General features: G+C 37.8%; 2 protein-coding genes across 2 annotated transcripts; both read right to left on the minus strand.

Moving 5' to 3' along the window:
* Positions 1 to 4,817: 4,817 nt before the first annotated feature.
* LOC140231118 (serine/threonine-protein kinase ATR-like) lies at positions 4,818 to 77,216 on the minus strand. Its single transcript, XM_072311271.1, has 62 exons — positions 77,179 to 77,216; positions 73,110 to 73,239; positions 71,758 to 71,849; positions 68,255 to 68,455; positions 67,080 to 67,250; positions 66,085 to 66,194; positions 65,039 to 65,130; positions 64,046 to 64,160; positions 63,537 to 63,673; positions 62,644 to 62,807; positions 61,502 to 61,653; positions 50,497 to 50,744; positions 49,164 to 49,275; positions 47,643 to 48,036; positions 47,102 to 47,163; positions 46,665 to 46,755; positions 45,915 to 46,009; positions 45,053 to 45,156; positions 44,489 to 44,587; positions 43,566 to 43,753; positions 42,979 to 43,111; positions 41,868 to 42,026; positions 41,021 to 41,117; positions 39,717 to 39,959; positions 39,284 to 39,376; positions 38,758 to 38,859; positions 38,161 to 38,256; positions 37,141 to 37,314; positions 35,982 to 36,139; positions 35,261 to 35,380; positions 34,296 to 34,515; positions 33,358 to 33,426; positions 32,407 to 32,544; positions 31,955 to 32,109; positions 30,645 to 30,837; positions 29,899 to 30,036; positions 28,769 to 28,952; positions 26,918 to 27,099; positions 26,188 to 26,293; positions 24,869 to 25,019; positions 24,172 to 24,328; positions 23,212 to 23,327; positions 22,377 to 22,568; positions 21,734 to 21,802; positions 20,002 to 20,101; positions 19,330 to 19,452; positions 18,546 to 18,724; positions 17,801 to 17,981; positions 16,988 to 17,098; positions 15,771 to 15,839; positions 15,108 to 15,194; positions 14,467 to 14,585; positions 13,579 to 13,708; positions 12,958 to 13,047; positions 12,086 to 12,193; positions 11,303 to 11,391; positions 10,103 to 10,171; positions 9,590 to 9,685; positions 8,901 to 9,054; positions 7,517 to 7,668; positions 6,660 to 6,762; positions 4,818 to 5,419 (listed from the first exon to the last, which is right to left on the minus strand). Exons 2-62 carry the CDS (start codon positions 73,214 to 73,216, stop codon positions 5,246 to 5,248), a joined length of 8,313 nt encoding a protein of 2,770 aa, XP_072167372.1. The 5' UTR covers positions 73,217 to 73,239; positions 77,179 to 77,216; the 3' UTR covers positions 4,818 to 5,245.
* A 2,004-nt stretch (positions 77,217 to 79,220) lies between these two features.
* On the minus strand, positions 79,221 to 83,428 carry LOC140230448 (bis(5'-nucleosyl)-tetraphosphatase [asymmetrical]-like). The gene is made up of 2 exons (XM_072310602.1): positions 83,267 to 83,428; positions 79,221 to 81,740 (listed from the first exon to the last, which is right to left on the minus strand). Exons 1-2 carry the CDS (start codon positions 83,385 to 83,387, stop codon positions 81,436 to 81,438), a joined length of 426 nt encoding a protein of 141 aa, XP_072166703.1. The 5' UTR covers positions 83,388 to 83,428; the 3' UTR covers positions 79,221 to 81,435.
* Between the last annotated feature and the right edge of the window lie 17,787 nt (positions 83,429 to 101,215).

Raw genomic sequence — 101,215 nt, forward strand, 5'->3', positions numbered from 1 at the left:
ATGTAGTGTCACGGAAATCATGTTTTAGCCTCAATTCCATATCTTATATGTGAGACCGCGTAAACTTAGTTACACGACGTAGCATCTGAAGCCCTTTTATTATACTTGTCAATTTTACTTATTCTCAGGGTTTGTAATCATTTTGATTTTGATTAAATTCTGTCACTCGTAATTATATATATATATATATTCTTAGCCACAGGAATACATTATTTGAAACATTTGTATAGAAAGAGAGAGACAGAGAGAGAGACAGAGAGACAGACAGAGAGGAAGAGAGACAGAGAGAGAACGCCTTTACGCAAACACTATACTTGTCCTTGTGTCAAGTTACCAGTGAAAAATTGATGTTGAATATAACGCAAAGGTGAATGTGTGCCTGCTAAGAAAGATGATAAAATTCAAATTAAAGCAAACATATCTGATATAGGTCCCAACTTTACCGTGTGTGTTGTATCATCGGTAGCAAGTGCAATGTGTACTTTTTCATGCACCGAACAGCAGTAGAGGTGATTACCAATCTAATCGCTCTTTCGTTCTTGACATTATCAAATGTGTACAAAAGAAATCCAATACCTTATGTTGTCAAGGGTGCGGGGATGATTTCTAATGAGAGTTCTTGTTATCCTTTTTTCTCTCGAGTTTCTGCAACTCGATCTCTCTCATTTGATCTGGCTGTGTTCTGTACTTCAACCGCTGCTCAACCGCTCCGAAAAGACGCAGGTTTCTTCATGAAATATATATATATATATATATATATATATATATATATATATATATATATATATATATATATATATGTTGTCAATTTCCAATATATGTCAAAGGCTAGCATTGTTGTTAACTCAGCAGACGACCCCGACGCACCTACTTAACTGATATGTCAGTATGTAATGCAGAATTAAGTAGAATCCATGGCGTATACGATCCGATCCTACAGAGAGAAGATGGATGTTGTCGTGCGACCACGTGTTGAATGGTTCTCATGTTCACTCCGTGCAGCAAGGCAGGAACGAGGAAAGAGCGAGAGAAAGTGGATAAAATCTGGTCTGCTTTTTCAAAAGAAATTTTCCATGCTCAGTGTATAAAATATATAATAAACTCAACGCAAAGACTCAGTATATTTCGGAACGAACACACACCGATGATTCCTTCCTCGTCAATGGCGCCTTTTGCTGCCGCATCATTACTTAGCAGAGCAATAATTAACTGATGACTCTGTTGGTTTTTGGTTTTGTTTTGTTTTTGTGTTTGTTTGTTGTTTTTTTTTTATTTGATCAGGCGATATAACATTTTAATTTACGTGGTAACTGTTATGGGGGAAGTCTATGAAGATCTTTCAATCCAGTTTCCAAAGCAAAGTGGCGTTAAAATTAACGTTCGAATTTTTACTATGTTTCAGATGATGTTGTATCCAACATTTTCAGAACTTGTTCCTATTCCTGCGTAAAGGTTGCTATAAGTAAAATGTGCTGTCTCCCAACACAAAAATTGTAAACACCAACTTGCTTTCTCTGAACACACTCTTTGGTTCGCCCAAGTCTGAAAAAAAAAAATGGGGGCTGCCACAAGATGACTTTAGCAGCTATCGCCCTATTTCAAACGTGGAACTCCATCCGACAACTACTGATTGCAAGAGCCACATCTGCACAAACCAAGGAGTACAAAGCTATGCCTCATTATTGAGCACGACTTAACCCCTTCAACGGAACCTACACCTATAGAAAAACCACTGTGAAAAAACAACGCTTTTGAAAGTCCATAAACGAGATCCTGCTTGTCCTGGACTCACATAGGCAAGATGTCCTCATCCTTCTTGACTATAGCTCTAGATCTGCATTCGACACCGTAGACCACCCCATCCTCCTTTGAAGGCTGCACAAAGGGTATGGCTCCCGGGGAACCAACCATGAAAGGCTAAAATCCTATCTGAAAGACCGGACACACAGAGTACAGATTGAGGATGCTAAATCTGATTTCCATAATGGCAGCTGTGGCATCCCACAAGGGTCGGTTATGGGACCATTAATATCTAGACTCTACACAGTAATTTTCTCCAATCATCGACATCATCAATGATCATGCCTTACAACCGGTGGTTTGTGCAGTTGACACACAGAGTCGGGTGGCTTTCAATCGAGTCGATTACGAGGCGTCTTTTATCCCAAGCTGAACAATCTTGTGTCAGGCTGACATCAAGCGCTGGTCTGTTGACAAACGCCTCAACATGAATGGCACTAAAATAGAAGTCACGTACACTTCTCCTCTAAGCTCCTTATATCCCGAGTTCCTATGTGGCAGTACATAATAAATCGGTGACGCCAACGTCACGCCATCGCGAACACAGAACACAGAACAGAACACAGAACGATGCATCGTTCTGTGTTCGAAGTCTTGGAGTCCTCCTTGACAAGCATCTCACCATGAAGGAGCACATCAAGCAGGGCTGTAAGTCTGCTAGAGCTGCACCACAATGTCTTGGGAAATGGGACCGTATACGTTTGAGGACAAAGACTACTACAGTACTGTACAATAGGCTTACATTAGTTAATTCCTTTGTCATAAGTAGGTTGGACAGTAAGATCCTTATCATCTTCAAAGGATTTCAAACACAGCTGCTGGCATAATTGAAAAGCTCTGTATGCACAGTGGAATCTCGCATACCCATGATGATGATGATGATAATAACAATGATAATATAATAATGATAATAATAATAATAACAATAATAATAATAATAATAATAATAATAATAATAATAATAATAATAATAATAATAATAATAATAATAATAATAATAACAATAATAATAATTTCAGAAGGCAGAGAGAAATAATGTACCCATATAATACGTAAGTGACAAGTTAAGGTAATGTGTACTTTTGTAAAAAGAATGACATTTTGTGACATTCTGTTTATATTTCCTCATATTGTTCTATGCATGTGACATCATAAGCTGAAGTAGCCTTCTGATCAGGCAGTTACTGTGCAGAAACTTCAAAAATTAATAACTTTTGGACAGATTGTCTAGTTTTCCTTAAACTTTCACTGATGTGTTTTACTACTATGGCTGCATTCACTCAATCCACATTAACATCAAGGTGAACTTGTCCCTTAAAGAGGTGGGCTGTGTGTTCATGTGAGTGTATCAGTGGAGGATTGTTTTGGGAGAACAAAATAATGGGCATTCTTGTGGTCATTGTCAATCTTTTGTCTTTGACTCCCACAGCTGGTGCACACTGGTAGGTGTAGAACCAGGGTCCAGAATAGCCTTTTGGCAAGGCCTCGTGGTTGAAAAAGAGACTAACTGCGAGAGAACAGGAGAGAACAGGTGAATGCGAGACCGAGCAGCGCTGCCTTTGTCGGGAGATGGTAGGGAGAAAAAAAAAACAGGTTTTAAAAGGCCTCGTGGCTGCGCCACTCGGTCTCGCGTTCACCCGTTTCTCGCAGTGCTCGGTGTGGCGAGTTAGTCTCAATCTTCAGCCACGAGGCCTTGTCAAAAGGTTAGGTCCAGAAGGGAAATAGATGGTGTGTTGGCACATATAAATATTACAAGGGATTGGCACCAACTTTTTGTGGTAGTGGTCCGTTTGATCAAAATCAACAAACATTAGAATATTTGGATTAACGAAAAGGCCTATTTCATGTTCGGATAACGAATATCTAGGACCTAGGTGTTCAAAATTTGTGTGTTTTGAGAATAAAAAATCTTCAGAATACAAGTGTAACAATCGAACCTCATTGCATTTTTGGATAAACAAAATCACCTGTAACAAACATATGCCTGCAAGCTGCATGAACAATATTTATTGATGAGCGTGCACAGAGGAGGTGTGAAATATTTGACAAAATTGTATACATTACTAACTGTTATCACACAAAATATGTTTTTGACTTAGCTTAGAAGGCAAGCATACAATTGTGCATTGTTGTTACTTGTACTGTAACTAAGTTTTACAAAGTCTAACAGGTTCAATACTGAATTGAGGCATAAACACAATTTTTGTAACACTACATATTCATGAAATGATTACATTTAACATACGGTATACCTTGTGGTACTTGTTTAATGAATAGATAAAATTTGGAAGTGAAATTAGGCCGAGAGTAAAAAATACCTTGGCCAAATTTTGCTGTAAAATGATTAAATTTGCCTGTGAAGACTACACAAGCAGGTTCAATCTTGCAACCCTGGTAATGGCAGCTAACTGAAATGTTGCAGTTCTCAAGCACTAAGCCATGAGCTATTCTCCATTTCCGTATGAGAAAATCACATTAAAAACAATGCATACACACAAACATGTAACATTTGTCAAAAGTGGTGGCCTGATGGTCTGTTGATGGCCTATTTCTGGTGGCTCCGGGCCACTGCTGTTGTCAAGTCTTGTACATAATGGATCTCTTTTTCTATCAAGATAATGCCCTCCAAATATGGATCTGTCCACAAAATTATGAGAGACGTTCTTGTCCTAAATATTAGATCCTGGCAATAACTATCTGCATACAGAATTTGGCATTGAACCGAAAACGTAGTGATTGCAGTGGTGGCATTCCCAAGGATGCACACAGAGACGAGTGTCATGCATTAAAATCAAGTTGAGGTAGGTAATGAGAACAGTAATGATTCTCACAAGGAATATCTCCACAACAAACCCTGAAGGAAGTTACAATTCATCATTCATGAGGCAGGGCAGCAACCTCTCAGAACTGGGCACTGTATCCACGTCAAACTTTTGGCCAAGTTGCTTCTTGGTCTTCCTACCCTCTGACCTTCCTACCCTCTGACCCTCCCACCCACCCCTACCCCTATTTTACAAACAAACAAACGAACAAACAAACATAGTCCTCATGACCTGCTGGTACAGTATGACTAATGAATTTGATTTGGGCAACACAGTACATTGTGCATATTGCCCACATAGTTACACTTGCATAAGTTCATGTTGCACACACTAAGGACACCTGCCCATTCAGAGGCTTATGTTATGTTCATGTCCAGTTTTTGCTCCTTTTGTAAACAGGTGACAATTAAAACTGACTTTTTCTGCCTCAAGACATGACTGGCAAAAATCACGGATTAGCAGAGACAAATTTCACTCCAACAGCAGCTCCTTGCCACATATTCAACTGTTCATCACAAAAGAAATCCAGATTGCCACAGGTTTCCCTCCATCCAAATGGTCTGGGCATCAGTAACCGCTGCTGCTACGACGACAGGAAGATGGTTACAAACAGGATCCCCTCTTCACATGTACGCAGCCCAGCCGATGTACATCTGGCACAGGTTGTGCTTGTCAGTCGCTTCCCTGATCAAATGATCCACATGGCCCTCGATGGACAGGGGCAATCCTCTGGTCTTGTTCTTATTCTTCAGGACGCCCTGGAGCCTCTGTTCAATGTCTCTCACATGAACCAAGGCCTGTGGGAAAATATGGTGCAACATTTTCATTGTTTAGTAGACAAAAAAGGCAGGAATTCACAATGGTGGTTAAAAGAGAGTATATGACTTACTCAAATTTTGATTGCACAAATGCTTGCAATATCACACTAATGGATGTCCAAAACTGAATATAGGCCAACACTAGCTGAGCAAGGCATGACTATTTCAAACTTGTTGTAGTTCACACACTGAATTCAAACCATAGCTTCATGCTACATTTGTGAATTCTGACCAATATGATTACCTATATGTGGGTCTATCAAGCAAAGCACCCACAGACCTAATTCTTTCGAGGTCATTCAAGAAAGTTCAAAATCAGCAGTGCAACTCTGCACCCTGTTCAAATTGGCTTGCTGATAGAGTAAAAATAAACGAACATAATGGTAGACATTTCATCAAAATCAGCCAAGAAATATAATATAAGAAACTTATGGAATTTCAGTTTCACAAGCTTTCACCAATGATTAAATGCAAATAAGTTGAAGTGACATCATCAGCACATGATCTCTACTACTCTATTTGATTTTGCTGAATGTAGTAATATGTAAGGCCAATTTGAACATTGTGTGGAATTGCATCATTAACTTCACTGATGTCTTACTGAATTAGCTCTAATCTGCTTCTCTGCTGTAAATATGATCATCAATGCTCTATGAAAAGGAAATGAGTATTCTTTTCAAATGTTTGTTTCTCTATGCAATGAAATGTATTTTGACCATTTTGTTACACTGCAGCATACCTGCCAACATTTCAAGATGAAATATCTTACTCGTAGATTGCAAAAATCTGATTTTATATGCAAACTGAAGTTAAAACTCTTACTTTCGGTCAAATCTTCAGAAAATACACATGAAAGGTATATCTAAATATTTTTCAAAAATCTGATTTCTCTGACAGAAAATCTGATTTTGCTATTTTTAACGTAAAAAATCTTACTGAATCTGATAAAATCTTACTAGTTGGCAAGTATGCTGCAGTCATAGAATCAATTTTACAATTTTTAATCTCCACATACAACACAATGTTCATACACCTAGTAATTGCTCAAATTGTTACAGACTAAAGTCTCTACCTCTTAGAAAAAAAAAAAGTAGCTTCAAGTAAATCATCTTTATATGAATTATTTGGCTTATAATATTTGCAATTCTATGATCAATTACAATAATTCCAATTACAATAACAACACTTATATAGCACATAACAAATAATATCCCTTTACCTTTTCATTGTTGATTTCCCCAGATTCACTGAGGGCATTGCTTCTTCCCCTTGATGGTTTGCTCCATTCAACCAGGGGGTCATAGATGAACGTCTTCAGGACACTATTGGCAAAATATCATTACAAAGACATATTCTGTAATAACTGTAACACTGCTATGTTTGGTTTAAAGGACATCATGACATTCCATAAGGCAACGTTTCAGAAACTTTTATAGTAGGCCGCAAGAATGTTCTACAGTGCATTTAAAGGTCCAATAATTTCTACACACCAACAGTGTTTGGACAATAAAGATCTGCAAGGTAGACCATATTTTTTGATTCAATATCACAAAAAGTAATGTGGTATCAAACATACCAACGTATTGCTGGGCAGACTAATTTCAAGAACAGAATACAAGGTGGAGCCATTGAAGATCTTTTAGGGCATTGAGCCTCTACAACGCTGGATTTCATGGCATATTGCTGAATTTACCAGGATCATGACTCAAAGGCCCGAATTCACGAAGGTGGTACAAATGAAACCATGGTTTAAACCATGGACAAAAACCATGGAGCACCAAGTGTCGCACGGAATATTTCGATACGAAATTGGTCATTTCGTCGACAAAATGACCGTTTCGTCTACGAAATTATCATTTTGTGGGCAAAATATTCATTTAGTTACAAAATGTTGTCATTTCGCTACAAAATAATAATTTCACCGACGAAATGACAGATTTTGTAACGAAATATTCCATGCGACACTTGGCACTCCATGGTTTTTGTCAAAGGTTTAAACCATGGTTTCATTTGTACCACCTTCGTGAATTTGGGCCAATGAGTGCTGCAGCTCTTCAAAGAAGGACAACTACCTACCTCATGAGTGGGTCCCGCTGGTCCCGCATGACTTTCATGGTGACCTCACATGCCCGTCGGAAGACTCCCTCGTATCCCATGGGGCCCATCGCTGACACCATGTTGTGGGTCAGTCGGAATGGCACCCGCTCCGGCCAATCAAATGTCTCTCCCTGGAACAAAATGAGTAATAATAAGATATACATGTATGCCAAGCATTAGCCTCCTCCTTCAGTACTGCACACCTGATGCTCAATATATACAACATGTACTTCCTGCAGGAGAGCCTTTGGGTGAAATCCCTCACTTGTTAAAAAAATAATGAGGAACTACATCAGAAATAATCACACTGTTTAAAGGGGCATTCCAGACGATTTTCATAATTTCACATGATGTGATACATAAATCGATAGTTCCATGTATAGATTTGTGGAATTTATTGAGGTTCTTGAGCAGAGAAACAATACTTTGAAAAATCCTAAACAAATTACACTGAACAGTGTTGATGACATAGGAGACTCACATATTTCAGAAATGTAGTCGGTGTAATTCCATTACACCACTTGCTTCCAAGTTCACCTGTGTATAATCTATGCATGCCTTCTTCTTTTGTTCTGCTCCCTGGAGCCAGAACTCATGCATTCTTATGGTGAGGCTGCCATGTCATCATCCTTGTTCATTGCAATTTGTTTCAAATTTCGAAAACATTTTTATTCTTCATCCCAATCACTATAAATTCTGAAACTCTGTACCCAGTGTAACTAATTTACAGTTGTTCAAATGTAAAAATCTGAAAATCATCCGGAGGTCTCCTTTAAAATAAAGAAAATGCAAGATGGTAGATTTATACAACATGCTGCATTGATGTCAACTGAAATCTGCAATCAAAGTTACTTTAAATTCACTCAGACTTCCTGAATTTTTGTTATTTTTCTCTGTATTTGTATAGTTTCTAATTTTGTTTCTGATGAATACGTCACACACTAGAACAGTGCTCAGATCACTGAAATGGCTGCCCTGCATTAATAAGACTAAATAATAATCATTATCACAATAACAAAGCTTGCACAAAGTGGGATGGGTAGAGAAACAAGGCATCCACCTTTGAATTTCACCTCATACAAATCTATACGGAGTTTGAAGATTGCTGTGTGAAAGTTCAATGCCATTGGTAATCTACCACAGAAAATATGCCATTGAGAGTATTGTGTAATGATTGAATGATTTTTCAGCAACAAATTTCATATTTTTTATTAATATGCTCTTTGTCATTTTATGAAAGTTAACATGAAAAAAAAAATAATTTAAAAATGTAAATAGCTATCAAATCATAAAGCATCTTGAGCTAAAATTCATGCAAATAAAAATTTTGTAAAATAATTGGTGTATATAGTAGCTGTCATACTTTATTAAAGAGGCAGTTGAAGTCGACATGGACACAATCCCCATTGGTAGAGTCAAAGAGGATGTTCTCTCCATGGCGATCACCCAGTCCCAAGATGTAGCCAACCATGCACATGACAGCTGAAGTCCGGGCATATGCCAGGCGGCTCAAGTACCTGAAGAATTGGGGTGTGATGTGTGAACAGCTTCGTGTCAGAGTCTGGAGCTTGTCGTTTGTCATGAGAACTTTTGAAAATTACTCTGACAGAAGTATTAGCATGGAATAAGTGAACTGGTGGACACTAATGGGCCATGTGAGGTATGGTATGATCTTTCCTCAGATGCTTGTAAACACTGACATAAAATGGACCAGCATTATGCACTCTCTTAAAATATATGTTGCTATCATAGACACAATTATGTTCTCCTAAACTAGTATATGCTATTCTCATAAGCATACTTGTATTTCATCTTCATTCTTTATCATTTATGTATGTATGTATGTATGTATGTATGTATGTATGTATGTATGTATCTATTTATTCATTTATTTATTTATTCATTCATTCATTCATTTATATTCATTTCTTTATCTTTATACAAGTTAGTGCTATGAAACCGACTCTTGAAATGAAAATCCATTTCTGGCAACAACAACAAAAAAAATAAAGATCAGCTGGTTGTTGTCATAGTGATGAAGAGCAGACTCACCAGGATGTTGGGTCTGTGAACGTCTTCTGGAACCATTCTCCAAACACTGGAGGATATCGAGGCAGAAGCTTGTTCTCAAATATGTTCAGCTTTTGGCTGCATGAAACAAGGTTACAAAACAGTTTGAAAATGAGTGTCACTCTGAAAATGTATGCATACTTTGTAGGAATCACAAATACTTTGAATTAGTTTTTGTGCCACATTGTTGTAGAGGAGACATATAACAAAAAAGATATGTAAAAGCAGCTTACAATTGTAGCTTTCAATGTCAAAATTTAGGAAATAAGCACAGTCACGTTTATCCTCACAAAATAGAACTAAATAACAGAAAGATAAAGAAACGCAAAAAAATTTGAAACAAAGATTACTCCATACTAACAAAGTACGTTTAATTCTAAATTCAAAACAATAATAGTAAGAACTAAAAAGACTGTGAGCCAGTTGATTAATAAAAACGGTTTCAAGTCAGGCAGCAAGTTGTATGAAAGTTGTTTACCACCAGTGAACACTTACTCCAGAGTTGCAGACAGACTTGGAATCATGGCTTTCAGCTCGACACCAGAAGTGTACAGGCCCTTCTCCCTGTAATCCAATATACAGTGAAGCCCACAATCAATGTGTCTTGGTTGCGTTCGACAGTGCCATTACGTGTCACATGGGTAAAATGCTTCAAATACACTCAAAATGTAAATATTGGCCAGTCTGACTCTGTAAAGATGTTTATTAAAAAATTGATCATCATCCCTCATAACTGGACATGTCCTAATAAACTTATTCACATAATGAAACACTGCGAATTCAGAATAGATATAGATGAGTTTCTGAGACATCCTCCCCCCAACCCCATAATGCACTCATCTTCAGATATTCTGGTCTATTATGTATTTGTTCATTTGTCTAACATCATGCAATTACTCTATGGCCACTGCTAACTTGTTTTAATGTGTACTGATCCTCTGCAGCCTAATTCTAAGACTGCAAACACACAAAGTGATCAGTGATAACACCAGTCATATGTCATCCAATACACAATATTCAGTTGTACATTTGACAGCTTTTGCTAGCATCATCTTAACTATGGTTATCATTTTAAAGTAATATATTTTGTATAATAATTGGTATGAATTGGTTATTGTTTTGATACGATGCTGTATATATTTTTTATGTTAATGTAATCGGTATTTGTCATTGTTGAAATGTTCATGCATTGTATGTTGTTTGATGTAATTGATATGTTTTTCAATGTGATGCATTATAATTTAGCCTTTGGGCTACTACTTTGCATGTTTGTTTCAATAAACCATTATCAAATCAAATTACATCAAATCTTTTGGATAGTATGGCATGAAATCATACATCTCAGACACAACAAATTTGTCAGAACATCAAACGTAATTGAATTCTGCAAATTCTGCATTCTTTGCTACTTGCTACACTGAAGGCCCACACTAATGAGATTTAAGTACATGCAGAGTGAGATACTAAGGACATTACCACAGTCTAAAACAACTGACGAATGAAAATAGAATGACTTGCAGCTGTTGGTGCATAGTGTAGCATCGACATCAAAGTTGAATTTGCTGACAAGAAAGAACAGAATATCACACAGACTACTACATAAAGATCTTTGTAGTATTTGATAAATTACTGTCATCAAGAGATACATGTAATGTCAACAGCATTTGTGTGATTTCTGCAGTGTGAAATACATACTTGTATATCTTGTGTAGGATTGGCCTCAGTCCCGATGTGTTGTTAACCCACTGAATCAGACCGCACTCTTCGTTTAGTGGAATGACAGCCTGTCCCACACAAATAGAAGAACAACATCATAAACCTTTATGGTAACATGAGCCACACAATATCTAAAAGACTGATAAAGTCACTCATGTTAGTAGCAAAAATTATCTTATTTTTATAGCTGAAAATCCAGAGGGATTAGCATGAATATAAAAGTCACTTGCCCTTTACTGTAGACCTAATGATTGAGACACAGGTTTGGTTTACAATTTTTGACTCACTTAACTTAACTACCAATAGCATGCACAAACACACAGACAAACACAAGTGACACCTACACATACACAAACACATATACATACTTTCATGACTGAATGAGCACAGGTCACTCTATTTCTACTTGCATTTGCTCGTGCATCATACACTGGCTGAGTGGTTCCCTCTATTAAAATCATTTTACTTCATGTACGATCTCTGTGAAACTTTTATCGTACAGTTCGATTGCACTCTTTCCGCTAGGCCAACTTGATCATTTAGTGGTCGCTGAACAGTGAATACAGAGAAAGTAACATAGATAACCCCCTCCCAAACACACACACACACACACACACACACACACACACACACACACATTAACTCATTGAGGACGAGTCCCAAGTATACTCTGGCAAGCTTCTATGGGAAATGTGTGTTGTAGCAAAATCAAACCGTCCTCGACGGGTTAAAGTCGAGATGGCAAAGGTCTGTGAGGCTTACGTATGTTCTGATGTGAAGCTCTCTCCTCCTGGACTCCACGTCCTTCCTGAGACACTTGTTGATGATACCGTTGAACTCCATCAAACGATTGTCCTTCCTCAGGTCATCCTAACCGAGGGAAACCAAAGAGGTTCTGGTCATTTAAAGCTGACTGACATTCAAATATTAATGATGAATCACAATGCATCTATAAGAGTGCATACAGCTGCTCAGGAAAATATGAAGGTAGTGAAGGGCTTTGAAGGCCAAGATGACACACTGACGAGTTCATTGGTGGCCAAACTGTCAACCATACGTGTACACAATGTTGAGCATAAAGAAACACATTTCAAAGCTCAATAACCTGCTCAGACCAATGTTACTGGAGCTCTGGTCAACTTTTTCTAATCCATTTTTTGTCTTCCACTTCCAGCTTGGGCACCTCTTATAGCTTCAATTCTCAAAACCAGTATTAAAATACTTGGTAAATGGTCATACCTCTACAAAGGAAACAGTTTTACTAGGGGCTTTGCTGACATAAGATACCATGGTACTCTGTGTGTGGTGCCTCCGCTACTAGATGAATAGCTGGCCTCTGTGGATTTTTCCTAAAACATATAGCCTTGATTGTCGCAATGCCAGTCTCCAAGGGTGATTATAATTGTTTCTAGCCCATCGCAGCATATCACTTTTCTTTTGAAGGCACAGACTAACCCAACATCATTATGTACAAAAGTCACGATATAAAACACAAATTATACATCAAATACACTTTGATATTTCATACAGATTGCAAAATGTGTGTTGCACTGAAAGACTATTTTGTGATGTTAATCTTTGAATTCTCATTGTAACTAGATGTGCATTAGCCACAGAAATGGAGTTGTACCTACCTTGGGTTTGCACATCATGACATACAGCCTGCCATCACTGCCCTGTATTCCTATCTTCTTTGGTCTTTGGAGGGACGGTAGAACTTCCACCTGAGTTCACAGTGATAAAATTAGACTTATTTGTTCATTGCTTGAAACCTCTTATGCCCGCCTACATTGATGTTCTCATACTTTGGAGGAAAGAGTCCACTTCAGCTTTGTTGCACAAGGATAGGATCACATTCTTCAGAGCACCTCTCGAAAAACTCTTGCACCCCATAATATTCTGGCACCATGGAGGAAATGACACACTTCAACTTTACTGCACAATGATAGGACCAGGGTTTACATGGCACCACTTGTTTCAAGAGTCTCATACCCCCATTATAATCTAGCACCATGAAGGGAAAGAGGCACTTCAACTCTATGACTGAATCAGAGTCATAAGGGCACCACCTGTGAAACTCTCACATCCACAGTCACTTTTGATCATCATGGAGGAAAGGAGTCGTTTCAACTTTAATGAAAACTGATAAAGAGTCATCTTGGCATTGCTTGGAACGATCCAGCTCTGGTTTCTAGGGATTTCTTTCTTTCTTTTTTCACGTTTTGGTGGGGGGGGGGGGGAATAACTTTTCTCACCATGTCGTCAAAGCCCTCGATGTAGACCTCAGTGAGAGGGAACGGGTTGTGGTCCCTGTGGGCACCCTGAGTGCTGGGAAGGGTCACTGTCATGGCTGACTGGAGGGGGACGATGATGCGGTGGAAGTTGCTACAATAATGACAATGAGACAATGAAATGCAATGGCACAAAATAATCTTAACTTGCTGAGAGACAACAAACAAATGAGGCTATTGGAAAGGTGGACATCACATGCATTCCACTGTTCACATTCAAACATGTCTTCATCATTTTTCATAGTCTGCCTATGCATCACAGGCATGAGGTCAAAGAAAGTTTGCCAATGTAATGTGATGCAAACACTTTCTTAGGAATGAGCTTGTGCTCTGACAATAAGGGATAAAAACATGGGCCAATTAGTGGAGTGAGCAGCCAAAGTGAAATGGCAGCACCAGAGCTGCCAACATTAGCACATCACGATTGCCCCCTTGCATATGTATACTCAGCCTGCACAGTAACATCCACTTGGTAACATCTCAATCTATGTGAGATTTTAAACGTGTCTGTCACAAATTGGTAGTAAGCAAATAATCAACGTTGGTGAAGGTGATGGGACAAACTATCACTTCCGAGGCGATCTGGATGTAGCTATCTTTCCGAAGCGCGGCTGAGGAAAGATAGCTACATAGAGTGTAGAGATCATAGAGTGTAACAAACTCTTTTCTCAGGTGATGTGATGGGCAAAACTACGCTTTATCACATGATCAGCTCTTGACCAATCCTATAACCAGATTCTTAGTATGTGGAATATAACTCCAACCATCATACACTGATTCCTGAATGAGAGAGAAGTCTTGAACCAAGTAAAGGAGAACTTTGAGCGAGGACCGCGGCACGTCTCGACCCACCTGTCTGAGACAAGCCTCTTGAGCGACCTGAAGTCATTGTTTATGCTCAACCTCTGACAGTTGCTCTCCACCTGTCTGTTGCACAGGTCAAGGAGTCTGTCTGTCAGCTTGGTCGCATTCTGGAGAAAAACAAAACATAAAATGAATGTGAATCAAACAAAAGAATCCCATGCAAAGACTATCTCGCACATCTTACATTATATAAAGGAGCATTATTCTATTTATGCAACCTACACAGAAATGACATGGGATGGAAGGCCCTAAATGAGGGTCTCGCAAATAGGATTGCGCTCTCTGACAACATGTAATATAATTATGTTCTATCATATTTACTTCCATTACAGACAGTCTGACTTGCATTTCTTCACTCTTCATGCCCTAAATACTGTGACTAGAACTCTGTGAAAGGTTACAATAAACAAACAAAAATCTCATGCAAAATCACATTAATGGTGAAGAAAACATCTAAACATCACAAGTGCTGAGCAAGTTGTAAATCTCAGTCAAATTTTATGAGATTAAGATCATGTGCCTTTTTACCAGTGTTGAGCTTTTAGTTTTAATACATATGAGTAAACAAAACATGACAACATTCATGGCAACATCCATGAATACAATGGCATTCATGTAGCAATGCTTACATTGATGAACTTTGCTAGACTCTTATCCAGCTGTTTGGCACGGCTGAAGATCTCCAGGCACCGCCGCTGCCTCATCTGGTACGTGGACTGCATGTAATATTAAACAATGCAAAAAAAGAAATCATTAGTGAGTCTCATTTTTCATGAATCAGGACTTCCCGACAATTACACGAGTGTTTAAATTTGCCACCGTGGAGTACAGTGATGAACAGAGAAATGTAAGCATGACAATTGGGATTCTCAGTAATTAACCAAAATATGTCATCTGAGTTGACATGCTCAAAATTTCTCAGTTTCTTTACTTGGGAGAGTAATCTTTTCTCTTCCTACTGTCAAATTTTGGCAGCTCAAAACAAAAGTGATATCAAGATATGAGCACTTTTTCTCAATCGCATTTTTTTTAAACAGGTGCTGCTTAACTGGAAAATTGAGTGACCCTAAACCATTACACCCTCTTTTCTCCCTTTTCTATGAAACTGCAACTCACCTCTCACATTTCAAACACTTTGTGAATGGGTTAGGATTGTCCGATTTTAATAGTAAATTATACATCATTTTAGAGTTCAGAGTTTACTCTTTTAATCTACATGTATGTGGAAAATGGGAAATTCATTTCAGCCTGCTGTTTGTGGGTTTGAGCTGGGCGGTCACATATGCACTTACCTTTGATACCGCCATAGACATCCAGACTGCTTGCTGAGGGAAGGCGACAACCACCTTTGCTATGATCTCCTGCAATGAGGAATGAGGAGAAAGAGACATTGCAAGGTTTGCAGGTTAACTTTTCTTGCCAATGAAAATGAAAAAAAAAAAAAAATTGTGTTAGAAATCATGTCCTTTCTCTCTTGACAAACATTTAGCTAAGAATAAGTCAGAACTTCAAAACCCTCTCACTCTCTCTCACCTCCAAGACTACTTGCTGGGCATTAGATTGCACCAGCATACAGGCAAAGGCAGAAAATTTAAGACACTTCAGATTGATGGGAACCCTTCAAAAAAGTTCCAAAAGATGGACAACATTTGAGCAGCAACTTGCACTATCTCAGCTGCCCTCCTGTAGAAGCTTCTTAGAGGCAACATATCTTTATCTATATACAAAAGAATGTTTAATAATAATCACCTAATATCTTCATTCACAAAGACAAAGACAAGATACCTATGTAAAAGTATGATTAGTGAATATGTTTCATCTACTTTATTTTTCTCCTTTTTTCATACAGGACACACTACCACCATGTGTTACCACAGCGTCTCTGCTTCACTGCTCACAACATACCCAAAGACTGTTGGCTCTGAAGCACCATGAGAAATACACCATGGCATGCGAGCAATCAAATGAATTAATAAATGCATATGTATGTTAATGAAAAAATAGCAACTGTGACAGTAGATTAACGCCATACATAATGACAGATTGAACAATAGGATATTTGAAAAAATAAAATGATATTGACAGGTATAAAACCAAAAAAAAAAAACAATTACAAGAGAAAAAAAATACATCTCAATGTAGAAATTATCTTGGTAGTTTTTTGAACGCTCAATCACTGTTTTGTTGGTGAATTCGCTGAAAAAGAACATTATAATGTATCCTGCAGTAATGAAATGCAATTCAAGTTCCCAAAGACTGAGGGAACAATATATGCATTCAGACAGTGATCCATTCTATAGGGTGCCAAGTGTTGCACAGCCAATTACATCACGAAATCAGTCATTTTGTCGACAGAATAGCCATTTCATCCTAAAATCAGTCATTTCGTCGACAAAATCACTGATTTCGTAACAAAACTGACCGTGCAATACTTGGCTCCCTGTAGAAATTATCCTCCAGGTTAGCTCGAGATCAAGGATCACCGTTTGAAAGTAACTATTGTCAATACCTGTAGCTGTAGGAACACCTCCTTGTGTGAGTGACAGATCCTGGAGATGAGCTGGGAGAAAGCTGTCAGGAACTGGTATGGTGCTAGCTTCTCTGTGAACTCTGCTATAATCTGAAAAAGACAAGGAATTTTGCCAGGAGGTACACACATTTTACATTTATGTAGCACTGCAACAACATATTGTCATTAAACACGTGCAGCTCAATAAATGTCATAACATGGTTCCAATTCAATTTGTCTCCATATATTTACATTCCATCAGAGTTTGATGTAATTTTCTTTACTCCTTTTTAAACAGCATCATCTAAGATACTAAGCAGAAAGGCATACTAACAGCACAGTTCAAGAAACAGTTTTGTCCTTCCAAAATCAAACCCTCTGCTCAATTTTCTTTTTCTATTTTTTTTTTTTTTTTTTTTGTTAATGCACATGACCTTTTCTGGTTGTCCTAAAATCTACCTCTCTAATAAACACATTGTATTTTTGTCTGCAATGGTACGGTGCAATGTATTACTAGGCAAGCCACCATTTAGGCTCTCATGAAGTCATATACGTTACAGACACATGGCAAGGAGGAGTAAAATCATTCCTCATCAAACATTTTTTTTACCATACTTTCAATAACTCTGGATGACAAGCATAATCAAATGATATGCAGATCTTTGGTTTCACTTTGAATTAAATGATATGCAGAGCTTTGGTTTCACTTTGAAGTCAATAATTCAAAAGATGATTCTGAAAAGAAAATCTCTCTGATGACAGTTTCTCACCCTAAATTCTTAACGCATATGAACAGACGAAAACGACACTGACCTTGTGCAGCATGCTCATGACATTGGCTGCCTTCCCAACCTTGTTGTTCTTCTCCAGGTCAGAGACATGGGCACCGTAGTCAAGCCAGAGGGACAGGAGGCGTGGCATGGACTGGTAGATGTACTGGTTGCCATAGAGCAGCGACTGACCAAAGTTCTTGATCACATGGACGACAAACTCTCTACAATAGAGCAAATGAATCATATTAGCTTTTCATTAAAAATTCAAATAAAAATAGTATTATATTACGTGGAAAAAGGTGAAGATACCTTTAGTATGCACTCGCTATTCCATACCATATCCTAAATGCTCATCAATGATATGATATTGTATACAAAGAATTTGCTACAATGGTGACCATTCCCAGTCTGTGCTAGGAAGCCCCATAGGTTGGACAGTGCACTGGATGACTGTAAGATTAAGCCTAGCTTCTGGGGTCAGCTTTTGAATTTAAACAAGCACCTCACCTGGGCCCCGTTTTATAAAACTTGTAATCAATAACAAGTTATGATAGTTGACAGTTATGATAGCAAATTTGTCATAGGAATGTGGCGGTTGTTATTGATAACGAGTTTTGTGAAATGGGACCCTGGTGAACCATGAGGACGCCCACTGCTCCATGCAATACCTAATACATCATCTACTATTGTATGATGCAATGCAATAAGAATGTCAAGTCCTGCTAACAGCGGCAGCACAATTATGCACATATTGGAAGTTGCTCTCTCGTGGCACAATGACCTACCCTGCCTTCTCGGGTCTGTCTGTGAAGTTGAGCATGAGTCTATCATAGTACTTGGCCATGTAGAAGTGTCCGTCCTCCCACTCCGGATTGACCTCCGTCACTGCCTTGTACTGCCTCATCACAGAGTTGCTCTCAAACTTTGCCGTATCCTCCATGAATCTACCCACCAGCAATAAGGCCTGTGGGAAAAGTAGTGAGGAAGTTGGGGGGGGGGGGGGGGGGGGGTAATAATTTCAACAATCAAAGTGATCACAAAGATAAGGGGATAAAAGGATGGAATTACCTTCCACTTCCCTTGGTGAATGCATCAAGGGGAAAGAATCTACTCCGTAACCTTCATGAAGAAGAAATAATTTAGGACAAAGCACTGTTGGGGTTTACTAGTGCTTTAATTCAAGACATAAGCTCGTCGTTCAAAAGATATTCACATTTATATTCAAGGCTATTCTACTAGCAGCTTACATTATCTTTCTTACATCAATCATGACTCCTCATGGGCCAACTATCAAAAACTTCTATTTGCCTTCCTCCATATATCCTATCATGTTCTTGCCTTCTTTGAGCTCTATCAAAAAGGCTTGGGGTTTTAATATTACAGATGAATTTTACGTACCTTCTTGCCATCCACATTAAGAAAATCATTCTTGGGAAGGTTACTTTTGTGCATTTCTATTACAGACAGGAATGCCATAGTGTATTATATACAAGACCTCTCTAAACAAGCAACTAGAAGAATAAGTGCTTGATTATGAAAGCTTTGGATAAAACTGGTTTGAAGCAGAACCTTAGCATGGGCCAATCTCTCAGCTCTAGCTTCAGTTGAGTTGTCACACTGGAGACGGTTGCCATGGGAAAAGTGTTTGGCCACACCCTTCTGCAGATCAATCAGGGCTTGATGGCAATCACCCTGAAAACCGAGAAACACAAACATTCAAAAGTGTATTATTAGAATAAGTGCACATTACTTCACACTAAATTGTTCTAAAGCTTACCTCATCTCCCAAATAAATCAGTAATGCTTTGAGCAATACAGAAGTGAGGATGATAACATCACAGTAAGATATACAAATTGTATGATGATACGGTAAGTACATCAAGGTAATTCTTTTCAATAAAGCATCAAACAACTAACATGTTTCAAATACATGTGTTTGTAATTTGCTTTATACAGGTCAATGTGCTAATGACGCATCCTTGTACAGAGTCTATCAAATCAATCTATCAATTGTCCATCAAGGCCATGGATTTTTTTTTTCCATAATTGAATTGTGAACATGTTTCATGTCACATAAAAACTTTGAGGTTGAGAGAATTGTCAAGGATGTAATATTACCAAAATATAATATGCTTTCCTCTGAAATTCACATTGAAAAGTCAGAGTCACAATGGTGAAGTGAAAAAAAAAAAGCAATCAGGAGCCTTGCTCAAAGACTAACACTGATAAAACCTTCCTCACCTTGCCCCATAGCCACTTAGCCTTCTCTATACAGAGGTCTGGTAGGGAGTAGAGACTAGCGTTCAGCAGGGAGCTGTATGCTGCCTGGAGATGACCTGCCCTGCAGACAGAGAGAATTGTCAAACAGACTGGCGTCAGAAACAAGCACACAGGGTTATGGACACTGCTTTCTACACATGACAATGTCCATGTGAAATCAGATTTCTGTGGATTTGTCATTACCCGGTAGAGGACTAGTCCCGAGTATACCCGGGCAAGCGTCTATGGAAAATGTGTGTTGTAGCAAAATCACACCGTCCTCAACAGATTAATCTTTTGAAAACCTAGAGATTGTGTTACATATCAAAGAATATGCCTATGACTAGATATATCGCTACGGCGACTGATATGCCTCCGCCATAATGCATGGTTCTCCTAATAGGTCTATAGTACAATGTCTTGGCAATGTGTGATGACAGTTTCACACAATTGGCAAAATATTAAAATGACAGGTTTGCCACAAATGTGCTGAATGTTCACTTTCCTAGAACTAGGTTCAATTGGATGAATGATTAAAATCTCAGAGTGCAGGTATTTGGGGAACTGATGATTTTTACTTGACTTTTGACCCTTTTACAAGTTTATGCATTGAGTAATTTTCAAGGTATTGAGAAAAAGTATAATTTCAGTATCAAATGGGAAAACAGCATTATCTAAACCTGGCCTTTGACCTTTGACCTCACAGTTCCAAAGAGAATCACTGTTAGGTTGAACATGCATAAATATGTATTAAAGTTTCATGATGATACCTTGAGGTACTTTTGAGATATGGAGGAAAAAGTGCAATTCAGCACTTTCACTTGACCTTTGACCTTTGACCTTTTGGCAAGAAACTTCCCACAGAATATATATTGGGTAATACATGCATACATCAAGTTAAAAAAAAAAACCCTTCTGGCATTGCATAAATATAAGGAAAGTAGTGATATTTTGAGGAGTTGACCTTGACCTTTGACCCCCTGACCTTTGAACCATGACCCCCAACTTCCCTAGATAATCACTGCCCATTGGAACAAGCATATATACTAAGTTCCATGAAGATACCTTGAACCATTTGCAAGATGTGGAGAAAAACATGAATTTTCAACCTTTTTTTTCACAAAATAACATGTGACCTTTGACCTTTGACCCCGTGACCCTAAAATCCAAACAAAGTATCATCCCCCCAGGATATACCCTCATACCAAGTTTGATGCAAAACCACCTCACGGTTCTTGAGATATCGACAAAAACAAAACGGGACGGACGTACGGACGGACGACCCGAAAACATAATACCTCCGGCCACTTCGTTGGCGGAGGCATAAAAAACATTTGTCAATATATATTCATTCCTCCATTTCACTCGCATATATTTTGATAAGTTTTGTTTTTCTTTGACAACCATTAGTGTACATCCATGATACATCACCACCATAGATAGTATTGTAACCTCTAACTGTACAAAGGCTTACTCAAGTTACAATCTGGAGTAATATTTTTTTCATAGATTATTGACATTCAGACTTTTGAAATTTATATCAGAATGAATGTGCTTAGGAACATCACTACATGGCTGTCTCAAATCAATTAAAACATATGTCCACACTCTTGACACATTTGGACAAAAGCTAAACAATCATGAACCTGAACATACTCTGGGGGAGCTGTATGGAAAACTGGTTGTGAAACAAGAACTAGAATATAGGACTTACTTTCTGGCAACCTTTGCACTCTTCAGCCAGCAGTGGCCTATGTCCTTGTTGAGACTTGCATTTTCAGAGCTAGGCAGAACAGGATTGAGAGCGCGAAAGAAGATGCAAGAAAATATAAAGAGGATTCAACAAATTTCCACTTTCTAGCATACTGACCTCGTTCAGAAGGTAGGAGAAAACTATTACTATCAACAAATGACAGTAACAAATTCAAGGAATGTGTATTCTTTATCTTATTTTTTTTTCAATTTGTTGTAGATCCCCTTTAACCAACAAGACTTTCTGTCAACACAAGTGTAGAGCATTGATGTTCTCACCTTTAAAGAAAAGCATCAAATATTTAACAGCAACAACAAATGCTGTGGATAATAAAAATGTAGTTTGCTCCTCTGGACACTTAGAATTTGGTATTATATTTTAAAGGTGAGCTTAAAAACATTGAATTGTCAAATTTTCTAATGTTATGGCATACTCTTCTGCTCTCTTATGTGAGGATTCTTTTCCCCTCTTTTCTTTTCTTTTTTCACTCATTTCAGATATGCAAAACTTAACATTGAAGACATCTTGCTTTTTTAATAGTCAAATGTACCTTACATGGAAATTTTAGTGTTGTTTCTGCTTCTTGCCTTCTGATGATACCCACCTTTGGTTAAAGCCCAGCATGACCCTCCGCAGACACAGCATGGGTTCCTGAGTCCTGAAGGAGGACTGGGCCATGGCTTGCCTGGCATCCCAACTGCCCATCAACTGGGCCTGTGACTGGCTCCCCCGGCCACCAGCCGAGATGCCAAGAAGACCACTAACCCCTTGCTCCAAGTCGCACAGCATGTGGAGTCTACCGACATCACAAACAATACAATGTTTGGAATTGAAAATTGACAGCCAAATACAAGAAGTTGAAAATATATGTATAAGTCCTTGAAAGAAATGCATTCTCCAAATGGTGTGTACAAACACTACTTCAAATGTCAACAGCTTGTAATGAGAGTAATCATATCCAAGATTGCAGGCATACACGTAACTTACTAAAAACACATGTTTTCAAAACAAACATCGTAACATTTATGCAACATGCAGCATTATCCATACAAGCAAAGACAATGAAATGATCTCCTTCTTTCTGGAATTTACTCCTACACACAAAACAGTGCACTACCAGCACACGCACATGTATAACTAAACTTCGCTACATGAGGTAAAAATTCAGGTCCTAAAATTATTGTGAAAGTCCATGGTGTAAAAAATTTTGATATATCGATAGAAAATTGCCTGTCCCAGGGACTTCGTTATAACTGCAGTCACCTGCACTAGTGGATTAGTGACAGAACAGTTAAGTGGTGATAGTTAAAGGGGTTCATTTCTTATGCATACCCCATTTTCACGCACACAAAAACACAAAAACAACAACATTGGAAGTACTGTGCAGTTTTGAAATTAATCATGACTAGGTATTTGAGCACGAGAGTCCTGCATATTACCTGGCGATATAGTCATAGGCCCTTTGATAGGAGCCTTTCTCCATACTGGCAGCAGACAGAGGGCCCATCTGGGCGCTTCGTGCTAGTCGCAGATGGGACAGAAAATCCTCTTGGCTCTGATATGAAGATGGGGGGGGGGGGGAAGAAAAAAATCAAACATTCCTGTATACCCAATTTGAACACCACAACAGACAGCTTCATCAAATTCAACTCTTCCGGAACTTTCCACACTCTTCATCTCAACTACCATTGAAAAATATATAGATAAAAATGCAAATAACAATATTAAAATAAATTGATACACAAATGAATAGATAAATAAATACATGTAAGTAAATACATAAATTATTTGGAATCAATGGATACGTAAACAAATAGATAAATGAATGAATCACAAAAAGAATAAATAATTGAATAGATGACTGAAAATAAACCAGTAATCTACATGTATACTCATATCCATTGCTCAGTACTGCCAGTGAGGTAACAAGAGGAAACATAATTAGGGCAAATGCATTTAACTTCAGCAAATCAGCCTATTTAATCATGTAAGAAAGTGCTGACACCATGTGAGAAAGATACCCAAACACAAAAACACACACATCTCAAGGCAAAGCTACAATACAATGATACAACAAAGCGTTATAGTACAAGATGTTACCTTCATGGGGGTTTAATTTTCGCAATTTACTGTTGGGCCACAAATTTAACAACCCGCAAAAATATAGCCATGTATATACAGTAAAGTGGCAGAGTGAACTATAGCATCAGTCTCAAATTGCAAAAAACAACATCTAGCGAAAAATGTCTGTGACCTCATCATTCGCGCAAACATCTACATGTGAAAATAACAGCTTTTACAGTATTTGAGAATGGTTACATAATAATCCATCATCAGTACCATCATGACTGCAGACCGCTTCCTGAATTTGATAAATTGGTACCTGGACCAGTTCTTACCCCATCTCTAGCAGCAAGCAGAGTCTTCCCAAGCAGGACGTTCCAGTCGTTGGTGTTGGACCCTTCTGGCTTCAGGTTGGCCTCCAGGTCGTCCCACTTGGCAAGCTTCCAGCTGGCCTCAACTCTGTAGGAGTTCAGCTGACTTGTCCAGTCGGGTCTGGAATAGGGGAGCATACACCATGGTGAACAGATAATCAGGCAGAGACTACCACTGGCTGGTTTGCACACACACAATGCTTGGCAACACAACAACACGCTAATTAATATTAATAATATAACATACATTATGTTTTCATATTTTGCTTATGACCACAATTCACCTCTATTGGGGACAAAAAAGACTAGTAGTTGGAATTTTCCTTGAAATGATGTGTGAACCATCAAACAACTTGAACATGCTTAAGAGTTCAATCTTTAGGAATGTCTGAATCATGACTACTAATCATACATCCTCATATGTTTGCTACATAAGGCATTTTATATTTGAAACGATCGGGAAGTATTTTCCAATGATGATATCTATCTATTAGTCTACAAAAGAAAAAACTAACAAAGAGTAGGTCGGGAATGTAGTTTGCATTCATTATTTTGATGTCACATGATCCAATATTAAAAACCTTGAGCAAATTGAAAAAGGCTTTGAACAAGGGAGAGAGTGGGGCTCTGACCAAACAGAGTGGAGATGGGAGATTTTTACCTCTGTGACAGCACCCCATTGACATGGACAGAGGCTGTATTGAGCTGGCCCAAGTCCAACAAGCAGCGGACCAGTCCCTTGTGGTGCCCCAGCTCTCCCGTTTCAAGCTGGGTCGCTCTTTCGTAGCAGGCAACCGCATCTTGAAGGTTTCCTGCAAGGCCAGTCATACCGATGCATGTATTTCACAACAGTGCTGAATGTATAACCATCTTCTGTTGTATAAATGTTTCATACTGACAAGATTTTCTGGGGGGGGGGGGGTTCTGTGTGTGTGTGTGTGTGTGTTTTTTTGTACTATCCATCTGCCTATTCATCAATCTATGTTATCATATGCACATGTGTGTGTAAATATATACGATTATTACCTATACGAGGTAGTTTTGCGAGGCAATTGCAGTTGATATTTTGCAGGGTTAAAGGTCAGCAGTTGTTATTTTGCAGGGTTAAAGGTCAGCAGGCAATATTCGTTCGCCTCTGCTGGTTTTCGCCACGTCGCTGCGTGTCGGTTACACACACCGTACCGTACACAAAACAATGTGTGCAAACAGTGCAATCTTCCGGTTTTCGCCATTCACTTTACACAGGGAGGTGGGAAGAGAAAGAGTATTAAATGTAAACATTCCGATCGACCATGAAAAGAAAACATTCCAGGACGTCGCTGGGTGTCGGTTACACAACCGCAGAAGAACGCTGATAAATCAACTCATACAAGGTTGACCACTTACAGCAGCACTACGCGTCAAACAATGACTAGTCCATTTGTGCTCAATAATTGCAGAGTGACCATCAGTTTTACAACTCTCCAAATTCAAACAGAAGTAAAAATAAAGTGTAAAAGCGTTCAGATGTTTGAGGTTCGCCTGTTACAACTACATATGTATCTTTGAAGTTGGAGTTGAATGATATACATTGATGAACAATTTTTCAATTATTCGACATGTTGATGATCTACAGGTAGTCAAATGTGGCTTGATCTATATCATAGTGTATAGCTGTATTCACATATTTTCTTAATTTACCTATAGGGGATAGGTAATAATTATGATATTGACTGGCCTTGAGGGAGATACCAGATAAATATTGCCCACACTGAAAGAATATTTTCTGGTATCTCCTTCGAGGCCAGTCAATATTATATAAATATATACTGCATATACATTTGTATCCATTCGTCTATGTGTATCAATGTATCCCTCTTTGTAGATCTATCTATCTATCTATCTATCTATCTATCTATCTATCTATCTATCTATCTATCTATCTACTTATCTACCTTTGTCTATTTGTCATAGAATATGTTTGTATGCTTTATATCTCACCAGTGCTCTCATGGTCGTGAATCTGCTCCCTTAGGCTTGGTTCCTGGAGGCGGATGGCAGAGACTCCCAGGACTCCATCAGGTTCATCCATGGCAATGTACAGCTTCTGCAGGACATCAAATCACGATTAAAAGCAGACATGCGGCAGTTGAGTTGTGTGACCAGAAAGGTGGTATTAAACTGATCTGAAGATGCTGTTCTGTCTCACAGAATAAGGGTTTCACAATTGACTACAAAGCATGTTCTCTGACACCAATATAAACTAAACTTAAGCAACTACAGAAGTCTTCATAGATTACATGGGTGTATGAGAACCAAGGCTTATGTGTGATATCCCCTAAAGAAAGAAGAATTAGTTCATACAGTTGGATATCTTAAAAAGAGCAAGTGTCACATTCATCATTGATACTCCCCCCCCCAAAAAAAAAAGAAAAAAAAATTGTTTTAACTTTTTTCTCTGCCACATTTGATCTCTTTATCTTGATGGGGTGGGATCTCTTGATAACATAACTACGTATCAAAGCAATCACCAACCCCCCCCCCCCCCCCCCCCAGGGCAATTATCCCCCCGGCTAGTTACTGGTTAGTGAAACGGTTAGAGTAAAGATTAGGGTTACAGTTTGGGTTAGGGTAAGGATTAGGTTCAAGATTAGGGTTAGGTTCTTGGGAAGGGTCTGGGATAATTGCCTTAGACTCGAAAAATCAAAAGACAGCAGACTAGAGAACTGACCTGCAGGAAGCCCAGGTGCTGCTGAACATCCTGTCTGTTGGCTGAGATGTATGACTCAAAGTGCATAAGTGCCCTGGCATGGGCACGGCAGTTGAAGGATGCCCTCGCTAGGATGTCCTGTGGGATCTCTTGCAGGAACTCCTTGACACACTTCAGGTGGCTCTCAACAGCTGCAATCTCAGCTGAAGAAGATATGGTTGTGAACAAACCCAGAGACAAGGATTAGAAAGTACTCACATCACACTTTAATGACTCCTGAAGCTGTGAATATTTCGTTTTATCACCAAAAGGCTTATGTGCAGCAAAATATAGTTTTGAAAGTGAAATGATATGTAGACATTCAACTTATACATACAAATAATGAAAGAAGAAGGAAGTTTCATAAGTGTTCTGAGCCTGGAACAGCAGAAAATGTATACATATTTTTGAGAATGGATAAATACATATGAAACTTCACCATGCATTTTAACCCTATTCTAACTGGGCTATTTGAGACCAAGTTTTTACTGAGGGGGGGTCAATTTGACCCCCCCTTCAGATCTTGGCCGCAGATCGCGCCATCGCCGCGAAATTTTGCCTGAAGATAAAGCTGGATGTCAACGACAAGATTACATGGTCATACAATAGAAAAATATTGCCTTTCTATTTTTAATAAATTAATTATGCAAATTTGTGCATGAAATCATATTTTCACCTATAACTCCATTAAAAAGACTGGAGGATTGCTAAATTTTTGTGTCAGAATTCCTCAAGACACATCAAACAATTTTCATGTAAAAAAATAGCACAATCGAAATCAATTTCTTTTGTTTTTTATTGTTTTGTTAATTTCTTATGTATTTTATTGTTTTTTCGGCCTTTAGTTTTCTATTGTTTTTTTGCCAAAATTTGTTGCAGGCACTTTTTCAGGCTTATCTACACTAGAATTAATTAATTTCAATGGTTAAAAGTTGAAATGATCTAATTTATATCAATTTAACCAAAAAACACAATTTGCATTGGATTTGCACACGATATCATGAATTTGAGCTGTTTTTTGGTTGACATGCATATGCAAAACATTACGTAACTTCAAAACGGTGTACCCGGACGTCGCAAATTTGGTCTCAAAATATGCGGGAGACTTCAATGAAAAAAGTCGTGAAACGACGCGGCAAAATCTTTGCGCGTTGCGAAATCGTGGCGCGAAACGTCGAGGGGGGGGTAAATTTGACCCCCCCCAGTTAGAATAGGGTTAAGGGTGAAAAAGATTTGACAGCTGATCTCAACATACAAAAAGTCATGATGTAACTGAGAGTATGAGCTGGCTGCTCGTACTTTATACAAAGACTTTCCTCAATTTCCTTCTATCTTATTTTACAGGTCCTTGCAACTGCTGTTGGCGGTGAGCATATTACAGTACATGTAAAGAGCTCTTAACACTTTCAAACAAAATTCATCTTGTATTTTCATGTACATTCCAGTCAATTTGCAGCTCTGCTGATTTTATTCAACCCATCTAACACCAATCTCTGACACAATCAAGCTAATGGTCTGACAATGAGCTTTTGCTTGTTCACCCGTTGAAGACGAGTCCCGAGTATACTCGGGCAGGTGAAGATGGGAAATGCCTGTTGTAGCAAAATCAGCCAGTCCTCAATGGGTTAAAAATCATTAGTAAGGTTTCCATAATTTGCTAAAAGAGAAAGGGCACATGGCTCCCATTCAGTACACGGATTTACTATGATTACGATGTAATACATACCACTAGTCAACATGAATGAGGAAATCAACAAAATTAATCAACCACATAGGCCTGCTGTTCTGACAGTCAGAGGACCAACAAGCTCTGTCGCTGATATCACTATTCACCTGAATTGCCAGCAACCCGCCTACTCTTGGAGGCCTGCAGAATCTGCGCACGTTGTCTCTTCCAGTTGGTCATGTGATCTAGGACCGAGAACACCGTCTGGGCGCTCATGTGTCTCTCCTGACTAGACCTCTGATCTTCAACCTTCTCCGCATGTGTCAGCACCGCCAAAATCTCGTTCTGAATCTGTCATCAGGACATGTGACAGAGGCAGGAATTTACTTGCAGTGTGACTTCAGCTGGCATGTAACTAACAATGATTTACTACAGATAATGAGCTATTGCTATCACCATACATGGCCTGGCTTTGATACCAAGAAGACAACTCACAACAACATAAAATCAAGAGATATTTTTTCAGTTGTTTTACAAATGTATTAAGGATAATTGAAATGCTTATAATTATTTTCATAAATGGACAAGGACAAAAAAAAAAAAAAAATGGTCCAGAGCAAAAGAACTACTGTCAAAAGACAAATAATTTTGATGCCATAAAATCATGAAAGTGACATGCTTTTATAGTACAGTGTACTCCCAATGTAACGGACACAATAATAATAAAATTCTTATCATACAACGAAGTAAGTATTCAGATTCCAAAATTATCATCTATCAGTATTAATCTTCATATGATTCGGCACGCCATACACCGGGGTACCGTTGTAACCCGGGGTACCGCGTTGTACAGCGCCATCTCATGCCCATTATTTTATAATGCGTATCCGAATTCATATACGCCGATTCCGAATTCGGATACGGCAAAGTCGTAGCAATGAACTAGCACCATAGGTGTTTTTCGAAGTACACTTGCATGCATTAATTGTTGCATAATCACAAATAAGAAAACATTTTTGTGCATAATAATACTAAAAAAATATTTTGACACATTTTTTGGTAAGCCAGGGTACAGCGCTGAAAAAAAAAATAATTAATTCAACAAAATGGCGAATTTTCATTTGGTACCCCAGGGTACCAAATATTGCATCATATACATGTACTTACATGTACCTAGCTGGCTTATAACAAAATTTGGATATAACAAATGAAAACTGTCACTCCTAAGGATTTTGTTACAACAGGAGTCGCCTGCACAATGAGTTATGATGGCACACCATTGTTGTATAATAATCACCTCCTGTTTGTCATCTTCGTTAGCATCCAGGAGGGCGTAGAGAAGAGTGTAGGGAAGCAGAAGCATGGCTGTGTGGATATCATGCTTGATGATCATGCTGCAGGCACGGAAGATCTTTCCCGGTTTGTCTGCCTTCACCTGTGAGGCACAAATTAGTGGCGTTTTGAGTAAAAATCAGTATTAATGTATGGAGCCTACATCATGCGTGATCCCCTCACCTCAAGTAATTCTCCAAAAGCTTGGCTTCCGTAGCTAGACAGGTTAGCCCTGTCCAATGCAATTACGATTCAAATGTCTTTGGCAGCTTGTGATGTGTGAACTCCACTGGCTGGTGTGATCACAATCAAACATATAAAATTTCTTTCAATTTTACTTGCTTGATATTATTGTTGCTTGGGATTTCAACTCCATTTACTGACCCTGGGAGCAAGCTCCTTCGGTCATAGCATGCAACTGAGATCCCTTGAGGCAAAAATATGAACAATGCACCTTAAAAGCGGTCCTCATGAGTATGATATTGCCCTGTATGTCACATTGATTTTATATTTCCTGCTAATTTGTATTTCACGTTTTTCCACAGTAAGGTGTAACATAAGCACACACAACAAACCATCAACTCTCATCTGTTCTCCCACTAGAAACTACCAGAACAGGACCAAATAAGAACAAATAAAAGATAATGTACAAGACACAAACAGGGTACAAGCTCAGCTCAATTCAAGAAAACAAAATAGCCGTAATCTTGCCTTAGTCACAAGATAGCTGGTCCAGGTGCAGACCCATTCTTTGTAGGTCTTGGCCTTCTTGCTGCGGTAGATGGGATGAGTGGTCACCTTGACGATGGATGATGCCGTGGAGGGGATGTATTTCGTGTGCTGGTGGGGGAGGAGGATCTCTTGGATGTGCTCTGGAAAGCGCTGCCACAGCTGCTGACCAGGTCTGTTCCAAAGATGACCAATCAAAAGGGTGTGATGCATCATCTTTCTTTCATTTCTATTGTTTTCACAGCTGAGAACTCTTTCTTGGGATCATGCAAACATACAATTGAGGGAACTTCCCACTAAATTTGAATGCTGTCATATCTGTATTTTTCCAGAATTGCAAAGTTAAAACCTAACTGCTTGGGTTACTTTTAATATTTAAACAGATTTGATTTCTCCTGTGTCTGAAAAGCATATTCTACTCATGTTTGTTTCAATTTTTGGATCACAAATCCCTTTGTTGTAGCAATCCCATTTTAAAAACTATCTTTACCTAGCTGGATTTATACACCCTTAGAATATCAAAATACTGACTAAATTGACTAGCATTCATTAAAAGACAGGTACATGTAGGTTCAATCATAAGTTGAGAATCAGTAAGGTTTTGTCAGGGGACTTATAACCTTCCCTGATCCACAGAAGCATTTCAAACTTTGATGTTCCAGCATACCACTATTGTACAGTTTTAAAAGGTGCCACGATGGACACTTTGAATGCCCTTTTGTTTCTTTTGGGTCATTACAGATTTGCTCAACTTTTGTACATATGTTTGGTGGAAACACTGTGGTATAGTGGAAAAGACTTTAGACTTTAAATTTGGTCATTCTAAGCATGAATCCTCCAAGGTGCTTCAGTACATCCTTGGGACAAAATGTTTCACCAATGGTGTTCCCTCTTCTAGCAATGCTGGGGTATTAATAATGGCTTGGCCCTTTGAAAGAGCAGTGCTAACACTGGAGAGGCTACCCTGGGTAAATACAACCATCCCATCTTTCTCAACTTCTTTGACTCCTTGATGGTATGCCAGATTACAAGTGGATGCCAATATGATCAAGACACCCTGAAAAGCCTAGAATTTCCACCTGATGAATACTAGCAGGTGTGTTTACAGCGCCATTCTATACTACTGACAGGGAAATCCTCTTTGCAATAATCCCAAACATCATTCTGCTCTTTACGTTCAAGAGAAAGATTGGCAAGAACTCCAAGACCGAGCTTCAAGCCCCCACATCCACAAGAACTTTCTTACCTGTGTGTTTTACAATTTAATAATTGCTACTATCAGTCTAACGCACCCAACTTTGCTGACATCACGACATTGGAATATTTGTAGCATCTCCTGGATGGCGTATGCTGAGCAGTCTTGAGACCTGGGGTCGGCTGCTGCCAGAAATGCCCTCACCAAGTCATTGATCAGGTCGAATGCAAAGTTAGAGTCCTCTACACTAGCCTGTATAGAAAAAACCCATGTACACATACTTAAATTGTTTCATAAATTATGTCATTCATCAGTAATCGTCACTTCCACAAATATTCATCCCAAATGGATATTTAATCAGAGCATCAAAGCGACAGCACCTTTCGAAACCTCACAAAATTTCTCAATGATTCAGTGGATTGTAGCATGATACACATAGTTTACTAGTCATGGCTGGACATGTCATAACCATGTAAATTTATTTGCATCAGGTTTGACATCATACACACATAAAAATGATGGAAATTTAGAACGGACACGGACACTTACATGGAAGCGAGACATGTCCTTCTTCATAGACGAGGTGCTTAGGTCCAGTCTCCCAGGGTCTATGGCACCAAGGACCCCAAGGCACTCCCCAAACAAGTTCTGGGCTTTGTGATCAGAGTCATGGCAACCAGATAGCAGCTGGGACATGGAAAAGTCAGACAGAATACAACTTCATCACATTCATACTGACATAAAGACTGTCTGAGGAGTCTAAATCTTTAAAGCAGGTGTTATCCAATATGAGTGCACAGATATGCATATATGGCTTAGGAAAGGTATTTAAATAAGGGTTGGGCACCGGAATTTCAGAAAACACTATCCCTAAGAGACAGCCTTGAAGCAAGGCAGTTTTGCATACAACACCTTGCTTTCGGTACTTGTGTAAAACACCATTTTTTTGGTGCTTGTGTTTACTAGTAAAAATGAATTCACATGAAAGTGTCATTTATAGAGTGTCCAGATAAACAAAACGTTGCAGAATGCTGGGGCTGACTTTTGGACAAGTTGTATCAACACTGCTTTTACATCTTACTTAAAAGTCTGCACACTAAATACAAATGGGCAAACAATGTTAAAGAATATTCTTTCACACTATGCATGTATACTCCATCAATTCTTATTCATTTGTATTATGTCATAAGGTTCATAACCTAATAGCTCAGTTCACTTTCACTGACGAAATTCTCTCAGTGTTTGACCCAAATTCTATGAGAATGAATTGTATCTAAGACAAAAACACTGAGGCACATATACATTACAAACATGGTTATGATAAAAACTACAAAAGTGCTATGAAGCTTCATCAAATAAGAGGAACATCGTACAGAAATAATGCCTACGGTTCCTATTGGGGGTGGTGACATGGAGATGTGTGTACATGTGACCTTACAAAGGTTTGCCCTATGTGCACAAGCCACAGTCATAACGGCTTTCACACAAAGTTATTCTCACCACAGACACAAGTTCACTGATGATTGGTGCCACTGTCTCGTTCCCCATAACATACTCGTGAAGGCTTGCCTGAAATATCACAAAGACAAATAAAGAGGTCATCAAGTAAATATATTGTAGAGAATGTGCATACATCTTTGCTCAGCAATAAGATTCTCAAGAGGATTACATATTTCGAAAATGCACCGAATGCTAGAGGCAATTTGCGAAAGGTTCATGTTGCAAAAAAAAAAAAAGCCATCTGTTCCAATTAGCTAAAGTTTCATGCTGCGAATGTTTCTGGTTTTTCAATACATGTACTTGCATAACTACAACTGATTGCGAATAGTTTAAGTATGCATGGACATCAGAAAAGAGTATTACTGGGTTGTAAGCTACATTCAAACCTGAATGAACATGCAACTGTAACATTTCATTCTTAGATAAATAAGCAGTGAAATGTGATCAATAGGACTTTTCAAAATTTCACTGAAATTCTTTTTTTAATTTACTATAGAGCACCAATAACCCGAAATGACACATAAATAGATTGTAAAGCAGAAATTCACTATAGTTACTGATGAACAGGTGATAAATACAAGGAATCAAATAATTACCTTGCTAAGATTAAGTACCTATCCTGGGTAACACATCACTATTTCTTATGTCGCCTGCCAAACTTTTTAATGACTGTTATTACGACTGAACAGAAGAACACTGAAAATATGATTCTCCATTCCGGACCAGTGCTACGTACAATGTATCTTCAGGTGGTGGTCTAAGGAGAGCATATTTTAGGGTGTCAACTAATTATCCTCTAATGGTTAAGTTTCTCAATTGAAATAAATGCAACACTGAGTTATTCATGTTAACCATCTGACCGATTTGTCTTCAATACACATAAACCTTTCCACATTATGTATGCTGTCATTGAACATGTGATCAGAAGAATAGGTCACCTGATTTGCTCGGAGCAAATCTCTCAGGTTGGAGAGAGCATGAAGTCTGACGTCCACGCTCTCGTGAGTGACCCCCTTCAGTGACCTCCGTAACAGGGTTCGAAGGTCAGGCTGGCTGGAAGGGTCTTCCCTATGCTCCTTCAGGACAGAATTGACCTCTCGCAGCTCGGGAATGTCTGGCAGGAAGTAGATCTCATTGAAGCGATCGCTTAGAGCATCTCTGGGGTTGAAAATTGGGGGGGGGGGAAACTGTGTCAATATATTATGTGGAAATAAATTTAAGTACTATATTTCAGAGTAATACAAGTTGAACTTTGAAAATGTGTAATGTTCTATAATTGATAATTTTTGTAACACTACAGGGAGCATAAAAAAAAAAAAGAGATATCATTAAGAACAGGTTGTCAGATGGTTTAAAATACCTCTATTCTCTCCGTACAAATTCAGATTTGAAATGTTTCCCAGAATTAAACTTATTTTGAAGACTCGCTATTAAAAACAGAATGAGTTTTGTGATATTTTCAGGTATTGAATAACATTATCAATGCAGTTTTGCCATTTGCATTACAACAAATCATCCTTGTTGCTCTGGTATGGGTAAATGTTCCCTATATTTGGTTAGACTCTACAAAAATACTGAACTGCAGTTTGAAAAAAAATAAATAGATAAACGGTGAATATTTCATATATTGAGATTTTTCGAAAAGTTTGTGATTTCCTAAATTAGCATGGAAATAAAAACATGCAAGTGGTTCCTGGAAAATTTTGAAACATGAACAAAATCAATACTCTCAGAAATGATTTTATAAGCAAATATCCCTGAATTGCCTGGTGTCAAAATCTATCACTCAGAGGCTTCCACTCTTAACCAGAGCACTTTTGTGTACTACAAAGTAGTGACACTAATAAGTAAAGTAAATCCTGCATAACATATAGCAGGAAATACTCAAACGGTGTATTCTGACCTGTTTTCAATGATGAGGAACTGTATGATGGCACTGGTCTGTTGGGGAAGCTGGTTGAGGAGAGGTAGGAGGGTGACGATCACTTGACTCAGCATGGGACCCAGTGAAGGAACTTCCACACTGTCAGCCAATCATGTAAGGTATCAAAGACAAATATCTCATTCACCACTTGATCACCTATCTTCAGATGACAGCATAATTATTTGTACCATTGAATATTTTTGGTGTTTCTTCTGATTAGTGGATGATGGATTGATTTTACTTGCTCAGCTACGAGAGAAGTAAATTAAGTGAATAAGCTGTTAACTAGCTAAAAAGAAAGAGAAAGGGAGTAAGAGGGATAGGAAGAGAATAAGGGGCAGAGGCAGATAAAGATAGATAAATACATGTACATAGATGACAAGACACATAGACATACAGATAAAAAGATAACTAGCTAGCTAGCTAGCTAGCTAGCTAGCTAGCTAGATAGATAGATAGATAGATACAACAGTAGATAGATAGATAGATAGATAGATAGATAGATAGATAGATAGACAGATAGATAGATAGACAGATAGATAGATAGATGGATAGATAATGGATAGACAAGCATAATACACTATATGTATATACAAAGATGAATCTATCACTGAAATAAATTAATGAAACAAAAAATAAATGAAAATACAGTGCCTGACAGACCAGAGGAGGATAGCCCGTATTGTCAAATTTCACCCACCTGTGCACAAAGCAGTCCCAGGCCTTGCAGGAGAGGGCGGGGAAGCCATGCTCCTTGTACCTCAGCCCAATCTTGAGGGTGGTCATCACTTTGACCCTTAGTCCAGTGATGTGACGTGCTCCCATCAGTCTCATGATACACACCAGACTCTCCATGGCCTGACATTAATTAACACAGTCCAGATAAGAGGAGGACACATGAGTATGGGTGAGTTTGAGCGCTCTAAAATGAACCAATTCATACCATACTGAACTGTGCCAGATTTGGAGAATTTCGAGCGCTCTATTGAAAAAGCATGAGTTCATCATGAGTACTTCATGAGTTATTTTTAGATGGGGTCATGCATTTTGTAGCAAAAATGGTCATTCACCTGGTGCGCTTAAACTACTTACAGATGTCCTGAACAAAGAAAATGAACTCTTCGCATTATGACGTAAATGTGCATGTTACGCGCATTCTTCAAATGCAAACATTTGGTATGCTTTAGGTACCATTTTAGAGCACATAGGGAAGTGGTCCCCTTTTGGCTTGGTTCAGTATGGTATGGTACAGTACACTTTAGGAGCGTTCAAGTGCTTCTCTGGCGCAGGTCTTGGTACAGTACAGTTTGCTTTAGGAGAGTGCTCAAAGGCACCCTATATTTGGTCAAAATGGAGACATACAAATTCAGAGATAGATTCAAGCTTTGATATGGAAAGAGAGAAATAGAGACAGTTCCAGCAAAAAATACAAAATGTGCAGAAGAGAGGGAGCAAGTACTAAAAAAAAAAAAAAAAAAAAAAAAAAAAAAAAAAATTACAAAGGAATAGATAAATACAAAGAAACTGTAACTTCTATAGAAATTGAGAAACATATATATCCATGGACAGACACAGAGAAATAGAGAAAGAAGTATATAGATTTCACAATAAATGCATACATGAATAAAGGAGGTGTAGATAAACAGAGATAGATGAAAGCAGTAACAAACAAGATGGAATAGATCAAAGATGTCACGAGAAGTGAATATACATAACATAACCATGAAAGTGTCACAACAAAAAACCATTTACTCTACAACTGACATCTTGCATTTTCACATTCAATAACTTTATATCTCTTCAAGTTTAAAAAAAAAAATCCACTGCTACTAGACAAAAACTGAGGTACATTGTCTTACTAGTTTCTTATCTTGAATGGGTATTCTGCTGTTGAGGAGCTGTGAGTCAAAGAAAGCTAGAATCCCCAGTAGTCTTGGCTGTAGGAAGTCTGCCATGTCATCAGGCTTTGTGATGGGCCTAGGTCCCTTATACGTATCATCACGGGAAGCTAACATGGCCAGTCCACTAAACACCTGGGAGAATTAATAGAACAAATCTCACATCACAAGAATTAAAAAAAAAAAAACAATAGTCTAGACCCCTCTATACTGATGAAGATGTAGTAGTTTGGATTTTACATTCCCTTACTCTACAATGACAGATCTTATTCATGACTGGAAACTGGCTGGCTTCCAGTTTAGCACTAATAGTCTTTGTTAACCAGCTAACAAAGTATTTGTAACTGGGGAAAAAAGTGCATATGAGAAAAGTAATCTACATAGCTAGATGGCCTAACAATATACATTTGAATAAATATACACAATGATGTTATAGGTGTGAAAAGTGTTTAGAATCAAATAGTGTTGTCCTGGTTTCATTTCATGCAGTTAGCTCAGAATTTGTGAAAAATGCTTGAAAGCAATAACACTCTAATCACAGCACAAAAGGTCATTGCAACTTGTACCTAGGCAGAAATAAGGCAATGGACAGCTACCATTGCCAGGGCTAACATATACTATTCTTCAAAACAAAATGAATGCAAATCAAGCTGGATATTGAGCAAACTGGTCTTTTACTCTATAAGCATCAGTCCTGAACAGTTTTACTCCATATAATTGAGCCATGTCTGAATGAATGTCCACAGGTAGCGATACTCTACATATACCACTATATGTCGCTCCTTATACACAAGCGCAAAATATGAAGAACAATAGAGATAACCAGCACCATACAATACATGTGTACATGTATATACATGCCAAAAACTTCCAAATTTACAGGTTAGAGTTTAAGTGTGAATGGGGTTTAATTGTACAATCTGTGGGTACGTAAGGCAAGTAAGGAGTGTAAGTGTGAGGTTCAGTCTGCAGCATTCCTACCTGGGAGAAGTTGTGGCTGAGATGTAGCAGAAGTTCATTGTGAAGGCTCTGGTAGTCCATCCTCAGAAGACTACCTAGCTCAATCTCTGTCTCACTCTGCAAAGGGACAGCCAACAAAATGAACATTTATTTCTTTCTTCTTTTTTTTTTTCAAAGAGAAAACTTTGAGACAGCATTACAGTAAAACTTGCACCCACCCCCCCCCCCCCAAAAAAAAAAAAAATAATGCCTCCGGCGACACTTCGTGGCGGAGGCTTAAAAAAACATACATACAAATAAACAAACTAATAGTGCAATTTCCATGCAGCTCTTGACTTTACGAAATCCCTAGCAATGAAAATGCTACATAAGAGTAACAAAATAGTGAATCTTGTAACAATACATTCTAAATGAATATGTAGAAGCCCCTTAACTTCCTTGTAGGGCCTACCTATCACATCTTTTGATTAAAACAGTGTTAAGAAAAATACAAATATCTTTGTGATTTATGATTATTGTTTGCACTGATTTCATTTTCTGTTAACTACTCCTACAACACAAATGGGGGGGGGGGGGGGTTAGCAGAGAGGATTCCTTCTACATCTAGGCACTCCTTACCTGGATGTAGTGAAGTGCTTTCTCCAGCTCCGTCTTGCCCTGGGTTCTCACCAGATATGAGAAGATGAACTTGAAGTTTTCCACCAGCATCTCGCGATGGCTCTGTATCACACATTGTTGCATTTTGGAAATTTTCAGTGAGCAATAGGACACTTCAATGAAAGACAAGTACACTGCACACTGCCATGTCTCAAGAAGGAATGGAGCAATCTAACTCTGATGGTCTACTGACCCTTTCCCGTCCTATCTTGTCCCACATATTCATATCTAGTTGCTTCTCAGCATTTACATTAACCATAGTCTCCAACAAGATTTTGTTATTTTACCCGATATGATCAAAAATATGTCGCAATTGATGTGGTAGAAAAGGCAGAACAATATCTCACAAGTTTCTTACAAAATGCTTACAGTCTGCAGATCAACTTTATCGTAAGAAAGAATAAACAGCTGCACAGCGCAGATAACATCACACAAAATCATGCAATATATGAAACTCGCCATTCAGATGAATTGTGTAAGGACTCACCATTTTCAGCGTCTTTGCCATAGCTTTGAGTAGAATGCTTGCTTCTGGACTAGCCTTGCTCACAATATGGGGAAGAAGAAATTCTAAAGTGCGCTGTGATGATACAAACAAACACAGGAAAAAAGGGTGAAATCATTCTTCCATTATAAGAAGTTCTAACACTGCCACTTGGAACAGTTTACGCTGAAAACAATTTTAGCCTCAAAATTGTACAGTGAAAGCACGACAGGCATAACTGCTGTGCAAAGTCTTTTTGATTCACAAGTGAGGAAGGATTTTGCCTGAAAGAACAGACTTACAGGGTGAAATGCCTTCCCGTTGTAAGGAAAAGTAATGTAAGAACAAAACAGTGGAGCTTCAATTCAATGCACATGGCCCCCTACATGAATTGGGAACAGTAATGCAAGATCACATGGGAGATCATTGTACTTACAGTGTAGAAAGCCTCCAGGTTCTTGAACTTGAATGCGTGGGCCACCTTGGTGATGGTCTCCAGGCATGGGTCCCGGTCCTGGTCCTGGGTACTCTGGGTCTCTACCTGGCTCTGGGTCTGGCTTTGGCAGGAGGACCGCACTGCTTCATGCATAGCCTCCACCAGGAACTTGCACACCGGCTGCTTGAACTGGGACAAGATGGACCCCATGTTTTGACCTTTAGCCTCTGCTATTGCATGGAGCTAGAAGTCAGAAAGAGACACCTTCGTATCAACAAATGGATAGCAAATAAGTATTCTTTTTCCCCCCTATTTGTTGGCATCAATACACATCACTCATTTAACACTGCACATAATGAAAACACAAATGTTTTGCGACTCAACATCAGGTGAAAGTGCATTTGACGTTGTCTGTGGTGTTTGTGAAATCAACTCATCTCCTATTTGAAGAGCGGATGATATCATTTCTTCAAATTCTGTGCTGCAAAGCCACTCATCATATGTCCCTTTTCAGGGCATACCAAACAATGGTGCTGGTATTCTTTGTGGAAGTAACTAAGCATGATATAGTGTTTTGAACATGATGTCATGTTAAGAAACTCATTAATACAATTTATATTTAATATAATGACACATCATTTTTAAATGATCACCCAAGAGTCAACAACATATGTTGCCTAATAAACAGCAATCAGTAATGACATATCAAAAGTTATAAAGTTAGTTCAAGAATTGGCAATAAACATGTATGCACCCAGAAAAATTAAGGCTCAAAAGCTATTGGTACAACATGAATGCAGTCACAATGTGTCATATAATTTTATACACAGTAGCATGCATTTCATGAAATGACCATAGGCACATTAAATTTCTTTAAAAAAAAAAACCAAACAACACAACAACTAATACCATACAGTTCTAGGATTCATCCACCATTAGCATCTTGGAACAGTCTGCGATATGGTAAATTTTACTCAATGGTTTTTTACTATGCTAAGTGTATTTCAAGGGGATTGTTTTACTCAATAACATTTAACTAATGCATATCATCCATAAACATCATCAGTTCATGAATAAATGTCTATCAAACAAAACAACCAAAAAAAAAAATCAATGGGTGTGATGCAATGCAAGCAATAAGCAAAGACATCTGAGGTTCGCAATGGATTTATGAAATATGGACACCTTGTGACAAAAGACCACATTCTGCAGGATTCAACACATCAAATGAAAAATTCAGGTGTGACATTATTATTTCATCAGAATCTGACCGAGGTGTTCTCCATCCCTTGCAGATGGCTTACCTGAATGTAGGCAATGGAGGCTACCATGGTAACGGGAGACAGCAGGCTCTCAAGCAGACTGATAATAACCACCATCAACAGCTCTCCCTCTGCAACTCTGGACCAATCAAACAGAAGTTTGTACTTGTCATCATAACATAATACCAGAGGTAGTTAACCCGTTGAGGACTCGTCCGAGTATACTCGGGCAAGCATCTATGGGAAATGTGTGTTGAAGCAGAATCAAACCGTCCTCAACGGATTAACATAACAGCAAAGCATTGCCTGCATACTCGTCTGGAAACAGTAAATTTGTTTTAAACCATACTTCGTTAAAGATTACTCATGCTGAAATAATCTTAATTTTGCATACGCAAATTTTCACTGACAAAAGGTTAAGATGTTATGTTTCAGGAGATGACTTTTAGTGGTATTTGGTATCTAAAACCATTTATTCTGGACAACTTCAAAACACCCTGACTACCATATCACTTCTGTTTTAAAGCTACAATTTGCTCTTAAACGGCTTGCCAACTATGGGGGTGAAAGAGACAAGAGTGTCACAATGTAACATGTGCATGAGTTCGCTGAGTTTCGCATGAACAAGGTATGCACAAATTGATCAGTACTACTTTCAAAATCGATTGGCATTACACCATAATATCTTGATTATTTGAATAAAACTAAGTTAGATTTTTTCAAACGTCATCCAAACAGTGATAAAGGAAAGCAATGGAAACTTTCAAAGGCAACACAAATAAACAAAAATCAGTAATAAAGTTCCCTTCTATAGAGAAGTTGTAACTCTGCCACAATAAAACAAAATGTGTTTCCTTTGCGAGAGAAGAGTTTGGTACATCAAACTCACTTTCCAAGTTCTCCCATGGTGCTGACCACGGTTTCCTGCAGCCGTCCATTGCCCGATGACTTGCCTGTCAGAAAGGCCGACTTGAGCTGAGTGACCACTGCCTGGACATTCAGATCACTACACTGGTCACCATTTCCAACCAGGTGCTTGATGTTACGACTGCAAGAAATACAGAATACAGATTGACATTTTCAACATAAATAGATGTGCCTCATTAGGTATGACCTCTATCTGTTTCCCTACAAAGAGCCATCTCATCAGATATTCGTTTAATTTTCGAGCATTCCTGAATTCCTTTACATATCTTAAAAACAAATAAATACAAATATAAATATAAATATAAATAATGAATATCTTAAACAACTATAATATCTTAAATATCTATAATAACATGCCAAACATTCTTATCAGTATCTTTTCAGTAATCCATCCAAACTCGACCTACAGTACTTGTAAAGTTAGCAAGCCTACTCAATGTGCCTCGGTCCAACAAGAAGGCCATCATCATGGTAGCACAAAAGGGATCAAGGGGATTAGTTAATCTCTATTCATTGGCATTTCCAGACATCTAATGTGTCAATGAGCGAAGAAAGCAATCCAGCGTGCATGCCAATCAATGACCAAGGCACATCACTGGTCAAGCCTGTTCTCAGAGCACGTAACAGTCACTGAGAGATCGGGTGAGCCTCTCACTGAGCCAACAGACCTTTTTAGCCTAGATTTACAGGTTTCTAAATAAATGCATTTATTTTTGTGCATATGCTACATAAATGTATAGAACTGTGCAGATCACAGGCACATTTGGCACAAACAGTCACACACTAAATGAGTTGCACATGGTTCAAAGAAAGGGTGTTGCAGAAATAATTCTACGTAGATCAGGGATACATGTACATACTATTCACACATCAAAATCAGGAAAATTACACAGAGCAATCAGGAAGATACTTGAATGTAACATGCATATCAATAGGCCAAGATAATACCAAATCAGGTGGAGACTGCTATAATCTTTCATCAGGACATGGACATATGTTCAACCTTCAGGGAGCCTCCCGCAAACATGGCAAGACCAGGTACAATGTAGCTCTATGTATGTATGCGATCCTACCTGAAGACTTGTCGGACAAGAGGAATGTCGTCGACGACCAGGTTCAAGTAAGCATTCAGGATGCTGGTCACGGCTGAGTTTGTGTGCTTCAGGTCCAGATGACTCAACACCTGCTTCAAGCTGTGTAGCATCCCTTTCATTAGTGACAGAGAAGAGAAAAGTAGATCATCATTCATATGTTCACATACATACATACATAATGTAAACTATTTGAGGGATCTAAACAATAAAACAGAAATCACTGCTTTGCTTGCTTAGTTTTTAGAAAAGTATGATTGAGACAAATTTGTGCAGATATGCATGCAAGAAAGATCACTTTCACACAAATTTCCAAGCTATTGTTCATCATAACAAGCACTTAAAAGAAAAAAAATGAAATCATCTAAGTAGAAGACAGTATGTCTACAATTTAGAATTACTAATTTCAAATTTGGATGATTTGTCTTTTGCTTCCTTTTGCCAAATGTATGGCAGAGCTGCTACTACTATGTATCATTGCACCTGCTACTTCCATCAAACCTACCATCCTAATCAAAATTATCATCATCATCATCATCACTGTCATTATGGTCCGCTTTTTGACATACCTAATCTTGTCTGGACATCTTTTTGCAGTAGGACCATGAACAGTGAGACCACAGATGGATCCACAATGCCCTGCTGAGGAGGATGGTACACCCCATCAGAAGAAGGACCTGATTGCTTTCGAGTCGAGCAGTAAGAACAGTCCAACCTTATCACCGAATGCAAGGGTTTGTTTCCCTCATCCAAATCCCTGTACATTGTATAACACATTATGCCATTAATAGCAGCTTTGACTCCACAGACTTAACACTGTACGGTATATAACATGCATTCACCATGATTTTAGATTGTTACAGGTAAAACATAGTTTCAGCACGTCTGCAGACACTGTTAACATTTGCTCTAAATTGGACACCTATGCATAAGAAATTTGTAAAATAATGCCGTGATATCAGGATTTTCGATGGGTAATGACGAAAATTCAAAATATATCAGCCAAGAAGGTACACAAAAAGTATTGCAATCTCGGAACATATCCGATCGTGGTTGCTACATAATGTTTTATAATCGATTATCAATAATTGACAAATCGGGCCATAGCAGTATCTATCCATCTTCTCCACAAAAGTGAATCGCATGCAGCTTGTTGGAAAATACAAGTGCAAGGGCATAAGTGATCACCACATACTGTTCTACTATCTACTTATTACTGAACAGGGAGGGCTCTTCAAAAATAAAAGTCTGGTATGCCATTTTTGATATTTTACACTTTGTTCTCAAAATACTCCAAATCAACTCATTATCCTGGCAAATCACTAACAGCTTGTTAAGTTTCTTGGTAAACCCTTTCGATATACTGCAAACAATTTCCAAATGGTGGAAGATGAATTTTGAGCCCTTGTGAGAACAATGTGTTAGCTTTAAAAAGTAAAAGAGTTTACAAAAAAAAAAGAAGAGAAAAATTAAATTTTTGTGTAGATCTCACCTGCTGAGGCCACATGCTCCTGCCATGACACAGCAGAGCTCCCCCAACACTTCAGCCAGACAGCAGCAGACTTCGTCTGAATCAGATCTACAGAGGGGGCTATGAGATACGATGGTACAGAGTGCTTTACAAGCATATGTCCATTCACGTTGAAATGATTCTCGACTACAGTGATGTCAATTCTTGAGAAATAAAACTATTTTTATGTAATGAATGTTCCTCCGTTTTTGTTGTTGTTGTTGTTGTTTCTTTTTTTTTATAGTCACAATAAAGGTGTCCTGAGAAAGCCCTGGAAGAACCTCAGAGACATTTTTCACGACGTCCTGGGCACCATTTCATGAAAGTTTGTCAACCCCGACAAGTTTTCAGTCTCTGACAACCACCATAACAGTAACAGTCAGTGACCAGAGTTTCTCAGCCAATCAACAACAAGGATTTTATTGTAAATTGTTAGAGACTGACAACTTTTCAGGGCTACCAACTTTCATGAAACTGTGTCCTGGATTTGATACATGGTAACATACGTAGTATCTAGGAATACAGTAAATACAAGTGAATGCTTACTGGAGATATTCCTGTGCAGAGGAGAAGTAGTTTGGTCCCAGGTTGAGGAGCAACAGGGGGAGAGCCTTAATGGCAGATGTCTGGATGCTTGCTTTGCTGCTGGTCTGTCCAGGGTGAGGTGGAAGAAATAAAATACAACAAAAAACACAAATAAACAAATGCCACCTACACTCAAGTTGGCTTTGATGAATGCAGCAAAGTAAGAGGAACATAAAGTTTTCAGGTTTCCTCTAAATTGTGCCTAAAAAGAAAAAGTAATAGAGATACAACGTTTGTGTTTTTTAAATACACAACAGAGACATACGTCAAAACCATGTACAAAATTGGTTGCAGGAGGTGATGTTAAATCTCCCACTGACCTGTACATAAATCTTTACTAACTTTCTTCTTTCACATGAAATCAATGAGAATATTTTGGTGATCACAAATTCTGTTAGTTATCATGATTTCTGTAATCTCATTGATCTATCATATATTCTGCAATACCAGTGTACTCGGTTACAAAATACAGGCCACTCACTTAATATTTCCCATATTTAGTGAGGTCATTGCCCCGTTGTATTTCATGTTTACATTGTTGCTGATATTTGTGCACATGTGCTAAAATGATAACATTGCTACCCCCTGCTTGCTCTAATGAAATATGAGGAATACCAAAGGTCTGGTGCCATATTCCATTTAGCCCTTGGCCTCACGGAATATTTCACCTGACTGTAGATGTCTGCCTGTATTTTGTGAACAAGTAGGGGGTAGCTAATATTACCTACCTATATTGCAGTTTTCTGACGACAAAGCAGTGATAACTTTGATATGAGAATAGGAGTTCAAATGTCTGTTTCCTCAGTTGATAAAATGAGCTCACCAGGGCATCTTTGAAGATGTGCAGTCTCCACTTTGGTGCTACATCCTTGGTAAACAGAGGCAGGATTTGTAAGCAAAGCTGCTTGGATGAGTCCGCTGTATAAAAGAGAAAGAGAGAGAAAAAAAAAAAAACCACCTTCACTCCAAACATGGGCAAGATGAGACCAGGTTGAGAAGTGGCCAGTACAGGCATCATTCATTTCGAACTATATTCTTGAATATAATTAATATATTTATGGAGTTCCAGAAAATATATTCTTTCAAACTATATTCTTCCGCCGCTGCTGCATCACCTACAAACAGTCACCAGATTAGATAAACTTGTCATTACTCGCAGTCGAAGCATCTGTGTTGGAGAGTGGTGACAAAGAGGACGATCAACCTGTAGGCCCTACAAGCTGTCCATATAATTAGCAGCAATTCATCTCTACATTTGTAGCTTGTTTTTAGTGCATGACTACCTCAATATCAAAATATTTGTACCAGCCAGCCTCTGAATTTACATTTCAATCTCTGGCTTTATTTCTAACATTGACTTATCCTTTACTGAAATGCTTCCAAACAATTTACAGCACAGCAACAATTTAAATTGATGTCACAATTTAAACAATTTAAATTGAGTCACAGCAACAATTTAAATTGATGAAACGTATGGTCTTACAATTGCATCTATCTCCTAACACAAATCACCGTTGGGAGTTAATAAAATCTGATTGCAGCAAGAATAATGAAAACAGAAATAATATCTCACCTAGCTTTTCAGCCAGTTTATTGCTGAGAGTTGCAACCTGCTTGGCAGTCAGATTCCCAAATGACTTTAAGTCAATCCAGTTAGAATCCATCTGGAATATTGAAGCATGAAGACAACCAACCACTAAAATGGATGAACTCATACTCGTGAACATAACTGTCATTGGCATTATTTGGTGTAATATAAATTAATATAAAACCTTTAACAAGTTCAGAAATAAAAAATGAAGCTGAATATGCATGCTTTGCAGCTTCATTCAGGGTGTACTCCTTTGGCAAGAGCTACAAGTCTGCAGTTAATATGACCACATATGTGATCGGTAAAATGTAGAGAGCACACTTGATCTAGCAATATTTGCAAAGATGTCCCTCCGATATGCATTGCACACTGACAGTTATAAGCCCAACAAGATTGATAGTATCTTATGCTTGACTTACTGGCAGCCATGGAATACACAATATCCATGTGGTAGCATGCAAGAACTGGACTGGCAGCTTCACTATGTCTGTACAAACAAAATGCAAACACAACCATGATACAGATATGCAAATAACCGAGGGGGGGGGGGGGGGCATCAATGTTGCATGTAGCTAGTCGTGATGACATGAGAGTAATTTCGAGTCTGCAGAAAATAATTACGATAATGCTATATACTGTTTTGGCATTCAAATGAGAGAAATGAATGTACATAATTTTCTAATTAAAACATAATATGACATCATAATTGAGGACAATGACATCACTGCACAGTGATGGCACAACATAAGTTTTGTTTGTTCATGTGAGCAATCATTAAATGATCTCAAGTACTACACTGAGACATGAATGGTTCACCCACAACTTTTCAACAAAAATGTGCCATCAAGCCTGCACATCTCCTATTCTCACATACATTCATTTGCACTCTCAAATCATAAAATTTACAGAAATGGTCTATTCAGTGACTTGTAAATTTGCGAGACCACCAAGACGGAAGGCTATTACCTGCAACTGACAGAACAGCGCCAATGCAGCGACAGATACACTCAAAGCAGGACTGGACGAGGCCCTCATTCTCCCTCTTGTGGGCCCCCTCCTCTCCACTGCGTCTGGTTGCCATGGCGACCCCTCCTCCCATCTCTGCCAAATGCTGCAGGGTCCTCTGCCACAGCCCACTCAGCCTCTCCAGATCCTCCATGTTCATCCACAGTGACAGCTCTGCCTTTGCCTCGGCATCCCCCTCTCTCCCACCTCCAACCCTCCTCTTCCTGGATGCGGTCCTTGGCGCGGCCGCCCGCCCGTCTCTGGAGTTGCCATGCCGATGATGTCGACTGCAGCACCTGCTGATGATCTCTGTGAGGCATCTGGTGGCCTCCAAAACATGGTAGAGACTCTACACAGGAAATGCATCATGAGATAATGATTACAAAGCTAATGAGCGACTGGCCATGGGTGATACCAGAGTGTAATCATTGAAGGTTTGAAATGCATTGTAGAAATTCTCACTTTCAAAGGACACCACAAACTACGTAAAAAAGATAGATACATTACCATATTCCTTACAAAAAAAAAAAATTAATAAAAAGGGGAATTTACACATAACATACATATATGTGGATTCAGTGAATGCATTATTAGTAGAAGAACACATCAGCAAATCTTAATTAAAAGCCGATGATCTTTTGAATAAATCGATCCAATTGCATCTACTCGGGTCAACTCAGAATGCACAGCATCTGGGTCCATAACTTGGTAGATCAGCACTAGTATGTCTGAGTCGGGGACCAGTGCCATTAACAGAGAATGAAGTACACAATCAACACTATGATTTGTTTACACAAGTAGTGTATAGTACTCTGCTGAATGTTTAAGTACAAATAAAAGCTGGGAATATTTTGGTACAGTGGTCTGCAAACATACATGTATCTTCCATTTGGCCTGTTTTTCATGCAACATCAAGGAATGAGTACAAATCCTGTGACAATGCAAAACAGCTTGAAACCATGCATTCAACTGGTAAATTAACTACAAGCATGCTTTTCATCTTGTTTTGCTTCATCATCACAACTCACATATTTCATGGTGGATGTGTATCTCTCTGTCCTTTCTTTACCTCGAAGTAGGTTACAAGAATATATACACATTCAGAAACACTACAAAGTACAAATGTACATCTGGGTTGATCACTGGTCTAGGGATTAGCTCTTAAACAGCATCATTAAACGCAAGATTCACAAACAACATCATAGTCAGGGTTCATTTTTCTCTGGTGGTCTGCTTAAAGAAAGCAAAATCTTTGAATTTGAAATTTTGGTGGCTCAAAACAATAGGATAGTATTAAAATTCTGTCTGGATTTTAGCTGACCCATCAAGACACCAATAGAACAATTTTTAGCAGCCCCAGGCCCTGGGCCAACAAGCCATAGTATACATGCATGTCGAGCCCTGTCATAGTCCCAATGTCTATGCATTACTGACATTGCATGCAGTGGTTTATGAATTTTACCAGGAATTTCATACCTTGTTATCAGAGGTGTTAATGTGGCACAGCGAATCCCGCTTATAAATGATTTCCTGTAGGGTGGGGGACTTTTTCGACATGGGCTCACAATCCCTTCCTGCATGAGTCCGTCTGTTTGATTAAATACAAGCATTGAAAGGACTAGGAAGTACCTGAACATCACACGCAATGAAAAATAGAATCTTTTCCTCCCTCTCTAAAATGCTGTCACCCTCCTTATCCACATTTAGCAATTTCCTTTAAAATGGCAATATACAATGTAAGTGTGAGGTTGACTCAATAAATTTGAGAACATACATTTGTGAACTCATAAATCCTTACAAAATAGATGAAAACATAATTAGAAGAGGGCATATTATGAACAGTATTAAACATACAATGTAGGGGCACTGGTAAATGAAAATGTGACAAGGGAATAGGATAGGTGTTTTTGATGCAGCTCACTTCTCTAGTGTTTCTTCTCGTAATGAGGACATGCAAATGATATGGAAGAGAATGGACAACAAAACAATGCAATGGATCAAAGTACAGCTTTTGTATGACACCAATAATCTATGAGGCAATCAATAGTAACACAGAAAAAAAATGAGATTCCCACCATGGTTTAACCCTTTGTGCGCTCACACACTCAGTACTAGAAGTACCTTGTAACTGACCAACAACTTGTAACAAGCAATGCCACAGCACCCCACAGAGGCCAAGGTGATACAATGGGGAATAATAACAGGAGAACGACCACTTGCCATTTTACTGATGGTTAAGTTTAGGACATTTGTGCAAGTTGGCCAAGAAAGCGAATCTGGGGACATGCTGATCACTATTAATGCAAAGTAAAGATAGAATTAACAAATTCAAGAGCACTGTTTCCGTCATATAGAGGAGTTGTCCTCCATTTCCCTCAACGACTTACTCCCTCTCACAGACATTTGTAAATGGTGCTGCTTTTAAGGTACTGTTTACCAGTGGGAGCAGTGATTTAGGGGGAAAAAAAAATTTGGAATTATCACATTTGATGCATATGTGTAGGTTAGTTGTATTGAAAAACATCCTACCATATAAAAATTTCACAACAAAGCCTGAAATATAAGAAATTATCACTATTTTTCTCAATAAACCACAACTGTAGATGGTTAAGTAAAGAAACATTTTTTTTATTATAACTATTGTTTATACCTTGTATATTCAACAATACTTAACATTGATTATATTGATTTACATTTTTACATTGGTTGTTTCTATCACTAACTCACATTTTAGATCTATTTTGAAGCACTAAAGCTGGGATTTTGTTTCATCTGCAAATGGTAGATAATGCCTTGAAGAGAAGCTAACCTTGAGGAGGCTGACTTCCCATCTGATAACCTCTTCCTGGACAGCTTGGTCCCTGTCACCTCCGGCGCCTCGTCTCCACTACTGGTGTCAGTCAGGTCGATTACACAGCTGCTGCCGGCGGCAACCACTTCACTCGAGGTACCAGACGACTTCCGGTCTCCAGGCCCAGCAGGCTGTTCTTTTTCCGGAGCAGCAGTAACTGGTTGGAGCTCACGCTCAATAGCAAGCTCCAGTGGAAGAACTACACACTGGTTTTGGGTGTATTTTTTTATTTTCAAGTAACAGGTATTAGAAATGAAGGTCAACTTTACACAAGACAATATCGTCGGCTGAGAATGATCGGGTGTTATGTCACTCTTGGCGCTTCTGAGATAATTGCGTTTAAAGTTTTGGAGCCCTCAAAAAAAGAAAATAATAATTAAGAAACCAGCCTTTACTTGAGGCACTGTACAATAGTGATTCTTCTCTTAGGTATGTTAAAATTATTAAGATAGTTTGCGTGTACACGGTTGAATTTTGAAACAAGATACACATATTGCAAATACATGTTTTTCAAAAATATGTGAGAAACAATTTGATATATTTAGAATGGTCAACTAGCATAACCTTCTCATATCAGATCTTGTAACAATTTATGTTACACGTAGGTACATTTGTATAGCTGGAAAAGTATATACCAGTCTTTAATGGCAGACTTATTTTTTGACAGGCAGAAAATTTAGAAAGAATATAAAAAAAATAAAGGCATGAAATAATTGTTGGTATTAATGATGTAATTACGAAAATGCTTTACAAAATGTAGATAAGATTATTAGATATTAGTTTGTTTGTTTTTTATCATACAGAAATGAATTGTTAGTTTTTATTTCATATTTTCATTTCATATCAACAGGTAATGTTCAGCCATATTTTGATACTTTCATTTTGTTATTGTTTTTTATTCATAATTTCTTCATTTATATTCTCTAATTTCATATGTCATTTCTTATTTAACGATGAATCTGAATGTGGAAAAGAACATGTATCAGATCTCAGAGACGAGCATACATCAGGCATGATTGTGTAACTTTTTTTTAATTCAGCGTAGCTTTGTGTCTCATAGATATCAAGGGTAAGTACTTATTTCAAGACGGCTGCCATAGTGAAGGTGATGCTTGAGGAGGCTGCCAGGGGGTTGAGGAGGTAAAGGATCTTCATATCGTACCAACCCCCCTGGAGCTGCCAGACAAATCACTAAAACAAAAAAATAACCTCACCAGAGTGGGTTTGATGAATCTAACCAATAGTCTTGCTGCAACAATCCTCATTACAGCATCCGACACAAAGACACCAAGCTCTAAGTCCCCTGCAGCATGTTGTCTGCGCAATAAACTTTGATACCACTGGTGGTGTGCTAAACACCGGCACCACAATCCATGGTATCAGCAAGGATACTGCATCAAGGGCAGTCACTCGAGTGACAGATGCCATTTGTACCCACCTTCAGAACAACGTAGGTTTGTATAGATATGCAACGCAATAATGACTTACTGCAGGGATTCAAAAATTGGAACTGATAAATAGACTGATTACATGCACCATTCTACATTAACCAGCAAGAGGAGGTTATTACAGGCAACGTGCAGCTAATAGACCAGGTGGGATGACAACATCAAGTGCTTTTCATCATAAAGTACCAGGCAAGCTTGCGACTTCCTTTTGAAATGGCATTGCAACGTATCTTTCTGCGTAGAGGAACTGAATATGAAGAGCTGTCAACATTACTCACACTTCCAGATGGCTGTTAAAGCGACAGTGTTGCTGGATGAGAATGACACCAGGGGGTTTGAGGGTCTTTTGAGACCGCTTTACTTCCTGCGCTGTGATTCAATGTAAATGTAGACTGTGGAACAGATCACAAACTTATCAGAAAAATTGAAGGATTGTAAAATATGTTTTCAGTCTTGTGTAAAGCATGCAATGTAAGGAGTTTGTAATGCATGGTGGTTTTTATTGATGGTTGCTTGATTTATTGAGTGTAACTCAGTGAATCAAGCATTAGATCAATATTGATTGCAAGTGTGTTTCACAAAGACACTTTATTATGCTTAAAATCAGGCATAAGATCAAGCATAACTTTTCTTATTGAGCATAACTTTGCACCTGATACAATTCTAGTGCAAGGACTTAGTTTAAATGGTGTTGCTTGATGAGGAGGCTACCACGGGTTGCGGAGGGGCAGTGTCTTTTGAGACCGAACCAACCCCCTGGAGCTGCCAGAAAGATCAGTATGGCAGAAATACCGTTTAACCAGAGTCAGGTTAATGGATCTGGGTGAGAGTCTGACCACTAAGCATTGGGATCAATCCTAAGTTCAATTCAATTGATCTCAGGGGCAGTTGTGGGATCGATCATTCCCCAAAAGTTAGGAACTGTTTCACTAAGCCATTTGGGAATGATACAGAGCCAGGCACTGAACTCAAAGTTGGGATTGATTCAGATCAGACCTACATTGGGAAAGATACATAGACATTCAACATGGCAGCCATCTTATTAGTACAAGTGAAGAGACCTCTTAGGCAAGAGTGGGTTTTCCGAGACAGAACAAACCCGCTCGACCTCTACAATAATGCCGAATTGCTCAAAAGGTACAGGTTCTCAAGAAGAGGGGTACTTCATATCATTGATATGTTGGAAAATGAAGTGAAACCCCAAACACCCAGAAGTCAAGCTCTCACAGCCCAACAAAAGATATTTGCGACCCTTGGGTTTTATGTGACGGGGAGTCTGCTCGAACAGATCTCAACAATTCATGGTTGCAGTATCCCATCAATTTCTAGGGATGTCAGAGAAGTGATGGTGGCATCGGCCAGAAAAAAAAAAGCCAGGTAAATATCCTTTCAATTCCACCTACCATTGTAAAGTAAGCCAATATAATGGCTTTAGATCGCTCTACGTTTCCACATACGAGTGTATTATATATGCTTTAGGTATGACCATGAAAGAGCAATTTCAAAGTTTCAAATCATACCTTCTGCTTAGTTGGAGTTGCCATTTTTCTGCTGCAATATCGGTCACCATTGATCATATTCTCGTTCACTATTAGTAAAATGGTCGAACTCAATTAAATATCGTTCCCAAGCAAAGATCGATTTAGTGAAACAGGTCACAAGAGTCGTTCCCAGGATAACAGCAATCCCAGAGTTTAGATCCATCTTGGGTTGGATCGATTTCCCATGTAAGTTAGTGAAACAGGCTCCTGTACATGTAGAACTCATCAAACAGACTGTAGAAACAAGTAGACCAGAGATGCCTGTCTTGGACAATGAGGACTAGCTCTATTAATGACATGTATGAGTTCTATGTAAATAAGTTACTCTCATAACTATTGATAATTGTTCATTATAATTTGAGTGAGTAGTTTTGTCAATTCGAGTTACCGGACAATTATAATTAGTATTGTAATAACATACTTTCAAATCCTCAGTGCATGCTGGAGTGTACACCTTAGGTCTAGTTATACTGTATGTACATGTGTTATACAGTAGTTCTATGACAGTTTACTTACAGTATATTGATTGTCATTTGAGATTATGCAATAAGTATAAAGAAAATAGATAGATATGCTATATCCCCAAGTGTTCTTGTCTTTTCGTTTTGTTGTTTATATTTTAGTGTTATGTTCTATCCATGCTCTTTACCTCCATTTTTACACTTGGTTCATTACTGGGACAGGAATAACAAGCTTGCTATTAATCAAGGTCCATCATATTTCTTTAGCATTTATACTTAGATTGAAATTTTTAGAGTTTGACCACCCTCTTCTATTTGTTTACAATAATTTATTGAGAATCCTGGCTGCATATTTTGCATCATTTTACTTTAGAGGTTATATAAGATGTATTTTTCATTGAGAAATATGAAAATAAATCAAAATTGAAAAAAAACTAGAAATGTCGCTTTGGCGACTGGTATGCCTCCGCCATAATGCATGATTTTCCCAATAGGTCTAGATAGTACATGTGGACAATGTGTGATTACATTTTCACAAAATTGGCAAAATATTGAAATGACAAGTTTGTCACAAATGTGTTGAATGTTCACCTTCCTTGACCTAGGTTTAATTGGATGAATAGGAGAGCATTTATCTAGGGATTTAAGGACTTTAACTTGACTTTGACCCATTCATACATTTAGGCATTGAGTAATTTTCAAGGTACAGGTGTGGAGAAAAAGTGCAATTTCTGAATTGAATAGTAAATTGTTACCATTTTCATCTGGCCCTTGACCCTAAAATTCATAAGATAATCACTTTCAGGTAGAACATGCATAATATGTACTAAGTTTCAAGATAACTTGAGCCACTTCGAGATATGGAGGAAAAAGTTAGTTCAGCACTTTCACTTGATCTTTGACCTTTTGACCTTTGAGGCAAAAAAAGAAGAAAAAAAAAAAAAACTTTCCAGAGAATTTCTATTAGGTTACACATGCATACACCAAGTGTAAAAAAATAATAACCCTGCTGGCATTGCATAAATATGAGGGAAATAGTAAAATTTTGAAGTGTTGCACTTGACCTTTGACCCCTGACCTTTGACCCCATGAACCCTACATTCTCCAGATAATCACTTCCAGTCAGTACAGGTATATACTATGTTCCATGAAGATACCTTGAACAATTTTCCAAGGCACGGAGAAAAAAAAGAAGTTTTTATATTTTTACTTGACCTTTTGACCTTTGACCTTTGACCTCATGACCCAAACTTTCACCAGAGAATCTTAATTGGGTAATACATGTATACACTAAGTTTCAAGAAAATATCTTCAGGCATTCAATAGATATGGCAAAAATAGTGAAATTTCATGTATTTGACCCTGACCTTTTGACCTTTGACCTTTGACCTCATGACGCAAACTTTCACCAGAGAATCTTAATTGGGTAATACATGTATACACTAAGTTTCAAGAAAATATCTTCAGGCATTCAATAGATATGGTGGAAATAGTGAAATTTTATGTATTTGACCTTGACCTTTTGACCTTTGACCTTGAGCATGTGCACCCAAAAGTTGATAGGCACAACTTCACCCCCTAATACACATACATGCCAAGTTTCATTAGGATACCTCAACAGGTTTTGATAGTTACCTTGTCCACAAAATTCATTACGGACAGACGGAAGGACGGACGGACGGAAGGACGGACGGACGGACAACCCGAAAACATAATGCCTCCGGCACCACTTCGTGGTGGAGGCATAAAAAAAGCCTCTGCTGCAGACAATAACTTCTTGGTTTCTGGATAAGGCTCAAACAAACTTGTTGAAGTTTTACTTAGCTCCAAAATTCAAGTGCATCTACAGTGATTGTAACAATCCATCACAAAGTTGTTTATGATATGCATATATGCGGTTGATCGCAAGTTGCAATCATCGCAAATGGATTAGTGTAAGTTTAGACTTCCTCTCAATCTTTACGAAACAGGCCCCGGATCACGAAATCCAGAACATAGGTGGAAACACATCAAGGCTCGCCATGAGAAATCTTGTTTTGGTGGACCATCAAAACATACCACTTCTTCAAAACTTGAAGGATATAAGTAGGTAGATATCTTTTTAAAGTTCATTAATATTACAGTGTCATAGAAAATCAAATCTAGACTTTAATAATGAACTTACTCCTGGTACATAGGTATTTGAACTAGCTGCTAATTGTCACATTTTTATCGTGACTTTATTACTATTCTAATGTTTTATAAATTTATCCAATCGATTAATGTTTTCTTTCTTAATTCTTTCTCACAGTATGTGGTGGTAGAGGCAATTTTCCCTATCATGCATGCCATGATTGACATAATTATCAAAGTTATCCGAAAGAAAATGGGTCTCAACTTTTATTAGGATCGCTTTATGTAACTTCCTTTTCGGATATCTCAGACTTTTCAAAACCGATTTTCATTAAAGTAAACTTTGAATACCTATTAGAATTGTATGCTATTTTAAAAAGTTAAAGCTGAATCATCACTGCCACCAACACTTTGCCATCCCTTTTAAGCAAGGTATAAACAGGGATACAATTGAATACAAAAACAGTTGTTACATTAACTGCTTTGTTTCTTACTGTGGCTGATGAACATTAAGGTGATATCGAATGGGCAGGCACATTTGATAAGAAAAGTTTGCTTTGTTCTATCATTTACAAATCACCTCATAGGTTGTGAAGTAAGAGTTGTCTGACAATACTGGAACATTTCAGCAAATGTTATTCTTTGAAAACCGTTGTTGTTACACAGTAAATTAACATCTTTGTGTTTCTAATTGTGGCCGATGGACATTAAGGCCATAGAAGAATGAACAATGTAAGTTTGAATTCTTGTTTACAGAGCGTGTATGTTGATTGAGTTTGAGATGTAACGACTGAAATTTCAGTTTTAACTCTAGGCCCTATACACCATATAAATATGTATCGAATGGGCAAGCAAACACCTTGTAAAAAGGTGCTTTTTTCTGTAATGTACGAATCATGTCATGGTTTGTAAAGTTAAAGACTTTTCTGGCAGTACCTGAACATTTCAGAAAGTGTTATTCTTTGAAAACACTTGTCGGTACATTAACTGCTTTATGTTTCTTACTGTGGCTGGTGAGCAGTACAGGAACAATTCGGAAAGTGTCAGTTCTTTGAAAACAGTTGTTGGTATAATAACTGATTTATGTTTCTCATTAGGGTTGAGTGACGTTAAGGCATTAGAAAAACAAACAATACAAATTAAATTCTTGTCTACAGAGCCTGTATGTTGATTGAATTTGAGATACTGAAATTCCTGTTTAGGCCTTATCCGCCAGATATGTGAATATGTATCGAATGAGCAGGCACATTTGATAAGAAAAGCATACTTTGTTCTCTAATGTACAAATCACCTCATAGGTTGTAAAGTAAGAGTTTTCTGACAGCACCTGAACATTTCGCCAAGTGTTATTCTTTGAAAACAGTTGTTACACTGTACATGAACGGCTTTATGTTTCAAACTTTGGCCAATGGACATTAAGGTGATAGAGGAATGAACATTGCAAGTTTTAATTCATGTTTACAGAGCCTGTATGTTGATTGAGTTTGAGATGTGATGACTAAAATTTCAGTTTTAACTATACGCCCTATACACCATATAAATATGTATTGAATGGGCAGGCACATAAGAAAAGGGTGCTTTTTTTTCTGGAATTTACAGTTAAGAGTTGTCTGACAATACTGGAACATTTCAGCAAATATTATTCTTTGAAAACAGTTGTTGTTACACAGTAAATTAACATCTTTGTGTTTCTAACTGTGGCCGATGGACATTAAGGCCATAGAAGAATGAACAATGTAAGTTTGAATTCTTGTTTACAGAGCGTGTATGTTGATTGAGTTTGAGATGTAACGACTGAAATTTCAGTTTTAACTCTAGGCCCTATACACCATATAAATATGTATCGAATGGGCAAGCAAACACCTTGCAAAAGGGTGCTTTTTCCTGTAATGTACGAATCATGTCATGGTTTGTAAAGTTAAAGACTTTTCTGGCAGTACCTGAACATTTCAGAAAGTGTTATTCTTTGAAAACACTTGTCGGTACATTCACTGCTTTATGTTTCTTACTGTGGCTGGTAAGCAGTACAGGAACAATTCGGAAAGTGTCAGTTCTTTGAAAACAGTTGTTGGTATAATAACTGATTTATGTTTCTCATTAGGGTTGAGTGACGTTAAGGCATTAGAAAAACAAACAATACAAATTCAATTCTTGTCTACAGAGCCTGTATGTTGATTGAATTTGAGATACTGAAATTCCTGTTTAGGCCTTATCCGCCAGATATGTGAATATGTATCGAATGAGCAGGCACATTTGATAAGAAAAGCATACTTTGTTCTCTAATGTACAAATCACCTCATAGGTTGTAAAGTAAGAGTTTTCTGACAGCACCTGAACATTTCGCCAAGTGTTATTCTTTGAAAACAGTTGTTACACTGTACATGAACGGCTTTATGTTTCAAACTTTGGCCAATGGACATTAAGGTGATAGAAGAATGAACATTGCAAGTTTTAATTCATGTTTACAGAGCCTGTATGTTGATTGAGTTTGAGATGTGATGACTAAAATTTCAGTTTTAACTATACGCCCTATACACCATATAAATATGTATTGAATGGGCAGGCACATAAGAAAAGGGTGCTTTTTTTTTCTGGAATTTACAGTTAAGAGTTGTCTGACAATACTGGAACATTTCAGCAAATATTATTCTTTGAAAACAGTTGTTGTTACACAGTAAATTAACATCTTTGTGTTTCTAACTGTGGCCGATGGACATTAAGGCCATAGAAGAATGAACAATGTAAGTTTGAATTCTTGTTTACAGAGCGTGTATGTTGATTGAGTTTGAGATGTAACGACTGAAATTTCAGTTTTAACTCTAGGCCCTATACACCATATAAATATGTATCGAATGGGCAAGCAAACACCTTGTAAAAGGGTGCTTTTTCCTGTAATGTACGAATCATGTCATGGTTTGTAAAGTTAAAGACTTTTCTGGCAGTACCTGAACATTTCAGAAAGTGTTATTCTTTGAAAACACTTGTCGGTACATTCACTGCTTTATGTTTCTTACTGTGGCTGGTGAGCAGTACAGGAACAATTCGGAAAGTGTCAGTTCTTTGAAAACAGTTGTTGGTATAATAACTGATTTATGTTTCTCATTAGGGTTGAGTGACGTTAAGGCATTAGAAAAACAAACAATACAAATTCAATTCTTGTCTACAGAGCCTGTATGTTGATTGAATTTGAGATACTGAAATTCCTGTTTAGGCCTTATCCGCCAGATATGTGAATATGTATCGAATGAGCAGGCACATTTGATAAGAAAAGCATACTTTGTTCTCTAATGTACAAATCACCTCATAGGTTGTAAAGTAAGAGTTTTCTGACAGCACCTGAACATTTCGCCAAGTGTTATTCTTTGAAAACAGTTGTTACACTGTACATGAACGGCTTTATGTTTCAAACTTTGGCCAATGGACATTAAGGTGATAGAAGAATGAACATTGCAAGTTTTAATTCATGTTTACAGAGCCTGTATGTTGATTGAGTTTGAGATGTGATGACTAAAATTTCAGTTTTAACTATACGCCCTATACACCATATAAATATGTATTGAATGGGCAGGCACATAAGAAAAGGGTGCTTTTTTTTCTGGAATTTACAGTTAAGAGTTGTCTGACAATACTGGAACATTTCAGCAAATATTATTCTTTGAAAACAGTTGTTGTTACACAGTAAATTAACATCTTTGTGTTTCTAACTGTGGCCGATGGACATTAAGGCCATAGAAGAATGAACAATGTAAGTTTGAATTCTTGTTTACAGAGCGTGTATGTTGATTGAGTTTGAGATGTAACGACTGAAATTTCAGTTTTAACTCTAGGCCCTATACACCATATAAATATGTATCGAATGGGCAAGCAAACACCTTGTAAAAGGGTGCTTTTTCCTGTAATGTACGAATCATGTCATGGTTTGTAAAGTTAAAGACTTTTCTGGCAGTACCTGAACATTTCAGAAAGTGTTATTCTTTGAAAACACTTGTCGGTACATTCACTGCTTTATGTTTCTTACTGTGGCTGGTGAGCAGTACAGGAACAATTCGGAAAGTGTCAGTTCTTTGAAAACAGTTGTTGGTATAATAACTGATTTATGTTTCTCATTAGGGTTGAGTGACGTTAAGGCATTAGAAAAACAAACAATACAAATTCAATTCTTGTCTACAGAGCCTGTATGTTGATTGAATTTGAGATACTGAAATTCCTGTTTTGTATCCTTTCGGATATAATGCACAAATTTTCTGGCATTAATCATGAATACACATTTCGAAATGACACTAATAATGAATGTTTTCACAATTATGGACAACCTAAATTGTTGTTATCATAATTTATCAGTACAATAAAGAGTGTCAGATAATTTTAAATCAATATTTGTATTCTTTGTATGAGGAATCCATCCTTCCAATATTTCTGTCCCACTCCATGTGTTACGCACGTTCGCCCCATAGCTATAACACATGTCTTACTTACATACCCTCTCAAGCTCTATTTGAATACAAAGTTATCATTTCCTACTTAAGAATATTCAATATAGGTATTAGGCAACCAAACTCTGAAATATGGATACTCTGAAGACAAATTTAATTTTTCACATTTTTCCAACCTAAAACTACCCATTTACTGTGGAAATGCCCATATACAATTTAATTTTATATAATGAATCTTTTGATTAATATTTATAAAGAAAATAACCAAGTTCAATAATTTATTTGATTTGAACTTTAAATGTATTTTTAATAGTTATGATATTACCCATGAATTTTATTACCACGAGGTTAATATATGTATTATGTATTCGACTGTATTTATGGGGGGGGGGAGAGGAGGGGAGGGAGGAGGCGTCGTACTTCATTGGGCATAGACCTCCTTATTTATTTTCTCCATTTCAATGTATAGTATTTTCCTGTGTTTTATGTACAATTTCAAGTGGCTTCATGTCCAGGGGGCAACAACAAGAAGCATGACATGTGTAACTCAGTTCTGGACAAAAACACCCTCATCTTTCTCAACCGACGATACGTCTACATTACTGTCATCACAATAAGTTTGTTTATACAAGACACATACCTTTAAATTGAGAAATTGAGAAACTTCACGTTGCCAAACTTGAAGTCCTCAGAGATACCAGAGGTGTGTACAGTGTTTGTAACAAAGGTAAACCTCAACTTGTTAAGTTTCAATTTCATTTTATATCTGCTTCAATATATTGTGAATACACATCAATATGTCTCTCCATGTAACTTTATTGTTTCTATAGAGAGAAAATTCAACATCAGAAAAGTAACAGATCAAAGCATTTTCAGTAAGTTTGTTTGTTCAATTTCTTTGCTTGATGAAGCACAATAGCAAATACACATTTGTGTCTGTAACCACTGGTGATATTGAGCTCACTTACCTGAGCATTTTGAAGCATGTGAAGTTGCTGGACAAGGGCATGGTTTATGGTCTTCATTCTTGACCAACGTATTTCCTCCATGGCTTCAAAGCCAGGTGGGACATGACGATGAATGTACACTATCAGGTGGCATAATGCCTGTCTTAGACGTTCTGCAAATTTGTGAAGAACAGAAGGCTTCCTGAACAAAAATATTTACTTGCTTTCACACTCAAATGCTCACTAATATGCAGCTTACATAAATGTGCAATGTTTAAATAGAACAAAAAAAGGACAAGTAAACTAACAGGTGTAATGGTGACTTATTATTTAGTCACTGCTTTTGCTAAGAAAGCTTGAAAATAAATCAATTATCAAATTGAATGTCCTATTCCTTTAAACAGCTTTACATCAAAATCTGAACACCCTTAACATTGAGTTCCCAGGTAACTCATTAAGCTGTACATGCAGACACAGTACAGAACGATAAACAGATTTGAATACATTTCAATTGAACATTTCATGTATGTCCTGTTTGAAAAAGAGAGAGGATAGGTATATAGATATTTCCTGTACAACATGCATGAGTAGTCCTGGGAAAAAAAAAAAAAAAAGGATTGCTTGTACAGTGGACTCCCATTATAAAAAGTCCTCGGGAAAGGAATTTTATTTTGTTACATTGAAATTTCATAATAACCAAACAAATGAACACCAAAAAAACATAGCGCGGATGTTGTTCTGGCCTGAATTTTTACTTCGTTGTTGTAACCAGAATTTCATTATAACCATGTTCGTTGTAACGGGAGTGCACTTTATTTTTTCTTGGATTAGTCATAAAACAATATGGACAAAATAATAAAAAGCACAACTGAGCAAATGTTCTAGCTACTCAACATCTCACATTACTTGATAACTGCCTTTTACTGAGAGCAAAATGTGGATAGGAGGGGAGGAACTACCTCAAATAGTGAACAGAAAACAATCTAAAAACTATCCTGTGTGTAGCATCTTTAACTGCCCTCATTGCCATTATGCTAACTGTCAAAATCAAACCAATGCAAGCTGGAACAAATCTAAATCTAAATCCAACTTTTTTACAGTCATCATCACAAATCCAACAGTTAGAGTCATATCACAAGTCAAACTTCTACAGCCATCTTTACCTGTCCTGAGGGTGCAGAGACCATATTTCAGCAAATTTTCTGCCTGCTTCTCCATCGCCATCTCAATGATCGATGCAGGCAGGAGGTGGGCGGGGCCTCCATTATCCTCCTCAAACAGAGTGAGGAAGCAGTCTGCGAGACTCTCCTCCAGTCCGGTGCGATCTCTTTACAGTTCGCGAAAAAAAAATGGTAAAATGTAAATTTCAGATAACTCCTTACTCCAATTGTCCCTTGCACATGAACATCTCTTTCTCTCTTTTACTTTTTCTCTTATCTTCACACATGCCCACAAAATGAAATTGATGTTTGTACTGCTTTAGGTAAAATGACCTCAGCAATTGAGCAAATACCATACCTGCCAACTCTGAAAACTGAGAAATAGGGACAAATGAGGGAATATCTTTAAATTTAGGGACATTCCCAAATTTCTCATACATTACTGCACCCAGATTTTCACAAAAATAGGGACACATGATGAAATTGGTTGGGTTTTTTTTTTTCCTTCTCTTTTCCTGAGGTGAGAATAGAGACATGACAGTCCTTATTAAATAGGGGCAGTTGGCAAGTATGGACTACTCAACACAGAAAACCACTTTTAAATATCTTTCATAATACATATCAACAGCAACTTCATTAAACATTGTTCATCTTGATATCATATGTCATTCCTTTTCATCTGCTCATCACTTTCAAATGATTGGTTCTACAATTACATCAATACAAGTAGTATACATACACTGTATGTGCTAGTACTAGATTCTAAACCATGCAATCATAAAGATTGACAAATCTTATATTTGGCACATAATAGGTTTGTTGCCAAATGTCTCTTTCTCTTTGATTCAAGCTTACGAAAGAGGGCAGGGTCCTTCTTGAATTCAACATCCTCCTACCTGAACTCCCTGAAGATTTCATGCTCTGACTGGAGGCAAGTAAGCATGCTGAACATCAGATCAACAATGTGATTGATGGACTGCAGAGGGGGTGTACCCACATAATGGATCAGCCTAGCCAAAGTCTTCAGTGATGCCTGTTGACAAAGAAACAACAAAACAATCAAGACTTAAAAAAAGACCCGAGTCACATGTTCATCTATCAATGCATATATTTGATCACAGATCGTGTACAGTAGGCAACCTCTGCATCAGAGCAGATTAGCATCACAAGTATCCTTACATTCCTATAAGGATAATTATCATCATAGTAATCATCATAATCATTTAACGTCAATACATATCACAATCAGCTCTATCAGTTTCCAGTATGCTGATACCATACAAAGCATAACAAAGAAGAATCGGGCAGCAAACATGTTTTCAAGCATAAAGCTGGAACAGACTATAAGCCCTGGAGGCACTGTGTATTAAAGTGGCTCCACACAGCATATATAGAAACACCTGACCTGTTTGATCTCCAGCTGACCATCCTCCAGTTGCCATGCCAACGTGGTCCACAGGAGCAGCATGTTGTGTGACAGAAAGGACTGGGCATCCGCTGCCATTTCACTCAAAACATCACTGGAAGACAATATGTAAACCGAGTTTCCATTGAATCAGGGTATGATTCGGTGCATTGCATTCCCTTTAAGTAAGTTTGTTTGTTTGTTTGTTTGTCTGTTTGATTTAGTTTGTTTGTTTATTTGTATCCACTATGTAAAATGTTTGGTGGGGTCTGCGAGAAGCATTAAGAGATCTACTAGGCAAGATCAGAAATCAGCCAGTTCCTTTGACACAAAAATGTAGTATCTGACTATGCCTTCACCCATATTTCAGAAACTACAGACTAAACCCAACTTGAGCCCAATATGCTGGGATTGACAGTCCATGCCCTCACAAATTAGATCACTTACATTCCTCCTGAAAACAAAAAAACAAAAAACAAACAAAACAAAACAAAAACAAACAAAACAATCTCAAAATGTATATTCAAACTGTCAGGTATTGCTGGCAAGACAAGTTCAATATCAAACACAGGGGAAGGGGATTACGTAAAATCAGTACAGAAGCCTTAGTGTTTATCGCACAATTACTTGTACATGCCATGTATTTAACAAGTCTAAATTTTCTTGAATCACAAATTCCTGACAATTTCAAGAGTTGTTACTTTCACGATTGTGGAGTACAGTACTGAAAGAAGAAATATATGCATGCACATCGCTTTCATGTCAATATCAGAGTTAATTATTTTACTTGTTTTTAAATTTGCTAATAGTATCCAATTCGCAAAATTTGCAAATATAAAAACCTCACGAAATAGTTCGGCGTATACAGTAGTTAGAGATGACTACTCTTAGGCTTATAGAGTTAGATTAACATATAAGGGCATTACAAGTTCCTCTTCCAGGCCTATCTGAGCACATGAAACACATTCCTATGTGCCAGGAGCACTATCTTACCAGATAGCAACTTGTAGGAGAAAGCAATTGCTGACGTGGCAGACTTCTATGCACTTCGGATGGGAGCTGATGATTTTGAATTCTTGATGTTCCTGCAAATTTCAAGCAATAAGGGCAAAGTGTATTGAAAGCAGATAAGACTATTGAAAATTTGAATGAAATTGGAAAACGTGCCAGAATGCTGTAGTGTCTGGCACTGTTGAAAAAGCAACTGCAATTTCATAAGTTATGTCATCTGCATGCACATATTAAGCATTGCCCTTTAAAATCCACAAAAGGCTTGTCAAGTTGCAGGTATATGTTATCAGTAGCAAGGCATGGTGCTAAAGCAAATGTTACGTTGCACCCTCCCCCAAAGAAAAATAAAATAAAGGGGGAAAAAGCAAAAGGAAATTTTAAAAAATCAAGATTTCCCCCTCATGGGAGATAACACAGTATGGTGTCCTATAAATTGCTCATTCTACTACACAGAATAATGATAACATTGGCTGCACTGCAAGTAAATGCATCATGTGCCGTAGGATCTTTACCATTTTAAAGAAATTATAAACTTCTACAAGGCAAACTAAATATAACTTATCAGAAGATATTTCTTTACTCTCTTTGTAGACTTCATCTCACTATTTCTTCTTTCTCTGGTTGTGTGAGTATGTGAATGGTAACTAACAAACCACTGATAATAGATGTATCTTGATTTTTAGCCTAGGGTGATTCCTGAGATGGTTCTAAGGCTAGTTTTCTCTTCTTCATATGGTGTTCATAATACCACAAAACAAGTGTGAAATCTTACTTATCAAGAGTAACAGTTAACAAAAAGAGGACATCTATAACTAGTCTCTCTTCATTCATGAAACTGATCATCTGATAGATGTGTATTGCATGAAACATAATACAATCACAGGCATTAGGTATATCATAATAAAGTATACTTTAATACAGATACTTCAAATAAATTATGAAATCATTTCTTAGCACAATCTTTGATTATAAGATACATACTATTAAAGCTATGCGTTTATGCAAAAATTCTGACAAAGAAATCATACCTCCTCATTAGCTATTTGGCTGACATTGATCGCAAAGTGCTTCACTTGTATCTCAGGTTCTTTGATCTCATCATCATCGGTGAAACTCCCATGGTTTATCTGCATCAGTTCTGTTTGAAACATCAACATATTCAAAAACATATCTTCTTTAGGCCACAATATGTTAGGAAAATACAATTCATATGCTCATTCCATCTTGCATGGTTTGGATTCAAACGATTTAAATCTGCTTTAACTCCTATTAAACACAAATAAAATATCTTAAATTCTCCTTTCTGCTCCCACTTTTTTTCAAGGAATCTAAAACATCTGCAAAGATGACTAAATCTCAAAATAATGTATTCTAGAAGGAGCTTCATTACTTATATTTACAGTGCTTTCTCATTCCCTACTTTCCAAGCCTACTACTGAAGCATGGGTAACTTTTGAAGACAAAGATCTACCAATTACACTCTCACGAGATATTACTTGATATGTTCAATAACATTTCACCTAAAGTCAGATACATTGTACATCACAAAATTGTGTACATTTGATAACTTTGAGCAGAAGCAGGTCACAATATGTACATAAAATGGAGATTGCTAATGAATGGGTGTTCCTACAACAACAACAACAACAACAACAACAAATGTTAATTTTACATTAATGACCTCGTGAACATTTTACAGAGTGTTTCTACATTCAAATGTATTTTGCTCTAATAAAGTTAATACCCAAAACAGAAAAACTTGCCGGCCACAATTGATAGGATAAAGACGTGCAAACTCAGAATGACAAAATACAAATTTTGAGATGATTTGCACAACATATACAGGATGGCAGATTGCAAATCCATCCCTTTTGTATTTCAACCGATTTAAGACCAATCCCACAAATACCTGACTATTCTCTATGAAGAAAAAAATGGAATAACAATATCAAACCCTTTCACAGCACATCACAGATTTTTTATTCTTAAAATGCATTATTAAATCTATCTAGCCTAGGCTTACCAGCCAGAAGACGGACGAGCTCATTGATGATGCGATGGAAGCTGTTGGCCTCCTTAAACTTGATGAGTTGGAGCAGAGACAGGACAATTTTGGAGGCCTGTTCGTGGATGAGTCGACAGCCATGTTCAGCAAGCAGCTGAAAAAGGTGACTCAAAAGCCATTTATTCAAGGCTGAAAAAAAAAACCAAACAAACAAACAAAGAAACAAAGTAAAAATTTGATACAGATAGTGATATTTTACCATTTGAGAACAGTTTCCCATTTACACAGTAATATAATCTCTTTTGATTTCTATCAACGTACTTTGATGGATTTGCAAATGATCGGGTTATTTTGATAGAAGCCCTCCTGGCAGTGAGGAGCTATGCTTTTCTGCATCCCTTATTTTGATGTCCTCCAGAATATAGAAAATTTGAATCCCCTTATGGCTTTAAATAGATTGCTTGGGCCACTGATCTTGAAGTTCAAAATGAGCATTGTAACATCACATTTTAATAACTAGTTTTATTGCAAAAGTACAATACACAACATTTGAGACACCTAATACATATAGGATAATTGATTGACCACTAAAAAGTTGCAATATCTCTCTATATATTTGTCTGAATTGGATCAGATTTTTCTATGATATGTTGCATTACTACCGAAGTTTATACTTAAAATACTTCTTCTATTTGGATATTGTTGAGAGGAATAGTTCATAAAACCTAACAGACTAAAGCCTTTAATAGCCTTCTAAATACATGTGTCTAGTTTCTGCTCTCACACAAAATGGATGTGTGATATCCCATTAGAAATAAATACACTTTCATAGACTGAAGGGTCTAATCAGACCAGGATGGCTTACATGCATCATATTTCCCCCACTGATTTAGAAAAGATAATTTCTTGATGTAATTTCCAATCAGAAACTGCACAGTGATCAAGAATGAACTATTGTGGCCACAAAGTTCAGGGCAGACATGGCCTGCCAAAGTTTTTATTTTATAACCTTTACCAGGTGAATTATGTTAACAGCACTCTGCAATTCATTTACTCACACATAAAACAATGAAGAGGACATATTCAAGCTTGACATTTTTTTCCATTGTCTACCAACATCTGAAAGGGAGCAGTCGTTTGTTGTAATGACATCTAAAGAAAGTTGTACACAATGCTATCAGTGTATGACTAACTTTCTGTGACAAAGAAGTCAGAATGGGGGCCTCTGTCCAAATCCTTGCTGCCAGAGCTCTGGGTGCCCTGCGAGTCATGAGGTGGGTCGGAACCAACAAAGATCTCCGGCTTTCCATTGACATAGTACTGGATGAAGTTGAGCGCTGCGACACACTGCTGACTCCCAGAACTGACAGACTCACCGGATAATTCATTGCAGACTAAATATAGCAAGAGGAAACAAAATGTAGTGTCACATTACAATTAATGCAGCAATTCCTTTGCCCAACCCTTGTGATCTAAATGTCGGGTGGCAACAGGCAGAAGCATAATATGACCAACAGAGTAGTACAGTTTACAAGTAAATTTATCCAAAGAGATTAATCTTCACCTAACTTTTCCACTTTGGGGGGGGGGGGGGGGGACCAATCTGATATCACCTGCACAATATCTTCTTGTGTCTTGCAACTGCTGAACTGACCACAAAAGTTTCAATAACTTTGAAGTTCTGTGCATCAGTAAACTCAGTGGATACTAGGTCAAAATAACATAACCAAAATCAGCACATAACTTTAATTGCTTGATTATACATGTATGCTTTACTCAGCCTTCAAGACTCTTTGCAAGACTTTCTGCTGCCCAGATTTTAAAAAGAATTGCATTTCTGGAATATAAAATTATTAAAGATTATTAATTACAAAGAGTTACATGTGAAACTAGAAATGTCGCTACGGCGACTGATGCCTCCGCCATAATGCATGATTCTCCCAATAGGTGTATAGTACAATGTCTTGACAATGTGTGATGACAGTTTCACATAACTGGCAAAATATCGAAATAACAGGTTTGTCAGAAATATCTTGAATGTTCACTTTCCACGAACTGGGTTTGCTATAATTGTCTATTAAAGAGTGCAGGTACACATATTTGGGGAATTTAAAATTTTTACTTGACTTCTGACCGACCTTATTATAAGTTTATGCATTGAGTATAATTTTCAAGGTATGAAGAAAGAGTGTAATTACAGTACAAAATATTTTTTTTTTTCATTTAAACCTGACCTTTGACCCTTAACCTTTGACCTTTGACCTTCTGGCTGGAAATTTCCAGGAGAATCTCCATCAAGTAATACATGTACATATATTAAACACTTTTAAAACTAATAATGCAATCATTGCATATACTAGTATACATGTATGAGGGAAATACAGTAGTAAAATTTTGAGGAGTTGACCTTGACCTTTGAACCCCTGAATATTAACCCATGACCACTAAATTCCCTAGATAATCCCTGCCAGTCAGTACATGCATATGTACCATGTTCCATGAAGATACATTGAACCATTTGCGAGAAAAGTGATATTGCAACATTTTCACCTAACCTTTGACTTTTTGACCTTTGACCTTATGACATGAAACTCTCTCTGGAGAATCCTTACGCAGTAGTACATGTCTACACTAAGTTTCAAGAAAATAACTGCGGGCATTGCATAGATATGAGGGAAATAGCAACATTTTTAGCATTTGACCTTGACCTTTTGACCTTTGACCTCTTGTCAATGTCACTAGAATCTACTCAACTAATTGTCCCATCATACATCATCCTTGGACCAAGTTTGGTGAAAGCTGCTTCTTCCAGTTTTGAGTTATCACATAAACAGATAAATTTTAGGATTTGACCTTGATCTTTGACCTTTGACCTCTGTCCGATTTCACTGAAAAACTAATCAAGTAATTGTCCCATCATACATCATCCTCCAACAAAGTTTGGTGAAATTTGCTCCATACAGTCTTGAGTTATCGCGTAAACGGATACAATTTCATGATTTGACCTTGACCTTTGACCTTTGACCTTTAGCCGATTTCACCCAAAATCTTATCAAATCGTTGCCCCATCATACTTCATACTTGGACCAAGTTTGGTGAAATTCCAGTAAATATTACTCAAGTTATCGCGTAAACGAAAGCGGACGGACGTACGGACGTACGGACGTACGTACGGACGGACGGACAACCCGAAAACATAATGCCTCCGGCACCACTTCGTGGCGGAGGCATAATAAAGAAAAATGCATTCTTTTTTAAAGAAATTAATTCTGAATCAACAATAGCTGATTTTCCAATTTGATTTGTTGACACAGTGTGTAAAAACATCCCACGGACAACATTGACCTTCAGTCACAGTGGGTAGGGAATATTGACATACGGACATAATTTGTATAATTCCATAAAACATGATACTTTGAAATTAGTGATTTCTTCTTTTTTTTTGTTTACATGTCATACACCATAAATCCATCTTGAAGTACAGTACTTGCAAATTTTCACATTGATAAGAACTTAAAGGACAAGTTCACCTTCATAAATATAAGGATTGAGAGAATGTAGCAATATTAGCAGAACACATCATTGAAAGTTTGAGGAAAATCGGACAATCCGTTCAAAAGTTATGAATTTTTGAAGTTTTAATGCAGTAACCACTGGATGAGAAGACTACTGCATTGTATGAATAACTTAGATGTCACATGCGTACAACAATATAAGGAAAATACAAAGAGAATTTCACAAAATTTCATCTTTTGAAAAAAGTACATATTCCCTTGACTCGTTACCGACATATGTTAGGGGTAATATCATTCCCCCTGCCTTTAGAAAGAGGCAAGTCAAGTGCTCTTTTATTATGCGAAAAAAGTGAAAATATATTGAATTTTCTTTACATTTTCTTTATACTGTTGTACGCATATGACTCACAAGCTGTAGTAGTCTCCTCATCCAGCGGTTTCAACACAAAAATTTTAAAAATTCATACAACTTTTGCATCGATTGTCCAATTTTCCTCAAACTTTCACTGATGCGTTCTACTAATATTACTGCATTCTCTCAATCCTTATGTTTATGAAGGTGAACTTGTCCTTTAAACCATAATCTCACATATTTAGAAGTACTAAAAAAAAAAAAATAAGCATTTGAAATAAGACTAATCTCATGACAGGTTTTAAAGACATTTTTCTATAATTCTTCCCACAGAAGGTAGATATGATTTTATCATTTGCCAGATGCAATCTAATCATAAAATCATTTACTTTAATAGCATGGATTTCAATCTGCAGTTTAACAATCTTGCAGCAATAATTTCTCATTACCACTGAAAACTGTCACTGGTGGTGTGCTATTATATACACTCATTGTTTAACTGCTTGGTTTCAGCAGACATTCAGAATTCAAAGGTGCCTTTTTAGGAATGTTTATCATAAAGTGGAAGAGTGGTGCAAGACAACAGAAAGCTCACCATCATCAATGTTCGACAAAAAGTCTTGGTTTCAGCAGACATTCAGAATTCAAAGGTGCTTTTTTAGGAATGTTTATCATAAAGTGGAAGAGTGGTGCAAGACAACAGAAAGCTCACCATCATCAATGTTCGACAAAAAGTCTTGGTTTCAGCAGACATTCAGAATTCAAAGGTACCTTTTTAGGAATGCTTATCATAAAGTGGAAGAGTGGTGCAAGACAACAGAAATCTCACCATCATCAATGTTTGACAAGAAGTCTGCCGTCAGCCGGCATATTGTTTTCCTGTAAATCTTGACCAACAAGTACTCTTGCTGGGAAGATGATCTGCATAAGGCAACAACAACAAAACAATTTGTAGCAAACACATTAGGGATACATGTCATAATTTCAGACTGAAAGACTCTAGTTATGAGAACTGCTGAGTTCCTGTTACCAGTATGTATATGTATACAGATGTGTTACCCCTCTAAACCACATTTACTGGCCCATTACAAAAGACCAACACATAAAAGCACACACATGTGTGTGGGCAAACTGTATTCTATGAATCAAATTTTGGTGAATTCATTCTAAATTCTCCATTCTTCACACAAACTATCAGAAAATGTATCGGTCTTGTCGGTGCTAGTCACAGTATTACAAACGAGTGAGGCTCGTTATCATTCATACCTGTTATACCATTATGGAGGTTACAAGTGAGTACACTTACTGTGCTTTATTCACAGATTGGTGCAGATGCTGAAGGGCTTTATTCTCTGACCTGCATAAATGTCTGGAAAGTACTAGTCAAAGAATAGAGATTAGCTATCCCCCTATCTCCCTATTGTGTCACCACAGTCTCTCTCTTGGATGGTGGCACACTCCTACACCCATGTAGGCTTGCTTACTTTACAACTAGGTCAAGTTTAGATGGATTCCAAAATAGTTTAAAGGGTGTGTACAGTTCTGGTCGAGGTGAGGATTTAGCTTATGACGTTTTGCAAGATATTCAGAAACCACTCTATGAGATGTCAAAGAGCATGCAGTTCTACGGGGTATCAAAAGTTTATTCGATGAAAATCGGTTTTGAAATGGCCGAGATATCCAAAAACAAGGTGAAACAAAGAGATCCCAATAAAGTTGTGGCATGTCGCCTTTTATTATTAGCACTTTTTTGGATATCTCAGCTATCTGAAAACCAATTTTCATCAAATAAACATTGAATCCTTCTTAAAATAACATGCTCTTTCATATTTCATAAGAGGCTTTTCATTATCTCACTTAGGAATGAACAAAACATGAATCCCCACCTCAACCAGTTCTGTACAGTCCCTTTAAGGGCTGCATACTCCCCCCCCCCCCCCATTTTTTAACTGGTCCATCCCTGAAAATGGAAAAGTTACTGGTCTAAAAGTGATTTTTACTGGTCTGGACCGTCGGACAAGTGCCAGCCTGCAGCGTTGGATTACAGAATGTTGATGAAAAAAGTTTGGCAAATTAAGCAAAGTGCCTCGGCACATCAAGAGTTTAACACATGGGCACTGTATCATTCCTTCAATGTGTAACCAACACATCAACTGTGCAACCTAACAGCAAAATCCTCACATTTGCATGCTGCTGAGCTGCTCGTTGGCTTCCTTCAGGTCTCTCATTAACACATGATGAGCAGCGCCCTCGTGCTGCAATGAATCAGCAGCCATGTTTGATGTCATCAAAGCCTCCTCCAAGAACCTGTCTGATGAAAACCAAGATCAAGAGGTACTTTGCTGAATCAGGCATTAGATATTTATTATCCAATTACTATCAAATTAAATTACGAAGGCACATGAAAGTGGTGACTAACAGTGTGTACAAATTGCACAATAGTGATTAATGACTAGACTCTATAGCATATATCTAGAACCATTCCCATGTCTCACAACAGAACATTCAGTGGAGTGGCAAATAAGTGATTTGGCACACTAGCATAAGATAACTAATTGGCAACTGTCACTGAGCTGAGTATTAGACACCAGAAATTGTATATTTTGTGAGATACACAAAGTTTGGCCTTGTACAATATTGTCTAAGTCATCATACCAGTCAAGGTGGCAAAGTTTTATTTATGACTGATCATGCTGATCAAATAGATCATGTAGGTCTAGTACTGATTCTCACATGTAGTTCACTTCACACTTAAAAACAAGTTATTCCCTACTCTTGTTCAGTCATATCATGTTAAACTTCATGCCATGTGCCTTGTAATTGGGCTTGGAAAACCATTTGCTCACCGGTGAGGACTGTGCCCCACACTACAGACTTCTGTCATGTTAGACTGTGCTGTGTGGACTGTGGTTACACAAGTAATACATCTCTCTGAAGAAAAACTGGGCTCCACGGGGACATTTCCACCACACGGCACCAGTCTTGCATCAAGCATGTTCGGAGAGGACATTCATGAATACGCAATCGTTCTTCCCAAGAACCGTAAAAGGCAGGCATTGTCTCCCCTTAACAGTTGTCACTCAATCGTCCCTAGGAGGGGCAGCAGGGTGGCCTACATACATGGTTGTAGCACTTGTACTATTGGCACCCACACCAAGGTTCGACAGTGCGCAATTTAGCATAGTTTCCACATGTACCAGGCTTTGAAAATTTGGACAGTTTTGTGGTCAAATCATGCAGATGTGTAGGTGGCTTGCGTTACTTGTAATAAGTACTATATATAAGTTGTAAGTTGTAGGGTCTACTCTTGACTTAACCCCTGGGTGCTGTAACCAGTAATAGTTGATACGTACGTACTATGTGTTTGGGTCGCCGGTGCGGTTACTCTAGACTACACACATTAACTAGGTAGTAAAGTTAGGTCTAGATACTGATAAAAGTACTCTACTTTAGGTACTTAAAAAAAAAAAAAGAGAACTGTATAATGCCTCCGGCAACACTTAGTGGCGGAGGCATAAAAAGACCATAAAATCAGTATCTTAACTTCGTATTTGGTACAAAGTGTACTTGGCAACTTGGTAGATGTCCTCCATAAGGCTTCATAAGAGGTACTTTAAAAACTGGAGGTGTGTTGTGAGCAGTCAGTCACCAATTTAAATTGTAAGGTGCTACTTTTATGGTCCTTTCTAATTCTGTCTTGAAAATACCTAGACGAGTGGGTAACAACTGAAGAGGGAAGGCAATTCCATTCTTTTTCGGTTCTTGGGAAAAATGACTGCGCATGGGCAACTATCCGGATATCCTCGATACAAAACTGGTGGCTATGTCCCAGTCTAAATCCAGTTTTCCTTCATTATTCAGAAAAATATATTCCTTATAATTAATGTCCATTTGGCCATGGATCATCTTGCAATGTTGTAAAAACAGGTAATTCACGAAATCTGCCTTTCTTTATGGAGAGCGATCTAGCCCAAGGAGTCTTTTAGAGCAGTTACACTCAGGTGGTTTGATAGGCTCGAGTCTTGCCCACATGTGTGTGTTGGTAATAAACTTAATGTTTTAGCTGCCGTGTCTTGGACCCTCTCAAGGACAAAGTTGTTGACTTGATGTTCGTATAGTTGTGTAAGGATCCCAGGCCAGGGCAGTTGAATGTTTCTAGATATTCGTTTCACCACAAAAGTGATGTTGAGGGCATCATAAATCAACACAAATCAACATGCATTTGTATTTCAGGGAACCTTTAACTTTCTAATAAGAGAAACTTTTCTCACTCCTCAGTTAATACAGAGGAGAAGTTGTATTCTATGCTAGTTAAGCCTCACCTTATGCCTCTTCAGCCAGAGTGCATTCCATATAATCTGAACTAATTTTTCTTCCATTTTTCTTCAGATTACATGGATACGCCAAAAAAAAAAAAAAAAAAAAACCTTCCAAACCAATTATTCCTGTTGTGACCTCCATCTATCAATCATTGCTGAAGTACTGATATGTTTAACAAAGACATTGGAATACACGGGTCTTCCCCTCGACTTGGACATGGTGAGGGAACATGCAAGTTACGCACGTCATAAAATTTTACAAAATATCCAAATATCATCACCTTGATAATTCCCCAGAATTCGGACAGCCTCTCCAATTTCGGACACGAGCTATGTGCGTTCAATGTCAATATGCATTGAACTACAAGGCCGCTGAAAAATGAGCGTGCGCCATACCTTGTTGGCACAAGGTTGCATTGGGGACGCGTGGCGCCCGTTTGTGTCCGAATTTTGGTGACTCGGCCGCTCGGCACTTGCATTCAGCCCCTGTACATTTATTTACTGCATCGGCATGTACGGAGATTTTGTTTTTCTTTTGTGTTTTTGAGGATACATGTACCATCACACTCTGAGATTGAGATAAGCGAAAAATCTCGCAACAGAACGACATACTTTTTCAATTTTTCGGCGTTGTGACAGTAGAATTTACTTTGCTGGCTTGTGATAAGTGTCCAGATTCTCATTATTCTGGAGGAGGCTGGCCGAAAACTGGGGGTTTCACTCTATAGACATTTGTTTCACCGCAAAAGTGATGTTCGTACTATCATAAATTTACCTCTGGGCTCTGGCTCTGTCACTGCACTACCACTGGTTCTGCCTGTCGCCTGGTTCTGTTGGCGACTCAGCTGCGCTGCGCATATCATAAATCTAACTTGTCCTTACCATGTTCAGATGTTCAGATGTTTAGACTCTATATATTGTATATGACACTTGTAATATGTATGACACACTTTCAGTGTAAGCACCTTTTATGGAGGATATCTACAGAGCTACCAAGTCTCACGCATTTTGCGTGAGACTCAAGCATTTAGGGCCTGTCTCACGATCTCACGCAGGGCACCCATTTTTCTCACGCATAGGTGAAGTCGATCTGCAATTTGTGCCAAAAATAAGGAGCATAGCTCAAAGGATTCAAGTGATAGTTGCAATTTAAAGGTATATTTTCCTTTTGTAAAAGATAGTCACTTAAGTATGCACCAGATCGCATCATTAAGAGCTAATAATTCAAAAAAGCTCCCTACCATGGGAGGGATGACACCCTCCTCGTGAGGGCCGAAACGCAGAGTCACGAAAATCTCACTCACAAAAGTTTTTTGAACTTGGCATCTCTGTATTTATCTACCAAGTAGAAACCTACCAAAGTACCAAGGACCAAATGGGTAATGTTATCATTGTAATTGATGCTACGTTGTCACTGACACTGGTAGTTTAAAAGCAAACAGTACCGTCCGGGCACGTGCAAAATCATCAGGCCAATCAATGACAATGATCAACATGATCAGTGATGATCTGGTGAGTGGGGGGGGGGGGGCATTTCATGAAGGAACTTGTCGACTTGTCGGATAAAATATCCGACAAGTCAATTATATCCGACAAGTTCAGAGAAATCAGCCAATCAGACTAAAGAATTTCTCAAAACTTGTCGGATATAATTGACTTGTCAGATATTTTATCCGACAAGTTCCTTCATGAAATGCCCCCCAGATCAACATGTGATAATTGCCGACAGAAATTCTTACGTGTGGGACGCACATACAAATTAACCCAGCTCATCCACAGACACCACCGTGCACCACAATGCGGATCACGTCAAAAGAAAGGGCATAGAAAATGAGTTCAAATTCTCTAAAATGCACCAAAAAACAGCTGTCAGCGTTCATGAAGTTAGATCTAGGCCTACATTATTATTTTGTCCACTGCCGATGTCCTACCTTGGCTTAGCGATGAAGCGCACTGCCAAAAGTCCCGCGACAAGTGCAAGCGAGACGTTTTTCATCTTCACGACGCCCTCTGTAGTCGAAGTCACTGCACATCACACACTGCAGCTGCTCGTAGGCTGCTACGGCTTATGTTTGAACGACCGACATAAATATCCAAAAGTTGGGAATTCAGTTTTCATGTGTATCCGCTATTCATCCTCCTTGCTCGTTTTCAGCTCGAATATTAATTTAGTATAATTTTCTTCTTCATTTCACTTTGCATTTATCATAATAGATTGTCTGAAGTAGTAAGATTAGTTGTATTTTCTTTGTCTACAAAAGTAAATAAAAAACACAAAAAATTGATATCAAAATGTCAATGTTGTGGTCGCCTTGCTCCCTCTGACTGAGAGGCACTCAAATTATTCACTGATTTGTTTAGATTATGCAAAACTGATGATTTCACAATCTCTGTGTTTCTCTTTTGTGGGGCAAAAAATAGAAGTGTTATCCTGGACCACATTTTTGTGCATTTATTAAACCTAGTACACATGTACTGTGTGAGGAATAATGGTGTAAATAAGCCTGACATTGTTCACACAAGTTGTATGTTGTGTAATGGTAAGCATTTGCCACAGTCTTTTGACTTTGATTTATATATTTGTAGAGTCAGGGTTGACAATACAAAGATCAAAGGCGGATCCAGGAATTCCTTTAAGGGGAGGCACTTTTACAAAATTAAGGGGGCGGGGGCATGTGTGCCCCCATTTTTTTTTTTTAAAATATATTTCTTCTGCTTTAACAAGAAATAAAGAGGGGACATGCACCCAGTGCGCCCCCCTCTGGATCCGCCACTGAAGATGATGTGTGAGTTACCCCATGACAATGTGTAGGGCCTAATTTGAGATTATTCCATAGTACTACTTGAAAGGAGTTTCAGATGTACATAATATACAGTGCGCATGTACTACCATGTCATGATAAATTGCATCAAGACTATACAAATTGTAAATCCTCAGAATTACTGAAAATTCCTTTCTTGTGTCATTTTTTTTAAATCCTTCACAATTATCTATCTCAAGAGTGCTGGGGGTGCCCCCCCCCCCCCCAACACACACAAACATACTCTTTTTTTGTCACCCAAATATGTTAAGACCTATTTTTTTGTCAGTGGATTAACCACAGAAGTGGCACCACAAAATGTCCAAGCCCTTTTTCTTTTTTTCTTTTTTTGCTGTTGCTTGTCAGAGGCACCAGAAAACGTATATGGTAGTAAAATGTTCCCCCCCCCCCCAATCCCATCATCAAAAACAAATCGAAGTTCCTGCTCCAATAATGTCTGCCCCTCACTTTGAAATATATAGTACCACCCCTGGTGAGAGTGATAAAGTACACATGTACAGTTGTATTAGCCTTATAGCAGATTCTACAATAATAAGCTCTCTGAGACCGCAGACCTCCGCCAAGCATGCAGCTCATTTCCACCACTGATCCTGTTCTTCCACAGAGATACTAGTACAGTGATTTGCACCCATACGTATACTTATAGCATTGTGTGCTGAAAGTCGCCCAATTTCCCAATATAAAAACCTTTTGTTACGTCATAAACCCTTAGTTGCGCGGCACGCCTTACCTTGGCGGAAACTAGAGCATGCACTTTAGTATGTGCATGCAAACCTCAAGTACGCGCATCCTGAACTCCCAAGTTCATTGACCCTTCCTGCCAAAATATCAAATATCCTTCATAAATTCCCCCAAAATTCTCGGATCACTACCAAAATTTTATCATCTGTTACTTATATCATTCTAACCTTTCCTGCAATTTCATCCAAATCCATTCACTACTTTTAGAGTTATTTTGAACACGGACAAACAAACCAACAAACCAACGGTAATGAAAACATAACCTCCTCCCTTGGCGGAGGTAATTATATACAAATTAGCCAAGGCAATGATGTAATCCCCTCACATGTCTTCCATTGACCTGTGCACTAATATCAAACAATATATGTCTTTATATCTATAGATTGAAGAAAAAAGGTGCATCCTATGTATCAAATTCCATCATCTAAATCTTTATTCAACTAATTTCTCATTTCATGTCTAGCTTTGCTGAAAGTTATACCATTGTCCTTGTTTTATTTCACACTACTTTTATAAAAGTCAACTACATGATAATACAATTTAAATATATAAGTCACTGAGAGATATTGATCACACATTACAGGTATAACACACTCACACATCCTTGATACAACTACCTACGAGGTACTCTTTGCAAACAAGTCAGTTAAGATGAAGATATAACAACAGACAAAAACAGACATATGAGTGGCTTCAGGAAACATATTCTTAATTTTTCTTCTGAGTAACATGCTCAGAGATAAACAGTACAATAGACATAAAGCCAATCAGAGGCTCTTGGCATAAAAGACCACTTTAACACTTACATGAAATAAAAACAGCTACCATGGGGGACAGGTAATCAGGTACATGTATATACACAAAGGACTGGTGCTTGTTGTCATGGCAATGGTGCTTCAGAGCAATTTTTCCCCTCAAGAAGGTATTTATTTATGTTGAGCCCTGCCTTGGACAAGTTCTCAACTTGCATTTTTTGAATGGACACTGCAGTCCAGTTCACTGGGATCAGAAATTTCCTTGAGGCTTAGACATTTGCAGCAAATCTTTCCTAACATTCTCCATCTTTAGTTTCACTTTAAATTTCCTCAATACTGTACATTGACTCAATCTGTCACGCTTCATTTATGTGAAAAAACTAGCCCAATATTTGCAACTGTTCCTAACACATAACCCTTTCAAGCAATTTTACTCATCTTGCTAAAATATTAGAAGTGCGCTGTTCATTAAATTGAGAAATACTTTGATCTTTTCTTAATACAGTACAAAATATAGAGTTTCAAGAACACCTATATAATCTATCACTGGTGGCACTATACACATTCTGACCCAACATAACAGTCACTTTAAAACTGTCACAACTGTTTCCATACTATCACTTCTTTCTTTAAAATTGCATAACACTGAAAGGCATTCTTAACTTTAGGGCCTACAGATTTATACAAGAATCCATGTTTTATACCTACACAACAGACACAGATTTATAAATGAAATTTCCAATAGACACATGCACAATGAAATTTCACTACTGTGAGAAGATTTATCCTATTATATTCTTTTTTTCTTTTCTTTTTTTTAAATCATTTGTGTATGGCACACAGTACATATGTATACTGAGCAAGTTTTGGAAATTGGAATTGCATAATGAGATGTCATTTATACATGTAGTAATTGAGGATTTAAGTTGCAAAACTGTCCATAAATTTAATTATTTGACACAAACACTGATATACTGACAGGGAAACTCTCACATTAATGTACTAACATGTGCACAAACATAGTTTTACATTAGCATGTACCTTGCTATCACCGGGTTCGTCCACTACAATGTACGTCAGCAAGATATCTTTTACCAATTCCAAGTAGAAATAATTATCAACTCATTCAACAGATACCACTGGCTCAATGACAGTGTGACAAAATCAGATGTGCTTTAGTTGGCCAGAGAAGAAGTAAAAACCCAGGTTCACGCGTCCCTCCCCCTGTGTGTGCAAAATAATACCCAATACATGTATGCTAAAATTTTGCTACAACAGGACCACTGGAATTCACAATGAACGAATGCACATTTGCACACTGACTACATCACATTATCCAACCAAGTGAACAAACACAGACCCTGAATGTCATCTCAGCATGTAAAATTCACAGAGGTGTGTGGGAGAGGTTTTCACTAGCACCCAGATTACTCTATCCGATCAATGAAGTACTGTATAAGCTGTTATTTTCGCGGGGTTTAATTTTCGCGAATTGCAGTTGGATTGCAAATTCACATGTAACAACACGCGAAATTGTCTCTATGCGCTTTGTTAACAGAGCATTAATGTAAGCGTCGGCGTCGATTCGCGAAAACAACATCTCGCGAAAATGTCTGTGACCTCGTCATTCGCAAAAAAATCTGTGCGCGAAAATAACGGCGTATACAGTACATAATTAATTCTCTCATTTTCTATCACATGTTCCGTTGTCTTCTGTTATCTCTATCGTGCTCACACACAATTCAGCACCATGGAACACTAGTCCTGTGAAATGTCCCCACTGGCGAAAGTATTAACATCTTTTTACTAGGCTTTTTTAACTCCTTCAGAAAGTAAAATCACACGTCCTCAGGATCTCAGTTCAAATCCATCACCTCGCTAGGAAGCTCTCAGCATTACGAAATACTTGCTGCATGTCCTCAAACTGAGACAGCCTGCATGTTTCCTCGAGGCCTGACCATTTGAAGGCTTGATGCTCATGTGATAGCTTCACTGGTGCATTTGGATCTGTCAGCTCTGCAAGCCAGTAGACAACTTCCTTAGGTCGACCTTTGACCTGGTAGCTCAGGGTGCTCTTAAAGTCTGTGATATTCAGCTGACTTGCCTTGTAGCCAGCCTCTTCTTCCGTTTCTCTCAGAGCAGCTGTGCGGTAGTCTTCACCAGGATCCAAATGCCCTGTGACATCATAGAGAAAGAAGACAAATGAAAGGAGAAGAAGATGATGAATTTTAAGAAGAGGAGGAGAAAGAAGAAAACAAAGGATAGAAAAAATCTCATTCCATATTTATACTGATATGAGAGGAAAAGACTTACCTGGTACATGGCACTCCTGTTTAAATATAGACATGCAATAGCGAAATTTTTATCACAAAAAAATAACAATTCAGGTCAAAAATGATTTTTAATACCAGTGGTACATCTGTGACGGTCTGTATTTTCTTCTTCGGTTAAGTGCAGCTTCACAATTGAACTTGAAGATTACACACTTATTATACTAATCATAGCACACCAGAATCCAGACCTCCCTCACATGTATAATTATTCAAGGGGGGATCCGGGGACCCAATTGGGATTGGATGAGGTAAAATCACCAATCAACTGAAAGGAAATTAGAAAAGCACTCAGAGAGTACAGACCTCCCTTAAGCAGCTCACTGACTGAAAAATTGTCCAATTTCCCAATACTGAAGTCGTTTGTTTACATCATCAGCTTCCAGCTACGAGTGCCTCGCCCAAGCAGAGCCAGAGCAAGCGCTTTAATCTTACCATAGGAGCATGTATCGTGCAAACCTCAAATATGCGCAGCTGAACTCTCAAGTTCATTGCCCCTCAAAGTGTAATAAAAGAACTTAATTGATTGTTTAATCAATTTCCTTCATTGTGTAATTCCTCTGTGTTGTCACATTTAACCAATCATTTTCATACAGTACCATTAAATTTTGGAGGTTATACATGTACTTATAGTTTTGAACACACTATTTAGTAGAGTAGATCTCTAGAGACATAAATCTCCTGAATATATTTGTCAGTCTAGGCCCCTACTTCATATCCTCCAATAACGTGCAACCCTATCTGCAAAAAGATCAGAAATCCTTTAAAAATCCATACAAATTCCCAAGATCACTACCAAAATGTAAACATCTGTTCCTTGTGTCATTCGGGTACTTTTAAAGCAATTTAAGTTGCAAGTTTCATTCAAGTTCACAACTTTTTGAGTTATTTTTCAAGCAGACAATACAAAGAAACAAACCAACGCCAGTGAAAACATAACCTCTTTCTCTAGTGGAGGAATGACGATAACAACAATGATTTAACTTCTAGATCTACAGTAGTCAACGTGTCGTATTAAAGCAAAAGTGCCAAGGTTAGACCACCCGTGCCAAAATTCGACCACACGCAAACGCATAGGTTTTACATGTAGCAGGCGGTCGAATTTTGGACGCCGTTGTGGTCGAATCATGGGCGGCTTGCTTTATAGTACTAGTATGTGCCGGTACGGGTAAGCCAAGCCAGGCACCCAGGGAATCCACGTCGCCATCCGCCCACAACCAGCGCAATGCATGCACGCACACGGGTACAGAGGTGCAGGGCCACCACGGGAAAACAGAGGCGGCGTGGCGGCCGGGCTCTCTCACCGTGCTGACCGTGCTGTGTGGCGGAAAAACTGTCTCACTCGATCCTCTTTTACTTTTTCTTCCTTACCTTTAGGCGGTGTCCAGTGATGTCGTCCATATGAAGTTTGCAGGAGTAAGTACTCGACATCCCTTTGCACTCTCCTAAAGATGATTAAACCAGCCGCCCGTAACATATTCTCCGATGTCATATTGCGTAGATTTAGGGTGCCTAATTGTGCTAAGCTAGAACAGTTGTGGGTGTGTATACTACATGTATATATCGGATAATAAGCGTGTAGTAGTTCCTGCTAAGCTTCGTCGTTTTCTGTGTGTATGTATCCGATCTAAACCAAATAAATGTTTATAGACTTTGCGCGGACGCAGCAGGTGCACGCGGGTAGGTGGCGCTACCGCACCGTTGCAAAACAAAACAAACAAACAAACAAAACAAAACAAAACAAACGCTCGCAAACCAATTCAATTTCAATTTCAATTATTTGTTTTCACAAACCATTCACACGTAATACAAACATCTTGTTTGGACATGTACTTTGGTTTGTATAATTACAAAAGTTGAACCAGTTTGATGTTTACATGGAACGTTTTGTGGGACCTTGAAAAAAAGCACAGCTTGTTAAACAAGGTCCCCCCCAAAAAATATATATATTTATAATTTTATATATATCATGATTATATATAATAAGATATATGTATATGTATATGTATATATATATATACATGTATATATTTTTATATATATCATGATTATATATATGTATATATATATATATATATAATTTTATATATATCATGATTATATGAAGGGTTTGTTTGCAAAAACCAATAAGTCCATTTTTGAAGATTTTGAAGTACGATTTCTGTCATAATGTACAAAATAATACCTTTTAAATGATACATTGGTCACTACATATAAAGGTATATTTTTGAAGTTATGGTCAAAAGAAGCAAACATTTTCTTATTATTCTCTTTATTTTTCTTGACCTTTAATCGCAAATATCTCCATTTGGCAAATATGGACTTATCGGTTTTTGCAAACAAACTCTTCATATATATGTACATATATATATATGTAGACAGAAGTATTGGAACAAGTTCACTCGGTTGACATCAGGTTCATCCGTATAAATACGGATGAACCTGATGTCAACCGAGTGAACTTGTTCCAATACTTCTGTCTAAAGCTCTTCCTTTGAGGATATCGAGCACTCTTCATAGAAGGATAGAACCACCAAGTGTGTATGTATATATATATATATATATATATATATATATATATATATATATATATATATATATATATATACATATATATAGGTCCCTATATGATGCAGATGAGTGGAAATACTATATACAATGTATTGCAAAAGAAATAAAAAAAAGGGGTAAATACGTAAATACACACTTGGTCATTAATTAAAGGTCATCATCAATCAACATAAGATGCAAATACAGGGGTGTTTTTTTTTTTAATCTTTGCTTGAAATTTGAATACAGATGACCCTCGATTCGAGTCTCTACCACTGATGATTGTCATATCTTTTAAGTGGGCTGTTCAGCTCCATATTTGATCAAACTTATTAATGGCATTATATGTATATGCTATATTAAAAGTACTATTAAATGAATGAAGTCAGAGAAGTAAAACAGTTTCATTAACTGCATGTGACGGACAATAAGTGCAGAGCACATGAATTTTGCATTGTTTTGCGAAGTTCAATTTTATTCAATTCTATTTACTAGTATGTAGATATCATGAAGATATAGGCTTACCTGTAATCAAACTTCAATCTTCCATACAAACTTGTGATGTGTAGCCTGCAATCTCAAATGTTGTTGTCGGGTTTTTTTTATGGTATACTTCAACTTTTTTTTTGAACAAATAATGTTCCTGTATGTACCTGCATCATGTTATATGTATCTGGGTTTGTTTGTTTGTTTGTTTGTTTGTTTGTTTGTTTGTTTGTCTGTCTGTCTGTCTGTTTGTTTGTTTTTTAAGATGCGTGGACTTGTAGAAGAACAGGCTTTGGCTCCCGGTTTGGCTGAAGCAAGTGCCCGTGTGAAAATGAAATAGGCCCTAAATGAAATGAAATGAAATGAAATGAACTTTGCAACAGAAATTAAGCAGGAAATCAGTATAGGTCTATAGCACCTCCAGCAAATATTGATGACATGAATAGGAACCTACAATTTTGTCTTTTTTAATCTATCACAATAAAAGAAGGGGATTTCATACAGAATCAGGGGCAAATCCAGGGGGACGTGTCAGGTGTGCACCCCCTTTTTATTTTTGGTTAAAACAAAAGAAATAAAAGGGAAAATGGAGAGCATATAGGCGCCCTTTAATTTTGTAAAGGTGCCTCCCCTGTACGGAATTCCTGGATCCACCCCTGCAGAATGGTTGATACGGAACAGTACACAGCTTCTGAGACGATGATACCATTTTATTAAGTTCACATTAGGCCTATGTGATTTTGATCAAAATATTGAATCAAGGAGAAATTCATACCACACTGATTTCAGTATAAGCAACAAAACTCAAACAATGAGCAAAACTTTGAAAATTGCATTCAAACTGGACAAAGTTAAAGAGTTTGACATTTGAAACGCCCATGAACCTCTCCCCCCCCCCCCCCAAACAAAAACACAAAAAAAAACCCCACAAAACAAGAGATATTGGTAACATCATAGAAGTGAGGCCGTCATTGCCTTATTATGTCTCCCATGTTATCATTTTGCTAGCTTGCAAATCCTCATTACATGTCATATAATGAGGTTAGTTTATTTGATCTAGCAAACAAACTAATCAAAGAGATTTTCTCCTCTCCACCAGTTATTGGGGAAAGCTCTTTGGTACTAATCAAGGAGTATAGAGGCTAGCTTCTACCAAAGAGGTAGATAGAACCTCTTTTCCTCTCACCTCCCTGCTTCTACACTCTTTGGTTAGTTGGTATTATATACCTCATAAGTGAGATTCGTATCACTGATTGGTCAAAAGTATATCACGTGACAAGGTGTAGTCCCGTCTATCTTGCCTTAGGGTTTTCATGTAAGTGATAGAAAGGCAAAACCCTCGTGATAGAAAGGCAAACCCCTCGTGATAGAATTCGTAAACCCTCCGCGACTTTTGTACACATAACAAGTACACTAGACTTCGCGCGCGGTGTCCGCAACCCCTCCACCCAAGGACGTTTACTACGCGCATCGTATAAACACATGCAAAATCATCGCACTAGCGCACAGCAGGCATGTTTCAACGTGGCATGGTGATCGAGCGCTCCTCCGTGATTTGAAGTGAGCTGGATCAAAGATCGTACACTTTGCGATTAGAATTTCTTAGGATCGTGAAGCAGAGACAAATCTCAGCATGTTGGAAATATCGAATTAAAACACGAGCGACGGGAAACTGGATGTATACTGTAATCTTCTGCCAAGATTTTGTGCAGGAGCTCGCCGAAGGCCGTGTGAGTGAGTACAATGTACCGTGCGTACTGGGTAGTCTACGAAATGCACGAAAACCATGCAAGCAAGCGCAGGCTGTGGCCTGATTTTAGGGCTAACGTTTAGGCCTAACAGTTAGAATTTACTTCGTATTTGCCTAGCCCTAGATCTTGGTTAAGTCTTAAGTGATGAGGTATATAAAACAAATATTAACTGCTCTGTATTCGGATGGTGGTGGAAATTATCACTCCCTCGGTGCTTTTCATACCGACCCTTCCATCACCCCTCGGCTAACGCCTCGGGGTGATAGAAGGGTCGGTATGAAAAGCACCTCGGGAATGATAATTTCCACCATCATCCTCATGAGCAGTCAATATTTGTATACTGTTGCAACTTCCAGTTTCTCTCACTTGACGATGAGGGCAGCACCAACAGTACTGTATTTTGTGCGCGCGTTTCTCGCATCGATCAGGGAACGTAGGATCTTCGATCGGGGCTTGCAGGGCAGGCGAGCTAGGCCGACGGCCCGGCGGACCTTGCTAGTTAGGAAGGGTGAGAAGAGGCGTGCAAAAGGAGCTAGCTAGCTCCATATATAGATCCACTACGCTGCATGACGCACACTGACGTACATTCATTGGATGGAACTGCTCATGCTCCACCTTGGAGGAGTGCGGATCGACGAATTTTGATCTTTACACAGGTAAGTTGTGAACATTGTTCCGCAATACCACTCAGGTACAGAATAACTATACTTAACTGAATCGCATGTGATGATATGATTATCACAAATGTTGTATTTATACTAAAATAGCTGTCTAACTTGTTAGGTTGTTCATGCTATGAATCATGGTCTTTTGCTGCCCACGGACATAACGTTCCGGGATTTCGTTACAAAGGTCCCCCAGATCGTCCGGCCGGAGAAATTAGCATCTCCGCTAGCTCATGCGGTGTAATACGGCCAGATGTTAAATTCGGCCGGTGCCTATTTTCTTCTGCAGACTTTAAACCAGTGCAAGTGCCTGCATTGTTCTTGTGTAAGTTGCAATTAATTTTGCTGCACTGAATGACACCAACTTCTGTGAACTAGAATCTAGACTCTGAGCCACGAAATGAATTGTGAATGCAACTGACCCTGCCCTGCTGGCATGGCCTTAGAAGTTGTCAGTGTCAACTGTCATCATCCAGCACCCAGTGCAGTGCCAGTGGTGAGAGTGGATTGTATCACTGGACGCTTATGTTTGTGGCACTGAATTCTGTAACTCAGAGGATGAAATTTCGGCCAAATGTAATGTTAATTGTTCACAAAGTCATGAAAATTATGAATTTTGCAAAATTAAATGTCAACTATTTACTTTGATTTTTTTGAAAATAGACTTCAAGTTAACCCCTCTACAAAAAGTTATCTTTATCGAGGTGTAAAATCGCATTTTAATTCCAGACACGATTTTCGTAATGGAATTGTTGACATCTTTCACATCTTGTCCATGCACCAGAATCACAATTTATGCCCACGATTCATCGTACACATTTGTACCGAGCAGACGCAAAGAGATAATCATCAATTGAGGCTCAAAATTTAGTCAAATTTCATATTGTGATAAGTCAACATCTTCTAAATCTGAGGTCCTGAGGTGAAATCTGGATTTCATTCAAAATGATTAGATATCGGTAGTTAAAAATTTGTAGGTTTTGTGAGGTCCTTAATTTAACATTGCTACACTTGTATGAACATACGGTAACAATATAAAGCACATGTTTGTGATCATAATAACATGTATAGTAAGGGTACTACATGTAGGTCTCGCGCAGGGACTTAATGATCGCGCATAGCGTAACTGCGTATATCAAGCAATATTACGCGTAGGACTAAGCGCAAAATTTGCCGATACGCCCATGGAATAAAAATACCTGACAACCACTAAACATGAGAAGGAAGCAGGTAAGAAATTTTGATTTCAAACAAATTTTTCACTAAATTTCCAATTTTTTGGAACAAATTTTTCACTAAATTTCCAATTTTTTACCTTATAATTTACATACCTTAGCTTAAAATCTTTTTTTAAGGATGTTGTAGCCTAGACGTGTCGTCTCGCTTGTCTCGTTCGTATGATCGTAGCCGATAGAATTCCTAATTTGTTCGATCGATCGTTTATAATATTCTACGAAAGCCGAAGCACGCTACAGCCGCAGAGTGGGGCAGACACTTTCACGCATGAAACTACATAGGGCAGCTGCGCGATCTTTACATACCCTGAGAAATTGAACGCATAAAATTAAGTCCGACATACAAACGGCGACAGCGCACTACTCCGTCATCGTATTATCAAGAGATTCTGGGAGGTGATTTTTCTGCATTTTCGTGATATTTATTGAGAAATTCAGGTACGATTGTGGAATAATTTTTATTATACGAGCATCACAAATTTTTGTGCGCGATATCTAGACCCCTCAACCATATACATGTATGTTTTCTCATTTTGTAATTTCAATAGAACTTCTTAATTTCATTTGTTTCATGCCAACTTTGCATGTAGTGGCTTTGTTCTTTTAGTTGTTAGCTAATATCAGCAGTTGAACTTCTCATCTAAAGATTATGTGCACAAGCAAAGACGATGTTTTCATTAAGTTTCAGGATTTGATGGTGCTCCCCCTCTTTCCAAGATGTAACTAGTGAGCTCAGAATCAGTTCATCACACTTCATATGGCACCTTACGAAGTGTACAGTCAATCTTGCCTTTTTCAAGTCAAATTTATTTGGACTGAAGAAATACCTTCAACTTTTTGATTGGACTTGTGAGGGATTAAAATCAAGACAAATGTAAAGAGAAAAGGACTTGAAAAGGCCTTCAACTTAGGCGATAATGTGAGGTCAATTGAAGCAAGGTTGACTGTAATTACAAATAGGAGTTTGAAATTAAATTTTATGATAGTGATTCTACACAGAAACACTGGGATTGGGTTTCATTAATTCCTGCATGTCATTAGTGATCAGTCAACATAATTCCATTGAAATAAAAATTCAATGCAACATCCCTCATCCCCAAAGAGCCTGAATAGGTGGTGCTTTTCTTCTCCTCTTTTCTTTTCTTTTCTTTTTTTTTCTTGGGGGGGGGGGGACAACAACAAAAACTCTACACATCCATTTTATATTAAACGGTTCTGCATCCAGCTGTTGTTGTGTATGCCTGTCGTCATGGTGCTATCAGTGGGCAGGAAATTCACTTCTCCAGTACCACCTGCTTCTCATGATCAAGGGGACTAAGAATATTGCTTTTATATCACTAACCCCCAAGTTTGTTGAACACATCCCAGGAGGCTGTGTGTGTGTGTTTGTGTTTCTGTGTGATGTATGCATATTGATGAAGGCACTCTGCCATTTAAACCTTCAGCTTTGAAAGGAGATCTTAAATGTAACCCTTTTTGTGCTACATACATTGTAAGTGTCTTGTCCATAATTTATTGAGTGAAATTTGTTGCACATTTGACTCATTGGTGCCTAAAGGGTGAACAAGGACTTCCTTTTCTTTACCACATTCTCTATTGTAAGATTTCTTGAATGGACTCAGTAAATTACATCCCTCATTTTGTTTTCAAGGTGTAATATAGGATGGATTTATATGTGTTTTCCAGTTTGTACACCTACTGTAAATACATGGCATATATTCATTTACATTGTTTTGTTTTTTTTTGCATGATTTTGTTTTCCAAATGGTAATAACTGTGATATGATCTTAGGGGTTTTTTTCCCCACAAGAATACCAGGTAGTTGGAACATACACTGCATATCCTTATTGATTCTAGTCAGGAAGCTTCTTCAGATTCTGTTTTGTACCCTCTATTGAATCAAATTAAAAGTATTTTCCACTTCCATGATAAAAAGAGCAAAAATGTACATTGAATACAATATAAATAACATTGACCTCCTATTCATGTGATAATGTAAACTATATTGTACGTCCTCACGAAACCACATAATGTTGGGAAAATAATTTTTGGGTTTTTTTTTTTTGGCAGATATATGAATTTGTCAGCTCTATACTAAGCTTGTTTATGATTTGCCCTACTTTTTAAAGATGAATTTTAAAAAAGAATTAAATGTTTGAAAACTGTGAAGGTTATGTAATATACAAGATGATGTATTGCCAGTGTCAGCTTTCCACATATTTTCTTCTTTTATGATCCCTGACATTATACATGTAATGTGATGACACACCACAAATGGTTAAAAATAGCTCATGGCAATATATGAAAACATGGATGTGTGCGGTAACTTATAATTTGAAGATCATATGACAATCATCAAAATATTAATGTCTTTAAGAACGCAGCATACACACATGTACATTACAAACCACAGAGACATCACGAATACAAGCGAAGAATTGTGATTAATACATTTGCCTGATTTTTTAAAAAAGTTTTGTCTAGTTATGTAATATAAACTTCTGTAATTAATGCTTCTGTAGCTCTGATTTGAAACTTTTCACAGCACTTCATTGTGTAACATTGTCATATTTTATTCCGTAATTCAGGTTCTCTACATGAAATTATAATTTGTAACCAAGAAGTGTTCCCATACTACATTTACAGTTGTATAATGATGCTTTTTGTTATCATTGAGTCATTTCTTTTGTGAAATGTATTCAACCGACATTGTAAGGGCTAAACCGTGCACTTTTTACATACGGTAGTTCTTGGAAACATTATAGTGATGCTCAAAACCACCATTAATAATGATATTTGCTTTTTATCCACAAAATTATTGTAGTTAGATGAAGATATGTTGATTGGTGTGTTTGTTTATCTATGTCTGTGAAATCTATTACGTGCTTTCTTGCCACTGCTGCTCTGCCAGTTGAGTCATCACAATAAGTAGATCTGACACTTAATGTGTCTTATGAACATGAATAGCACATAAAGTATCCTTTCATTATCTTTTTATACAGTGTAAGTTGTTTCTTCATTTGTCTACCGATATGTGTATTTACATGTACATAGATCTCTCTATGTGTGTGTAATCTGTCTCTGTTCCTCTTCCCTGCCTCTCTGACAGACAGATGATTAGAGGATTGCTTTACACTCATAATCTACCTTCCTTTGAAGCTTAAAACCAAGTTTTGTTTGTAGTGAGTGGTTCTTTTCATCTTTAATGAGGTGTAGACAGCTATTGTTGTGTGTAGATTAGAAGGAATCCTCTGTTTTGGTAGTTAAAAATAGAAATTTGGTCCAGAGTAAACTGAAGTGTACCTAGCTGCAGTGACTTTATATTTGAAGTGTCATTGTCGTGTTGATTATCACTATTAAACTGAATATCTGCCATCCTGTCTGTGGCTGTGCAAATCCCCCCCCCCCCCCCAAAAAAAAAAAGAGCTGAAAAAAGAGAGCTATTAATCAAGGTTGTACAATATCGCTAATGAGCACCCCAGATGGTGATGCATTGATTAATCCAGGATTATCTCATCAACTTGTGTGCGGAGACAGACATGAAGCATCAAGGCAGCTTAATCAAATTTATGTGTAGACAAACTCCTGCTTGCATGCAGACACATGAAATACTGGCATGCACTGCACTTCAATGATCTTCTGTACAAATTATGTTCATTTTTGTGCCATCTTGAAGCTTTAATAGTATTGAATATTTTCTCGACCTTATGTGCATCATGCATCTTGATAGCAGATTTGTGATGTCTTTCTCTGCGATGTACGTGACATCATGTTCTTATGTTACCTAATGTACTGATGAAGATGTCATTCAATGTACAAGACAGGTTTTTTTGTGTGGCTGTTCTGTTCTTAAACCGTACTTTTGCTGTCCCTTGTTTTAAATTTCAATTTGTCTTTACCCACATCTTTGTGTGTATACAGTATAATTCTTGAACCCCTCATGAACCTACTAGTCACGCATGTCTATCCATTCAGATTTTGTGACTTATAACCGGGGGGCCAAACGCTAAAAACAGAGGTCGAGTTGCACTCTCTCTACAAACTAAGTAGACCATGCTTATTTTCAAGTTTTTATTGTAACAAACAACATTCCACTGGTCTACCTCAAAAAATTTGTTGCGAAAGCCTCCAAATCCAAGATGGCGTCCAAGATGGCCGCCATATTTAATGAATTTGTTGTTTGAGAGATAAAATTTGATTGAAACATCAGACTTCAACAAATTTGATGTCATATGAAAGAGAATAAAATTTTCTACAAGTTGATACCATTTTTGTGGGTTATTGTGATAACTGGATTGAGATTTTAAGGAAAAAACACTCATTTTTTGATATTTTTCTGAAAAAAGGAAAGTCATGAAAATGCTTGATTTCGCATAAATCAGAGAAAGACTGAAGAATTATCTTGAAACGTTTCAAGAATTTTGTTTGACATATAATTAATATTTGGAGAAAATTAGGGGTCAGTACCATTTTCGATTCAGGAGTTATAATGTCTCAAACTTGAAAACTCACTATGTAAAAATGGCCACTTTAGTTATCACCAAGACCTTGTTGGTCATAAAAAAGTCTGTGCGCGCCAAGACTACTACACGCACCACTGGCACTGGCGCTCGTAGCAGTGCCAGTGGTGCGTGTAGTAGTCTTGGCAAACGCAGACTTTTTCTTTGACAAACTAGGGTTTGTACCTGCAAACTAGCTTTTCATACCAAGTGGTAGCTCAGGTGATACTGATCACTATTATTTCAAAGTAGATTGTTCTGAAGCGGATGAGATGAAGCCCCAAAAAAATTCAAATAGAGGTAGTAGCTTGAAACTTGGCACCAATCTTGTTATAGATAGTTTAAAGGGTGTGTACAGTTCTGGTCGAGGTGAAGATGTAGCTTTCAACGTTTTGTGAGATATTCAGAAACCACTCTATGAGATGTCAAAAAGCATGCAATTCTAAGGGGTATCAAAAGTTTATTCGATGAAAATCGGTTTTGAAATGGCTGAGATATCCAAAAACAAGGTGAAACAAAGAGATACTAATAAAGTTGGGGCATGTCGCCTTTTATTATTGGCACTTTTTTTTCGATATCTCAGCCATTTGAAAACCAATTTTCATCAAATGAACGTTGAATCCTTCTTGAAATTACATGCTCTTTGATATTTCATAAGAGGCTTTTCATTATCTCACTTAGGAATGTTCAAAACATGAATCCCTACCTACAGAATTTAGATCAACCGCTCAAAAAAAAAAAAAAAAAATCAAGATGACAGCCATCAAAGTTGACAATAGTGCATTGCGCCAAATTAAATGTATTATTTCGATTTTGATACAATTTTGTCCGTTGTGCTATCTTAAACCGTCTTAGGTTTTTATGGACACATTTTTAACAGTGATATTCTACTCTCCGAAAAAGAAAAAACAAATCGAGTGGAAGTTTTTATTTTTGATTTGAGGAGTGAATAACAGAAAACGGTGAATTTAGAGTGAAAGTGGAGTGACTTTTGAATGAAAATGTTCATTTTCACTCATTTTAGAGTGACCTTAGGCAGGGCCCCACACTAACTTTTATTTTTGGTGGCCCAAAGGCAAATATCCGACCTTTTTCGTTGGCCCGATCAGGCCACCAAATTCTTCATTTCTGACATTTTGGTGGCCCGACGTGCGTAACGGTTTGTGGTGGCCCTGGGCCACCGGACCACCGTTAGTGTCGAGCCCTGCCTTTTATAGGGATCACTCGTCACTCTTCGAGTGATCCCCGAGGTCACTCTAAAATGAATGAAAATGAACATTTCACTCTCGAGTGATCCTGATATCTATATTAAGGGAAAGCATCTACCAATGGCATAAGTTCAGATCAATTGTGACACTATAACCCACATGAAATCAGCCTAAAAACAATGTAAGAAAAACCTGATAACAGTAAATACAGTTTCAGCATGCTTATTTGTAAATGTGAATATACAGCACGAATAATCAATTTGGACAATTTTATTCGAACAATATACTGAAAAAGTAATTTCGCACAACACATTTAAGAGCAAAGTTGAGAAATTGCCGCCATGTCAGATTTTTTTTTTTTTTTTTTTTTTTTGGGGGGGGGGTTCGGATCAGAAGGGCTTTCAAGGACATCTGCGGATCAGACTGTCATTATTACACATAATTATTATACCATCATCATTCACGTTTCTACAACAGCAGAGTAACATACAAGTAAAAAAGCATATCTTTGATACAGAAGCATTTCTTTTTTATCAAAGATTGGGCCTTAACCAAACACTGGAATGAGCTCCACCCCCCCCCCAAAAAAAAAAAAAGACCCTCAATATGGTTTACACTAGTACAATATCGTTCGGATGTATAGAAACATGTAATAGACAGCAATATAAGAAGATTGAACAAATTATAAGTTATAAGTTGAGATTTAACTTTCACGCAACACACTAAAGGTATTGTTTACCATTAGGAGAGATATCACATTCGATTTATATGTGCAGGTTAGTTGTATCACAAAACATTCTACCATGTTAAAAAATTATAATAAAGCCTAAAACATACGGAGATGACACCATTTCTTTTCAAGAAACCATGACCATGATAACTGTTAACAATTTAGTATATAAAAAGACATTCTTATCAGATCTATTTAGTATATCTAACAATATTTAGCATTAATTATACTGATTTAAGTTTGTACATTAGTTGTTCTATCCCTAACTCACAGTTTAGAACTATTGTTAGGAATTAAGTAAAGCTGGGTTTTTGTTTTATGTGCACTAATGGTAAATAATGCCTTGAACGACAACTTCGATTAATTACCGCCATCTTGAATTTTGTGTGGATACTATTTTTATCGCTAAATATTACACATTGGCAAAATTTGTGCCAAATTCCAAGCTCCTATCTCTTTTTGGAAAATACTTTCTGTTCAATCTTATCTGCCTCAGAACAATCTACTATGATGAAATGCTACAGTAATAGCGACCAGCGTCACCTACCACTTGGCATGAAAAGTTAGTTGCAGGTACTTGCAAGTCACTAGACCATGACAATATTACATGTGACCATGTAAACACATTGTATGCAAAATTTATAATGCATAAATATAATTTTTTCAAGTTTTAGATGTTAACTTGTCAACAGTGTATGATATTGCCTATAATTCCAGAAATATGAATTATGTCTCAATCTCAGTAAATCTCAATCTCAATTGCAGGTTTCAAAACAATTCTTCAGTTCTTCTTTGATAAATATTAAATCATGCATTTTTACATTTCTTTCTTTTTTCAAAACAATAAATATGTATCCCCCCCAAAAAAAGAGAGAAGCAAACAACACCCCCCCCCCCCCAATTTATCTCAATACACAGCTAAAGTGGTATCAACTTTTAGGAAGTTTTGCTCTCCTTCATATGACATCAAATTTGTTGCAATCCAATGTCTCTATCAAATTTTAGGTTTGAAATGTTAAATTCAATAAAAATGGCGGCCCTATTGGACCGCATCTGTACTTTGGAGGTTTTTGCAACAAATCTACTGAGGTGTACTTACGGAACATTGCTTAGTATACTTAATATTATGTATGGTCTTGTTTATAGAGAGAGTGGAACTCGAAAAGTAAGCACGATCTTGGATTTGACCCTCTGTGACGTCTTTGGGAACAGATGCGTGCAAATGTATATTATGTAAAATTGGATTTCAAGTTTTAGACATAACTCCTGAAGCAAATACAATACTGACCCCTAATTTTCTCGAAATATTGATTATATTATGGGAAAGATGTTAATTTCTGCATGGTTTTCATAAACATTTTAAATTTTATTTTTTTTTTTTACTTTTTAGAGAAATATTCATGGTGCATTCTGAAAAATGTCTCCATAAAAACCTAAGATGGTTTGAAATACCATTAAAATGTTCAGAATATATAAAAACCATATAAATAGACAGCAAGACAGACAAAATTGTATCAAAATCGAAATGATACATTTACTTTGGCGCAATACACTATGTCAGCTTTGATGGCCTGCAATTTTGAATTTTTTGAGTGATTGATCCAAATTTTGTTTTAAACTTTCTATAGCAAGGTTATTGTTTCAAGCTTCTACCTCTATTTGAAAGATATTTTTTGCTTCATCTCATCTGCTTCAGAGCAATCTACTTTGAAATAATAGTGATCAGTATCACCTGAGCTACCACTTGGTATGAAAAGCTAGTTTGCAGGTACAAACCCTAGTTTGTCAAAGAAAAAGTCTGCGTTTGCCAAGACTACTACACGCACCACTGGCACTGCTACGAGCGCCAGTGCCAGTGGTGCGTGTAGTAGTCTTGGCGCGCATAGACTTTTTTATGACCAACAAGGTCTTGGTGATAACTAAAGTGGCCATTTTTACATAGTGAGTTTTCAAGTTTGAGACATTATAACCCCTGAATCGGAAATGGTACTGACCCCTAATTTTCTCCAAATATTAATTATATGTCAAACAAAATTCTTGAAACGTTTCAAGATAATCCTTCAGTTTTTCTCTGATTTATGCTGAATCAAGCATTTTCATGATTTTCCTTTTTTCAGAAAAATATCAAAAAATGAGTGTTTTTTCCTTAAAATCTCAATCCAGTTATCACAATAACCCACAAAAATGGTATCAACTTGTAGAAAATTTTATTCTCTTTCATATGACATCAAATTTGTTGAAGTCTGATGTTTCAATCAAATTTTATTTCTCAAACAACAAATTCATTAAATATGGCGGCCATCTTGGACGCCATCTTGGATTTGGAGGCTTTCGCAACAAATTTTTTGAGGTAGACCAGTGGAATGTTGTTTGTTACAATAAAAACTTGAAAATAAGCGTGGTCTACTTAGTTTGTAGAGAGAGTGCAACTCACTCGTTAAGTAAGCGGCTTTTTGGGGTTTGGCCCTCCGGTTATTATATGGAATTGTAGCTCACAATTTTGCTCAATTTATGCACTCGGTCTCGAGCAGACACATGTAATACAATGTACAATGTATGTAGGATCAACCAATGCAGAAGAAAAAGAGTCCTCAGACAATTTCTCCGGTGATTAGTTGTCAAAACTCTACCAGGGTTTTAATTTTCTGCCCCTAGATATTTAATGTGTGTGCAATTATGGGTTGAGGAAGGGGCTTTGATTAGAACCAAATATGCAGAAGCCTGTGTGTGTGTGTGTGTGTGTGTGTGTGTGTGTGTTTGTTTTTTTTTTTCTGCAGGTGCAATTACGCTTACCAAACACTTAATTTCAATTTTGATAAGCATTTTCGGCAGAAATGGGGCACTAAAAAGTGAGAGACTCCCCCTGTTTGTCGTCTTGTGCAGAGCTATTAAATAGAGACAGGTGTAGACTCACAATTAAATTTTTGCAGCATACTCTTATCTCTGGAGTCTGAGTATTAAAGCTGTTAAAGGTAGTTGAGAAAACATCACTCTTTCGTTATTCATTTGATTAATTTCTCGAGAGACTACGTCCATGACTCCTGTTTTCATTACCTCGCCAGGTTTCTGAGTCATTAAGCGTTCAGGCCATGGGGCTCTGAGAGGGGAACAGTCGCGGGAGCAAGTAAATTGGAAAAAGCAACGAAAGAGCACCTCTCTCTCTAAGCGAGTGCGGCAGATAGCATCATTGTCGTCTTTGAAGCGTGCGTGCTTGGCTCTGGTGGTGGTGATAATAGCCTCATTCATCTCACGGATGACCAGCCGCAGACCATTGTCCTGGGGGTCATACAGAGACCCCTTGCCTTTCACGTTCATCCAAGAATCCGTGGAGTAGGGTTTTCTTGTGACCCTTTACCTGATACATCCAAAGGTGATTATTGATTTGTATCTTCAAGGTCTGTATCTGTACATACCAGTACTGGTTCTAGTTGATGCGCATGGAGTGCATTTTGTGTTATGCAACAACGCATGCTTGGAGGTAAAGTGTTATGTCTGGACTATTTAAAATGCTATATGTGTGTATACAAATTGTAAAGATGGAAGCACGTACAGAGTTTAGTTAACAATCAAAAAGATAATTATGTGTTACTTGAAGGTTTGCATGGTGAAGTAAATGAGGGTGAAAGGTTTGTGGTAACACCATGTGTATGTACATACATACACATGGTGTTAACGCAAACCTTTCTCCTTCAAAAATGTAGTGTTCAGCAAAGTGAAAGTATCATAGTTGATGAATTTTCAAAATTGATGAATTTTCAAAATTAGTGCGTGCGAAATGTCACTTCATGATTATATGCAACATGTACTTATGCTATTAAAAGTAGCTGATTGCTCTTATTTGTTTGTTTGCATGTAGAGAAGATTACAAAGAAGAACCACCTTGCAATTACTGAAATATCAAAGCAAGCTGCTTGAAAATGTCACGTACCTAATTGAATTATTTGGCAGAGAAAGGTCACATGTTATATTTGAGAGAAAGTTGCTAAATGTGAGCAGTTTGTTGCTGGTCAGTGGCCCCTACAATGTAATTTGTGACTATTGGTAAAGTTTCGCAGATGAGTCATTACATAAACACACAATTTATATGATGTTTACGTAGGACATCCTATTGTCATGATGAAAAGTTTGGGCCCTTTTTATGTCCACAGTCAACAAACTTGTCACTTTAGGTTAGGGAAAGCTTTTAGAGCTTGAAGTGAAAGAACTCTTTCCTGTTTTGAAGGTCACTGTGGATTTATATTGTTCCCTTAGAACCTACTTGCATTGCCCATAACATGACTTTTAAAATGACATCCGTTACCTGTGAAGTTTTACTCTATCAAACAGATTACGTGATGGTCAGAGTAACTTTATGCATTGTAATGGTCAAATGTGTGCAGCACCACAGAAAATTACTCTCAGTATGTGGTCACTGAATGAAATGTTTTCTCAAGCAAACTAGTTTGCAGTAATGCTTCATTTTGCATTGAACTGTGGTATCAATATGAAATGATTGCAGGCTTTCTAGAATAAAGGCCAAAAAGCTGTGTTCTGTCATGAGAGAAAGAAAAGAGGCAATTGTTACATGTTGTAATTACAAAATTGACCTGTAGACATTGCAAAGGCATTGCAACTTTTTCTCAGGGTCACGTTGCTGTATGTCAGGAATGTGATTGTTATTTTGTAAACTTGTTTTAGTTCAACTGCCTCAAAAATGTGCATAGATGTCCTCTAGCGTTGATAATACAAGCAGTGCAGAATAATGCACAGCAAGAAGAGATTATGCAACATTGATGTCATAAACTGAAAATGTTTTACATCACCAACATTCTGAGCTTAATCAGATTATATAAAGGCACATTTCAATGTTGCAAGCATTCACATGTGTGATTGCATGGTATACACTCTTGTTGTCAGGCTATCCAGCCATTACATTTTCATTTGAATTTGAGCAGAAGGAAATGTGCACATTTGTGTGCATTCATTGCATACACATGGGTTTCTAAGCTTCTTTTTCAATTCTTGTGTTTTGCCCGTGTCGAGTGTATGTAGATATCTTGGTTTCTTCCCAGTGACCATATCATATTCTGATTGTGTATTTGCATGATACATCTTTGCTGTTTGATTCATTCTCATACCTGATTTGTGTGATTCATGTACTCAGTACGGTATGTTCCACACATTTTCATGATGTACAAATCCATGTAAAACTGCAGGGTACCTTTTGAAAGCAGTTTTGTAAAACTTAATAGGCCCAACCCTGCAAGATAATATAAAGAAAGCAAATAAATTAATTAATAAGATGAATAATGGACCCCGTTTACAGTGCGGGGCCGGGCTCGGCCACGGCCGAGCCCAGCCTCAATTGCGCAGACGAGCCTCGCAATCTTGTCCGTTTGCACCGCTGGTCTCGGCCGCGCTTTTAATTCAAACCTTTCAATATTTTGTTGTAGTGGCGCTCTGCTTGTAAACAAACGCAATTTGGTATAGCCTGGTTTTCAGACCCTTTGCCAACTGGATTCCGTGGCGACAAAGTCGCCGTTCGGGCAAAGGCCTTTGCCGAAGGAAAAATCCTTTGCAGGACAAAACCACCTTAAACTATACTAGTTTTCCACGTTGAGGGGGTTAATATCGTGAATAGCGAAATAGTACGGGCAGAGGGTCTGGAAGCCAGATTAAAATTGGCCGTGCATTTGGCCCAGTTTGCGTTTACACCAAGAAGAGGCCAGGCTCGGCCGCAGCTCGGCCGTGGCCGAGACCACCTCCAGAGCTAGGCCAAATGCGAGGCCAATTTTGGCCTCGCATTTGGCCTTTTGCGCGTTTACACTGAAGCGGGGCTGGGCTCGGCCACGGCCGAGCCTCGCACTGTAAACGGGGTCATAGTTAAAAGTCTATCTCAGGCAACCCAATGGTAGAGCATCAATGTATTATTCAATAGTATGCACACATTGATTGTGATTTATGATTGAAATGATACCTTTGAATAATGCATACCATGATATTTGGCTCAACAGCTCCCACATGGAGTAAGAGTATTTTAACCCGTTGAGGACGAGTCCTGAGTATACCTGGGAAGGGGTATATGGGAAGTGTGTGTTGCAGCAAAATCAGCCCGTCCTCAAAGGGTTAACTTAATGCTGGGTTGGTATACCGCAAGGGGGATTGCTTTAGATTTTGTGCATGTTGTGTTTATGGATTCAAGTTCACTTAATCATAA

This window comes from Diadema setosum, chromosome 7 (assembly GCF_964275005.1).
Source record: "Diadema setosum chromosome 7, eeDiaSeto1, whole genome shotgun sequence".
NCBI classification, from domain to species: domain Eukaryota; kingdom Metazoa; phylum Echinodermata; class Echinoidea; order Diadematoida; family Diadematidae; genus Diadema; species Diadema setosum.

Coding starts and splice junctions, on each gene's coding strand:
- LOC140231118 (XM_072311271.1), bottom strand. CDS start 73,216: ATGACATCAAACATGGCTGCTGATTCATTGCAGCACGAGGGCGCTGCT. Junction 62,808..63,536: donor GAAATCTTCAGGGAGTTCAG/GTAGGAGGATGT, acceptor CGAACTGTAAAG/AGATCGCACCGGACTGGAGG. Junction 42,027..42,978: donor CTTGTCCGACAAGTCTTCAG/GTAGGATCGCAT, acceptor TATTTCTTGCAG/TCGTAACATCAAGCACCTGG.
- LOC140230448 (XM_072310602.1), bottom strand. CDS start 83,387: ATGACATCGGAGAATATGTTACGGGCGGCTGGTTTAATCATCTTTAGG. Junction 81,741..83,266: donor TCACTGGACACCGCCTAAAG/GTAAGGAAGAAA, acceptor ATGATGTCACAG/GGCATTTGGATCCTGGTGAA.